Source organism: Hevea brasiliensis, chromosome 14 (assembly GCF_030052815.1).
Source record: "Hevea brasiliensis isolate MT/VB/25A 57/8 chromosome 14, ASM3005281v1, whole genome shotgun sequence".
In the NCBI taxonomy this organism is placed as follows: domain Eukaryota; kingdom Viridiplantae; phylum Streptophyta; class Magnoliopsida; order Malpighiales; family Euphorbiaceae; genus Hevea; species Hevea brasiliensis.
In genome coordinates, this window is record NC_079506.1 from 55432774 (window position 1) to 55576952 (window position 144179).

Below are 144179 nucleotides of genomic sequence, written 5' to 3' on the forward strand. Positions count from 1 at the left end.
AAAGTCATCACAGCTTTGAGATTATTGCATGCTTGTTTGTCTTTAGCTCAAGATGGAGCTATTTTGGCTGAGTTGCAAGTAGAGCCAAACCTGTTATAGCAGATTCCGGATGAGCAGAAGATAGATGAGAAGCTAATGGCTATTACGAACAAAATCCTAGAAGGGAAAGAAATTGATTATGAGGTGAAAGAAGATGGGTGTCTGTACTATAAAGGAAGAGTGTGTATACAAAATGATGGGGAATTGAAGACCAGCATTCTGAAAGAAGCACACACTAGTGTTTATGCTATGTACCCTAGAAGTACAAAAATGTACCATGACCTGAAGCCTCACTATTGGTGGCTTGGTATGAAGAAGGACATAGCCAATTATGTGACAAGATGCTTGACATGTCAGCAGGTCAAGGAAAAACATCAAGTTCCATCAGGTTTGTTACGGCCCATTAGCATACCTGAATAGAAATGGGACCGGGTCACCATGGATTTTGTCAGTGGTTTACCTCTCACCCAGAAGAAACATGATGCAGTATGGGTGATAGTGGATAGGTTGATCAAATCAGCATATTTTCTGCCAGCTAGAACTAACTACTCAGTGGAGAAGCTAGCAGAATTGTATATTAGTGAGATAGTTAGACTGCATGGAATCCCACTTTCTATCATATCTGATCAAGACCCGAGGTTTACATCGAGATTTTGGAAGAAGTTGCAAGAAGCATTGGGCACACAACTCCATTTTAGCATGGCTTTTCATCCTCAGACAGATGGATAGTCAGAACGAGTAATCCAGATCCTTGAGGATATGCTGAGGAGTTGTGTAATTGAGTTTGAGGGAAGTTGTGACAGATACCTTCCACTGGCAGAATTTGCATACAATAATAGCTATCAATCTAGCATTCAGATGGCTCCGTATGAGGCACTGTATGGAAGGAGGTGTAAAACACCATTATGTTAGATTGAACTGGGCGAAGATAAGTTTATGGGACTAGACCTGGTGAAACAGACTGAGGAGAAAGTGAAGTTAATCAAAGCCAATTTGAAGGTTGCCTCGGACAGACAGAAGTCTTATGCTGACTTGAGGAAAAAAGATATAGAATATGAAGTTAGCAACAAGGTGTTTCTTAAAGTCTCACCATGGAAGAAGGTATTAAGGTTTGAAAGAAAAGGGTAAGTTAAGCCCTAGGTTCATTGGCCCATATGAAGTTATTGAACGCGTGGGTCCAGTGGCCTATAGGCTAGCTTTACCACTAGAGCTGGACAAGATCCACAATGTGTTTCATGTGTCTATGCTAAGAAGATACCGCTTAGACCCTTCACATGTTATCTCCATGGAAGAAATAGAAATTCAACCAGACTTGACATATGAAGAAAAACCAATTAGGATTCTGGCTCGGGAAGTGAAAGAATTGAGAAATAAGGAGGCACCATAACACTGAGGAGGCAACTTGGGAAAGCGAAGAGACAATGAGGCAACAGTTCCCTCAACTGTTTGCATCAGGTAAATTTCGAGGACGAAATTTTTATTAGTGTGGAAGAGCTGTAACGCCTCACTGTAGATAGTCCATACATTTTACTGTTTTGGTGACCAATGTCTGTCTGGATAGCCAGAATGTCTGGAACTATATTTAAACTAAAGTGAGGAGTCATAAATAACTCAAATAATGAAAAGAAAAATTTATAAAAAATTTAAGAAAAGAAATGCAAAAAAGTTAAATGAGCCAGTGCCCCAGCGATGGGTGACCTAATGGGAAGTTACTGTGAAGACAGCTAGCAACCCTAAATCTGAGGGAAACTCGCTGAAATAATTTTCGGGACTCCAGTAAAGAATTATTGAGGTTTTGATGACAATATATTTCTAAGAAAACACAAGGAAAATTAAAACAATTGGTATAGACAATTTTAGCTCATTAAGCTAAACGAAGGGCATTTTGGTCATTTCGCCTAGAGACGATTTTTGACCAACTTGTCTATTTAAGTAAGTGAATTATATGACATAAAATATAAATAAATATTATTAAAAATTTAATTAAAAATGACTAAGAAAGAAAAGAAAAGAAAATGAAATTAAAAACCCTAAGTATGACATCATGCACATGCAAGCATGATGCAATAAAAAGTTGTAAGCCAATCAAAGCTTAACAAGCATAATTAAACTTTATTAAAAAGAAGAAAATAAGTTAAAATTGAAAAAAAAAGCCATCAGCCACCCTCTTCATCTTCTTAGCCGAACCATGGAGAGAGAAAGAGAGAGAGAGAGTTTCCTCCATTGTTATCCCATTAAAGCTTCATCTTCCATTTGGTTACACCTTCAAACCCCTTATTCCTTTCAATAAAACTTATCCTTGCACCTTGGGCAAGCTTAAGGAAGCAAAAATTTGAGGAAAACTTGAAGATTGGCAAGCTCAAGTTGGGATTCAAGAGAGGTTAGTCCCATTTCCTTCCATTTCTCTTCTTGTAAACTTGAAATTGAGTATAAATATGGGAAGATCTTCAAGGGAAATTGAGAAAATATTCATTTTTAATCCAGGAAGAATTTTGGCCAGATTATGTGGTCATGGGAATTGATGGATTTAAATGATATAAATTGTGTTTGTTGGAGTTACTTAGTATGTATATATGAGTAGAATGTTAGTTTTGCATGGGGTGCATGAAATGGACATTTTGAGAATTAGGGTTGAGGCATGAAATTAGGGTTTTGCTCATGTGTTGTGGAATTGGAGTTTTAATGGTCAATTAGTGACCATTTGATGAAGTTTGACCCTAAATTGGAGGCAATTGTGGCATTGAAATTAAAGGTGGTATGCTGCTTCATTATTTGAATTATAGACCCTTTGAGTCCAGTGTGTTCATGGGGTTATAACTTGAGCTATGTTGCTCCAATTGGTGTAACGCTAATTGGAGATGAAATTTAAGACCTTAAGCTACATTTTTGGTGAAGAAATCCTGCCCAGAAAACTAACTTAAGTTGACCTAAAAATTGCCTCAATCCGGGTAACACATATGCAGGACCTAAAAAATGACTAAATGAATAGTATTTGTTCAATTTGTCATAACTCAGTGTAGAAATGTCCAATTAACCTGATATTTATGTCAATGGAAATCTTAGACAATTTAGAACAACTTTCATGAATAACATAAACTCAAATTCTGACCCTAACTAATTGAAATATCTAGCCAAAGTTAGGCCACAAAAACTGCCAGAACCGAATTGTGCCCAGAAATTCTGGGTACTGGCCAATCCGGCTAGTTATGGTTAAAAGGCCATAACTTGAGCTACATAACTCCAAATGGAGTGATTCAAAAATGTAATTAAAGAAGACATAATAAGGAACAACTTTGATGAAGAAAGTTTAGCCAAATTCTTACTGTAGCAATGTCTAATGATATAGTAAACATGAGCCATAAAATCTGAAAATTTGAAATAACATTCAATGAGCTTGAAATGGAATTTGCAACAAATGCCAACAATTATAGTGTAACACCCCTATTTGTATAGCCTGGTATATTTCACTATTCTGGTGACCGATGTCAGTCCGAATAATTAAGGGGATTAGAACCACATCTAAGACAACTAGATAAGCCCTGAACACAAATAATTAGTAATTGTCAATTAGTTGAGTATACTTAACTCAACTCAACTAAGCCCTTATCCCAAAAATTTGGGGTCGGCTATATGGATTCGCTTTCTCCACTCTAAACGATTTTGGGTTAAATCCTCAGAAATGTGTAATGCTTCTAGGTCATGTTGTACTACTCTCCTCTAAGTCCATTTAGGTCTACCCCTTTTTTTCTTTCTATCCTCTAACCTAATGTGCTCTACTTGTCTAACTGGAGCCTCAGTATTTCTACGCTTCACATGACCAAACCACCTCAATCTCCCTTCTCTCAACTTATCTTCAATTGGCACTGCTCCTACCTTTTCTCTAATACTCTCATTATGGACTTTATCTAGTCTAGTATGGCCACTCATCCATCTTAACATTCTCATCTCTGCAACTCTTATCTTAAACACATACGACTCTTTCAGTGCCCAACACTCACTACCATATAACATAGCCGGTCGTATGGCTGTATGGTAAAATTTTCCTTTTAACTTATTGGGAATCTTACGATCACATAAAACTCCCGTGGCACGTCTCCACTTCAACCATCCGACTTTAATCCTATAACTAACATCTTCCTCACATCCCCCATTTACTTGAAGGACTGAGCCTAGATATTTAAAGTGATTACTTTGGGACAGTACCACTCCATTCAAAACTGCGAGGTCAATTTAAACTCAAATTTCAAACCATAAAATGTGACGCTGCGGTTCTTAGGACTATTGCGAACAGAGTGGAAAAGAGAAAATCACGAAAAAAAATTGTTAAGCCGATCAAATAATTAGCTCAGGGATCCAGAAGAAATATTAAATTATTTGCAAATCAGGTCGAACCGGCGAGGGGCAAGGGCAATTTGGTCAATTGACTCCTAGAGCTGACTTCTACCTAACTGCCAAATAAAATCAGAGAAAAGAAAATTTTGGGATAAAAAATTAAATTAAAGAACTAATTGAAAAAAAAAAAGAAAAAGTTTATGACATCACCTTCCATGACATCATGGATGACCTCATAAATAATTATTGAATTAATGAATTTATTTTGACCAAGTCAAAAATGAGGATAAAACAAAAATAATTGAAAAAGAAATTTGGTCTTCATCTTCCTTCATTGCCGTCTCCCATCTCTCTCTTCTCTCCCTCTCAAAATCCTCCATGAAAGCTCATTTTTTAGCTTGAAGAAACCAAAAATTAGCCATAGAAATTGCAATCTCCTTAGATTAAACCTTGTTTGGGTAACTAGAAAAGAAGATTGATCAAGAAAGTTTGGAAGAAGAGTGGAAGATTTAAAGATTTGAAATTCAAAGTGAGGTTAGTAATCTAAACTTTGTATTTTTAGTTGAATTATTGTGTTTATAGTTGAATAAACTTAGAAATATATTTAAAATGAAAAGAAAACATCTTTGGAGGACTATGTGTGAATTCGGCCAGGTAGGGTTTAAGTTGAGAATGCATGAGTTTGATTGAGTTAAACATGTTAGAAAGCTTGAATGAATTGAGAAAGTATGTTTATATGCTTGGAATTAATAAAATGTAACAAAAATTGTGAGTTAGGGTTTTGGACCTAGGGTTTGGGAGACAAAATTTTGAGAATTGGTCAAATGGTGTGTTTGACCTAGTTTGAGCTGAAAAATGGTCATATGTGACCAATTGTGGTATGTTGGAAGTGTTAGAATCAAATGAAAATTCAGATTGGTTATTGGGCATTCTGCAGGCAGCAGGACCAAGGTCCCTTTCAGGGACCAAAACTAAAAATTTACTAACCCAATTGGTGTGAGGCTAATTAGGAATGAAACTAGACACAAAATGGCACATTTTTCATTTAGGAATCATGCCCAGAAAATGACCATAGCATAGTGAACAAATTGGCCAAATCCAGAATTGAGTGTTCTGCCCTGTACAAAAATAACCAAATGAATAGTATTTGTTCATTTGGCCATAACTTGATCTAGGCAGGTCCAAATGACCTAAAATTTTACCAGTATAAAGCTGAGACATAGCCCTGCAACTTTCATGGAGAACACAAACCCAAATTATGCCCTTAACCAAGTCATTTAGCCACCCAAAGTTAGTGACCTAAAACTGCCAGAACCCAGAAAATTGCCCAGAAATCTGGGTTAGGCTAATCCAGCCAGCCAAGTTCAAATGGCTATAACTTGAGCTACAAAACTCCAAATGGAGTGATTCAAAAAGGGAAATAAAGTTAAACAATAAGGAACAATTTCTATGAAGAAAACTTAGCCAAATTCTAACAGCAACATGACCAATAGAACAGTGCAAAATAGGACACCAAAACTGAAAATTTACAATTTTGCCTAAAAGACTTAAGTTTTAACAATCAAAACTAATAAAATTGGTGCCCAAAATGTGGTATGTGAGTATAGTTGGAGTTCCCATACCTTTCAAGCATAAGAAAGTCAATATTTTGACTTGAATAGTAACCTCAACATGAAAATGTTCAAGAATGAAGTTTAAGCTATATGAATTAATTATTAGAATTATTGTGAGGCAAAGATACTGAGACAATATAAATTTTGTGTTTCAGCTGAAAAAGACCCAGAAGTTCTAAGAGACTGAGTCAAGGCCTAGAGGCGACTCACGTCAGGTTTGTGCACATTAAATCCTATTTAAGCATTTTCTCATTAAAAATTTGATTTAGTATGCACTATGAAATTTCCGTGTTAATTATGAGTTTAAGAACTTTTGTGTTGCCACTTTGTGAATGAAAATGTGACTTTGGAAATTGATTTGATTTTGCATGCAATATTTGAATAAATTATTTTAAATTGATTTCTGATTCACTCTTAGCATGACAGTGCCTTATTATTCTTCCTCCATTTATGGGGTTGAGATCGATTATTTTCCTCCCTCTCTGGTTTACCAGTTGAGGTTGTAGATCGGATGAGTACTCATTAGCTAGCTAGCCACCTCCCTCATTGATTTCGATTAGTGGGGTTATAGATCGCTTTGTCGTGGTGTACAACACGGCATTGATAAAAAATTTTATATCATGGCTTAAGTTGTGTATGAATTGGCAACACTATGTTTATTAAATTGTTTGACCAAAATTGTGCTATAATGAGTTTTGATAATTTGTGAAATATTTAAATTATGATTTGTCAATGAATGTTTCATGTACTGCATTTCAAATTTTTATTGTGCACCACTGAGTATTTTTATACTCAGCAATAGCTTATTCTACTATCGCAGATAAGGACAAGGAAAAAGCAGCAGAGTGAGCTACTGAATTGGCAAGGCCTTCGCTGAATTTTTGTACGGGTATTATTTTATGCCCAATTTAATTTAGTTTGATGTAAATAAATATTGTTCATATGTATTAATGTAAAGTTGAGCAGTTATATTTATAAATTGTAATAATATTATTTTGGATTTTATATATGTAAATTAAACTTGTGAATGTAAATTAGCTTTACTGAATGCTATGTTGATGGAATTATTTTGAAATGGTTTGATTTGAAATTTTTGAGTTGAATTGATATTATTTGGAGGTTCGGAGTTGTGGAAATAATTATTGGAAGTGTTTTTACAGGTCTTTGAAGAACTGTTTTCTCAAAATACAGATGGCACTCTGCTGAAATTTTCCAAAAATTGCGGAAAAATCAAAATGGGCAAAAATTTTTACTAGTTTTGAAACTTCAATTAAATGTTTTGAATTCCTACCAAAATGCTCACCACTTCCAAAATGTAAGAAAATGGTTTTAAAATCCCTTGTAGTGTGCTTAATGAGTTATCGGTAAGTGAAGTTCAGTAGTTCATTAGGTATTCTACGGGATCATGTCATCCCTTACAGAGGGGTAGGGTGTGACATAAAGAATACAAAATGTGGTATGCTAGTGTTATCAGAACTAACATACCTATTGTGTATGAAAAAGTCAATATTTTAGTTGACTAGCAAGGTGAATAGTAATTCATAAATATCAAATGCAAAAAATTACATAATTAACTTTGTAACATGCCCTAGTATACCTAGTATGATTGGTTTGGATAGGTTGGCATGCCAATAGGGTTTCGATAGCAGTACTGCATATGGCATCATGCCATTCAGTGATTTATGGCTCTTGTGGCCATTCTTTGATATGATGGCCTATGGCCAGTTGATATTCTTGATTTACTGGGCCTTGTGCTTGATGTTTATTATGGCTTATTAGCTGTTCTATTGCACACATAGAGACACTTTGTAACCGATGGTGTGATGGCCTGAAGTACTTAGTACCCAATGCCAGTTTACCTATTTATCCAGTCCGGTCAATTTGCATAGGTTGCTTGGGTAACTAAATTAAGTTTTAATAAATTATAACTAAATAATTATCATAAAAAAATACCAAATTAATAATATCACTAATAATTACCAAAAACTTAGTCTGTATAAAATATCAGCATACATTCTGCATATTTATTTTATTTTAGTTTATTTTTATTTTATATTGGCACCACTAAGCAGTATTGCTTTGCGCGTCGCAATTTGCAATGTGTAGGTACTCGAGACACGAACCGAGAACCCAGCAGACCTCAGACTGGGTGAGAGTTAGATCTGCATAGAGTCCAGAGTCGCCTCCATTACAGTGCATCCTTGGTAGGACTCTTAGGCATCTTTTGGATTTTGTATTTTACATTTTGTGATAAATCTTAGTTTTTGTTCTGTACATTTGAAACTCATGTAATTATATTGTTAGTAGTATGTCCTAGAACATATCATTTAGTATGTATCTTGTACATCTTTTTATTAATAAAAAGCATTTCCACTTTTCCATTTACATAAGATATTTATGTGTAATAGAAAAGGTCCATTGATATTTTGTTAGAAATTCTATTCTTAAGTTGTTAAAAATATGAGTGACAGTATTTCTAGTACAAAGTATCATAAATAGGTTCACAATCGAGGATACTTCATAATAAGGACATAACTTATCCAGAAAGATTGTATTCATGTTTGTTCCCAAGTTATTTATATGAGATATAAATAAGATGGAATGGTGAGTCTCATGCCATATAACAAACATGATAGGCACTTATAAATGATAAATAGGTTCACAATCGAGGATACTTCATAATAAGGACATAACTTATCCAGAAAGATTGTATTCATGTTTGTTCTCAAGTTATTTATATGAGATATAAATAAGATGGAATGGTGAGTCTCATGCCATATAACAAACATGATAGGCACTTATAAATGATAAGTAGGCCGAACCAGTGACACTTATGACAAGCACATGGAGTTTACTCTTGTCAATATTTTGTCATAAATCATATCAGCGCATATAATCTTTAGACCTGAGATAGCACAGTTATCTTGTATATAGGTAGTTTGAGTTTGATACTGCTTTCATACTTATACTGTGTATGGGTATATGGGCATGTGTTGGCTAGTTATATATGGAGGTAGGTGTTGATCAAGATGGAATCTGTTTCTCTAAGTAAACAGAGATAAAATCCTATGTTCATTTAATTATTATTGATGTTTCAAGTTCCTGGCCAGAACAGATAGATTTAATCAGAAAAGAGTTTCTGATGAGAAAATCTTTTTAATCAAGAACTGGAATTAAAAGAGAACATAATACTCATAGCAAATGGAGTTTGACATAAACCATGACTCCAGCTTGAGTTGGGATTTTGTAACAGAGAGATTCCAGTGCATAGTAACATATGATTATAGGTTCATTTAAGGTAAACCTTATTACTAATTGGGTGGCCATGGCATGCTATGCTAGGTGTTAACCATGGTTTATGAGGTGCATAAAATGATTTAGAGAAATCATTTATGGTAAGAAAGAGTTCTGATGATATTAAGAGTTGATATCATATCTCATTGCCAAGTAGTGATGAGCCTAATAAGTCACACAAATACACAAGTTATCACATAATTAAATATGATTTAATTAATTAATTAAAGAGTTTAATTGATTAATTAAATAGGTTTGGTTTGCAATTAGATTGCAAAGTCTCTAGCATGACTTGAAGCCAAATCTAAATTATTGGATGTATAGTATAAGTTAAATTTATATTTAAAGTGTCTAAATATGATTTAATTAATGAGAAATTAATTAATAGAGATTAATTAATTGATTTATATTTGATATAAATTGATTAGAAGAAGTGAAATAATTATTTTGGGTTAAGAACTCAAAATTAAGACACATGGGCATTTTGATCATTTCACAGGGTGACATGTGGCACCATGAGATGGTGACACATGGCATTACACATAAGCTTGCCAAATGTCTTTTAATAATGTAAGATGATTAAAATTAAGATTAAATATAGGTTTGACACTTGGCACAATGTGATTGGGTCAATTAAACCTAGAACCAATCAGAGGGTGACATGTGGCAAGGGTTTAATGTGTTAACCTAGCTATATAAGTGTTGTTATGAAGAGAAAAAATATGAGCAGCAGCTACTCCTCCTTTGTCACGCCATTTCGAGGCTCTCCATCTATTCTTCTTCATCTCTCATCAATTCAAAGAGATTAGCCATCAATCTCTTGAATTAAAAATACTATAAATTATTTTTAGTGTCCTGTTTACATCTTTAATCTCTTAAAAGGAAGAACTTGATTTTTTAATTAATATAAAAAGCTTTAGAAGCTGTTCAAGGGTTGCCATAGGTGTTCTTAGTGTGGACAAGCTAGAGGGACAACGTCTGGTGTCCTGAAGATGCATCTCAAAGGCACAAATACACTGTAGTGCATCAAGAGGTTAGTGTGTTTGTTCTTGATTTAATCTAGGGTTCTAAAATTAATCTGATTAATTTAAAAATCTTAAATGCCAAATACAGATCCAAAAACATATTAAAAGAGTTTTAATATGTTGTTTATCATTGAAATCACATAGATAAAAATAAATCTTGCATGATGCATGTGACCCTAGGTGAAAATTTTTGAATTCAATGGTATAAACTTCTGTTTTTCACACTTCCGCTCCTTCAATTGGTATCAGAGCCACTATATTTGCCATTTAGATTGTTGATTATATGATTTAATTGTGTGATTTGATCATGAGATGATTAACCCATTACTGGTTGCAATGGATGTGTGGTGGCATTCTTGAAGAATACCATCAATGGTGCGCTTCATGGGTGGTGCAAAGGTTTGGCTTTTTAATTTCCAATTGTTGTATAATCTAAAAGCTCATCCTATGTCTAATTAAATTGTTTAATTAGAATTTTAATCACACAATTAAATTTTGATTCAAATAAGAATTTTAAAAATTATTTGAATGTGATTCAAATCTGAATTTTAAAAGTTGTTTGAATGTGATTGAAATCTGAATTTTTAAAGTTGTTTGAATCATATTTTAATCTGATTTTTTAAAGTTGTTTGAATAATATTCAGATCTAAATTTTTAAAAATTGTTTGAATGTGATTCAAATCTGATTTTTTAAAAATTGTTTGAATGTGATTCAAATCTAAATTTTTAAGGTTATTTGAATGTGATTCAAATCTGAATTTTTAAATTTATTTGAATGAGATTCAAATCTGAATTTTTAAATTTATTTGAATCATATTCAAATCTGGATTTTTAAGTTGAATATGAGATATTCAATTTAATTTAAGTATGTATGTTTTATTTAATTGTTAAATAGTGATATGCATGCTGGATGATCATGGACTATAAAAGACCAATGTGATTGGATTTATTTCTTTTATGATTCTTTGAGATTGTAAATTAATTAATTTATTTTAATTTATTTTGGGTATGTATTATTAAGTTTGTAATAATTTTTGGGTTGTAATTTCATTTATTTAATTTCTTGTAAATTCGCCTTGGTATGCCAAGGATTACTATGTAATAATGGATTGCAAGAAGTTCAAGGAGGTCAAGATCATTGGTGGGACCAGTGGGAGGAATTCAAGATCAAGTGTTGATTATGTACTCCTTCAGCAACTATTGTAAAATGAATGAATGAAATGCACCTAGGAATGCCCTGATTCAATTCTTGATGGCTCAGAATTGAATCCCTTAGAAAGTCCATGATCATACCATATTTACTGCTTATCCATGAATGTATGAGATGTATGGGAATGTACGCAATTATATGATATATGCATGCTAAATGGATAATGTGCAAAGTGAGACCTTAATAGTAATTAGGATTACCATAAAATCTTCCAAACAAATGATTAAGTTGGAAATGCTATAATTAAAGTAATTATAACATGGGCCCTCCATTGGGGCAATTATTTTAAGAAATTTTAAATAGTTGCATAAGATGTAATTAATTTAAGAGATTTTCTTAAGAATAATTGTTAAGCATGAGATGTTGTAAATATGTAAATGGTTTGGTGGCCAATATTGGATGTACCTGAGGACATTAAAATTATTTGCAAAATTACTAGCTCAATGGGATCAACTTAACTAATGCAAGATAAGTCAATAATGGATGTACCTGAGATTTTGAGCATTAGGGGCTAGATAAAGGATTGAACCTCACATGAGATGTGATGGGTAAGGAGTTGCTCACTTATAGTTTATTGTAATTCCAATAACGGATGTACCTGAGGATGATCAATAGAATTATAAGAATTCAATCACCCACTAGAAATCCAACCAACTAGGATTTTCGTTTTCTACTTTGGAAGTGTAGGATTCGCTAAGTTAGTGGGAAGACCAATTTGATTAAAAGACCATAATTATTTTGGTTAATTACTTGATACATTTACTAATTAATCTGGTTATTTTCTATAGTTAATTTTCTGATAATAATGAGCATTGAACAACCACCACTATCCAATATCCTTGCAAGCATACTTGATTGCAATAGGTTGACAGGACCTAATCTCTCTGATTGGCTAAGAAATTTGAAACTTGTCCTGAACCTTGAACATATAGGATATGTTCTAGATTCAAATGTACCTAGTCCCTTACCTCTAGAGGCCACTCAAGAGGAACATGAAACTTTGGACAAGTGGAAGGAGCATGATATGAGAGCTAAGTGTTACATGCTTGCTTACATGAGTAATGAGTTACAGAAGCAGCATGAAAACATGCAGAGTGCAAGTGAGATCCTCCTTCATCTACAAGAGTTGTATGGTGAGCATAGTAGGAATGCTAGGTATGAGATATCTAGGCAGCTGTTCCGCATGAGGATGTCAGAGGGACAGAATGCTGGGGATCATGTCCACAAGATGATTCGGCTGATTGAGCAGTTGGAACATCTTGACTTCAACATGGATTTCCAACTACAGACGGATTTGATCCTTCAGTCCCTTCCTGAGTCTTTTGGAAATTTTGTGACAAATTTCCATATGACTAAACAGGAATGCACCTTAGCTGGTTTACTCAACGTGCTGGTTATTGCCCAAAAGAATATGCCGGGCAATAAAGGAAAAGAGGTTGCTTTGATTGCATCTTCTTCTGCTGGAAAGTCTAACAAGAAGAAGGGCAATAGGAAAAAGAAACCTCAGATTCTTGGTCCTTCCAAGAAAATAGCTAAATAGAAAGGGAAGACTAAAGCTGATGGAGGCAAAGGAAAGTGTTTCCACTGCCAGAAAGATGGGCACTGGAAAAGGAACTGCCCAGAGTATCTTGCTTCTCTGAAGGACAAGAAGGATAAACCTTCGGAAGGTATGTCCATATCTTGTTATTTAGATTCTGATGATACTCATAGTTCATCTACAGCTTGGATTTTAGATACTGGTGCCAGTTTTCACAATTCTAATGATATGCAGGAACTAGCAAATAGTAGCAGCTTACATTCTTAAGATGTTAAAGTCCAAATTGGCAATGGTTCAACTGTTGAAGCTTTAGCCATAGGATCTAAATCTTTTTACATGTTTGGACATGTTTTGTGTTTGGATAATATTTTATATGTACCTAATGCTTTTAAGAACATCATTTCTATATCCAGTTTGACTATAAATGGCTATGAATTTCAGCTCACAGATGATGTTTGCAATATTTATTTTGGAAATAAATATGTTGGTTCGGGTTATATGAATGATGGTCTTTATTATTTGGATAATAATGACAAACACAAAATGAATGCAAGTGATCTAAATGAATGCAATGCCATGGTGAAAACCAACTCAAGTTCAAAATATATTTGGCACTTAAGGTTATGTCATGTTGTAAAAGATAGGATTGCAAAATTGGAGAAAATGGGGATTCTATCCTCATTGGGCTCTGAGCCTACTCCAACTTGTGAATCATGCCTTCAGGGCAAAATGACTAGATCACCCTTTGTTGGACAAGGACTAAGAGCTGAAAATATTTTAGAGCTAATAAATAGTGATGTAAGTGGTCCATTTAAAGAAATGGCTAGAGGGGGATTTCATTATTTTATTACCTTTACTGATGATAGATCAAGGTTTGGGTATTTGTATTTGATGAAATACAAAAATGAATCCATTGAAAAGTTCAAAGAATTTAAATCTGAAGTAGAAAATCAAGCAGGAAAGAGTATTAAAGCTCTTCGATCAGATTGTGGAGGTGAATATTTGAGTACTGAATTTGATGAATACTTGAGAGAGCACGGCATTGTTTCTCAGCTGACTCCTCTAGGAACGCCACAGTTGAATGGTGTATCTGAAAGGAGAAATCGTACCCTATTGGATATGGTACGTAGTATGATGAGCTATACTGATATGCCAATCTCCTTTTAGGGATTTGCATTAGAATCAACTTTGTATATTCTGAATAGGATTCCATCAAAATCAGTTTCTTCCACAACTTATGAGATATGGCATGGAAGAAAAACAAGTATTAAGCATGTTAAGATTTGAGGTTGTCCAGCTTATATAAAAAAGCTGAGAATTGATAAATTGGAAACCAGGTCAGAAAAGGGTCGATTTGTTGGATATCTAAAAGATAGTTTTGGATATTATTTTATTTGCCTACTTCACAAAAGGTTGTGATAAGCAGAGATGCCACATTTCTTGAATAATAGTTTGTTCAAGAAGGAGGCAAAGGAAGGCAAATAGAGTTGGAATTGGACAATTCTGACCAATCAACAGATCAGATGGATATAGATCCATCTAGTCAACCTACACCCGTTGATGAAACATCTACAGCTGTTCCTCATAGGATCTAAATCTTTTTACATGTTTGGACATGTTTTGTGTTTGGATAATATTTTATATGTACCTAATGCTTTTAAGAACATCATTTCTATATCAAGTTTGACTAGAAATGGCTATGAATTTCAGCTCACAGATGGTGTTTGCAATATTTATTTTGGAAATAAATATGTTGGTTCGGGTTATATGAATGATGGTCTTTATTATTTGGATAATAATGACAAACACAAAATGAATGCAAGTGATCTAAATGAATGCAATGCCATGGTGAAAACCAACTCAAGTTCAAAATATATTTGGCACTTAAGGTTATGTCATGTTGCAGAAGATAGGATTGCAAAATTGGAGAAAATGGGGATTCTATCCTCATTGGGCTCTGAGCCTACTCCAACTTGTGAATCATGCCTTCAGGGCAAAATGACTAGATCACCCTTTGTTGGACAAGGACTAAGAGCTGAAAATATTTTAGAGCTAATAAATATTATTGTAAGTGATCCATTTAAAGAAATGGCTAGAGGGGGATTTCATTATTTTATTACCTTTACTGATGATAGATCAAGGTTTGGGTATTTGTATTTGATGAAATACAAAAATGAATCCTTTGAAAAGTTCAAAGAATTTAAATCTGAAGTAGAAAATCTAGTAGGAAAGAGTATTAAAGCTCTTCGATCAGATTGTGGAGGTGAATATTTGAGTACTGAATTTGATGAATACTTGAGAGAGCACGGCATTGTTTCTCAGCTGACTCCTCCAGGAACGCCACAGCTGAATGGTGTATCTGAAAGGAGAAATCGTACCCTATTGGATATGGTACATAGTATGATGAGCTATACTGATATGCCAATCTCCTTTTAGGGATTTGCATTAGAATCAACTTTGTATATTCTGAATAGGATTCCATCAAAATCAGTTTCTTCCACACCTTATGAGATATGGCATGGAAGAAAACCAAGTATTAAGCATGTTAAGATTTGAGGTTATCCAGCTTATATAAAAAAGCTGAGCATTGATAAATTGGAAACCAGGTCAGAAAAGGGTCGATTTGTTGGATATCTAAAAGATAGTTTTGGATATTATTTTATTTGCCTACTTCACAAAAGGTTGTGATAACTAGAGATGCCACATTTCTTGAACAACAGTTTGTTCAAGAAGGAGGCAAAGGAAGGCAAATAGAGTTGGAATTGGAGAATTCTGACTAATCAACAGATCAGATGGATATAGATCCATCTAGTCAACCTACACCCTTTGATGAAACATCTACAGCTGTTCCTCGTAGAACAACCAGGGTATCTCACCCACCAGTGAGATATGGTTTCCTTCATGAAGAAGAACAAGAGTTGTCTACTCATGAAGAAGTAGATCAAGGAGATGATCCACTTACCTATGAAGAAGCTATATCAGATATAGACTCTTCAAAATGGGTTGAAATAAGCTTCGAGGAGGTGGAACATCCATTTTGATGAAGCCATTAAATCCTTTGGTTTTATCAAAAATGAGGATGAGCCATGTGTATATAAGAAGGTTAGTGACAGTGCTATCACTTTCCTTGTCTTATATGTGGATGACATACTGTTGATGGGTAATGACACAGGTATGTTGACAATTGTAAAGGTATGGTTGTCAAATACATTCTCTATGAAAAACTTAGGGGAGGCAACCTATATTCTTGGGATTCGCATCTATAGAGATAGAGCGAAAAGAATAATTGGTTTATTCCAAAGTCTATACTTGGAAAAGGTGTTAAAGAGGTTTAACATGCTTGATTCCAAGAGAGGATTGTTACCAGTGAGACATGGTATCCATCTTTCTAAAGAGATGTCTCCAAGGACACCTGAAGAAAGAGATAAAATGGCCAGGATTCCATATGCTTCGGCTATTGGAAGTTTGATGTATGCAATATTGTGTACTAGGCCAGATATCACATATGCTGTTAGTTTGACTAACAGGTATCAATCTAATCCAGGTTTGGAACACTGGATAGCTGTTAAGAATATCCTTAAGTACTTGAGAAGAAAAAGGATTTATTTTTGATCTATGGAGGTGGAGACTTGCAAATTGGATGGTTATACTGATTCTGATTTCAAATCAGATATCAATGATAGAAAGTCTACCTCTGGATATGTGTTCATTTGTAATGGAGGTGCAGTCAGTTGGAAGAGTTCCAAACAGAGCACGACTGCAGATTCCACTATCGAAGCTGAGTATATTGCTGCATCAGATGCTACAAAGGAAGCTGTTTGGATATAAGAAATCCTGATCTCACTAGAAATCCAAACACATAGAAAGGCACTATCACATTATTAGAAAAATAGTTGGGCAAGGCGATACAGCCATGCAGAAAATAGCATCAGCTGAAAACCCAGCTAATCCATTCACTAAGCCTATGTCACAGACTCAGCTAGACCGACATCTTGAGAAGATGGGTCTAAGATATTGTAATGAATGGCTCTAGTGCTAGTGGGAGATTATTAGTAGTATGCCCTAGAGCATATCATTTAGTATGTATCTTGTACATGTTTTTATTAATAAAAGGCATTTCCACTTTTCCATTTACATAAGATATTTATGTGCAATAGAAAAAGTCCATTGATATTTTGTTATAAATTCTATTCTTAAGTTGTTAAGAATATGAGTGACAGTATTTCTAGTACAAAGTATCATAAATAGGTTCAAAATCTAGGATACTTCATAATAAGGACATGACTTATCCAGAAAGATTGTATTCATGTTTGTTCCCAAGTTATTTATATGAGATATAAATAAGATGGAATGGTGAGTCTCATGCCATATAACAGACATGATAGGCACTTATAAATGATAAGTAGACCGAACCAGTGACACTTATGACAAGCACATGGAGTTTACTCTTGTTAATGTTTTGTCATAAATCATATCAGTGTATATAATCTTTAGACCTGAGATAGCACAGTTATCTTGTATACAGGTAGTTTGAGTTTGATACTGCTTTCATACTTGTACTGTGTATGGGTATATGGGCATGTGTTGGCTCCTACTAGTTATATATGGAGGTAGGTGTTGATCAAGATGGAATCTGTTTCTCTAAGTAAATAGAGATAAAATCCTATATTCATTTAATTGTTCTTGATGTTTCAAGTTCTTGTCTAGGACAGATAGATTTAATCAGAAAAGAGTTTCTGATGAGAAAATCTTTTTAATCAAGAACTGGAATTAAAAGAGAACAAAATACTCATAGCAAATGGAGTTTGACATAAACCATGACTCCAGCTTGAGTTGGGATTTTGTAACAGAGAGATTCCAGTGCATAGTAACATATGATTATAGGTTCATGTAAGGTAAACCTTATTACTAATTGCATGGCCATTGCATGCTATGCTAGGTGTTAACCATGGTCTATGAGGTGCATCAAATGATTTAGAGAAATCATTTATGGTAAGAAAGAGTTCTGATGATATTAAGAGTTGATATCATATCTCATTGCCAATTTGTGATGAGCCTAGTAAGTCACACACATACACAAGTTATCACCTAATTAAATATGATTTAATTAATTAATTAAAGAGTTTAATTGATTAATTAAATAGGTTTGGTTTGCAATTAGATTGCAAAGTCTCTAGCATGACTTGAAGCCAAATCTAGATTATTGGATGTATAGTATAAGTTAAATTTATATTTAAAGTGTTTAAATATGAATTTAATTAATGAAAAATTAATTAATAGAGATTAATTAATTGATTTATATTTGATATAAATTGATTAGAAGAAGAGAAATAATTATTTTGGGTTGAGAACTCAAAATTAAGACACAAGGGCATTTTGGTCATTTTACAGGGTGACATGCGGCACCATGAGATGGTGACACATGGCATTACACATAAGCTTGCCAAATGTCTTTTAATCATGTAAGATGATTAAAATTAAGATTAAATATAGGTTTGACACTTGGCACAATGTGATTGGGTCAATTAAACCTAGAACCAATCAGAGGGTGACATGTGGCAAGGGTTTAATGTGTTAACCTAGCTATATAAGTGTTGTTATGAAGAGAAAAAATACAACCAGTAGCTACTCCTCCTTTGTCATGCCATTTTGAGGCTCTCCATCTATTCTTCTTCATCTCTCATCAATTCAAAGAGCTTAGCCATCAATCTCTTGAATTAAAAATACTAGAAATAGTTTCTAATGTCCTGTTTACATCTTTAATCTCTTAAAAGGCAGAACTTGATCTTCTAATTAATAGAAAAAGCTTTAGAAGCTGTTCAAAGGCTGCCATAGGTGTTCTTGGTGTGGACAAGCTAGAGGGACAACGTCTGGTGTCCTGAAGATGCATCTCAAAGGCGCAAATACACTGTAGTGCATCAAGATGTTAGTGTATTTGTTCTTGATTTAATCTAGGGTTCTAAAATTAATCTGATTAATTTAAAAATCTTAAATGGCAAATACAAATAAAAAAACATATTAAAAGACTTTTAATATGTTGTTTATTATTGAAATCAAATAGATAAAAATAAATCTTGCATGATGCATGTGACCCTAGGTGAAAATTTTTGAATTCAATGGTATAAACTTCTGTTTTTCACGCTTCCGCTCCTTCATATATGATGATGTAATTATCTGTAAATTTTATTAATAAATAAAATCTGAATATTTCTTATTGAATTGAGCTTAAGTATGATATGAAATAAATTGGGTTTTAAAATATTGAGATTATTGAGAAATTGTGGAAGTGTGCTGGTGGTTGACTGAAATTGATGATATGATTATATTGAAAGCGTTTTTAACAGGTTTCGAAGAATTATTTTCTCAATTTTTAGCTGACACTCTATCGAATTTTCTGAAAAATTTTCAAAAATTCTAAATTAATCAATATTTCAATAAATGATATAAATGTTATGAGTTTCACTCAAAAGCTATTTAATTAACAAATTAAGAACTGTAAATTGATTTAAGATAAGATCTGGTGCTCCGGCACACTGTGTGGCATGTCTTGCTCGGCTATGCTGTAGACGAGTAAAGGGTGTCACAAGAGGGGTAGAAGACCTATGAGACTTGAGACAACTGGTACATCACAGAGGGCTTCTGAGACTATAGAATGACCTGAGGCTAGAGTAGCACCACGTGTGTACGCTATGACTCGGGAGGAGCCATATCCGATCGACGTTATCAGAGGTACATTTCCTAATTATAATACCTTTAAATTTCTATTGATAGACCATAATTTTATTCACCCTTATATATGCATTATACCTCCTATTGAAAGAGGATACCGATAGATGGGTTAGAAGATGACATACTTGTCACCAACACTATAGGCCATAAGGTGATGGTAGATTATCAACCGAAAAGGATCGTATTAAAGATAATGAATAGAAATAAGAAAGAGACTATATATGAGATGAAAGAGGATGAGTGTAGAACTGATTGAGGATAAATATGGGAAAAATTTGATCTATTGGGATATATTATAGTAACTACGCAATGTTCTCGATATTTGTGCTGTAAGCTATAGATTATAGTACTGACTTTGGACTATTGTGTAGAGCTACGTATTTCCAATAGCAAATCAAGATAAATATATTTGTAAAGTTAGGACTAGTAAGACAGACTAAAGAGAAAGTGAAGTATTATAACACGAAAAAGCAAAGAGACAAAAAGATAGCAGTTCCTTGATTATTTACACTACGTAAATTTTGAGGACGAAATTTTTATTTAGAGGGAAAGAATTGTAACACCCTCACTTTAAGTGATCCGTACGTTCTACTGTTCCAACGACTAACGTATGTTTGGGCAGCCAGAATGTCTGGAACTACACTTAAATGATAGTGAGGAGACATAAAATAATGAAATAAATGATAAAAAAAATACAAGAAAAATTAAGGAAAAAAAATAAAGAGATAAAATGTAACTAGGTTAAATGAGCTGCGGTTCTAGTGATAGGAGATCGTACCAGGGAATCACTGCGTAGACAGTTGCCGACCTCAGCACCGCAAGGAACCCTAGGAAATAATTTCTGAAATTTAATTAAAAATTTACAGAGGTATAAATGACATTAAAAATATCAAAGATAATTTAATTAGTTGGTAAAGGTAAAAATAAAAATAAAATAGATAGTATAAAAATTTAAGGAACTGTCAGAGCGAGAATTCAATTGGTATTACTGAAAAAGTGAGACTATAACCCGAAGAGAGGTATTTTGGTCATTTGGCAACTAAAGTTGACTTTTGACCTAAATATCCATTAAAATGAGTGATATTAAAAATTTTGAAAACCCCATAAAAATATGAAAATATATGCAATGCAATTTAAGAAAGATAAGTGGGGCTATTTAGAAATAACTAAAACCCTTGATTATTATATTATTAAACCAACTTAGTGGGGGTATAAAAGGCCTAATGTGGCAGAATTTTCTACTCACTTTCACCATCTTTTTCAACCTTCTCATCCATGGCTGAAACACAACCTTCCTATTTCCTCCATAAATTCTTCACATGCATGCTTCATTCTCTTCCATTCTTGCCATGATCCTCACAAGTCCCTTCACAAAAGTTAATTCCCACATCATAAGGAAGCTATTGATAGTAATTATAAGAGGTAAAATTGAATTTTTGCAAATTCAAAGAGTGGTCATTTAAAGGTTAGTGCATAATTTCTCACCATTTCTTCTTAAATTCTTGATTTGAGGTTTAATTGAGTTAGTATGATGGAAAATTTGAAGAAATTGATGAGAAATGGTTAGCCCTTGAATTCGGCAGCCATGGCAACTAAGGGAGCTTGAATTATTTTTACATGTAAATGATGGGTAGTGATGTTGATTTAGGTAATTACATGTACTAGAATTCAATTGCATGTATATATGTGAGGTTGACAAATTAAATTAGGGTTTTGATTTGATTATTGGAGACTTGTGTAAGTCCCTCATTTTTGACAGCCTTGATAAGCATGGATATTGATTAATTCATACATGTAAAAGGGTGATTAAAGATGTTGTTTAAGGTGATTAAAAGTATTAGGATTTAATTGCATGAATATGATTGAGGTTGATAATTTGAATTAGGGTTTGAACAATTAATGAATGCTTAGTGAAACTGTACAATTTGGCAGCCTTGAGAATCTTAAGAGATCGATAATTTCATGAATTTAAATGGTTATTAATGGTGTTGATGGACAAGTGGAAGTGAATCATAAGTTGATAGTTGAAGTTACATATACTAGCATATTATTTTCGTGTGTATGTTGTTGATTTTGACCAATTGAATTAGGGCTTTGAATAGACTATTAAAGAATTGTGTAAGCTACTAGAAATTGATTGTATTGAGATTATTGATGATATTTAGAAGTGCTATGTATGTTATTTGAAGTAAGGGAGTTGGAGGAATGAATTTGGGAGTGTAATTTCCTTGTAGGTTGAGAATTATTGAAAAATAGTGTGTTTTTTGAGCCCTAACTGCATTTGTGTAGCCCTAATTAGTATGAAGCCAATTGAAGGCAAAACTAGACCTAAAATGTACCATTTTACATGAAGAAACTATGTCCAGATTCTGTCCAGAAAGTGACCTAAAATTTGTCCTAATCTGGATGACCAAATTGTGAACCCAAAAATTTACCAAATGAACAGTGTCCATTCCTTAGGGCATAACTCACCCTAGACAGGTCCAAATAACCTGAAATTTATGCCATTGGAAAGCTTAGACATAGGGCTACAACTTTTGTGAAGACACCAGAGCCTAAAAATTCCATTAACCAAGTCAAATTTCTTGCCCAAATTGGGTTACCAAAACTGTCCAGAATCAAAACAGCCCAGAATTGCTAGACAAAGGCAACTTGACCAGTTTTGGCAAAGAGGCCATAACTTGGTCCATAGAACTCGAAATGCCCTGAAACCAGTGGCAAAATTTCAATAAGACATAGACCTACAATATTGGTAATTTGACCAAAAACCAAAAATTAAGGGAACTAGGTCAATTTGCTTGATTAATTTAGCATACCAATTCTAGAAATTGTATAAGTGACCCTTGACTCCAGAATAGTCTTTTAATGATATCTCCAACTAGAAATCTTCAATTGAAATGAGCAATACCATTATGGAAACCTAAAAAATAGATCTTCAACATTGTTTTAGATATATTCCTCAACTTCTGAATGTAAGAAGTTTAAATATTGGGTTAAAACTACTGACCTAATTGAAATCCTGTTGCCATAAGATACTTGAGTCCAGTCCAATAATGTGGTTATAATTAATTCTACAAGATTTGAAAAATTGCAACTAGAAATTTTGAGTGATCATAAGACATAGGGCAACAAATCCTATGAAGAACACTAGGCCTAAATGTTGTTATAACCTGTCCAAATAATTGGTCAAAATATATTACCCAAACTGCCTAATTAAGGTCCAAAAATTGCAACTGAACCAGTTATGGTTATTTAACCATAACTTGAGTTCTATAAATCCAATTGACATATTCAAAAAGGGAAATAAAGACAAGACATAGAGGAACAACTTCTATGAAGGAAATGTGGACAAACAGTGGCAACAAATTGCTCAATATGATATGCAAATTTAAGATACTGAAATTGAACCTAAAGAAAGGTTCTTGAAACAAATTATTGACTTATCCCTAATAAGTCAATACATGCTAAATTTCATGAAAGAGCTATTTGGGACCTACTTTCCCACTATACATGGACATGAAAATTCTATTACATAATTAATAATGCTTAATTGCTCAGAATAAACCTAGGCTTATGCATATATAGTTGGATCGATTGGTATACCAATTAGGGACTACAGATAGCAGTACTGCCTACATGGATAATCATTGACCAACGACATATGTGTAATATGATTGATCAACAGGCTCTATGCCTGCTCGTTGGCCATTGTGCCTAATTTTATATCTGGCTTAAAAAGCCTGTCCGCTGGCCTTGTGCCTGACATGACAGATATATACAGAATAGACATATAGCTGTCTAACCAGTATACTCCCATGTATCCAGCATTATAATTTATTATAGGTTACTTGGGCATTGATATGAGTTTAAAAGTCTGAGAAAAGAATAAATGAATAGATAAGATATTGATATGACTTTAAAATGACAGAGAAGGAAATAGATATACGGACAAGATCCTAATAAGTAAATTATTCCCAAAGTGCAATAAAATATATAATTGATCTAGAAGTGCAAAATTCTACATAGAGCTATTACTTTTAATTATTCAGTTATTATTCTTGTCGACACCATATTTTGGCCGATCCCTAGAATCAATAAAAATTCTTCTTTGAACAGCTAATCACGTTTCCGATCCCTCTTTGATAGGCGGTCACATTTCCGATCTCTCCTCACAAAGAATTGAATTAATGCTGAGCCCTCATATTCATTAAGGCCTCGCCGATCTCTCAAATCATTTACCGACCTCTCAAACCCGTTGTCGAATTTTCGGACCTGTCAAGTATATTCCTGATCTCTGTTGATAAATAAAATGAACTGGCACTAGATCTTTTCCTACCAGTTTTATTGCCGACCTCCTTTTCGGAAGATTAAGAGCTAAAGTTTGGGTTCGGTTTAACGAGGGTTCCGATCTTAAGTGTTCAAGTTAAATTTTCAATTTTAATCAAGTCCCGTTCAGCATTTCTCCCCCACCGATCTCATGCTTATTGTGTTTTCCGATCTTTTATACTTAGATTAATAATGGCATTTAGTTCATGTTTCGCTATGCTCATACAATCAAATACTTAGGCAATTCGAAGATTTTCCAATCACATCCATTCATTGAACAAAAGAGATATTCCATTTCATTTCATAATTTGTACAAGTTATTCGGTGAGGATCGCCCCACTGATTGTCTGCTCACTCTCTCTCTCTTCCTCGCCCTCCTCCTCACTATCTTCACCATCGCCCCGGAGCCAGTCGTCCATCCAAGAGAAGTCCTCTTGAGGATAGCGCTTTTGAAGTTCGGCCAAGAGATCCTTATGAGCATTCACATAGGCTCGGCTATTCCGACACCATCTCTTCATCCTTTTCCTTGAGCTCTTTTTCTTTCTCCGAAAGCTCCTTATCCTTCGCGTTAAGCTCCTCTACAAGTTGAGCGACTGAGCGGCCGTTGGCTGAAGTGCACGGACTTCTCACGAGCCGTTCACTTTTAGCCAAGTCACGAGACCTTTCGGCGGTGGTCTTCATGGTACTTCGCCGTCCCTCGACTTGAGATATATAATCCCGGCGGATGAGAGTTGGGATCGGAGGAAGTCAATTCTGATTTTTCTTCCCAACCTCCTTACCAGACCTGAATCTTTTCCCGAATCATGGTGCAGTTCACGGACACTCCACGTTTAGGCTCATGGTTCGAGTCAAGATATCATCGAGACCATTCAGGATAGCTGTCCGATCCTCTTGAAAGAAGATGGTAGATCCGGGACTTTGGCAAAATCGGAGTTCTCCCTAACGATCAGGTTATTCTTCAAGCGATCGATCGATGTCGGCGCCACGAGAAGAGGTCCTCCCGGAAGATTGAGAAGGCTCCTTTCCGTGCTTGGAATAAGCGAGAGAGGCGGGCTGCTCTTCCGATCTAGGAGGAGATCCGACCTCAATGGTCGGCGGACCGAAGGTTGAGGCGGGTCTCTTTGTATCTCCCAGGTTCGTGGCCGGGTGTTTGAAGACGTTCGACGCTTCATCTCCTTTACCTTCCGGAGATCTCTCTTTCCTTCTTCCGCTTCCTAAAACCCTCACCACCCGCCATACACGCACGAGAAAGAGGTTAGTGAGATCGCTAAGGTCCTGAGCGAGATATAGAAAATACCAATGCCGAGGTCGAGAGCGGAAGTTCGCGATCTCGGCCGTGTCGATTGCATGGTCCAATGGTGTAGTTCGGCGATCACCGCATTTGGACAGAATATTTTAGAGTGGTGGCACGACTTTTCAGCTCCATCACTATCAAGCTTTCCTCTTGACTCGGGGTAATGTGTTTGAGCGAGGCCCCTGGTACCACCAGCTACGAGAAAGTCCTCAAAGCGGCTCGGATCTTTACTCCTCGGAATGAAGAACCGGTTCTTCCAATTCTTAAGGGATGAGGCGGTCGAAAAAGAGTCCATAGCGAGGCTTCGCTGAAAGAACCAAAGGTTCGTCATCCTTTCGGCGAGTTAGTCTGTGCAGCTCGGCGAACACCTTAGCCGTAGGTCTGATTCCCTTAGCTCGGCATAGACCTCGGAAAGCTACCAAGATCCGCCACGAGTTGGGGTGGATTTGAACAATGGATGCTCGGTGAAGTTTTAGGACCTCCTTATAGAAATCGGCTAGAGGAACCTCGGGCCGGCCTTTAAGCGTTCCTCGTACACCATGACCATGTCATTCTCTTCAAAAGAGTGATCGACGAAGATCGCCATGGCACTTGATCACTCATATGAATCGGGACAAATGTTGTATTCTTGAACAAGCGATTGCGGTCGGATTCTCGAAGAACCGACGGAAGCTCGTCTATAGGAAGGGTCTCTCTCCTTGAAGGTGGTGCAAGCCTTGACGGTATGACCCGACCCCGACCTGGAGCAGAGACCCTAGGGGGTTTAGGTTGCACGCTGGGCCCGACTGCCTCTTCTTCGTCAGACGATGACCATGAGAACTGAATGGAAGGAGGGCTCGCCGCTCTCTGACCTTCGGCACCGCTCATTTTTAAAAGAAACAAAGAACTTAAACAAGAAAGAAGATCAAAGTCCTTACCGGAGTCTGATCGTCGGAGAAATGGAGAAAATGAGAGAACTTGAAGTTGTGAGCGAGGGATTGAAAATGGAATAAGAGAACAAGCGGCTAACCCTCCCACCCCTACTTATACTAGTCCGAGCATTTAATGCTCGCGAGGTTCTAAAGGCGCATCGATTGGTGGGACTCGGCAAATGTTTCGACACTTTTCTCAAATATCCGAATGTTACGAGATCGGTTTATTAGAGATCGACATAATAAGTTAAAAATTTTGAATAAAGGATCACTAAGTGTCATTCTGTAAAGAATCAGTTGGATAATCACATTAGGGATCGGAAAATAATCAATGCAAAAATAATAAGATGATAACCGCAAAATAAAGTCTTTATTTTCAAAAGTTCGGATTACATCATTTGGACGATCTCTAGGGATCGGATTACACTAACATTGGATCACATCATTTCTGTGATCTCTAGAGATCGGATTGCATTGAAAATAAAATACATCATTTGGGCGATCTCTAGCGATCGGACTACAATATAGGTCTAACTACAACATTTGGGCAATCTCTAGAGATCTGATTACATTTCGAGATTACATCATTTGGGCGATCTCTAGAGACCGGTGGAACATCCTATCTAAAAGGCCTATGTCAAAGCCTAGTCTTGTGGTGAATCAAAAGATGTGTTTGACCAGAGAGGCCGTGTTGGCATCGGATAGATGTGCGGCTCGGATGGGGTGACTATGACTCCCATGAAGAGGAGAGACATCGTCACCGATGTTACCACTCGAAACCGACCATTTGGAACACCCAATGTGGAGGAAAGACGCCGGAACATCCAATGCGATGAGAAGCCGAATGAACTCGATGAAGCGACTCGAGATCGGTACAACCAAAGTCCGCAATACGATCGATCAAATCCGGTCCTCTCACCATCATCGGTAAAGGTCATTCGATCACCGGATCGTGAATTTTCGATCGGTAAGTAAAGAAGTTCATCGGAAAAGATCAAAGCCACGATTATAGCGAACTTCCACCGGAGCGGCTAGAACAGGAAAGTAAGAAAAGAAGAGAGGAAAGTCGGATGAAGAAAATGTCTCGTCGCGTGGGTATATATAGGGGAAATGGGCATTTAATGTCGAGCGGAAAAGCGGGCGCTTGAGAATCGAGATGTAATTAATGCTTGGACCGAATCAGGTGATTAAGGGATAATAGAGATCGGAGATAGGAGATCGGCATGAGAGATCGGAATAGGAGCTAGGAGGATCGGAAGACAAAAGAATAAGACAAATAACCGTCGTTAGAATCGAGCCGAGGTAGTTAAAGCGTGGCAGCGAGATCTCCACCGCACGCCTAAGAATCGCCACTTAATCTTGACAGTGCGTGGTATGTCATGACAGTCCTGTACATCCCAATCTCCACCGTTGATCTCACTTGTAAGGATGAATCCGGAACCCTTGGATCAAAAGAGAAGATGACAATACCAGCGTTTTTCACTCTTAGCCCTCAGATCGTTCCGGACAAGAGGACTCAAGACCGTCAGATTAAAAGAGGAAAAGGACAAATATTCTGGGAAGCGATTTCAGCCATTCGTTTTGATTCTCTTTAATTCCTGAACGTCCGATCATGTACTTCAAAATCTTGACCCTCCATCTCCCTCAAAATAAATCCTGACCCTTCATGGGGAGCACCCGATTCCTATAAATACCTGCATGAAAAACTGTTCAAGGACGGACAAAAATATAGACTAGAGGCTGCTATTATCGTGGAGGAACTCTGAAACTTCATTCAGTTTGTTACTCTGCTGTTTTGTAGTGATTAAAAAGACTTTTGAAACTAGTTTTCAGGAGTGTTTTCTTGGAAAAGATTTTGAATACTGGAACTCTACATTTCCAGTTTGTTCATTATCTGGTCATACTCTCGTCATCTCTGCTTTCTTTTCCTCTGTTCAAGCTCAACTTCCTTCCACCTGGTTCTTACCTGGTTACCTTTTAGCTAAAGCATCTCTCGGTTTCACGACAGACATCAACTCTCAGGCTGATCAATCCGCCATCTTCATCACTATTTACCACCTCATAGTTATTTCAATACATTTGGCTCCTCACAGACATCAACTCTCAGGCTGATCAATCTGCCATCTTCATCACTATTTACCACCTCACGCTTATTTCAATATATTTGGCTCCTCACGTAAGAGTTCATATTATCGTTTTATTAAGTATTTGCGTTTACTTTTCGCACTTTCTTTGTTCTCTTTACGCACGCGGTTTTCTCTAAGTTTATTCTAAGCAAAAATCTCAAAGAACGTTACTCGAATTATCTCTTTAGTGATCGGTCCATCATTTCACAATTTTCGTCATTTCGAATACGAGCTTTTAGCTCCTAGTAGCGTGTAAGTGGTCGTGCAAAATATAGGTATCTGCAACTTAAGGGCCTCTTTTAAAGAGAAAGCTTGAATAACACGTCGGAAAATAGCCAAACTATTAGGTGACGTGAACGGAATTCGCAAGATTCCATGAAGAGGAATAAAACCAAAATAAACTAGACAGATCGGACATTAATAGGTATGCGTGAAATGACTACATGGAAGGTCGGTAAATCAGTTTAGTATTACCCATTTAGTCATAGGGTATCAAGAAACCTTATCTCAGATTTTTGAATGCCGAAACCTTAGTTTTAGGTTCTTGTGACATGTAGCTGAAATTGAAATTCGGAGATCGGCAAAGCCCCTTCCAGGCTCATGCTAATCCGAAAGAGATCGGAGGAGAGTTCTTATCCGGTCTCAGCTTAAAATTTTAATAAATACTTAATAGAGATCGGAGGAGAGTTCTTATCCGGTCTCAGCTTAAAATTTTAATAAATGCTTAATAGAGATTGGAGGAGAGTTCTTATCCGGTCTCAGCTTAAAATTTTAATAAATACTTAAAAGAGGTCGGAGGAGAGTTCTTATCCGATCTCAAATTAAAATCTCTAATAAATATTTATTAGGGATCGGAAGAGAGTTCTTATCCGATCCCCAACCAAAATTTTAATGAATATCTAAAAGAGGTTCGGAAGAGAGTTCTTATCCGATCTTCTAAATTAAATTTTAAATAAAACATTCCTTTTCAAGTAAAATTAACATACAAAAGTAATTCACTAAGGTTGTCTCATTTACTTATGTATCTGGGTGATTCTAATCAGTGAAAAATCAAACATTCCTTTTACCAAAAGGACCAACATTCCCATCCGAGCCCTTCTAACTAATTTATAAAGGACGCAAAATTAAATCTACTTACCCTTATTAAGGGACGAGGTGGGGTGCCTAACACCTTCCCCACCCGTTTACGGACCCCGAACCTAGAATCTCTATCTTGAAGTGGTTTCATTCTTTATTTATCTTCTCAAATGGTTTTCTTTAGTTCCCCTCAAAACTAAGGTGGCGACTCCTCACTCTTTCCCACTTCGGTGAGTGATCGTCCGGGCGACCGCAAAATCCCATTGCGACAATTCTTTAAAATTATGCACCACTAAGTAATTTTCTTAGCGCGTTGGTTTTTTCATCGCGTAGATACTGAAGACCAGCAGTCGCCACAGCAGCAGCTACCACAGTAGTGAGAAAACAGTTGACCAGATCTGCCACAGTCCAGAGTTCACCTTATCAGTTGTAGTATTTTGGTAGGGCCCATGCATAGACCAGTATTTTGGTTCATTGTATAGGAACATTATGTAATTATAGTTTGTGATGTAAATAAGTTGTAATTTATATATTTTGGACTGTAAATAAAGTTGTGAATTTTTGTATATGAATTTCCATATGAATGAATGAATAAATGAAAAATATATTTTCTTGAAATTATACAAGTATAAATGATATGATATGACATGAAACATATAGAAATATGAAATGGTTTTTAACAGGTAAATAGTGGAACCCGCCAGATGCTAATAAAACAGAGGAGGCTCTGCCCGGGTATCCACAGAAATAATTTTTGATAAAAAAAAATCTCCACATGTTTTAAATGAAGTTTAAAATTAACAATGAACGGGATAAGATAAGATAGAGTGCTCCGGCACCGAATGTGGCACGCTTTACTCGGTTACACTATAGATGGGTGAGGGGCATCACACTATAGGACTTTCACCAATGAAATTCTGATTAGTTCTTCTTCATATGTCAAGTTAGGTTGCACAATTATCTCTTTTACTATAATGACATGTGAAGCCTCCTAAGCATCAACACATGGAATATATTGTGAATTTTGTCCAGCTCAGGTTGTAAAGCTAGCTTGTAGGCTATTGGACCTACACGTTCAATGACATTGTATGGACCAATAAACCTAGGACTTAATTTACCCTTCTTGCTGAATCTTAACACTTTCTTCCAAGGTGATACCTTGAGAAACACCTTATCACCAACCTCATAGTCTATCTTTTATCTTCAGGTCAACATAAGATTTTTGTCTATTTGAGGCAACTTTCAAGTTATCTCTGATTAGCTTTGTAACACCCTCCTGGTAACCATTCCGTACACCCTACTGTTCCGGTGACCGGTGTCGGTCCGGACAGCTAGAACGTCCGGAAAAATATTTAAACTAAAGTCAGGAACCCTAATTAACTCAAATATTAATAAGAAAAATTTATTAAAAATTTTAGAAATAAAATACAACTGAGTCAAACGAGCCGGTGCCCAAGCGATGGGTCACCGGAGGGAAGTTATGGTTCTATAACGAGGAGCCCTAGACCCGGGGGAAAAATTATAAAATAATTTTTGGGACTCCAGAGAAGGGTAATTGAGGTTCCCATGGCATTAGAATGCCAAGAAAATACCTAGAAAAATTTTTCAATCGGTACAGACGATTTTGACCCGTTAAGCCAAATGGAGGGCATTTTGGTCATTTCGCCTTCCGAGGTGATTTTTGGCCGACTTGTCCAGTTGAGTAAATAATTAATATGACATAAAATATGAAGAAATATTGCTAGAAATTAAATTGAAAATGAGTAGTGGAGGAAAGAAAAGAAAAATGCAACAAATGCAAATTATGACCTCAAAGTGATGTCATTAAGGAAATGTGGACCAATCACAAATAAGCCATCCTTTGACTAACAAGTTAAAGAGATAAATGAAGACTAATGAGGACCAAAAATCAGCTGCTCTTCTTCTCCTTCTTCTCCACCAAAAACGTGAACCCTTCCTTCCACCCTCCATTGGAGCTCAATCAAGCAAGCTTGATTTCCTACCTTGTCTCACCATAAAATCCTAACCTAGCTTCACTAAAACTTGCCCTAGCACCTTGCTAAAGCCTTTGGCAGCCAAGAAAAGCCAAGAAAGTGAAGGAATTGCTTGGGAAAATTCTGCCCAAACAAGGTTAGTGCATATATACAATTAAAGCTTTTGAAATTCTATGTTAGAGACTTGGAATAAGTAGGAATTTATAACTAAAATGAATGAAATCTATGTCTATCCATGCCCTAAGTTTTGGCAGCCCTATTGAATGAAAAGGTATGAGTGTTTTGATGGACTTAAAGTGGACTAGATATCAAGATTAAACCATGTATGCATGTGATTATTGAAAGAGATAGTTAATTAAAGCATGTTGTGAAAAATTCATATGGAAATTAGGGTTTGGAAAGGTGAAAGTGTGAATTGGCTTAGGAAATTGTTAGGGCACATTGTAATGGTCAATTAGTGACCATTTTAGATATGTTGACCATAAATGGGACTGAAAAATGCTATGGCAAAGTGAGGTGAAATCTGCCCTATGGACAGCAGCATAGGGACTGAAATTTCAGTCCCTTTGCACTGCCATAACTTGGGCTGTGCTTGTCCAATTGATGTTTGGCCAATTGGACATGAAACTAGGCTTATAATGGCACATTTTTTCTGAAGAAACCATGCCCGAAAGACCAAAGCAAAAGGGTCAAAACTCAGCCACAATCCGGAACCCTGAAACTGCCTCTGCAGAATTTGACCAAATGAACAGTAACTGTTCATTTGGCCATAAGTCACTGTAGATTTGGTCAATTGGTCTGAAAGTTTTACAGCAACAAGTTAAGACATAGACAAAAAACTTTCATGAAGGAACCTACCCCAAATTATGGCCAGAACCCATTCAACCAAGTGACTCAAGTCACTGTTCATGCACTGTAGATATGGTAAAATTCTGCAGACTGCATATCCGGGCAGCTTGGGTTTTTGAGCCATATCTGGAGCTACAAAACTCCAAATGGAGTGATTCAAAAAAGGAAATTCAACTAGACAAAATAAGGAACAACTTTCATGTTTTACATTTCTTCAAATTCCAACAGTAACAGTGTCCAATGGAACAGTGAAGTTAGGGCACCAAAACTGAAATTTTCTGCTAGTGTGGGTTACACTTTGAAATTGCAAAAACACTTAATGCCAACAAGTTTTAAACACCAAATGTGGTATGTTGGGCGTGCCAAAGTTGATGTACACATTTTTATGCTAAAAGTCAACATTTTTGTTGACCAATGATGAATAGTAACACCCAAAAAGTTGAAATTCACAAATTGACAAATTTAAAAGTTTCAAATGCCCTAGTATACCTAACAAGATTGGTTTGGATAGTTTGGCATGCCAATAGGGTTCGATTAGCGATCGCATATGGCAAAAATGCCATTTTGTGATTTCATGGCTTTTAGCCATTCTGACTTTGTATTGAGACTTGGCCTTGTGCCTGATATTATTTACAGCTTGTTAGCTGTTCTGTTGCACACCGGGAGATGCATATGTGACCGATGGTGTGACGGCCCGAGGTACTAGGTACCCAGCGCCAGTTTACCCGTTATCCAGTCCAGTCGTCTAGTGTAGGTTACTTGGGGCAACCAAATGGATAAAAGTGAATAGAGTTAATGAATTAATGAATATACCAAAATCAAACAAAGAAAGCATACACTTTGCATACACATTTATTTTCTTGCCAATTTCTTCTATTATATTATTGCACCACTAAGCATTATTGCTTAGCGCTGTTTTTGCCACGCCGTAGGTACCGGAGATTCCGATCGTGAGCCCAGTAGACCACGCATCGGGTGAGTCCATCCGATAGTTCGCTCGATGTCTGTGTCACCTCACTACTGCATTGCATCGGTAGGGCACTATGTGTAATTTTGTCATTTTGATAGTTTGTAGCAGTTTTGTATTTTCTCATATGTATTTGAACTCATGTAATATATTTTGATGTTTATGTAAATAATGAAAGTTATGACTATGAATGCAAGATTTGAGCATGTATTTATTGCTTGTATATGAGAAATGGATGTTGAGAAATGAAAAGGTTGTTGAAACCTGAAACTGAAAAATTGTTGAAACATTGATATTGAGTTTTGTGATCATATTGAAGTTGAGAATGAATGAATTTGTCTATTGGAAGTGTTTTTAACAGGTTCCGAAGAACGGTTTTCTCCATTTTTAGCCGGTACTCCGCCGGATTTTCTTTAAAATTTTCGGAACCTTAAATGAATGATACTTTTGATGAATGGTTTAAATAAATTGTATTTCATAAATTATATGCAAAAGCATTGTCTAAATTAATTGAGGAATATTAGAGTGTGCCGGTACACCAGGTGGCATTACTTACTCGGGTATACTGTACACGGGTAAGGGGTGTCACATTTAGTGGTATCAGAGCATGGTTTAGGCGTTTCTGGGCCTAGATTGAGTCCATACCATGCATTGCATATGTAAGAGTCGAGGTGACACTAACGCAGATCTGTTTATCTTTCTTATTTTGAATAGGATATGGATCCTTCATCTCAGAGAGCCGTTGAGGAGGAAGTGGAGAGTCATGCTCCACCTGCAGCAGCTGAGACTGGGGGCATGAGAGAATCTGCTCCGCCAGCTCAAGCAGAGCTCGCCACCTCCCTGTGCCATGTTCCAACAAATGGCCGACTTCTTTAGACAGATGGCTGGGGTAATGCCAACACCACCACCACCACCACCAGCTCCACAACATAAGTCACACCTGGAAAGGTTAAGAAAATTTGGGGCAGTGGATTTCTATGGCAAGAGAGAAGATGACTCTGTTGCAGCCGAGAATTGGTTGAACAGAACGGGGAGAGTCTTGAAACAACTTCACTGCACTCCAGAGCAAAACCTGGAAGCTGCCATCTCTTTACTGCAAGATGATGCTTATGAGTGGTGGGACACAGTGTCCAGTGAAGTGCAGCCAGAAGCTGTAACTTGGGATTTCTTTCTCTAGGAATTCAAGAAGAAGTATGTGGGTACTGTATACCTAGAAGAGAGAAGAAGGGAATTCATTAATCTGAGGCAAAGGCAGTTGTCAGTGGCCGAGTATGAGAAGGAGTTTGCTCGATTAAGCCGTTATGGAAGGGAGATAGTCCCTAATGAAGCTGAAAGATGTAAGAGATTTGAAGAGGGACTAAATGACAACATCAAGATCCAGCTCACTGCCTTGGGAATCACAGAATTTACCAAGTTAGTGGAAGCTGCTATAAAGGTTGAAAAGGTGAGAATTAGTGAGTGGACTAGAAGAGAGAGACAGCAGAAGAGGGGACCGGGTCAGTCTAGTTCAGCTCCTGCATCAGGGAAGAAGTTCAAGGGTCCTCCTACACAAAGTTCAGCTCACCCACGGGGCTGTGGTCACCTCGGGGCCCAGCCACGATTCACCCCTAGGAGAGGTCACCCACACCATCGGTGGGCGCCTCCGAGGATGGGGTTCATGGGACCAGCCCCGGCATCTTCTGCCTGTCCACACTGTCAAAGATGGCATAAGGGGGAGTGTTGGAGAGTGACTGGTGCCTGCTTGAGGTGTGGGTCAACAGAGCATCAGTTGAGGAACTGCCCACGCAGAACTACTACAGCTACTCCGACACAAGCAGACAGACCTGCTCCTGCCCCACCAAGGGGTAGAAGGTCTGGTAAATCCGAAGCGGTGGGACCATCACAGAGGCTCGCATCCGAGCGCCAGAGAGGCGGATAATGTGCCACCGCCGAAATTATGCCCTGAGAGCTCAGGAGGAGCAAGATGCCCCGGACGTTATCAGGGGTACGTTCTCCCTCTACAATACTCTGTGCATGCATTGGTGGATCCAGATCCACTCATTCATACATCTGCATCAATCTACCCGTAGAAAGGGGATCTTGGTAGGGAAAGTGACCCAGACCTTCTGGTCACTAATCCATTAGGCCACAGTGTAGTGGTGAAAAAAGTATACAAAGGTTGCCCGTTGAGGATTCAGGGGTATGAATTCTTGGCAGACTTGATTGAGTTGCCCTTCCATGAGTTTGACGTGATTTTGGGAATGGACTGGTTGTCACGTCATCAGGCAATAGTTGATTGCAAATTGAAGAGGATTTCTCTAAAAACTCCGGAGGGTAATGAGATCACTGTTGTGGGTGAAAGGACAGATTTCTTGTCCAATGTCATCTCAGCCACAGTTGCAAGAAGAATGATGAGAAAAGGCTGTGAAGCCTACCTAGCACATGTGGTGGATACTAGGCAGGCTAAGCCAAACTTGAGTGACATACCCACAGTGAGAGATTTCCCAGAAGTATTTCCTGAAGAGTTGCCTGGTTTGCCACCAGAAAGGGAAGTCGAGTTTGCTATTGAGACACTGCCGGGTACAGCACCCATTTCCATTGCTCCTTATAGGATGGCACCCACTGAATTGAGGGAGTTGAAAACTCAGTTGCAAGAGTTGCTAGATAAAGGCTTTATACGCCCCAGTGTGTCACCATGGGGAGCTCCAGTGCTGTTTGTAAAGAAGAAGGATGGGACTTTGAGGCTATGTATTAATTACCGGCAGTTGAATAAAGTGACTGTGAAGAACAAGTATCCATTGCCTAGAATCGATGATCTGTTTGATCAGTTGAAGGGAGCAGGAGTATTTTCCAAGATTGATCTCAGATCAGGGTATCATCAGCTGAGGGTGAAGGATGCAGATGTGATAAAGACTGCATTCAGGACCCGGTATGGGCATTATGAATTCCTAGTGATGCCCTTTGGCTTAACAAACGCACCAGCGGCATTCATGGACCTTATGAACCGTATCTTCCATCCACACTTAGATCGGTTCGTAGTGGTCTTTATTGATGACATTTTGGTGTATTCCAAGACCAGGGAAGAACATGATGAGCATTTGAGGATTGTTCTACAAACCTTGAGAGAAAAGGAGCTGTATGCTAAGTTGTCCAAGTGTGACTTTTGGTTGGATGAGATTGCATTCCTTGGACACATAGTGTCAGCTGATGGGATTAGGGTGGATCCCAAGAAAATCGAAGCAGTGATGGAATGGAAGCCTCCCAGAAACACAACTGAGGTCAGAAGCTTCTTGGGGCTAGCTGGGTATTACAGGAGATTTGTGAAGGGATTTTCCTAATAGCCGCTCCAATGACCAAGTTGTTACACAAGAATGTCAAATTTGACCGAATGACAAGTGTCGAACAGTTTCGAGAAGTTGAAGGCTATGTTGACAGAGGCACCGGTGTTAACGCGCAGTGTCGAGGAAGGACTTTGTGGTCTACAGTGATGCCTCTCATAATGGGTTAGGGTGTGTGTTGATGCAAGAGGGGAAAGTGATCGCCTATGCTTCCAGGCAGCTAAGGCCACATGAGCAGAACTACCCTACCCATGATTTAGAGCTTGCAGCAATTATCTTCGCACTGAAGATATGGAGGCATTACTTGTATGGTGAAAAGTGCTACATTTACAAAGACCACAAAAGCCTGAAATATTTGCCAACCCAAAAGGAGCTCAACCTTAGACAGAGGCGATGGATTGAGTTCCTGAAGGATTATGACTGTGTAATTGACTATCATCCTGGGAAGGCAAATGTAGTTGCTGATGCTTTGAGCAGAAAATCCATGACAGCCTTGAGATCATTGAATGCCCGTCTATCCTTGGTTCGAGATGGAGCTATTTTGGCTGAGTTGCAAGTGAGGCCAAACCTGCTACAGCAGATTTTAGATGGGCAAAAGGCAGATGAAAAGTTAATGGCTATTATGAGCAAGATCCCAGAGGGAAAAGCAGTTGACTATGGGGTGAAAGCAGATGGGTGTCTGTACTACAAAGGAAGACTGTGTGTACCAGATAATGGGGAATTGAAGGCTAGTATTCTAAAAGAGGCACACACCAGTGTATATGCTATGCACCCAGGAAGTACAAAGATGTACCATGATCTGAAGCTTCAGTATTGGTGGCCTGGTATGAAGAGAGATATAGGTGACTATGTGACTAAATGCTTGACATGTCAGCAAGTCAAGGCAGAACATCAAGTTCCATCAGGTTTGCTACAGCCTATACGCATACCTGAATGGAAATGGGATCGGGTCACCATGGATTTTGTAAGTGGTTTACCTCTCACCCGGAAGAAACATGATGCAGCATGGGTGATAGTTGATAGATTGACAAAGTCAGCACACTTTCTGCCGATTAGACCGACTACTCACTAGAGAGGTTAGCAGAATTGTATATTAGTGAGATAGTTAGACTGCATGGAATTCCACTTTCCATCATATCTGACCGAGACCCAAGGTTTACATCGAGATTTTGGAAGAAGTTGCATGAATCCTTGGGTACACAACTCCATTTCAGCACAGCTTTCCATCCTCAGACGGATGGGCAATCTGAAAGAGTAATCCAGGTAAATAATTGAAACCAATGAAATTGATACAAATATTGAATTGAAATGATAACAATAACGTGAAATACTTGCCAGGTCCTTGAGGATATGCTGAGGAGTTGTGTCATTGAATTTGAGGGAAGTTGGGATAGATACCTCCCACTGGCAGAGTTTGCATACAACAATAGCTACTAAGCTAGCATTCAAATGGCCCCGTATGAAGCACTGTATGGGAGAAAATGTAGAACTCCAGTGTGCTGGACTGAATTGAGAGAAGACAAACTGGTAGGGCCAGACCTGGTGAAACAGGCTGAGGAAAAAGTGAAAATAATCAAAGCCAACTTGAAGGTTGCCTCAGACAGACAGAAATCTTATGCCGACCTGAAGAGAAAAGAAATAGAATATGTGGTTGGCGACAAAGTGTTTCTCAAGGTGTCACCATGGAAGAAGGTATTGAGGTTTGGAAGGAAAGGTAAGTTAAGCCCTAGGTTCATTGGCCCATATGAAGTCATTGAACGTGTGGGTCCAGTGGCCTATAGGCTAGCTTTACCACCAGAGCTGGACAAGATCCACAATGTGTTCCACGTGTCTATGCTCAGAAGATATCGCTCAGACCCTTCACATGTCATCTCCAGAGAAGAAATTGAAATACAGCCGGATTTGACATATGAAGAAGAACCTCTACGGATCCTGGCTCGGGAAGTAAAAGAGTTGAGGAACAAGCAAATTCCATTGGTGAAAGTGCTTTGGAGGCACCACAACACCGAGGAGGCAACTTGGGAAAGTGAAGAGACGATGAGGCAACAGTTCCCTCAACTGTTTGCATCAGGTAAATTTCGAGGACGAAATTTAAATTAGAGGGGAAGAGTTGTAACACCCTCCCGGTAACCATTCCGTACACCCTACTGTTCCGGTGACCGGTGTCGGTCCGGACAGCTAGAACGTCCGGAAAAATATTTAAACTAAAGTCAGGAACCCTAATTAACTCAAATATTAATAAGAAAAATTTATTAAAAATTTTAGAAATAAAATACAACCGAAGTCAAAGCAGGTGCCCAAGCGATGGGTCACGGAGGGAAGTTGCGGTTCTGCAACGAGGAGCCCTAGACAGGGAAAAATTATAAAATAATTTTTGGGACTCCAGAGAAGGGTAATTGAGGTTCCCATGGCATTAGAATGCCAAGAAAATACCTAGAAAAATTTTTCAATCGGTACAGACGATTTTGACCCGTTAAGCCAAACAGAGGGCATTTTGGTCATTTCGCCTTCCGAGGTGATTTTTGGCCGACTTGTCTAGTTGAGTAAATAATTAATATGACATAAAATATGAAGAAATATTGCTAGAAATTAAATTGAAAATGAGTAGTGGAGGAAAGAAAAGAAAAATGCAACAAATGCAAATTATGACCTCAAAGTGATGTCATTAAGGAAATGTGGACCAATCACAAATAAGCCATCCTTTGACTAACAAGTTAAAGAGATAAATGAAGACTAATGAGGATCAAAAATCAGCTGCTCTTCTTCTCCTTCTTCTCCACCAAAAACGTGAACCCTTCCTTCCACCCTCCATTGGAGCTCAATCAAGCAAGCTTGATTTCCTACCTTGTCTCACCATAAAATCCTAACCTAGCTTCACTAAAACTTGCCCTAGAACCTTGCTAAAGCCTTTGGCAGCCAAGAAAAGCCAAGAAAGTGAAGGAATTGCTTGGGAAAATTCTGCCCAAACAAGGTTAGTGCATATATACAATTAAAGCTTTTTAAATTCTATGTTAGAGACTTGGAATAAGTAGGAATTTATAACTAAAATGAATGAAATCTATGTCTATCCATGCCCTAAGTTTTGGCAGCCCTATTGAATGAAAAGGTATGAGTGTTTTGATGGACTTAAAGTGGACTAGATATCAAGATTAAACCATGTATGCATGTGATTATTGAAAGAGATAGTTAATTAAAGCATGTTGTGAAAAATTCATATGGAAATTAGGGTTTGGAAAGGTGAAAGTGTGAATTGGCTTAGGAAATTGTTAGGGCACATTGTAATGGTCAATTAGTGACCATTTTAGATATGTTGACCATAAATGGGACTGAAAAATGCTATGGCAAAGTGAGGTGAAATCTGCCCTATGGACAGCAGCATAGGGACTGAAATTTCAGTCCCTTTGCACTGCCATAACTTGGGCTGTGCTTGTCCAATTGATGTTTGGCCAATTGGACATAAAACTAGGCTTATAATGGCACATTTTTTCTGAAGAAACCATGCCCGAAAGACCAAAGCAAAAGGGTCAAAACTCAGCCACAATCCGGAACCCTGAAACTGCCTATGCAGAATTTGACCAAATGAACAGTAACTGTTCATTTGGCCATAAGTCACTGTAGATTTGGTCAATTGGTCTGAAATTTTTACAGCAACAAGTTAAGACATAGACAAACAACTTTCATGAAGGAACCTACCCCAAATTATGGCCAGAACCCATTCAACCAAGTGACTCAAGTCACTGTTCATGCACTGTAGATATGGTAAAATTCTGCAGACTGCATATCCGGGCAGCTTGGGTTTTTGAGCCATATCTGGAGCTACAAAACTCCAAATGGAGTGATTCAAAAAAGGAAATTCAACTAGACAAAATAAGGAACAACTTTCATGTTTTACATTTCTTCAAATTCCAACAGTAACAGTGTCCAATGGAACAGTGAAGTTAGGGCACCAAAACTGAAATTTTCTGCTAGTGTGGGTTACACTTTGAAATTGCAAAAACACTTAATGCCAACAAGTTTTAAACACCAAATGTGGTATGTTGGGAGTGCCAAAGTTGATGTACACATTTTTATGCTAAAAGTCAACATTTTTGTTGACCAATGATGAATAGTAACACCCAAAAAGTTGAAATTCACAAATTGACAAATTTAAAAGTTTCAAATGCCCTAGTATACCTAACAAGATTGGTTTGGATAGTTTGGCATGCCAATAGGGTTCAGTTAGCAGTACTGCATATGGCAAAAATGCCATTTTGTGATTTCATGGCTTTTAGCCATTCTGACTTTGTATTGAGACTTGGCCTTGTGCCTGATATTATTCTGACATTGTTAGTCGCATTACACACCGGGAGATGCATATGTGACCGATGGTGTGACGGCCCGAGGTACTAGGTACCCAGCGCCAGTTTACCCGTTATCCAGTCTAGTCGTCTAGTGTAGGTTACTTGGGGCAACCAAATGGATAAAAGTGAATAGAGTTAATGAATTAATGAATATACCAAAATCAAACAAAGAAAGCATACACTTTGCATACACATTTATTTTCTTGCCAATTTCTTCTATTATATTATTGCACCACTAAGCATTATTGCTTAGCGCGTTGCTTTTGCCACGCGTAGGTACTGGAGATTCCGATCGTGAGCCCAGAGACCACGGTGGGTGAGTCCATCCGATTACGCTCGATTATGCGTGTCACCTCACTACTTGCAGTTCATCGGTAGGGCACTAGGTGTCATTTTGTCATTTTGATATTTTGTAGCAGATTTGTATTTTCTCATATGTATTTGAACTCATGTAATATATTTTGATGTTTATGTAAATAATGAAAGTTATGACTATGAATGCAAGATTTGAGCATGTATTTATTGCTTGTATATGAGAAATGGATGTTGAGAAATGAAAAGGTTGTTGAAACCTGAAACTGAAAAATTGTTGAAACATTGATATTGAGTTTTGTGATAATATTGAAGTTGAGAATGAATGAATTTGTCTATTGGAAGTGTTTTTAACAGGTTCCGAAGAACGGTTTTCTCCATTTTTAGCCGGTACTCCGCCGGATTTTCTTTAAAATTTTCGGAACCTTAAATGAATGATACTTTTGATGAATGGTTTAAATAAATTGTATTTCATAAATTATATGCAAAAGCATTGTCTAAATTAATTGAGGAATATTAGAGTGTGCCGGTACACCAGGTGGCATTACTTACTCGGGTATACTGTACACGGGTAAGGGGTGTCACAAGCTTCACTTTTTCTTCTACCTGTCTCACAAAGTCTGGGCCCCCTACTTTCTCTTCACCCATCTCTGTCCAACACAAGGGAGTTCTACATCTTCTCCCATACAATGCTTCATATAGAGCCATTTTTATGCTGGCTTAATAGCTATTATTGTAAGCAAACTCTACCAAAGGAAGATACTTCTCCCAACTTCCTTCAAAGTCAATAATGCAGCTCCAAAGCATATCCTCCAATACCTATCATGTCATTCATGTCATGTCATTATTATCAATATTTTAACATTTATACAATTCACTAAGTTTTATTGGTTACCTGAATCACCCTTTCAGACTGTCCATCCGTCTGAGGATGATAAGCCATACTAAAGTGCAGTTGAGTGCCTAATGACTCCTGTAGCTTCTTCCAAAACCTTGAAGTAAACCTCGGGTCCTGGTCAGATATGATCGATATCAGCACTCCATGTAACCGTACTATCTCAACTATGTAGATTTTTGCTAATTTCTCTAGCGAATAGTCAGTTCTGATAGGTAGGAAGTGTGTTGACTGTGTTAATCTGTCTACAATCACCCAGATGGTATCATGCTTCTTCTGTGTCAATGGCAGCCCAGTGATAAAATCCATGGTGATGCAGTCCCATTTCCACTCTGGTATAGATATAGGTTGCAACAACCCTGATGGAACCTGATGCTTAGCTTTAACCTACTGGCATGTCAGACATCTGGCCATAAAATCACCAATCTCTTCCTTCATTCCAAGCCACCAGTACTGTGTGTCACACCCTACCCCTCTGTAAGGCATAACATGATCCTGTAGTATACCTAATGAATTACCAACTCCGTCTACTGATAACCCATTAAATACACTACAAGGGATTTTAAAAACTTTTCTTACTTCTTTTACAGTGGTGAGCACTATTTACAGGTGTTAAAACCTTTTTGAACTTAAGTGATAGAACTAACACATTTGAATTATTTGAAATTTCTGTAAAACTTTTGTTAGAGTGCTATCTGTATTTTGAATAAAACAGTTCTTCAGAAAACCTGTAAAAAGCACTTCAATATATTTCCAAATCTCAACTCCAACATATTTCTCAACACAACATATTTCTCAACTCAAATCCACAGTGATTTTTCAAAGACTGAGATACAAGAAATATAATACAATTTTTACAAGCCAAAATAACTCATAATTATTTTACAACTTCAATGTACAATTTGAATTTACAACTGCTCAAAACCAAGAACACTATGTACATACAGTGGTCATACATTACAGTACAAAATGCAAAATGTGGTATATTCATTATACCCGATAATCTCTCGCTGGATGTACTAGCAGCCTAGTCTGCTGCACTGTCCGTCTGTCTACCTGTGATAGCAATGAAAAGCTATCGCTAAGACAATGTCTCAGTGGTGCACAACGTTAACCAAATACAACTTTAAATCATAGTTCATAAATCATACAAATGATAGATACGTAAAACCATAGTTAAATTTAAGACAATGAATGTTATAAGGAATTTAACACAATATCACAATAAATCTCAGTAATCAAAATGTAGTTAAATTCAAAAGACAGTGAATGCCAATAAGAATTTAAACTCCAATTCACAATATCACAATAAATCTCAATAGTCAAAACATGGTTAAATTCAAAAGACAGTGAATGTCAATAAGAATTTAAACTCCATTTCACAAATTATCAAATCGCATAATAACACAATTTAGTCAAATAATTTAAGAATACAATGTTGCCAATTCATTCACAACTTAATCCATGACACAAAATTTCCGATCAATGCCGCATTGTACACCACAACAAAGCAATCACAACCCCACTAATCGAAATCAATGAGGAAGGGAGCTAGCTATATAATGAGTACTCATCCGATCACCTCAACTGGTAAACCAGAGAGGGAGAAAAAGAAACGATCATGACTCGATAAATGGAAAAGGAAAATAAACGATCACAACCCCATAAATGGAGAAGGACTGATATGATACTATCATGCTAAGTGTGTACACAAAATCAATTCTAAACATTTTATTCAAATGATTCGTGAGAATCCAATAAATTTCTAAAGTCATAAATTCATTCACAAAATGGCAACACAATTCATAATGAACTTCAAATTTTCACAAATCACACTAAATCAATTTTTCCACAGTTTCAAACCATTTACAATGCTTTTCAAGCAATAAGTATCCATTCAAACACATTTCCATAATTAAAAACAATAATATACAAATAGTCATAATTTATTTCAATTGAAAAATTCAAAAGAAATAACTGTTGTGCACAAACCTCTGATAACTGTCTCCTGGTCTTGACTCAATGTTTCCTTCCCTTTCCCTGAGTCTTTGCTAACTGAGAAACACAATTTGAAGTGTTTCAGTACTTAATTAAACTGTCTCTAACGATAATGCTTGGTAAATAATTCATTGAATGCTATTATTTGCTTAATCACTTAATATGTCGACCCTCGATGCATTCTAGGTAAATTAGGTTTTAATGTTACTAATGTGTCACATTTGATAGTATTTAAGGGTTGGTACATTTTACCAAATTCATTTCCGTGTATACTGCATTTTCTTGCAATTTGCTGGATTCCGGGATACTAGTTTGACCTAGCCAGACAACCTAGTTCCCTCGGTTTTCGAGTTTTGGTCAAAACTACAAACTTGTAGATCAATGTCTTATGGAACGCGAGGAAAATTTCAGGTCATTCTGAGTTATGTAGACCAAGTTATGGTCATTTTACTATTGCTGGTCAAATTGCATCAAAATTGGTCACTTTAGGTCACTTTAGGTTATTTTAGGCTCGGCCAGTTTTTGGACCCGAACTTGTGCAAGCTGTTTGACTTGATTATGGTCATTTCTGAGCTTTGGTGACTTCATAAGACTTGTAGATATGGGTCTTAACTACTCATGGTTAAAATTTCAGGTCAATTGGACCTGTTTTGAGTGAGTTATGGGCTAAACACTAACTGCTACCCAAATGGTCAATTTTCAGGCCTCAATTGCACTTAATCCGGATTTGGTCATTTTTCAAGCTACCTTGCAAGCAGAATTTTGGCAAACTTCCTTCATAAAAGTTGGCACATTTTGTGCCTAGTTTCACCTCCAATTGGTCTCATACAAATTGGAGCCACACACTTAAAGTTATAGGCCTAAAACACAAACTGCCTTATTGCATTTCTTGCATACACATCAAGGATCACTTTTAACACTTACCAAACTCAACATTCAAACAAATTCTGGTTGTGCCACAACCTAAACATAATTTACAACATTTTATAGGTCATTTTGGCAGCTTACAATTACATTCAATGTGCACCAATAAGTGCAGAATTTGTCCCACTCAATTTACAACAATTCAATCACCAATTCATGCTCATTTACATATCCAACTTCACACCATCATACATGCACTCAAACTGCCATAACCCCTATCACAATTTAACATCATTATTCCATAAACCAAGCATGAATTCTAGCATTCTTCAAGAGCTAACAAACTGCCACAATGGTACATTTACATTCCATTAATTTCCAAGCTTTAAATTTCATTTCACATTTACATATACTAAGTATACATCACCCAAACAATTTCCTACACAATATACATTTAATCAATCATTTAATTCACCATTTACAAGCAAAAATAAACTGCCTTCAAGGTGTTTCCATGGTTGCCAAAAGTACACATTCCAATTCAACATCAAACCTCAAAAATTTCTTCATAAATCAAACACCCATAACATCCTTACAAACTTTAATTAAACAATAATAAAAAACACAAACTTACCACTTTGGAAATTCTTCAAAACTCCACAAAAACTTTCCTTTCTTGCTGCCTATCTACTGCCCATGGTGTGAGGATCAAAATTAATGAAGACAAGTAAACAAAAATCTAGCTTGAAAATGGGTATAATGAACCATGCATTTGGGAGGCCATGGGAGGGGTTTGAGCTTTCATGCGGCAATGGGACTTCTCAATTGAAGAAGATGAATTGCAGATTGGTTAGTGGATATACACCTGCCCATTTAGTGTTTAATTTAATCCATAGTGGTCCACTCACCTTAATTAAACTATATTATATGTTTTAATTGATAATTACTCCATTTACACTCTATTTTTGCTATTTACATTAGGTACCACTAAATTAATTTTTCATTATATTTTCCAAGTGTAGTATTATTTAATTTTAATGGAGATTTAGGTCAAAAGACAACTCAGGATGTCAAATGACCACAATGCCCCTGTTCGGGTTGCATTCCCAATTTTTCTGTAACACCGGGTTTTGTCCATTTTTCGATTTCTCACTTTTCTTTGTACTAATTATTTAATTTTTCTTTGATATTTCTAATGATATTTATACTTTAATAAATATTTATTTGAGTCCTAAAAATATTTTCTAGGGTTCCCCGCAGTCCAGGGCTAGTCAACGGTCCACGCCGTGACTTCCCGTTGCGGTCACCCATCGTTAGGGTTCTCGGCTCGCTTAACTTTGTTACATTTCTTTGCTATTATTTTTCCTTTGTTTTTCTTGTATTTTATTTTCTTTTATTTCATTATTTTATGTCTCCTCACTCATATCGAAGTGTAGTTCTAGGCATTCTAGCTGTCCGGGCAACACTGGTCACTGGAGCAGTAGAACGCACTATCGAACATAGGGGTGTTACAATTCTCCCCCCCTTAAAATAAATTTCGTCCACGAAATTTTACCCAATAGCCATCTTACAATAGTCATACGTTTATTTTCTCCTTTCTATACGATTGTATAATCTTCTTTTCCTCAAATTTGTATAAGACTTTTAACAATCTAATACAACGTTTAATTTGTTTGGATAACACCAATCTCCTCTTACTATTGTGCTGTCTAATATTTCGATTCATGTTCCTTCTTGAATGACCCTTGAGGTCATGTTAGAATCACTTATTTAGTCATTGGTCCTCTGACCATTCTAGTCCATAGTCTTCCTTACATTCGTAATATTTCTTTGTTATATATGAATCAACTGTTAAAATCTCTACTTCCATAACTCTTTTTATCTGTCAATATTCTATAACTTACTTCCTTTTGTACTGAATTATAACCTTTCGATATTCTAACTTTTGAGTTTTAGATCCCTAAGTAGGATTTTCAAACTTATTCCTAACAATTAAATTCTGTCCTGGCATAACTATACCAAAACAGATGCCGTTGGCAACTATTCTCATCTAGGTGTACTATCGGGTATTACGTAGCTTTACACAATAATCTCAAGTTAGTACTATAATCTACAGCTTACAGTATAAACATCAAGAACACTGCATAGTTACTACAATATATCTCAATAGATCAAACTTTCCTATCCTTTATACTTTTTGAATTCACTGATATCCGAACTTATTCTGATTACAATATCCATTAGCAATTACTAACAGTAACATCCTTGCCCTCATCTAGAGCAATTCCATTACTGCATCTTACTTTTACGTCCTCTTGCCTTACATTAAGTAGGCTCGCCAATTAGCTTTATAATTTATGGTGTGTCAGAAAATACTTTTCGCCGATAAACTCTTCTAAAACTAATTTCACTTATTATCACAATCCTTATCTTAAAGGACTATCTCTATACATTTTATTAACCCTGACCTCCTGTCTTAACGGACTTGTTACTAGCACCTCAAAGTCCATTTTTGTACATGGAACAGCAATGCAATCAATGATGCTAGCACACATATAAGAATGGGTAAAACCCGGATCAAATAACACAAACACATCTTGATTAAAAGTTGAGAAGGTACTAGCCACAACATCAGATGTCTTGACCTCTTCTCTCTGCCTTATTGCATAGATTCTGACTGGAGCACTATTTTGCTTTGAATGTTTCACTGTGCCTTGGCTGCCTACTGGGCTACCTCTACCCCTGCCTCTACCTCTGCTGGGTGGTTGTGAACTTCTGGTGACAGGGCTCTGAACTGACCCTTCTGCAGTAGTAGGAGGTGGTCCAACTCTGCGACTACTGGTGCAGTCCTTGGCAAAGTGTCCTGTGCCTCCACAGTTATAACAGGCTCCAATAGCCTTATAGCATATCCCACCATGATATCTTCCACAAGTTTCACATTGGCGGGAAGGGTAAGAACCTCTGGTACTCTACTGACCAGATAGAGGAGGCTTCTGTCCTGAATATCTTCCCCTACTAGACTTCTTGCCACCTCTGCTGTGTCCCCCATAGTTCTTCCTCTTTCCAGTAGGACCACTGGAACTCTGTTCTACTGATTTTTCCTCTTTCTCTATCTTCTCTGATTTTTTTCTTTCAGGAGCAGCTTCAGACTCAATTCTTTCCAACTCTAGGGCTTGAGAAACAAGTTCAGAGAAGTTAGTGTGTTTGAATCCGACCACTTGTAATCTGATACTGGGCTTCAAGCCGGTTTCAAACCTCTTGCATCTCTCCCTGCTGGTAGCAAGTAAACTTACTGCATAATGGCTCAGGCGGGAAAATTCTCTTTCATACTCAGCCACTGATATGCTCCCCTATTTCATACTTAGGAATTCTTATATCTTCTGGTCTACATAAGCATCAAGGACATATTTTTGTCTGAATTCTGTGAGAAAGTCATTCCATGTTAGCACTGCAGGTTCTACCAGACTGTGGGGAATGGTTTTCCACCAGTCATAAGCATCCCCCTGTAGCAAAGATACTGAGTATTCAAATCTGAGTTCCTCTGTGCAATGCAGTTTCTTGAATACCCTATCCATCCTCTCTAACCACTGTTCAGCCTCTAGAGGATCTACTGTCCCCTTGAACTCTGTAGCCCCATACTTCATCAATTTGTCATACTGCCTAGTAGGAGACTGTGTTTGTACCACTGGTGTCTGTATTGGGACTTGAGTAGGCACATCACCAGCCATTTTGTTGGAATATTGCAGCCATCTGTGGCGAACCGAGCAGAAACTACGATGCTGCGGTGGTCTTCTTGAACCACGACATTGTGTAGGGTCAGCATCCCCTTGCACCTTAGCCTCAATAGATTGATCGACTAAACGATCACCCTCTTCCATATTCAATTCGAGGATCTTAGACCTCCTTAACAATTAACACAAGGAGATTTCCTCTCATTAGTGCATATTTATAATGTAATGTACTGTATGTATCAAACAATGATATTGAGCAGTTGTACTATGAAGAAAGAATATTCAAATAACATGTGAAAACAGAATTTAAAAACTTTGCTCTAATACGACTAAAACATGTCACACCCTACCCCTCTGTAAGGCATAACATGATCCCGTAGTATACCTAATGAATTACCAACTCCGTCTACTGATAACCCATTAAATACACTACAAGGGATTTTAAAAACTTTTCTTACTTCTTTTACAGTGGTGAGCACCATTTACAGGTGTTAAAACCTTTTTGAGCTGAAGTGATAGAACTAACACATTTGAATTATTTGAAATTTCTATAAAACTTTTGGCAGAGTGCTATCTGTATTTTGAATAAAACAGTTCTTCAGAAAACCTGTAAAAAGCACTTCAATATATTTCCAAATCTCAACTCCAACGTATTTCTCAACACAACATATTTCTCAACTCAAATCCACAGTGATTTTTCAAAGACTGAGATACAAGAAATATAATAAAATTTTTACAAGCAAAAATAACTCATAATTATTTTACAACTTCAATGTACAATTTGAAATTACAATTGCTCAAAACCAAGAACACTATGTACATACAGTGGTTATACATTACAGTACAAAATGCAAAATGTGGTATACTCATTATACCCAATAATCTCTCGCTGGATGTACTAGCAGCCTAGTCTGCTGCCCTGTCCGTCTGTCTACCTGCGATAGCAATGAAAAGCTATCGCTGAGACAATGTCTCAGCGGTGCACAACGTTAACCAAATACAACTTTAAATCATAGTTCATAAATCATACAAATGATAGATACGTAAAACCATAGTTAAATTTATGACAATGAATGTTATAAGGAATTTAACACAATATCACAATAAATCTCAGTAATCAAAATGTAGTTAAATTCAAAAGACAGTGAATGTCAATAAGAATTTAAACTCCAATTCACAATATCACAATAAATCTCAATAGTCAAAACATGGTTAAATTCAAAAGATAGTGAATGTCAATAAGAATTTAAACTCCATTTCACAAATTATCAAATCGCATAATAACACAATTTAGTCTAATAATTTCAGAATACAATGTTGCCAATTCATTCACAACATAAGCCATGACATAAAATTTCTGATCAATGCCGCGTTGTACACCACGACAAAGCAATCACAACCCCACTAATCGAAATCAATGAGGAAGGGAGCTAGCTATATAATGAGTACTCATCCGATCACCTCAACTGGTAAACCAGAAAGGGAGAAAAATAAACGATCACGACTCGATAAATGGAGAAGGAAAATAAACGATCACAACCCCATAAATGGAGAAGGACTGATATGATACTGTCATGCTAAGTGTGAACACAAAATCAATTCCAAAAATTTTATTCAAATGATTCGTGAGAATCCAATAAATTTCTAAAGTCATAAATTCATTCAAAAAATGGCAACACAATTCATAATTAACTTCAAATTTTCACAAATCACACTAAATCAATTTTTCCACAGTTTCAAACCATTTACAATGCTTTTCAAGCAATAAGTATCCATTTAAACACATTTCCATAATTAAAAACAATAATATACAAATAGTCATAGTTTATTTCAATTGAAAAATTCAAAAGAAATAACTGTTGTGCACAAACCTCTGATAAATGTCTCCTAGTCTTGACTCAGTGTTTCCTTCCCTTTCCCTGAGTCTTTGCTAACTGAAAAACACAATTTGAAGTGTTTCAGTACTTAATTAAACTGTCTCTAACGATAATGCTTGGTAAATAATTCATTGAATGCTATTATTTGCTTAATCACCTAATATGTCGACCCTTGATGCATTCTGGGTAAATTAGGTTTTAGTGTTACTAATGTGCCACATTCGATAGTATTTTAGGGTTGGTACATTTTACCAAATTCATTTCCGTGTATACTGCATTTTCTTGCAATTTGCTGGATTCCGGGATACTAGTTTGACCTAGCCGGATGACCTTGTTCCGTCGGTTTTCGAGTTTCAGTCAAAACTACAAACTTGTAGATCTTTGTATTATGGAACGCGGGGAAAAATTTCAAGTCTTTCTGAGTTATGTACACCAAGTTATGATCATTTTACTATTGCTGGTCAAATTGCATCAAAATTGGTCACTTTAGGTCATTTTAGGCTCGGCCAGTTTTTGGACCCAAACTTGTGCAAGCTGTTTGACTTGCTTATGGTCATTTCTAGGCTTTGGTGTCTTTATAAGACTTGTATATATGGGTCTTAACTACTCATGGTTAAAATATCAGGTCAATTGGACCTGTTTTGAGTGAGTTATGGGCTAAACACTAACTGCTGCCCAAATGGTCAATTTTCAGGCCTCAATTGCACTTAATCCGGATTTGGTTATTTTTCAAGCTACCTTGCAATCTGAATTTTGGCAAGCTTCCTTCATGAAAGTTGGCACATTTTGTGCCTAGTTTCACCTCCAATTGGTCTCATACCAATTGGAGCCACACACTTAAAGTTATAAGTCTAAAACACAAACTGCCTTATTGCATTTCTTGCATACACATCAAGGATCACTTTTAACACTTCCCAAACTCAACATTCAAACCAATTCTGGTTGTGCCACAACCTAAACATAATTTACAACATTTTATAGGTCATTTTGGCAGCTTACAATTACATTCAATGTGCACCAATAAGTGCAGAATTTTTCCCACTCAATTTATAACAATTCAATCACCAATTCATGCTCATTTACATATCCAACTTCACACATGCACTCAAGCTGCCATAACCCCTATCACAATTTAACATCATTATTTCATAAACCAAGCATGAATTCCAGCATTCTTCAAGAGCTAACAAACTGCCACAATGGTACATTTACATTCCATTAATTTCCAAGCTTTAAATTTCATTTCACATTTACATATACTAAGTATACATCACCCAAACAATTTCCTACACAATATACATTTAATCAATCATTTAATTCACCATTTACAAGCAAAAATAAACTACCTTCAAGGTATTTCCATGGCTGCTAAAAGTACACATTCCCATTCAACATCAAACCTCAAAAATTTCTTCATAAATCAAACACCCATAACATCCTTACAAACTTTAATTAAACAATAATAAAAAACACAAACTTACCACTTTGGAAATTCTTCAAAACTCCACAAAAACTTTCCTTTCTTGCTGCCTATCTACTGCCCATGGTGTGAGGATCAAAATTAATGAAGACAAGTAAACAAAAATCTAGCTTGAAAATGGGTATAATGAGCCATGCATTTGGGAGGCCATGGGAGGGGTTTGAGCGTTCATGCGGCAATGGGACTTCTCAATTGAAGAAGATGAATTGCAGATTGGTTAGTGGATATACAGCTACCCATTTAGTGTTTAATTTAATCCATAGTGGTCCACTCACCTTAATTAAACTATATTGTATGTTTTAATTGATAATTACTCCATTTACACTCCATTTTTGCTATTTACATTAGGTACCACTAAATTAATTTTTCATTATATTTTCCAAGTGTAGTATTATTTATTTTTAATGGAGATTTAGGTCAAAAGACAACTCGGGATGTCAAATGACCACAATGCCCCTGTTCGGGTTGCATTCCCGATTTTTCGGTAACACTGGGTTTTGTCCGTTTTTCGATTTCTCACTTTTCTTTGTACTAATTATTTAATTTTTCTTTGATATTTCTAATGATATTTATACTTCAATAAATATTTATTTGAGTCCTAAAAATATTTTCCAGGGTTCCCCACAGTCCAGGGCTAGTCAACGGTCCATGCCGTGACTTCGATCATGATCACCATCGTTAGGGTTCTCGGCTCGCTTAACTTGGTTACATTTCTTTGCTATTATTTTTCCTTTGGTTTTCTTGTATTTTATTTTCTTGTATTTCATTATTTTATGTCTCCTCACTCGTATCGAAGTGTAGTTCTAGGCATTCTAGTTGTCCGGACAACACTGGTCACTGGAGCAGTAGAACACACTACCGAACATAGGGATGTTACACTGTGCCTTCAGGTCATGATACATCTTGGTACTTCCTGGGTGCAAAACATGGAAGCTACTATGTGCCTCTTTCAAGATATTCTTTTTCAGTTCTTCATCTCCTGGTACACAAATTCTGCCTTTATAACATAGGCACCCATCTTCTTTCAGCTCATAATCAGTCTCCTTCCCCTCTTTAACTTTGCCCATAATTGTCATCAGTTTTTCATGTAATGCCCCTATGTTCAGTAGTTCTATATATTTCACTGTTTCGGTGACCAATGCTGGTCTGGATAGTCAAGTGGCTTAGAACCATATTTAAGTTGCCTAGAAAAGCTATAAAAAAAATTAATAACAATTGTATGAAGATAAAATAGAAAACAAGAAAACAAGGCATAAAAGATTAAATAAGTCAGGGTCACAGCGATGGGTGACCGTACTGGGAAGTGACTGCAAGGTCAGTCAAAACCCTAATTTCGTATGAGACATTGTGACTTCACAGGCCTAGGAATTATTGTGAAGCTAGTGGAAATTAGAAAACCACAGAAAAGAATTGGAAAACTGCTCAAATAATTAGATCAGGGTTTAGGGAGCAATACAGTGTTATTACAAAATCAGATCAGACCGGTAAGGGGCAATTTGGTCAATTCACCCCCAGAGGTGACTCTTGGCCTAAATATCCAATAATATATAGAAAATTAATATTTTGAAAAATAGAACAAAAAGGGAAAGGTGTATGAAAAGAAAAGAAAACAAAATTAAAGAAATTAAAATAAAGCTTTATGACATCACTTAAGTGAGGTAAGCATGACCTCATAAATTTATAACTTTAAATTGTGAAAATTTAGGATAATTACACATAAATAAATAAGAATTAAAAAGAAATGAAATTGTGGTCTTCTTCTACACAAATAGCCGTCCCTCTCCTCTTTCTCTCTTCTCTCTCTTTTCTTTTACAAAACCTCCATTGTTATACACATTAAGCTCCAAATTTCTCTCCTTTCCACCATAAACCCTCAAGTTACTTGAACAAAAGTTTGTCGTTGGACCTTGATAGGAAGCTTGGCTGCCATTAAAACCAAGAACTTGAGGAGATAGGGGAGTTTCAAATTCTGCTCAACAAGTAAGTCCCTATTTCCAACTTAATTTGAGTAAAATGCATAGAAATGAACTTGAATAAGTAGGAAATTACATAGAAAATCAAGAAACTACTCATGTGTGAAGCTTCATGAAATTTGGCCCACCTATGCATGAATAGGGTTTGGTGAAAATTATGGGAATTAAAGAGGTATTCATGCTTAATTGAGTATGTAAGTGAGCTTTATACACTTTGATTTCATGGATTGTGATAAATTGAGGAATTAAGGTTCTTGACCATTAGAAATTTGGGGAAAATTTGGAGGTTTTGTGAATTAATGTAAATTGACCAAATTGATGTTTAAATTAGTCAATTGGTGTCATTTAGAGTGTGATTTAATGCATAGATTGGATTGAACTGGTGAATGTGGTGCTGCCCCAATCTGGGCAATTTGACCTTAGTCCACTTAGGCAGCCATAAATTGACTTCTGTTGCTCCAATTGGTGTGGGACCAATTGGAGATGAAAATTAAGACCTAATGCAACAATTTCCATGTAGAAGCTTTGCCCTAAAATTGACCATAAGCTAGAATAAAATTCAGTTGAATCCAGATTAGGCACCTTGCCCCTGTACATAATTGACCATATGAATAGTACTTGTTCAAATGGTCATAACTTGGTGTAGAAAGGTCCAAATGACCTGATTTTTTTGGCATTGGAAAGCTATGACATAGTAGAACAACTTTCATGAAGAAAGCAAACCTAAGTTCTGACAATAACCTAGTCAAATTGCCAACCAAAATTAGGTCCTTAAATCTGCCAGAACCCTAAATTGCCCAGAATTTCTGAGTTGTAACCAATCCGACCAGTTATGGTTAAATGGCCATAACTTCAGCTACAAAGCTCCAAATGGAGTGATTCAAAGAGGGAATTAAACTAGACGCAATAAGGAACAACTTTGTTGAAGGACATTTAGCCAAATTCCTACTATAAGAAAGTTCTATGGAACAGTAGAAATGAGTGACCCAAGATTGAAAATTTACAAATTCTCCTAGGAAACTTTGAATTTTAAGTGGCAACAATGCAAACAAATTTGATACTCAATATGTGGTATGTGAGTGCATTTAGGACTAACATACCTATTAAAGATGAAAAAATCAACATTTTGACTTAAATAATGTAATGAATAGTACTTCCATAAATAAAAATGTAAAAGACCCAAACTTATAAACCGTAGTGGGTAGAATAAGTCTGCAAAAATTTAATTATTGAAATTTCTTATTAGAAATGATTTAAATGAGTACTAAAACACTTTAAATTGTGTGTTTCAGTACAAAAAGACACTGGAAAGGACAAAGAGGAAGTGAGTCAAGGCCAAGAGGTGACTCATAAAATATTGGTGCACAACAACTAGTTCTTATTGATTTTCAATTGACTTTTTAATTTGATTTAAGGGTGAAAATTAATTTATGACTTTAATTGCTATCGAACGTTTCGAATAACACCAATTGTTTAATGTTGGCCTAAATGTTGAGAAATTTATTTGAATGTAATTTGATGAATGTTTTGATGCTTGGAAATTGTAAAATAGTTTGAAACCACAGCGATCATGATTATGTGATTGAATTCCTCACTAGCTTGCCTAGTGGAACGAATTGGTTTTTAATTCCCTCTTTGGCTGAAGTGTTGAGGTGTGTGCCAGTTGAGGATGAATTGGATGAGCACTCATATATTTTGCTAGCTACCTATGTTATTCCTTATTAGCCGTTGGCTATTGGGACGAATTGGACATTGGTATCAGGATTAAGCTGTGTGCGACTTGTTAGAATTGTTATTTGGTGAATTATGAAATGAAATTTAATTTCTTTAAGAAATTTTCTGTCTTTCGAAATTAAGCATGATTTTATGTATCCACACATCAAGTGATTTACTTGTGATTTATTTATTGTTTAAAATTATCATTCTCTTAATGTTGTGCACCACTGAGACATTGGCTCAGCGATGGCTTTTCATTGCTGTCGCAGGTAAAGAGATAGATAAAGCAGCATAAAAGGCTTCTTGTGACTAGAAGTGACTGCATTTGGGATTTTGCCAGGTAGATAGATTATACCCCTTTGTAAATTTTTATTTTGATGTATATGAACTGTGTGTATGTACATAATGAAGTTGATTAGTTGTATATTAAATTTTGAGAATTTTATTTTGACTATTGTAAAAATTTATAAACTTATTATTCCTTAATAATAAAATGTTTAAGTTCTTGGTTTTGTATTTTTTTTTTAAGTGATGAGTAACTTGAAATTGCGAAAATTTGTTATTGCAATTGAGTTTAGTTGAAACTATATTGGAGTTTGGGGTTGAAATAAATTTATTGGTAGTGTTTTTATAGGTTTTTGAAAAACTGTTTTTCCCAAATATAGACGGCACTCTGCCGAATTTTCTATAAAAATTACAGAATCTTAAAATTGAATGAAAATTTGATATATGATTTAACTTCAATTAAAGGTTTTATTACCTATTGAAAGTTTCCCACCACTTCAAAAATGAATGCGAATTGGTTTAAAATCCCTAATAGTATATTTAGTGGATTATCGGTAGGCGAAGTTTGATAATTCAGTAGGTATACTACGGGATCATGTTATGCCTTACGGGGGGGAGGGGGGGGGTTATGGTGTGACATGTTTTAGTGGCATCGGATTAAGTTTTTAAAGTATATTTTAACCTGTGAATTTGAATATTTTCTTTGATAAGTACAACTGCTCAATGTCATTGTTTGATACATACAGTGCATTATATCATAAATATGAACTAACGAAGACAAATCTCCTCGTGTTATTTGTTCAGGATATAGAATACCCTCTATTGGATTATGGAAGAAGGGGACTGTTCTGTTGAACAATCAGTAGAGACTGAGGCATAAGGGGAAGCCCCAACTCTTCAAAATGTGAGTGGCTCAGTTGCACCAGCTCCTCCCATGCTGCAGTTTCCTGCTCAGTTCGCTTAATAGGTGGCTGCATTGTTCCAACAAATGGCTGGTAACATGTCGACTCAAGCCCCATTGCAAAAACCACTAGTGCAACCACAGTCTCTAGCTAGGCAATATGACAAGGTGATTAAATATGGGGCTACTGAGTTCAAGGGGACTGTGGATCCATTAGAAGCAGAGTAGTGGTTAGAAAGAATTGAAAGAGTTTTTAAGAAGTTGCACTGCACCGATGAGTTAAAATTTGAGTGCTCAGTTTCACTTCTATAAGGGAAGGCATATAACTGGTGGAAAACTATCCCCCATAGTTTAGTGGAACCCCCAGTGTTGACATGGGACAACTTTCTTAAAGAGTTCAGATAGAAATACATCCCAGATGCTTATGTGGATATGAAGTTACAAGAGTTCCTTAGTTTGAAATAGGGAAGCAAAATAGTGGCAGAGTATGAAAGAGAATTCTCACGCCTGAGTCACAATGCTAGGAATCTACTTTCCACTAGTAGAGAAAGATGTAAAAGGTTTGAGGCCGGCTTAAAGCCCAGTTTGAGAATGCAAGTAGTCGGATTTCGGCATGATAATTTTTCTGAACTCATGTCTCAAGCACTAGAGCTGGAAAGAATAGAAATAGAAGGGGCACCAGAGAAAGTGAAAACCGAAAAGGAAAAAAGTGAGAAGTCAGTGGATCATAGTTCCAGTGGCAATACTAGAAAAAGAAAGAACTTCGGGGGATAAAACAATGGTAAAAAGTCTAGTAGGGGAAGATTCTTAGGACAGAGACCCCTTCGATCTGGTCAACAGATGACCAAAAGTTCCTTCCCTCCTCGTCCATGTGAAACATGTGGTAGAAATCATGGTGGGATATGCTACAAGGCCATGAGAGCCTATTATAACTGCAGGGGCACGAGACATTTCACTAAGGACTGTACTAGTGCCTGTAGATTTGGGCCACCTCCTACTACTGCAGAAGGGGCTGTTTAGAGTTCTGCCACTAGAGGTTCACAGCCAGCTAGCAGAGGCAGAGGCAGAGCCAAAGGCAGAGGTAGGGGTAGTACCTTAGGCAGCAAAGGCACTGTGAATCAGTCAGAGTAAGGCAGTGCTCCAGCCAGAGTTTGCACAATGAGACAAAGAGAAGAGGAGGAGACTTCTGATATCGTGGCTAGTACCTTCTCAACTTTTAATCAAGATGTGCTTTTATTGTTTGATCAGGGTTCCACCCACTCGTATGTTAGTGCTAGCATCATTGGTTATCTTGCTATTCCTTGTGTAAAAATGGATTTTGAGGTGCTAGTAACTAGTCCACTAGGACAAGAAGTCAAAGTTAACAAAATGTATAAGGATTGTCCTTTGGTGATGCAAGGACATACTTTTCTATCTGATTTGGTTGAAATGCCCTTCAGAGATCATGATATCATCTTGGGCATGGATTGGTTAGCCAGGCATCATACAATGATTGACTGTAGACTAAAGACAGTCACTTTTGGTCTTCCTCAGTATGGTAATGTGGTTATACAAGGGGAGAGGCAATTGTTACCATCAAACCTTATTTCGACTACACTGACTAAGAAAATGATAAGAAAGGGGTGTGAAACATATTTTGCCCATGTGGTAGACACCCGACTAGGGAGTCCAGTATTAATGGACATTCCTACAGTATGTGACTTTTCGGATGTGTTTCTTGAAGAATTGCCAGGATTACCTCCAGAAAGGGAGGTGCAGTTTGAAATAGAGGTCATGCCTAGTGTGGACCCAATCTCTATTACCCAGTACAGAATGGCGCCCCGCTGAACTAAAGGAGTTGAAGGTGTAGTTGCAAGAGTTGTTTAATAAGGGCTTCATCCGCCCTAGTGTGTCACCATGGCACCAGTGTTGTTTGTTAAGAAGAAAGATGGCACTCTCTATTTTGTATTGATTACAGGCAGTTGAATAAGGTGACAATAAAGAATAGATACCCACTGCCCTGCATAGATGATTTGTTTGATCAGTTGAAGGGGGAAACTGTATTCTCCAAAATTGACTTGAGATCGGGCTATTATCAATTGAGGGTGCAAGAGCAGAGCATTCCTAAAACTACTTTTAGAACTCGATATGGCCATTATGAGTTTCTGGTTATGCCATTTGGGTTAACCAATGCTCCAGCTACATTTATGGATCTGATGAACACTGTTTTCATACCATACCTCGACCAATTTGTGGTTGTGTTTATTGATGATATTCTGGTATATTCAAGGAATGTAAAGGAGCATGATACACACCTGAGGATTGTGCTTCAGACCTTAAGAGAGAAACAGCTGTATGCCAAATTGTCGAAATGCGAATTTTGGCTAAAAGAGATTTCTTTCCTGGGGTACATGTATCCGCCGAGGGTATTAAGGTAGATCCTAGTAAGATTGAAGCCATCCTTAATTGGAAGCCACTCAGAAATGTTACTGATGTCCACAGTTTTCTGGGTTTAGCTGGATACTACCAACGCTTTGTGAAGGGATTTTCTATGTTGGCATCTCCACTGACCAAATTACTTCAAAAAGATGTGAAATTTCAGTGGACTGATAAATGTCAGCAAAGTTTTAATGAATTGAAGAGATGTTTGACTGAAGCTCTAGTCTTGACTTTACCTACACCGGGTAAAGAATACATTATTTATAGCGATGCTTCTCATAATGGGTTAGGCTGTGTACTGATGCAAGATCAAAATGTCATTGCTTATGTATCTTATCAGCTGAAACCCCATGAGAGAAACTACCCTACACATGACTTAGAGCTAGCAGCTATTGTGTTTGCTCTGAAGATCTGGAGACATTATTTGTATGGAGAGAAATGTTATATCTATATAGATTTCAAAAGCTTGAAGTATTTGGGCACACAAAAAGAGTTGAATTTGAGACAGAGGAGATGGTTAGAGCTAATAAAGGACTACGACTGTTTGATAGACTATCAGCCAGGGAAAGCTAATGTGGTCATTGATGCCTTGAGCCATAAAACCATGGCTAGTTTGAAAGTTTCTCCTTTATCCATGGTACATGAGTTGAAAGCACTGCATGCTAGTTTGGAGATTGATGAGGAAGGATAAATAGTGGCTACATGGCATGTATAGCCAATGTTGATTGATTAGATAAAGATGGCTGCATTGAATGATGAAAAATATCAGAAATTGATGGAGGAAGCTCGGGATGGTAAAAAACCTGGATTTTTTGTGAATGATAATGGATTGCTGCTATACTAGGGTAGAGTGTGCATTCCAAATGATTTGGAACTGAGACAAATCATTATGAAGGAAGCACATGACTCTTCTTTTGCTATGCACCTTGGTGGGACAAAAATGTACAAAATGGTTAAAGAGAACTATTGGTGCAATGGGATGAAGAAAAACATAGCAGAGCATGTAGCCAAATGCCTAACTTGTCAGCAAGTGAAGGCAGAGCTCCAAATGCCAGCTGGTTTACTGCATCCATTGTCAGTACCTAAGTGGAAATGGGAAAGGATCATAATGGACTTTGTGATGGGACTTCCGAGAGCACAAAAGTATCATGATGCAGTATGGGTTATTGTGGACTGATGGACCAAATCTGCTCACTTTCTGCCTATGAGGATGGATTATAGCTTAGACAGATTGGCTAAGTTGTATCTTGATGAGATAGTAAGACTCCATGGAGTGCTAGTATCGATTATGTCACACAAAGATCCTAGGTTCACTTTTAGATTCTGGGGTAGTTTGTAAAGAGCCCTAGGAAGTAGATTGAACTTCATTACGACACTCCATCCGCAGACAGACGGCCAGTCTGAGAGGGTAATTCAGATATTGGAGGATATGCTATGGGCTTGTGTGATTGAGTTTGAAGGTAGTTGGGATACACACTTGCCTCTGATTGAGTTTTCTTACAATAATAGCTACTAATCAAGCATAGGGATGCCTCCATATGAAGCATTATATGGCAAGAAGTGTAGAACTCCTCTGTGTTGGGATGAAGTAGGGGAAAGGAAGCTGATTGGCCTCGAAATTATTCAGCAGACAAAGGAGAAGATTAGACTTATCAGAGATAAACTCAAGGCTACATCAGACTGGCAGAAGTCCTATATTGATTTGAAGAGGAGAGACATTGTAACACCCCTATGTTCGGTAGTGCGTTCTACTGTTCCTATGACCAATGTTGTCCGGATAGCTAAGATGCCTAGAACTACATTTAGATATGGATGAGGAGACATAAAATAATGAAATACAAGAAAAGAAAATACAAGAAAAAGAAAGAAAAAATAATAGCAATGAAATGTAACCAAGTTAAACGAGCTGAGAACCCTAGCAATGGGTGATCGCACCGGGAAGTCGCGGCGTGGACCGTTGACTAGCCTTGGACCTCGGGGAACCCTGAAAAATATTTTTAGGACTTAAATAAATGTCTATTGAATTATAAATACCATTAGAAATATCAAAAAAAAGATTAATTAATTAGTACAAAGAAAAGTGAGAAATCGAGAAAACGACAAAACCCGGAATTACCGAAAAGTTGGGAATGCAACCCGAACAGGGGCATTGTAGTCATTTGACATCCCGAGTTGTCTTTTGATCTAAATTTCCATTAAAAATAAATGATATTACACTTAGAAAATGTTATAAAAAATTAAATTGGTGGTACATAGTTTAAATAGCAAAAATTGGGAGCTTAATGTGAGAAATTGGAAATTTAAGATTAAATTAACATTATATTCTCACTTAGTGGTCCACTAACACCTAAGGTGGACCATTAACTTTCATTTTGGACAAAAGAATTCACCTTCTTCAACCTCTCAAAATTCTAGCCGAAAACTTTCTTGAGAAAACCTCCATGGCCGCATGGTTTTGGAGCTTCATGCAAGCTTGTTCCAAGCTTCTTTCCTTGCACTTCCTGTAATAGCCCGATCCTTCTCCGGTTAGTATTGTCCGCTTTGGCCCATGGGCCTCACGGATTTGTCCCTTGGGAGGTTTCATTCCCAAAAGTGCGCTGACCAGGTGAGGAAGGCTCCCACATATATGGCCCAAATCTTTTCTTCCCGTTTCCGATGTGGGACACGAAGTTTCCACCCCAGTGCGTAGCTGGTTGAACAAGCATGTCCCAACCCCATCCCTGGGTCATGACAAGCCCACCAGCTTCCGCCTGGTGTGTCCTCGCACCACACACTGTAATGGCCCGGCCCACTAGTGATATTGTCCGCTCTGGGCTGAAGCCCTCACGGTTTTAAAACGCGTTAATAGGGGTTAGGAACCTCCATCTTATGAACCCAGCATCTCTCCCGTGTTTTGTCGATGTGGGATTTGCCTAGGGTGTTACAATCCACCCCCCTTATGGGACTCAAGGCCTCACGAGGTTTGCCCCACCATCGTTCAAGGTTGCACGCGGAGCGGCTCTGATACCACAAATGTAATAGCCCGGCCCACTAGTGATATTGTCCGCTCTGGGCTGAAGCCCTCACGGTTTTAAAACGCGTTAATAGGGGTTAGGAACCTCCATCTTATGAACCCAGCATCTCTCCCGTGTTTTATCGATGTGGGATTTGCCTAGGGTGTTACACTTCCCTTCATTAAAACTTGTCCATACACCTTGGGCAGTAGATAGGCAGCAAGAAGATCAAGTTTTGGTGAAGTTTTGAAGAGTTCCAAAGTGGTAAGTAGGTATTTTTTATGCTTATTTCATTAAAGTTTGTGTGGATGTTATGTGTACTTGAATTGTGAAAAGATTTTTGGAGTTTGATGTTTGAAGGGAGATGTATATTTTTGGCATCCATGGAAACTCCTTAAGCATAGTTTATCCTTGCTTGTAAATGGTAGATTAAAGGGTTGATTAAGTGTTTATGTGTGTAGGAATAAATTGGGTGATGTATATTAGATGTATATGTGAATGTACACTTGACTTTGGAAGCTTGGAAAGCTAATTGATGAAGACTACAATTCGGCAACTTGAAGTGTGAACCCAAAATATGTATTTCATGGTTTGGTTTATGGAATTATATGATTGAATTATGGTGCTTGTTATGGCAGCTTGTACATGTGTGTAAGAGTTTGAGTTTGGACATGTAAATGAGCCATATTATGTAGTTAAATTGTGTGTAAATTGGACTTGGTAAATTCTGTACTATAAGGTGCATATTGAGTGTGGTTATAAGCTGCCAAAGTGACCAAAAATGTGTTGTGAAATGTGTTTAGGTTATGGTACAAACCAGAAATGGCATGAATAAGTAACTTGACAAGTGTTAAAAGTGTATTTGGTATGTGATGAAGAGTGTTGCAATAGGGCAGTGTGTATTTTGGCCTAGAACCTTAAGTGTGTGACTCCAATTGGCATGAGACCAATTGGAGGTGAAACTAGGCACAAAAAGTGCCAACTTTCATGAAGGAAGGTTACCAAAATTCTGCTTAGAAGGTAACTTGAAAAATGACCAAATCTGGATTAGTGCATTTAAGGCCTGAAAATTGACGCAGCAGTTAGTGTTTTCACCATAATTCACTCAAAACTGGTCCAATTAACCTGAAATTTTTACCATGAATATTTGAGACATATATCTACAAGTCTTATGAAGACACTAAAGCCCAAAAATGACCATAAGAAAGTCAAATAGATTTCACAAGTTCGGGTCCAAAAACTGGCAGAACCAAAAATGAACTAAAATGACCTAAAGTGACCAATTTTGGTACATTCTAAACAGCAATGGTAAAATGACCATAACTTGGTCTACATAACTCAGAATGACCTGAAATTTTGCCCCACGTGCAATAAGATATAAATCTACAAGTTTGTAGTTTTGACCAAAACCCGAAAACTAAGGGAACTAGGTCATCCGGCTAGGTCAAATTAGTATACCGGAATCCGACAAATTGCAATAAAACGCAATATACATGAAAATGAATTTGGTAACATGCACCAATACTAAAAGGCTACAAATGTGACATATTGGCAACATTAAAATCTAATTCACCTAGAATGCATCGAGGGTCAACATCTTAGGTTGACTAAGGAAATAATAGAATTCAATAAGTTAATTATTAAGCATTATCGTTAGATACAGTTTAAATGAGTACTGAAACACTTCAAATTGTGTTTCTCAGTTAGCAAAGACTCAGGGAAGGGGAAGGAAACACTGAGTCAGAGCCAAGAGATAGTTGTCAGAGGTTTGTGGACAACTAGTTTTTAACTGATTTTGTTTTGAATATTTCATATGATTAAATGACATATTTTTCTTATGTATTATGTTTAACAAGATTGGATTTAATTCAATGATTATTGGAATTGTTATAGTATGTATGAATTTGGCTTTGTGAAATGGTATTTCCACAAGTATTAAGCATTGTTGTGGATTGAATAAATTATGTTTTGGAAAATTGTGATAGAACATGTTTTGAATTGTGATGGGCAATTTGCATGGAAAAATACAAATTTATTATTTGAATTGTGATGAGCATAAAAATTATTAGATATTGGAATTGACTTTGAATTGAATTGTATTGTGATTTATGCTCACTCAAAGGATTGTGATATTGTTTTATATCTCACTATAGATGCTTGACTAGGTTATTACCCGTCTCTCTCATTTGTTGAGAAGACAATGGAGTTAGTTGTGTTTTGATTATCATGGTACGTGCACAGGCTTACATTCACCTCTTATTAGAAGTTAGATCTAAGTTCTTATTTGTTATGGCCCTTGTGGAAGATTCATTATTGTGATGTGTACTGTGCACGATGATTCGACCTCCCTGACCATAGGGAGTTAGAATCCGATTCGACCCCCCCGACCATAAGGAGTTAAATTTTATAACACCAGATTTAAAACGATGATTTAAATTTCACGAAAATTGTTTTAAAATCCCTTGTAGTATATCTAATGGGTTATCGATAGGCGAGGTACTTTAATTCATTAGGTGTACTACGGGATCATGTTACATCTTACAGGGGAGTAGGGTGTGACAGACATTAAGTATACAGTTGGTGACAAGGTATTCCTCAAGGTTTTCCCTTGGAAGAGGATTATGAGATTTGACAGAATGGAAAAATTGAGTCCTCGCTTTATTGGACCATATGAGGTTCTGGAGAGAGAGAGGGTCCTTTGGCATACTGATTGGCACTACCTCTAGAGTTGGAAAAGATACATAATGTCTTCCATGTATCTATGTTGAGGAGGTATAGATCAGACCCATCTCATGCTCTACTTGTTGAGGAGATTGAGGTAAATTCGGACCTCACGTATGAGGAAGAGCCTATTGTGGTTCTGACATATGAGGTGAAGCAGCTGAAGAATAAGCAAATACCACTAGTTAAGGTGCTGTGGAACCATTATTCAGGCCAAGAGGCTACTTGGGAGCGCAAAGAGGATATGAGGAGACAATACCCATAACTATTTAGAGACTAGGAGCAGGAAAAATTTCAAGATAAAATTTATTTTAAGGGGGGGGGGGGGAGAATTATAACACCCCTATGTTCAGTAGTTCTATATATTTCACTATTCTGGTGACCAGTGCCAGTCCAGACAGTCAAGAGGCTTAGAACCATATTTAAGTTGCCTAAAAAAGCTACAAACAAAAATTAATAGCAATTGTATGAAGGTAAAATAGAAAACAAGAAAACAAGGCATAAAAGATTAAATGAGCCAGGGTCACAGCGATGGGTGACCGTATTGGGAAGTTACTGTGAGGTCAGTCAAAACCCTAATTTCGTATGAGAAATTGTGACACTGCAGGCCTATAAATTATTGCGAAGCTAGTGAAAATGAGAGAACCATAGAAAAGAATTTAGAAACTGCTCAAATAATTAGATCAGAGTTTGGAGAGCAATACAATGTTATTGGAAAATTGGATCAGACCTGTAAGGGGCAATTTGGTCAATTCACCCTTAGAGGTGACTCTTGGCCTAAATGTCTAATAATATATAGGAAATTAATATTTTGAAAAATAGAACAAAAGAGGAAAGGTGTATGAAAAGAAAAGAAAAGAAAATTAAAGAAATTAAAATAAAGCTTTATGACATCACTTAAGTGAGGTAAGCATGACCTCATAAATTTATAACTTTAAATTGTGAAAATTTAGGTTAACTACACATAAATAAATAAGAATTAAAAAGAAATAAAATTGTGGTCTGCTTCTACACAAATAGCCATCCCTCTCCTCTTTCTCTCTTTTCTTTCACAAAACCTCCATTGTTATACACATTAAGCTCCAAATTTCTCTCCTTTCCACCATAAACCCTCAAGTTACTTGAACAAAAGTTTGTCGTTGGACCTTGATAGGAAGCTTGGCTGCCATAAAAACCAAGAATTTGAGGAGATAGGGGATTTTCAAATTCTGCTCAACAAGTAAGTCCCTCTTTCCAACTTAATTTGAGTAAAATGCATAGAAATGAACTTAAATAAGTAGGAAATTACATAGAAAATCAAGAAACTACTCATGTGTGAAGCTTCAAGAAATTTCGCCTGCCTATGCATGAATAGGGTTTGGTGAAAATTATGGGAATTAAAGAGGTATTCATGCTTAATTGAGTGTGTAAGTGAGCTTTATAGACTTTGATTTCATGGATTGTGATAAATTGAAGAATTAGGGTTCTTGACCACTAGAAATTTGGGGAAATTTTGGAGGTTTTGTGACTTAATGTAAATTGACCAAGTTGATGTTTAAATTAGTCAATTGGTGTCATTTGGAGTGTGATTTAATGAATAGATTGGATTGAAATGGTGAATGTGGTGCTGCCCCAATCTGGGCAGTTTGACCTTAGTCCACTTAGGCGGCCATAAATTGAATTCTATTGCTCCAATTGGTGTGGGGCTAATTGGAGATGAAAATTAAGACCTAATGCAACAATTTTCATGTAGAAACCTTGCCCTAAAATTGACCATAAGCTAGAGTAAAATTGAGTTGAATCCGGATTAGGCACCCTACCCCTATATAGAATTGATCATATAAATAGTACTTGTTCAAATGGTCATAACTTGGTGTAAAAAGGTCCAAATGACCTGATTTCTCTAGCATTGGAAAGCTATGACATAGTAGAACAACTTTCATGAAGAAACCAAACCCAAATTCTGACAATAACCTAGTCAAATTTCCAATCAAAATTAGGTCTTTAAATATGCCGGAACCTTAAATTGCCCAGAATTTCTTGGTTGTAACCAATCCGACCACTTATGGTTAAATGGCTATAACTTGAGCTAAAAAACTCCAAATGGAGTTATTCAAAAATAGAATTAAACAAGACACAATAAGGAACAACTTTGATGAAGGACATTTAGCCAAATTGCCACTGTAAGAAAGTCTAATGGAACAGTAGAAATGAGTGACCCAAAACTGAAAATTTACAAATTCTCCTAGGAAACTTTGAATTTTGAGTGGTAATTAATGCCAACAAATTTGACACTCAAAATGTGGTATGTGAGTGCATTTAGGACTAGCACACCTATTAAAGATGAAAAAGTCAATATTTTGACTTGAATAGTGCAATAAATAATACTTCCATAAAAAAAAATGTAAAGGACCCGAACTTATAAACCGTAGTGGGTAGAACAAGTCTGCAAAAATTTAATTGTTGAAATTTCTTATTAGAAATGATTTAAATGAGTACTGAAACACTCTAAATTGTGTGTTTCAGTAGAAAAAGACACTTGGAAGGACAAAAAGAAAGTGAGTCAAGGCGAAGAGGCGACTCATAAAAGGTTTGTGCACAATGACTAGTTCATGATGATTTTCAATTGACTTTTTGATTTGATTTAAGGGTGAAAATTAATTTATGACTTGAATTGCTATCAAAAGTTTTGAATAACACCAATTGTTTAATGTTGGCCTAAATGTTGAGAAATTTATTTGAATGTAATTTGATGAATGTTTTGATGCTTGGAAATTGTAAAATAGTTTGAAACCACAGCGATCATGATTATGTGATTGAATTCCTCACTAGCTTGCCTAGTGGGACGAATTGGTTTTGAATTCCCTCTTTGGCTGAAGTGTTGAGGTGTGTGCCAGTTGAGGACGAATTGGATGAGTACTCATATATTTTCCTGGCTAGCTATGTTATTCCTCATTAGTTGTTGGCTATTGGGACGAATTGGACATTGGTATCAGGATTAAGCTGTGTGTGACTTGTTAGAATTATTATTTGGTGAATTATGAAATGAAATTTAATTTCTTTAAGAAATTTTCTATCTTTCGAAATTAAGCATGATTTTATGTATCCACACATCAAGTGATTTACTTGTGATTTATTTATTGTTTAAATTTATCATTCTCTTAATGTTGTGCACCACTAAGACATTGGCTCAGCAATGGCTTTTCATTGCTGTCGTAGGTAGAGAGACAGATAAAGCAGCAGAGTAGGCTACTTGTGACTATAAGTGACTGCATTTGGGATTTTGCCAGGTATATAGATTATACCCCTTTGTAAATTTTTATTTTGATGTATATGAACTGTGTGTATGTGCATAATGAACTTGAGCAGTTGTATATTAAATTTTGAGAATTTTATTTTGACTATTGTATAAATTTGTAAACTTATTATTCCTTAATAATGAAATGTTTAAGTTCTTTATTTTGTATTTTTTTTTTTTTTTAAGTGATGAGTTACCTGAAATTGCGAAAATTTGTTGTTGCAATTGAGTTGAGTTGAAACTATATTAGAGTTTGGGGTTGAAATAAATTTATTGGGAGTGTTTTTACAGGTTTTTGAGGAACTGTTTTTCTCAAATATCGACGCCACTTTGCCGAATTTTCTGTAAAAATTATGGAATCTTTAAATTGAATGAAAATTTGGTATATGATTTAACTTCAATTAAAGGTTTTATTACCTATTGAAAATTCCCACCACTTCAAAAACGAATAGGAATTGGTTTAAAATCCCTAGTAGTATATTTAGTGGATTATCGGTAGGCGAAATTCGGTAATTCATTAGGTATACTATGGGATCATGTTATGCCTTATGGAGGGGTAAGGTGTGACATTTCATCCTTTATCTGTGCTTCCTGTATTTGCTATAGCAAGCTTGACTTTACACACAGCTCAGCCAAGATAGTCCCATCTGGAATTAAGGACAAGTGAACATTCAATGCTCTCAAAGCCATCATGGACTTCCTGCTCAGTGCATCAGCCACTACATTTGCCTTTCCAGGGTGAAAGTCAATCACATAGTCATAATTCTTAAGGAATTCAATCCATCTCCTCTGTCTCAGATTGAGTTCCTTCTAGGTTGGCAAGTATTTTAGACTCTTGTGATCAATATAGATGTAACACTTCTCACCATATAGGTAATGCCTCCATATCTTCAATGCAAATATTATTGTCGCCAATTCCAGATCATGTGTTGGATAGTTCATTTCATGTGGCCTTAGCTGTCTAAAAGCATAGGCAATTACTTTCCCTTCTTGCATTAGAACACACCCAAGCCCATTATGAGAGACATCACTATAGATCACATAGTTTTTCCCTGATTCTGGCTTTGTTAACACTGGAGCTTCTGTGAGCATAGCCTTTAGCTTTTCAAAGCTAGCTTGGCATTTGTCATTCCAATGAAACTTGACATTCTTATGTAGCAACTTAGTAAGTGAGGCTGCTATAAGGAAGAATCCCTTCACAAATCTTCTGTAGTATCCAGCTAACCCCAAGAAGCTTTTGACCTATGTTACATTTCTAGGAAACTTCCATTCAACTACTGATTCAATCTTCTTTGGATCTACCCTGATCCCATCTACTAATACAATGTGCCCAAGGAAAGATATCTCATCTAACTAGAAGTCACACTAGGACAACTTGGCATGCAATTGCTTTTCTCGCAGTGCCTATAATACTACTCTTAGGTGTTCATCATGCTCCTCCCGGTTCTTAGAATATACCAAAATATCATCTATAAAGACCACAACAAACCGATCTAAGCAGGAATGGTAGATACAGTTCATGAGGTCCATGAAAGCCACTGGTGCATTTATTATCCCAAATGGTATCACTGGAAACTCATAGTGTCCATACTGGGCCCTGAAAGCAATTTTTGGCACATCTGTCTCCTTTACCCTTAACTAATGGTAGCCTGATCTGAGATCTTTTTTAGAGAATATACCGGCTCCCTTCAGTCGATCAAACAAGTCATCTATCCATGGTAAAGGATTTTTTTTTTTTTCATAGTCACCTTATTCAACTGCCGGTAATCTATACAAAGCTGTAGTGTAGCATCCTTCTTCTTCTTAAATAACACCGATGCTCCCCATGGTAACACACTTGGGCGTATGAAACCTTTATCCAGTAGCTCATGTAACTGAACTTTCAACTCTCTTAGTTCAGTAGGTGTCATCATATATGGAGCAATGGAAATCGGTGCAGTACATGGCATAACCTTTATAGCAAACTCCACTTCTCTATCTGGTGGCAAACCCGACAACTCTTCCGAAAATACATATGGAAAATCACATACAGTGGGGATGTCCTGTAAACTCGGGTTAGTCTTACTGGTGTCAACCACATGTGCTAAGAAAGGCTCACTGCCTTTCCTTATCAATCTTTTGGCTGCTGTGGCTGATATAATGGTACAAAGACAACCCATTTCTTCACCCACAACTATAATCTCATCCCCATCTATTGTCTGTAATGAAATCCTCTTCAACCGATAATTTACCATCACCTGATGACATGATAACCAATCCATTCCCTGTATCACATCAAACTCATGGAATGGTAGTTCAATCAAGTCAGCTAGAAACTCATAACCTTGTATCCTCAAACGACAACCCTTATAGACCTTCTTCACTATGACACTATGGCCTAAAAGGTTAGTAACTTGTATGTCCTCCTCTAACTCCTCTATATGTACTCCTCTATCAACTGGTGGTGTAATACACACATATGAATGTGTGGAGCAGGGATCAATCAGTGCACATACTAACATATCATAAAGAGAAAATGTAGCTCTAATGATATCTACTGGATTTGGCTCTTCCTGAGCCCTCATAGCATAAGCATAAGGTGCTACCCTGACCTCCTGCCTCTGAACTGTCTCTGCAGTAGGCCTCTGAGATGGACTAGCTATATCAGGCCTTGTAGAACTTCCACCCCTCAATGCTGTCGGGGTAGACCTCTTTGTCTAGGCTGGAGCAGTGGGAACACTAGCACTCCTCTGTGGGCAATACTTCAAGAAGTGATCTGTAAACCCACATCTGAAACATCCCCTAGTCAATAATCTACACTCTCCTCGGTGGTTCCTTCTGCAGTGTGTACAAGATGGTATTGGGGCTGATCCCTGTGTAGCTGCACTTGGAGAACTACCCATTAATACACCAGACTGTCCTCCTCTCCTCGGAGCAAATTGAGATCTCTACCTCTTACCACGACCCTGAGTTTGACCCTGAAACTCCTTGGGCTTCTTACTACCGGTAGCTGCTAAACTAGACTGACCAGATCCAAAACTCCTCTTACACTATCTGTCTCTCCTGGACTGCTCCTTATTTTTTACTCTCTCCACATCCAGAGCTGATGCTACCAACAGAGAGAAGTCTGTAAAGTTGTAACGATTGGGAACCAGCCACTAGAGGAATTGTCCGCTTTGGCCATAAGCCTCACGGTTTTGTCCCATAGGTGGAATGGAGAACTTCCCAGGAGGTCACCCATCCTAGGATTTCTCTCAAACGAGCACGTTTAACCCTGGAGTTCTTCCAACTCTCCAGGCCATTCCACCAAAAGGCGCCTCTAGTGATTAGTTCCCCCATTTTATATATCATTACTTTTTGAGCCCAAGACCAACTCCGTGCTTTGCCGATGTGGGATTTGCCTAAGGGACCTCTTTCTCCCCCCCTTTCGGGACTCAGCGTCCTCGCTGAGGTTTGCCCTACCATCGCTCAAGAGGACACGCGAGCGGCTCTGATACCAATTGTAACGATCAGGAACCAACCACTAGAGGAATTGTCCGCTTTGGCCATAAGCCTCACGGTTTTGTCCCATAGGTGGAATGGAGAACTTCACAGGAGGTCACCCATCCTAGGATTTCTCTCAAGCGAGCACGTTTAACCCTGGAGTTCTTCCAACTCTCCAGGCCATTCCACCAAAAGGCGCCTCTAGTGATTAGTTCCCCCATCTTATATATCATTACTTTTGAGCCCAAGACCATCTCCGTGCTTTGCCGATGTAGGATTTGCCTAAGGGACCTTTCTCCCCCCCTTTCGGGACTCAGCGTCCTCGCTGAGGTTTGCCCCACCATCGCCCAAGAGGCAGCCACTAGAGGAATTGTCCGCTTTGGCCATAAGCCTCACGGTTTTGTCCCATAGGTGGAATGGAGAACTTCCCAGGAGGTCACCCATCATAGGATTTCTCTCAAACGAGCACGTTTAACCCTGGAGTTCTTCCAACTCTCCAGGCCATTCCACCAAAAGGCGCCTCTAGTGATTAGTTCCCCCATTTTATATATCATTACTTTTTGAGCCCAAGACCAACTCCGTGCTTTGCCGATGTGGGATTTGCCTAAGGGACCTTTCTTCCCCCCTTTCAGGACTCAGCGTCCTCGCTGAGGTTTGCCCCACCATCGCCCAAGAGGACACACGAGCGGCTCTGATACCAATTGTAACGATCGGGAACCAACCACTAGAGGAATTGTCCGCTTTGGCCATAAGCCTCACAGTTTTGTCCCATAGGTGGAATGGAGAACTTCCCAGGAGGTCACCTATCCTAGGATTTCTCTCAGCGAAGACGTTTAACCTCGAGTTCTTCCAACTCTCCAGGCCATTCCACCAAAAGGCGCCTCTAGTGATTAGTTCCCCCATCTTATATATCATTACTTTTGAGCCCAAGACCATCTCCGTGCTTTGCCGATGTGGGATTTGCCTAAGGGACCTTTCCTCTTGGGCGATGGTGGGGCAAACCTCAGCGAGGACGCTGAGTCCCGAAAGGGGGGGAGAAAGGTCCTTTAGGCAAATCCCACATCGGCAAAGCACGGAGATGGTCTTGGGCTCAAAAGTAATGATATATAAGATGGGGGAACTAATCACTAGAGGCGCCTTTTGGTGGAATGGCCTGGAGAGTTGGAAGAACTCCAGGGTTAAACGTGCTCGTTTGAGAGAAATCCTATGATGGGTGACCTCCTGGGAAGTTCTCCATTCCACCTATGGGACAAAACCGTGAGGCTTATAGCCAAAGCGGATAATTCCTCTAGTGGTTGGTTCCCGATCGTTACAAAAGTGATAGATGTGACTATCAGTCTAATGTTATTATTTAATCCGTCCTTAAATCTCCTGCATCTATCAACCTCTGTAGGCATTATCTCTAATGCATATCCACTAAGTCTCACAAACTCTTGCTCATATTCAGATACTGTAAACTGCCTCTGTCTCAGTGCCAGGAATTCTCTCCTTCTAGCCTCTAAATACACAAGGCTGACATATTTCTTCCTGAATTCTACCAAAAAGAAATCTCAGGTGATTTGTGCAGGTTGTACTACCCTCGATACTATCACCCACCACTTATATGCATCTTTCTGAAGTAATGACAAAGCACACTCCAACTGTTGCTCTGGGGTGTAGTAAAGTTGCTACAAAAGCCTCTCTGTCCTCTCCAGCTAATACTCTGTGGCAGCTAGATCATCCTCCTTCTTTACCCTTGAAGTCAACTGCCCCATATTTCCATAGTCTCTCCAATGGGTGTAACACCCCTATGTTCAGTAGTGCATTATACTGTTCCGGTGACAGTGTATGTCCGGACAGCTAGGATGCTTGAAATTATATTTAAATATTAGTGTGGAGATATAAGGTAGTAAAATAAAATAGAGGAAAATACAAGAAAAATAAAGAAAAAATAATAATAATGAAATGTAACCAAGTTAAACGAGCCAGCACCGCAGCGATGGGTGACCGCACGGGGAAGTTACGGCGCAGGCAATAGCCAACCCTAGGACTACAAGGAACCCTCGAAATTTAGTTTTGAGACATAATTAAAGACTTATTGAAGTATAAATGTCATTAGAAATATCAAAGAAAAATTAATTAATTAGTACAAAGAAAAACGAGAAATCGAGAAAATGACAAAACTCGGTGTTACCGAAAAATCGGGAATACAATCCGAATAGGGGCATTGTGGTCATTTGACACCTAGAGTTGACTTTTGACCTCAATTTCCATTAAAAATAAGTGGTATTACACTTTGAAAATGTCATGAAAAATAAAAATGTGGTACATTATTTAAAAAGTGAAAGAAATGAGGCAAATGTGCAAATTATGGAACTTTAACTAATTAAATCATTAATTTATGGTTAGTGCTCCGCTAAGTGGGATTAGTGGACATATAAAACCAAGTGGATAGCATGCAAATTCACTTTCTTCCTCATTTTTTTAACTTTGCTGAATTGCTTTCTCAAGTTCTTCCATGGCCAAATGTTCTTCCAAGCTTCCTCCATGGCCATTCATGCATAAGCTCAAATCTACCATGATTCAAGCCATATTTCTTCAAACTCCCTTCATTAAAAGTGGTCTTCACACCATGGGCAGTATGTGGGCAGCAAAAAAGAGAGGAAATTCCATGGATTTGTGAAGCTCAAGTTAAGGTTAGTGCTTAATCTTTCCATTTACCTTCACTAATCCTTGTGTTGAGCTTTGAGTAAGTTGAATTGCTAAGAAAAATTGAGGAAATGATAAGTATTGGTGAACCTTAGTTTTGGCAGCCATGAAAATGCATGGTTAGTGACTTATTCTTATATGTATTTGATGGGAATTAAGGTTGATTATGTAACACCCCTATATTCGGTAGTGCATTCTACTGTTCTAGTGACCAGTATTGTCTGGACAGCTAGGATGCCTAGAACTACACTTAGATATGGGTGAGGAGACATAAAATAATGAAATACAAGAGAAGAAAATACAAGAAAAACAAAGGAAAAATAATAGCAATGAAATATAACCAAGTTAAACGAGCTGAGAACCATAGCGATGAGTGACTGCATTGGAAAGTTGCAGCGTGGACCGTTGACTAACCCTGGACTGCAGGAAACCCTGAAAAATATTTTTAAGACTTAAATAAATATCTATTGAAGTATAAATGTCATTAGAAATAACAAAGAAAATTTAATTAATTAGTACAAAGAAAAACGAGAAATTGAGAAATCGACAAAAAACGGTGTTATCGAAAAATCAGGAATGCAACCAGAATAGGGGCATTGTGGTCATTTGACACCCTGAGATGCCTTTTGACCTAAATGTCCATTAAAAATAAGTGACATTAAAGTTGGAAAACCCTATGAAAAAAATGAAATTTAAATGAAAAATAAATGAGGAAACTTTTGGGGTAAGATTTTGAATAATGAAAAGTTTAACATTAATTTATCCTTAAGCTAAGTTAGTGGACCATTATTCCTCATATAATATCATGAGTGGACAGAAACATCCACTAACTTTCTGCATTCATCATCTTTTCCACTAAATTTTCATTTGGGCGAACCAAATTTTCTTCCAAGGTCCATCCATGGCCACCCCTTCATGTAAGCTCCATCCACCATCATCAAGTTATTAGTTCTTCTGGGTTTCTTCACTAAAGTTGTTCTATACAGCTTGGGCAACATTTTGGGAGCAAGAAAGGAAAGTTTTGGTGGAGTTTTGAAGAAATCCAAAAGAGGTAAATGTGTATTTTTCAATCTTGCTTCCTTAAACTTTGAGTGGATGTTGTGGGTAGTTGATTTATGGAAGAATTTTTGAAGTTTGATGTTTTAATGGAGATGTACATTTTGGCAGCCATGGAAATTCAGTATATGTAGCTTGTTTTTACTTGTTTATGGTTGTTTAAGATGTTGTTATTAATGGCAGCATGGAAATGTGTATAATGGTTTGGAATTGGGTATGTAAATGGTGTATGTTCATGTGGTTAAATGATGTAAATGGACTTTGGAAAATTCTGTATTATAGTGTGCATATTGAGAATGGTTACAAGCTATCCAAAATGACCAAAAATGTGTTGTTAAATGTGTTAATGGTAAGGTACAAACCAGAATTGGCATGAAGGAAGTAATTTGGTAAGTGATGAGGAGTGTATAGTAGGGCAGTGTATGTTTTGGCTTAGAACCTTAAGTGTGTGACTCCAATTGGTATGAAACCAATTGGAGGTGAAACTAGGCACAAAATGTGCCAACTTTCATGGAGGAGGCTTACCTAAATTCTGCCTAGAAGGTGACTTGAAAAATGACCAAATCCGGATTAGTGACTTGAAAGCCTGAAAATTGACCATTTGGGCAGCAATTAGTGTTTTGACCATAACTTACCCAAAATAGGTCCAATTGACTTGAAATTTTTACCATGAATAGTTTAGACATAGATCTAAAATTCTTATGAAGACACCAAGGCTCATAAATGGCCAAAACCAAGCCAAATAACTTGCACAAGTTCGGGTATCAAAACTGGCCGAAGTGAAAATGACCAAAAAATTACCTTAGCCTACCATTTTAGTGCATTCTGTCCAGTATTGGTAAATTGACCATATCTTGGTCTACACAACTCAGAATGACCTGAAATTTTACCCTGAATGCAATAAGACAAAGACCTACAAGTTTGTAGTTTGGACCAAAACTAGGTCGTCCAACTAGGTCAAAATAGTACACCAAAATCTGCTAAATTGCAATAAAATGCAATACACTTGAAAATGAATTTGGTAACATATACCAACACTAAAGGGCTCTAAAATGTGACATATTGGTAACATTGGAATTGACTCACTTAGAGTGCATCAAGGGTCAACATTATAGGTTGACTAATGAAATGAATTGAAGGGAATAGTACTAAGAAAATTTAAATGTTGGATTTTATTGTTAGAAACAAATTCATTGAGTACTGAAACACTTTAAATTGTGTGTTTTAGTTGATAAGGATATTAAGAAGCATAAAGAACATTGAGTCAAGGCCTAGGAGCGACTCAAATCAGGTTTGTGCACAACTAGTTTTTAACTGATTTTGTTTTGAATATTTCATATGATTAAATGACATATTTTTCTTTTGTATTATGTTTAATAAGCATTGGATTTAATTCAATGATTATTGAAATTGTTATAGTATGTATGAATTTAGCTTTGTGAAATGGTATTTCCACAAGTATTAAGCATGTTGTGGATTGAATAAATTATGTTTTGGAAAATTGTAATATAACATATTTTGAATTGTGATGGGCAATTTGCATGGAAAAATGCAAATTTATGATTTGAATTGTGATGAGCATAAAAATTATTGGATATTGGAATTGACTTTGAATCGAATTGTATTGTGATTTATGCTCACTAAAAGGATTGTGATATTCTTTTATATCTCACTATAGATGCTTGACTAGGTTATTACCCGTCTCTTTCATTTGTTGAGAAAACAATGGAGTTAGTTGTGTTTTGATTACCATGGTATGTGCACAGGCTTAGATTCTACCCTTATTAGAGGTTAGATCTAAGTTTTACATTATGGCCCTTTCGGAAGATTCATTATTTGTGGTGTGTACTGTGCACGATGATTCGACCTCCCCGACCATAGGGAGTTAGAATCACCCTGAAGATGGCCCTTTCGGATTAGTCTTGCATAGTTAGTGAGATAAGGAATGGTTTTTGAGATAAAGAATGGTTTTTGAGATAAAGAATGGCTTTTAAGATAAAGAATGGCTTTCGAGATAAAGAATTGTTTTAAATAGTAAAGAATTGTGATTTCAATTATGATTTATAAATAATTGATTTTGTTGGAATTACCTTAAATGGTTAGTTATGATTTGATAAATTGAATTTCATGATCAAAGTCATTTTATACATTTATATTATTGGCAATGAATACTTTGAGTTTTGGAATTTGATGAGTATCCAGATTTCCAAATTATTTGCTGTAATTTTTGTTAAGGTATATTGTACTATGTTTTAAATTATAGTTGTTCACCACTCAGCGATAGCTTTGTATGCTGTCGCAGGTGAAAAGAGCATAGAGCAATTGAATAAGCTTCTTTAAAGAGACATTTAGATCAGCTCCAGATATACCCATGTACACAGGTTTTGATGTATGCGTGTAATAATATGTATGTAAATTATTTGAGCAGTTGTATAAAAACTCTTATAAAATATTTTGGTATGTAATTAAATGTAAATTATTGTAAATGAAAATTTGAGATTTCATTTACCTGAATAGTTTTGTAATATTAAAGTTGAGTCTTGTAATCAATGAAATGTTCTTTATGATGAGATTGATTTGAAAGTGAATTGATTTGATTATTGAGATTTGAATTGTGAGTTGAAATGAAGTTATTGGAGTTGTATTTAAGAAAACATGTTAGGATTGTTTTCCTTTTCATGTTTGAAGAACTGTTTTCTCAAAACACAGCCGACACTTTGCCGAAATTTTGAAAAAAAATTTATAGCACCAGATTTTAATCGATGATTTAAATTTCATGAAAATTATTTTAGAATCCCTTGTAGTATATCTAATGGGTTATCGGCAGGCAAAGTACGATAATTCATTAGGTGTACTACAGGATCATATTACATCTTACGAGGGAGAAGGGTGTGACATGTTTTGTGGTATCAGAGCAATGGTTTTAAAGTAAATTTCGAACTGTGAATTTGAAATCTTTTTGTCGGTAACTACAACTGCTCAAATGTTTGATACGTATAGTACATTTACATTATAAATATGAACTAAAGGAGAGAAATCTTCTTGTGTTGGTTGTGCAGGAATAGAAAATTCTGTGAAAAAGATATGGAAGAGAATAATGAGACAATATAATAGTCTGTAAAGGCAGAAGTACAAGTTGTGGCCCCAGCTCCACAAAGTGTCGAAGGCTCGACTGTACTAGTTTTACCAGTATAAATTACTACACAAATGGCCTAGAAAATGGCCACTTTCTTTCAAAAAATGGCTGATACTCTATTAGCTCAAGCTCAAGCACAAACCTAACCCCCACAAGGGCAGTGTGAAATAGAGAAGAGGGAGAAACCTATGGGTCAGAGCTCGAACAGTAATTTGGGGAAGAGAAAAAAATTTGAGGAACCTCGAGCTCAGGGAAATGACAGAGGCGGATCTTCAGGGCAGAGAACATCAAGATCTAGTCATCAAACAACCAGAAGTTCCTATTCTGCCCGTTTCTGGCATGTTTGTGGGAAGCTACATGAAGGTATTTGTCCTAAGGCCTCTGGAGCCTACTACAATTGTGGAAAGCTTGGACACTTTATTAGAGATTGTACTAGAGCACCTCAATCTGCTCTCCGGAGTTCACAGACAGTCAGTCAGAGTCGAGATAAAAATAGAGTTGGTACTTCTCACCACCATAACACAGTGAATCAACCCGAATATAGTAGCACACCAGTCAGACCGTCCACTATGCGCCAAGGAGAAAGAACAAAAACTTCGGATGTAGCTGCTGGTAAGTTCTTAATTTTTGAAAGAAACAATTAGTTATTATTTGATCCCAACACTATATGTTTTGTTGCCATTCCTTTACATGGGAATGAATTTTGATGTATTAGCGACTAGTCCTTTAGGATAAAAACTTTAATAACAAGTATGATTGACATTAATTTTGGAAGAATTGTTAGCCAAAAGTATTTTCTAACACACTATAAATTATAAAGCTAATTGGCGAGCCTACTTAATGTAAGGCAAGAGAACCTAAAAGTAAGTTACAGTAATAGAATTGCTCTAGATGAGGGCAAAGATGCTACTGTTAGTAATTGTCAAGGGATATTGTAATCAGAATCGGTTTAGGATATTAGTGGATTCGAGAAAGATAAGATGTTGAAAACCTAGTCCATGAGGTTATAACGTAGTGACTATGTAATGTTCTCGATGTTTGTATTGTAAGCTGCAGATTACAGTACCGATACAGGATTATTGTGTAGATCTACGTGCTTCCTTGTGGTACAATAAAATAAGAATATTTGTAAGTAATCTATAAATTGATATAGTTACGCCTAAATAGAGTACTATTACGGGAAATAAATGTGAAAATTTTAGTTAGAAATTTAAAACTTTAGAACTAGCCTGTCGAAAGACTACACTTGTAAGGTAGCTAGAGTCAGTAACTCGGTTACAATAATGTGAACTACCTGTACCACAGTAATTGCTATAAGTTTAGAGATATCAATACGACTTATTATCCTCAAACGGATGGACAGTCGAAACAAGTAATTCAGGTAAATTTTGAAACTCATTGAGTTTCTGTAAATAATGAAATGAAATGATAATAATAACCAGTAAAATGTAATAAGCCCTCGAGAATATACTGAGAACTTGCATCCTTGAATCCGAGGGGAGATGGGACAGATACCTCCCACTAACAGAATTTGTTTACAATAATAAGTGTCAAGCTAGCATACAAACGACACCCTATGAAACACTGTAAGGGAACGGATAACTATGGATTTTGTGATGAGACTTTTGAGGACACAGAATAGTCATGAGGCAGTATGGGTCATAGTTGATAGACTAACCAAGTCTGCTCACTTTTTGCCAGTCTGGATGGACTATAGTTGGAGAGATTGGCCAGATTGTACATAAATGAGATTGTAAAACTGCATGAAGTGCCAGTATCGATTGTATCAGACAGAGATCCTAGGTTCACTTCTAGATTATGGGGTAGTCTTCAGAGAGCCCTAGAAACTAGATTGAACTTTAGCACGACATTCCACCCACAGACAGATGGCCAGTCTGAGTATGTAATTCAGATATTGGAGGATATGCTACGAGCTTGTGCGATTAAGTTTGAAGGTAGTTGGGATATACACTTGCCTTTGATTGAGTTTGCTTATAACAACAACTACCAATCAAGCATTGGGATGCCTCCATATGAAGCTTTATATGGCAGAAAGTGCAGAATTCCCCTATGTTGGGATGAAGTAGGTGAAAGGAAGATGAATGGGCTAAAAATTCTTCAGCAGACAGAGAAAAAGATCAGATTGATCAGAGATCGACTCAAGGTTGCATCAGACCGTCAGAAGTCCTATGTTGATCTGAAGAGGAGATATTGAATATGCAGTGGGTAATAAGGTATTCCTTAAAGTTTCTCCTCGGAAGAGAATTATGAGATTTGGTAGAAAGGAGAAACTGAGTCCTCGTTTTATCGAACCATACGAGGTTCTGGAGAGAGTGGGTCCTTTGGCATACCGGTTAGCATTATCTCCAAAGCTAGAAAGGATACACAGTGTCTTCCATGTGTCCATGTTAAGGAGGTACAGATCTGACCCATCTCATGTACTATCAATCAAAGAGATTGAGGTAAATCCAGACCTCTCATATGAGGAAGAACACATAGAAATTCTGGCATATGAGGTGAAGTAGCTAAGGAATAAACAGATATACCTAGTTAAAGTGTTGAGGAACCATCATTCAGGCTAGGAAGCTACTTGGGAATGTGAAGAGGACATGAGGAGACAGCACCCACAGCTATTCAGACACTGATGCCAGGTAAAATTTCAAGATAAAATTTATTTTAAGAGGGGGAGAATTATAACACCCCTATGTTCGGTAGTGCATTCTACTGTTCTAGTGACCAGTGTTGTCCGGACAGCTAGGATGCCTAGAACTACACTTAGATATGGGTGAGGTGACATAAAATAATGAAATACAAGAAAAGAAAATACAAGAAAAACAAATGAAAAATAATAGCAATGAAATATCACCAAGTTAAACGAGCTGAGAACCATACCGATGGGTGACCGCACCGAAAAGTTACAGCGTGGACCGTTGACTAGCCCTGGACTGCAGGAAACCCTGAAAAATATTTTTAAGAATTAAATAAACATCTATTAGAGTATAAATGTCATTAGAAATAATAAAGAAAAATTAATTAATTAGTACAAAGAAAAACGAGAAATCGAGAAACCGATAAAAAACGGTGTTATCGAAAAATCGAGAATGCAACCCGAACAGGGACGTTGTGGCCATTTGACACCCTGAGATGCCTTTTGACCTAAATGTCCATTAAAAATAAGTGACATTAAAGTTGGAAAAGCCCATAAAAAATGAAATTTAAATGAAAAATAAATGAGGAAACTTTTGGGGTAAGATTTTGAATAATGAAAAGTTTAACATTAATTTATCCTTAAGCTAAGTTAGTGGACCATTATTCCTCATATAATATCATAAGTGGACAAAAACATCCACTAACTTTCTGCATTCATCATCTTTTCCACTTAATTTTCATTTGGCCGAACCAAATTTTCTTCCAAGGTCCATCCATGGCCACCCCTTCATGCAAGCTCCATCCACCATCATCACGTTATTAGTTCTTCTAGGTTTCTTCACTAAAGTTGTTCTATACAGCTTGGGCAACATTTTGGGAGCAAGAAAGGAAAGTTTTGGTGGAGTTTTAAAGAAGTCCAAAAGAGGTAAATGTGTATTTTTCAATCTTGCTTCCTTAAACTTTGAGTGGATGTTGTGGGTAGTTGATTTATGGAAGAATTTTTGAAGTTTGATGTTTTAATGGATATGTACATTTTGGCAGCCATGGAAATTCAGTATATGTAGCTTGTTTTTACTTGTTTATAGTTGTTTAAGATGTTGTTATTAATGGCAGCATGGAAATGTGTATAATGGTTTGGAATTGGGTATGTAAATGGGGTATGTTCATGTGGTTAAATGATGTGAATGGACTTTGGAAAATTTTGTATTATAGTGTGCATATTGAGAATGGTTACAAGCCATCCAAAATGACCAAAAATGTGTTGTTAAATATGTTAATGGTAAGGTAAAAACCAAAATTGGCATGAAGGAAGTAATTTGGTAAGTGATGAGGAGTGTGTAGTAGGGCGGTGTATGTTTTGGCTTAGAACCTTAAGTGTGTGACTCCAATTGGTATGAGACCAATTGGAGGTGAAACTAGGCACAAAATGTGCTAACTTTAATGAAGGAAGCTTACCTAAATTCTGCCTGGAAGGTGACCTGAAAATTGACCAAATCTGGATTAGTGACTTGAAAGCCTGAAAATTGACCATTTGGGCAGTAGTTAGTGTTTTGACCATAACTCACTCAAAACAGGTCAAATTAACCTGAAATTTTTACCATGAATAGTTTAGACATAGATCTAAAATTCTTATGAAGACACCAAAGCCCATAAATGGCTAAAACTAAGCCAAATAGCTTACACAAGTTCGGCTATCAAAGCTAGCCGAAGTGAAAATGACCAAAAAATGACCTAAGCCTACCATTTTAGTGCATTCTGTCCAGCATTGGTAAATTAACCATATCTTGGTCTACACAACTCAGAATGACCTGAAATTTTGCCCTACGTGCAATAAGACATAGACCTACAAGTTTGTAGTTTGGACCAAAACTCGAAAACTGAGGGAACTAGGTCATCCGGCTAGGTCAAAATAGTATACCGAAATCCGATAAATTGCAATAAAATGCAATACACTTGAAAATGAATTTGGTAACATATACCAACACTAAAGGGCTCTAAAATGTGACATATTGGTAACATTGGAATTGACTCACTTAGAGTGCATTAAGGGTCAACATTATAGGTTGACTAATGAAATAAATTGAAGGGAATAGTACCAAGAAAATTTAAATATTGGATTTTATTGTTAGAAACAAATTCATTGAGTACTGAAACACTTTAAATTGTGTGTTTCAGTTGATAAGGATATTAAGAAGCATAAAGAACATTGAGTCAAGGCCTAGGAGCGACTCAAATCAGGTTTGTGCACAACTAGTTTCTAACTGATTTTGTTCTGAATATTTCATATGATTAAATGACATATTTTTCTTATGTATTATGTTTAACAAGCATTGGATTTAATTCAATGATTATTGAAATTGTTATAGTATGTATGAATTTAGCTTGGTGAAATGGTATTTCCACAAGTATTAAGCATTGTTGTGGATTGAATAAATTATATTTTGGAAAATTATGATAGAACATGTTTTGAATTGTGATGGGCAATTTGCATGGAAAAATGTAAATTTATGATTTGAATTGTGATGAGCATAAATATTATTGGATATTGGAATTGACTTTGAATCGAATTGTATTATGATTTATGCTCACTAAAAGGATTGTGATATTGTTTCATATCTCACAATAGATGCTTGACTAGGTTATTACCCGTCTCTCTCATTTGTTGAGAAGACAATGGAGTTAGTTGTGTTTTGATTACCATGGTACGTGCACAGGCTTAGATTCTCCTCTTATTAGAGGTTAGATCTAAGTTTTACGTTATGGCCCTTTCGAAAGATTCATTATTTGTGGTGTGTACTATGCACGATGATTTGACCTCCCCGACCATAGGGAGTTAGAATCTGATTTGACCTCCCCAACCATAAGGAGTTAGAATCACCCCGAAGATGGCCCTTTCGGATTAGTCTTGCATAGTTAGTGAGATAAAGAATGGCTTTTGAGATAAAGAATGGTTTTTGAGATAAAGAATGGCTTTTAAGATAAGGAATGGCTTTCGAGATAAAGAATGGTTTTGAATGGTAAAGAATTATGATTTCAATTATGATTTATGTATAATTGATTTTGTTGAAATTACCTTAAATGGTTAGTTATGATTTGATAAATTGAATTTCGTGATCGAAGTCATTTTGTACAAATGATTTATATTATTAGCAATGAATATTTTGAATTTTGGAATTTGATGAGTATCCAGATTTCCAAATTATTTGCTGTAATTTTTGTTAAGGTATATTGTACTATGTTTTAAATTATAGTTGTGCACTACTGAGTTCACCACTCAGCGATAGCTTTGTATGCTATCGCAGGTGAAAAGAGCATAGAGCAATTGAATAAGCTTCTTTGAAGAGACATTCAGATCAGCTCCAGATATACCCATGTACACAGGTTTTGATGTATGCATGTAATAATATGTATGTAAATTATTTGAGCAGTTGTATAAAAACTCTTGTAAAATATTTTGGTATGTAATTAAATGTAAATTATTGTAAATGAAAATTTGAGATTTCATTTACCTGAATAGTTTTGTAATATTAAAGTTGAGTCTTGTAATCAATGAAATGTTCTTTATGATGAGATTGATTTGAAAGTGAATTAATTTGATTATTGAGATTTGAATTGTTAGTTGAAATGATGTTATTGGAGTTGTATTTAAGAAAACATGTTGGGAGTGTTTTCCTTTTCATGTTCGAAGAACTGTTTTCTCAAAACACAGCCGACACTTTGCCGAAATTTTGAAAAAAATTTTATAGCACCAGATTTTAATCGATGATTTAAATTTCATGAAAATTATTTTAGAATCCCTTGTAGTATATCTAATGGGTTATCAGTAGGCGAAATACGATAATTCATTAGGTGTACTACGAGATCATGTTACATCTTATGGGGGAGTAGGGTGTGACAGATTAACTCAAATAGAAGTGATAGTAGGTTAATGTCCAAGTATGTGCATGTTAGTGCTTGAATTAAGGGTTTGAAATGGGACCTTGATGCTTTGGCAAATTGCTATGTTTGGCAGCCTATAATATTATGAATTTGTGTGTGTGAATATGGAGTTTATTAATGAAATATGATGGTGTTGAATTGTGGGCAGTTTGTATAACTGCCATGGAAGTGTATGTGTAAAATAAGTGTTGATGTACATTGAATTTGGGTGGATGTGAATGTTGGACTTTAATGGTGAATTGTGTGCATTGAGCACTTGAGTGTTTTGCCCAATATGCTTGCTAGAATTGTGTTTAGTATTTGTAGAAGTGCTATGAATAAATAATGAAGTCATGAGGAGGAGGAGGAATGTCAAATTGGAAGTGTAATTGTCTTGTGCAGGTTATGTATGTTGGCAGCACATAAATTAGGTCATAAGTGCAAAACTGTAAACCTAATTAGTATGAAGCCAATGGGGGGTGAAACTAGACACCAAATAGGCCAACTTTCATGTAGAAATATTGCCAAAATTCTGCCTAGAAACTGACCTTAAAAATGACCAAATCCGGATTAGTGACTTAAAAGCTTGAAAATTGACCATTTGAGCAACAGTTAGTGTTTTTGCCATAACTTACTCAAAACAGGTCCAAATGACCTGAAATTTTTACCATGAATAGTTTAGACATAGATCTACAATTCTTATGAAGACACCAAAGCTCAGAAATGGCCAAAACGAAGCCAAATAGCTTGCACAAGTTCAGGTACCAAAACTGGCCGAACCAAAAGTGACCTAAAAATGACCTAAGCCTACCATTTTAGTGCATTACGTTCAGCATTGGCAAATTGACCATATCTTGGTCTATACAACTTAGAATGACCTGAAATTTTGCCCGCGTGCAATAAGACATAGACCTACAAGTTTGTAGTTTGGACCGAAACCCAAAAACTGAGGGAACTAGGTCGTCCGACTAGGTCAAAATAGTATACCGAAATCCGATAAATTGCAATAAAATGCAATACACTTGGAAATGAAATTGGTAACATATACCACCACTAAAGGGCTATAAAATATGACATATTGGTAATATTAGAATTGACTCACTTAGAGTGCATCAAGGGTTAACATTATAGGTTGACTAATGAAATGAATTGAAGGAAATAGTACCAAGAAAATTTAAATATTGGATTTTATTGTTAGAAACAAATTCATTGAGTACTGAAACACTTTAAATTGTGTGTTTCAGTTGAAAAGGATATTGAGAAGTGTAAGGAACACTGAGTCAGGGCCAAGAGGCATATATCAATGGTTTGTGCATAATACTTTTTATATTCACTACTTTTACCAGAAAATTTATTTGGAGAATTGAGTTATGAATAATTTTTTATTGTTTTAACCTTGGGAATTTTATTGAGAAATTATTGTGTTGCATACTTTGCAAATGGAAATTTTGAGATAAAATGTGATTTGTGGTTTGTATGAAATATTGTGATTTGGAATTATTTTGATTCACACTTGGCATGACAATATTACTATGTTCCTCCTCCATTTATGGGGTGAGTGTGATTATATTCCTCCCTCTTTGACTTGCCAGTCTGAGGTGAGTGTGGATGAGTACTCATTATCTAGCTAGCTTCCTCCCTCATTGATTTTGATTATTCGGGTGAGTGTGCCTTATCGTGATGTACACACGGCATGTTCGAAAAAGCTTGTGTCATGACTTAAATTGTGTTATCGATTGGCAACACTGTGTTATTCAGTTATTTGATTAAATTGTGTTATTGATTGGCAAAACTGTGTTATTCAGTTATTTGATCAAATGGTGTCATTGATTGGCAAAACTGTGTTATTCAATTGTTTGTTCAAATTTGTGTTATATGAACTTTGTAAATTGTGAGATGGAATTGTGAATTATTTGATTTGTAAATTGTCAATAAAAGTTTTATTTATCGCATTTCAAATTGTTATTATGCACCACTGAGTAAATTTTACTCAGCGATAGCTTTTCATTACTGTCGCATGTAGACAGACTGACAGGGCAGCAGACTAGGCTGCTAATGCTACATTGAGAGTTCATCGGGTATATTGAGTATACCATATTTTGCATTTTGTAATGTAATGTATGTTCACTGTATGTATATATTATTCTTGATTTTGAGCAGTTGTAAATTAAAATTGTACATTGAAGTTGTAAACTAAATTTGTAAATTATTTTGGCTTGTAAAAGTATTGTGATACATTTATCTTATCTCAGCTTTTAGAAACACTGGAAAATTGATTGTTGAACTGAGTTGATAATGTTGAGAAATTTATTGTGTTGAATAAATTATTAGAGTTTGGAATTGAGGAATTATATATTTAAATTGCTTTTTACAAGTTTTTGAAGAACTGTTTTATTCAAAATAAAGATGGCACTCTGCAAAAATTTTTACAGAAATTATTAATTCTTCAAATGTGTTATTTGGTTTCACTTTAGTTAAAAAAAATTTTTTAACACCTGTCAATAGTGCTCACCACTATAAAAAGAAGTAAGAAAAGTTTTAAAATCCCTTGCAGTGTATTTAATGGGTTATCAGTAGATGAAGTTGGTAATTCATTAGGTATACTACAGGATCATGTTATGCCTTACGGAGGGGTAGGGTGTGACAATGGGGACCTATGTACAGGTTACGATTATAGGGGTGCTGGTGGCTGTACAGGTGGTGGTGGTTGTGGCTGAGGCTGTGGAGGTGGAGGTGGCTGTGGCTGAGGTATGGCTTCAGTGACCTGACGGAGTAGCTGTGTCATCTATTCTAGGAAGGCCTGCTGTGCTCTACTCGCAGCACCCATAGATAACTCGGCTTTGATGCTTCGCTCCCTACTAGGAGCAGGTGTAGGTGCGTGACTTTCTACCTCCTCCTCGATCGGTTTAGGAGACCCGTGCTCGAAAGGATCAGATGCCATCTATTTAAAGGCCAGATCTACATTAGTGTCACCTCGACTCTATTTAAAGGCCCATGCATGTGATGCAAACTACTTCTTTCTGTCTATCTAGGTCTAGGACTGCCTAAACCTCTGCTCTGATACCACTAAATATGATACCCCTTACCCATCTACAGTGTAGCTGTAACACCCTCACTGTAGGTAGTCCGTACATCCTACTGTTCCAATGACTAATGTCTGTTCGAACAGTTAGAATACTGGGAACTAAATTTAAATGATAGTGAGGAGACATAAAATGATAGAATACCTGATAAGAAAATACGAGAAAAAATAAAAGACATGAAATGAAAATAGGTTAAATGAGCTGTGTCCCAGACCCTCACTTTACCTCTCATGGCTGAAACCTTAACACCATCTACCTCCATGGATTTTTCTTGCATGCAATTTTAAATCTCTCCATTTCTCCATCTAAAATCACAAGTTCTTTCATTAAAACTCATCTCCACACCTTGGCGAGTTTATAGGCAGCAAAATGAAGGATAAATTGTGAAGTCTTACAAGCTTAGAATTCTCATAAGTTAAGGTTAGTGCATAATTTCTTACCTCTTTTCTTTTAATTCTTGAATTGAGGGTTAATTGAGTTAGTGTGATGAAAAATTTGAAGGAAATGATGGGTAATTGGGAGTCCCCCAATTTGGTAGCCTTCAGGGGTATGAGATGGTGATTTATTCTTACATGTAAATGAGGGTTAATGATGTTGATTAACGCAATTGTATGTATTAGAATTCAATTGCATGTGCATGTTAGGGTTTATAATTTAATTAGAGTTTGATTTAAATTATTGGAGACTTGTATAATTTCTTCAATTTTGGCACCCTTGGGAAGCATGGGACATTGAAAATTTCATGCATATAATTGGTGATTAATAATGTTGATTAAGGGGATTAAGAGTATTAGAATTTAATTGTATGTATATTGTTGACTTTGACACTTTGAATTAGGGCTTTGAACAAATTGTGACAGACTAGTGAAACTACCCAATTTTGGCAGCCTTGAGGAACTTAGGAGATGGATAATTTCATGAATTAAATGGTGATTAATGGTGTTCATGGATATGTGGGAGTGAATTAGATGTTAATAGTTGAAGTTACATATACTAGCATATTGTTTTCGTATGTGTGTTGTTGATTTCGATAATGTGAATTAGGATTCTGATTTAACCAATTGAGACTTGATTGATGTTGCTGGAAATTGATTGTATTATGATTGATTGATGATATAAGAAGTGCCATGAATGCCACAATTGTAGTTTGGGAGATGGAGAAATGAATATTGGTAGTGTAATTTTCTTGCAGGTTGTGAAATTGTTGAAAATAGTGTACAATTTGAGCTATAATTGACCTTGTGTAACACCCTCACTGTAGCAATTATGTACATTCTACTGTTCCTGTGATCGGTGTGGGTCCGGATAGCTAGAACGTCTGGAAAAATATTTAGACTAGAGTGAGGAGTCATAAATAACTCAAATAATAATAAAAAAAATTTAAGAAAAAATTTAGAAATAAAATTACAACCAAGTTAAATGAGCCGATGCCCTAGCGATGGGTAATCCAGTGGGAAGTTGCGGTCTTCACAGCTAGGAGCCCTAAACCATAGGAAAATTTCGTGAAATAAATTTTGAGACTCCAAAGAAGAGCCATTGAGGTTTCGATGGCATTAGAATGCCAAAAAAATGCTTAGAAAAATTTTATATGACATAAAATATGAATAAATATTGCTAAAAATTTAATTAAAAATGAGTAGAAATGAAAGAAAAGAAAAATGAAAGAAAAGCTTAATAATTACATCATGCTTGAGTAAGCATGATGCAATTAAAAGCCCTCCACCAATCACCATTAGACAACTACTTAATAAACTAATAAAAAGGAGATAAATGAGACAAAAATTGATAAACAAATCTGCATCTTCTCACCATGGGCAGCCGAACCAAAGAGAAAATAAAGAGAGAGAAGAAAGAAACCACCATTGAAGCTCTTGTCCAAGCTTCAATTTCTACCTTCAATCACCATAAAACCCTATCTAGTCTCCACAAAAATTTATCCTTGCAACTAGAACAAGCTTGGGGCAGCCATTAGAAGGAGAAAATTAGAAGATTTACAAGCTCAAGTAGGAGCTCTAAAGAGGTTAGTGCTACCTTCTTCCCTTTCTCTTCTTTAAACTTGAACTTGAGTAGGAAAATGGAAAGAAATTCAAGAGAAATTGAGAAATTATTCATGTTTAATTCAAGAGAAATTTTGGCCAGCTTATGAGTTAAGGGAGTTTATGAATTTGAATGAAATAAATTGTGATTATTGGAGTTGTTTAGTTTGTATATATGGTTAGAATGTTAGTTTTGTATGGTTGTATGAAATGGACATTTGAGAATTAGGGTTTGAGGCATGAAGTTAGGGTTTTGTTCATGTGTTGTGGAATTGGAGTCCTAATGGTCAATTAGTGACCATTTGGCTGTGTTTAATGAGGAATTGAAGTGAATTATGGCTTTGGATTTGAGGTTAGGTGTGCTACCTCATAGGACCTGCAGGGCTGGATGTGAGTCTAGCAAGTTTGGGCAGCTGTAACTTGAGTTGTGTAGGTTCAATTGGTGCAACGCCAATTGGAAATGAAACTAGACACATAATGGAACAACTTTGATGAAGAAACCTTGCCCAGAAAATAAACTTAGGATGACCTAAAAATTGGCCAAATCTAGGTAACCAATTTTGGACCTGGTAAAAGTGACCAAATGAATAGTGTTTGTTCATTTGGCCATAACTCAGAGTAGGAATATCCAATTGACCTGAATTTTATATCAATAGAAAGCTTAGACAATTTAGAACAACTTTCATGAAGAATAGAACTCCAAATTTTAACCACAACTTAATGGAATTGTCCACCAAAATCAAGACATCAAATCTGGCAGAACCAAATTTGCCTAGAAAATCTGGGTAAAGACCAATCCGGCCAGTTATGGTAAATTAAGCATAACTTGAGCTAAAAAACTCCAAATGGAGTGATTCAAAAAGAAAATTAAAGAAGACACATAAAGGAACAACTTTGATGAAGAAAATTTTGCCAAATTTCCATTGTAACAATGACCAATGGAACAGTAAACTTAAGGCTTGAAATCTGAAAATTTTGAATAACATAAAATAAGCTTTGAAATGGTATTGGCAATCAATACCAACAAATCTAGAACCCAAAATGTGGTATAATTATGTATATATAATTTGTATACATATTATGTATGAAAAAGTTAACAAATTGAGTGAATAGTAATGTGTGAATAGTAACCTCAAAAACATAAGGAATAATAAAAGAAATTAAAGAAGCCATTATGATTGATAATATATAATATGATTAGTGAATTGTGATTTTTGAATTTGAGTGACCCTAAAACATAGAAGAATGTTTTAAGTACAATGGTTCATGAGAACCATTGATGAGAATTGTGATCATATGAATTATCAAATGAATGTATAAATTATGGAATTTGTCATGAAATAATAAAGTAATAAAATACAATATATTAACATTTAATAGTACTATGTGCCCATGTATTGCCTAGACACGTGTGTTAGATTGGATAGATTGGCATACCAATAGGGTATTGTTTTAGCAGTACTGCATAAGGCTTTATGCCTATATTCATGGCTTTATGCCCATATTCATGGCTTTATGCCCGCACTCATGGCTATATGCCCGCACTCATGGCTTTTATGCCCGATTATATGTTATCATGACTTTTTAGCTATACTGACTGCATACATGGTTGACGTTCTGCATCCCATGGTATGATGGCCCGAGGCACCGCGGTGTCTAGTGCCAATGACCCGTTATCCAGTTTAGTCATCCTGTCATAGGTTACTTGGGCAGTGTAAATTATTGAAATTATTTAAGCATATTAGCAAATAAAAATATTAGAAAGTATTAAATAAAATGTGAAAAAGAGATTAGCAATAGAAATATAACAAAAATATAATTTGCAGAATTGTAGAGAGACCTCAAATACAATACTCCTAGAATAAAATGTATATTAAATATATTACTGTAAGGCTATAAACTCAGCATTTCTAAAGAGGAACGAATTAGCATATAAGATAGTTAATACTAGAAATGTCATTTTAAATCAAATTGATACTTGAATATTTAGAATGCTTGATTCTTTCTTTATTTGTATAAATTATTTCTTGTTATATTATTGCACCACTAAGCAGAAATGCTTAGCGCGATAGATTTGTTTCCTTCGCGCAGGTACTGAAGGCAAAACCCAATGGATATTAGACTGGGATTTTGAAGTCCAGATCTACAGAAGTGTCAGAAGGGTTTAAGGTTGTCACCTCCTCAGCAATGCATGTAGATAGGGCCTATATAAGTCATTTTATGTATTTTGTATATTATAAATATTTTGTATGTTGTAATGTAATCTAAGAATTGTAAACTAAGAATTTGTAAGTAATATTTATGTGATGTAAATTAATAAATTGATTAGTTCATATGTAATTAATTTGTATATCATGTAAATTGTAAATTTATTCAATTAGTTTGCAAATTATGTAAATTAATGGAACTATGAGAATTTTGATATGTGAATGGAGTATGAATAAAAGTGGATGGAAATAAATATGAGAATTGAAATACATGAATGTTATTAAAATATGAGATGATTATGAGATTTTATTGTGAAAATATTGTTGAATTTCAAATAGGTGAATAGTAAATCACGTCAAATGATAATAAAATAGGGGAAACTCCACTAGTTTCTCCTTAGAAAAATAATTGATATTAAAATGTAATGAGTTTAAAATTATTAAAGAAATAAAGTAAGATAAGTTAGGGTGCTCCAGCACCGAGTGTAACATGCCTTGCTCGACTATACTATAGTGGGGTGAGAGGTGTTACACCTTGTGTGACTCTAATTGGTATGAGGCCAATTGGAGGTGAAATATGACCTAAAACACTCCATTTTCCATGTAGAAGTCATGTCCAAATTCTGCCTAAAAAGTGACCAAAAGTTTGCCCTAATCCGGATTGCCATTTAGTGAACCCAGAAAATGACCAAATGAACAGTGTTCATTCATTTGGTCATATCTCACTGTAAACAGGTCTAAATGACCTGAAATTTATACCATTGGAAAGCTTAAACATAGGGCTACAACTCTTATGAAGACACCAAAGCCCAGAAATGCCATTAACTAAGTAAAATTGCTTGCCTAATTAGGGATACCAAAACTGTTTAGAATTGAAACTGCCCATAATTGCTAGACAAAAGCAACTAACCAGTTTTGGTAAAGAGACCATAACTTGGCCATAGAACTCCAAATGCCCTGAAGCCAGTGCCAAATTTTCAATAAGACATAGGCCTACAATAATGGTAGTTTGACCAAAACCCAAAAATTAAGGAAACTAGGTCAATTAACTTGATTAAGTTGGCATACCAATTCTAGAAATGGTATAAATGACTATTAACTCTAGAATAGTGTCTTAAGCATATCTCCCAGTAGAAATCTTCAATTGAAATGAGCCATACCATTCTAGAAAGCTAAGAAATAGACCTTCAACTTTGTTTTAGACATTTTCTTCAACTTATGAATGAAAGAAGCTTAAATATTGGGTCAAAGCTATTGACCTAATTGAAATCCTGTTACTACAAGACACTTGAGTCCAGGTCAATAATTTCACTATAAATAATTCTACAAGACTTGAAAAATCACAATAAAAAATTTTGAGTGACCATGAGACATAGGGCAACATATCTTATAAAGAATAGTGACCTAAATATGGTAGCAACCTACTCAAATAAAATTGGCAAAGTATAATATCAAAACTGCTTAGTAAGGGAACCAAAATTCAGAATTGACCTAGTTATGGTTATTTGATCATAACTTGAGTTCTATAAATCCAAATAACATGATTCAAAAAGTAAAATAAAGATAAGACATAGAGGAACAACTTCCATGAAGGAAGTGTAGCCAAACAGTAGCCACAAATTGTTTAAAGTGATATGCAAAAATTAAGATACTTAAATTGAACCTAAAGAAAGGTTCTTGAAATAAATTATTGACTTATCCATAATAAGTCACTACATGCTAAATTACATGAAACAGGTATGTGAGACCCACTTTCTCACTATACATTGACATGGAAATTTTATTATCACTACATGCTAAATTATAGGAAATAGTGATGTGGGGCCCACCTTTCCCACAATACATGGACATGAAGATTTTGTTAGACAATTAATAATACTTAATTGCCTAAAGTAAACCTAGGCATATATATATATAGTTGGATCGATTGGTATACTAATTAGGGACTATAGATAGCAGTACTGGCTACATGGATAATCATTGGCCGATAATATATATCTGATATAATTGATCTACAGGCTCTATGTCTGCCCATTGGCCATTATGCCTAATTTTATATCTGGCTTTAAAATCCTGCTTGCTGGCCTTGTGTCTGACATGACAGATGTATATAGGATAGACATATGGCTGTCTAACCAGTGTACTCCTGTGTATCCATCACTTTGTTAGTAGTATGCCCTAGAGCATATCATTTAGTATGTATCTTGTATATATTTTATTAATAAAAGGCATTTCCACTTTTCCGTTTACATAATATATTTATGTGTAATAGAAAAGGTCCATTGATATTTTGTTAGAAATATTATTCTTAAGTTGTTAAGAATATGAGTGACAATATTTCTAGCACAAAGTATCATAAATAGGTTCACAATCAAGGATACTTCATAATAAGGACATGACTTATCCAGAAAGATTGTATTCATGTTTATTCCCAAGTTATTTATATGAGATATAAATAAGATGGAATGGTGAGTCTCATGCCATATAACAAACATGATAGGCACTTATAAATGATAAGTAGGCCGAACCAGTGACACTTATGACAAGCACATGGAGTTTACTCTTGTCAATGTTTTGTCATAAATCATATTAGTGCATATAATCTTTAGACCTGAGATAGCACGGTTATCTTGTATATAGGTAGTTTGAGTTTGATACTGCTTTCATACTTGTACTATGTATGGGTATATGGGCATGTGTTGGCTCTTACTAGTTATATATGGAGATAGGTGTTGATCAAGAAGGAATCTGTTCCTCTAAGTAAATAGAGATAAAATCCTATGTTCATTTAATTGTTCTTGATGTTTCAAGTTCCTGGCCAGGACAGATAGATTTATTCAGAAAATAGTTTCTGATGAGAAAAATCTTTTAATCAAGAATTGGAATTAAAAGAGAACATAATATTCATAGCAAATGGAGTTTGACATAAACCATGACTCCAGCTTGAGTTGGGATTTTGTAACAGAGAGATTCTAGTGCATGGTAACATATGATTATAGGTTCATTTAAGGTAAATCTTATTACTAATTGGGTGGCCATGGCATGCTATGCTAGGTGTTAACCATGGTCTATGAGGTTCATAAAATGATTTAGAGAAATCATTTATGGTAAGAAAGAGTTCTGATGATATTAAGAGTTGATATCATGTCTCATTGCCAATTAGTGATGAGCCTAGTAAGTCACACACATACACAAGTTATCACCTATTTAAATATGATTTAATTAATTAATTAAAGAGTTTAATTGATTAATTAAATAGATTTGGTTTGCAATTAAATTGCAAAGTCCCTAGCATGACTTGAAACCAAATCTAGATTATTGGATGTATAATATAAGTTAAATTTATATTTAAAGTGTTTAAATATGAATTTAATTGATGAGAAATTAATTAATAGAGATTAATTAATTAATTTATATTTGATATAAATTAATTAGAAGAAGAAAATAATTATTTTGGGTTAAGAACTCAAAATTAAGACACAGGGGCATTTTGGTCATTTCACAGTGTGACACGTGGCACCATGAGATGGTGACACATGGCATAACACATAAGCTTGCCAAATGTTTTTTTTTAATCATGTAAGATGATTAAAATCAAGATTAGATATAGGTTTGACACTTGGCACAATGTGATTGGGTCACTTAAACCTAGAGCTAATCAAAAGGTGACATGTGGCTAGGGTTTAATGTGTTAACCTAGCTATTTAAGTGTGGTTATGAAAAGAAAACATAACCAGCAGCCTCTCCTCTCATATGTCACGCCACTTTGAGCCTCTCCAGCTATTTCTCTTCATCTCTCATCAATTCAAAGAGATTAGCCATCAATCTCTTGAATTAAGAACACTAGAAATTGTTTCTAGTGTCCTGTTTACATCTCTAATCTCTTAAAAGGCAGAACTTGAATTTCTAATTGATAGAAAAGGCTTTAGAAGCTATTCAAGGGCTGCCATAGGTGTTCTTGGTGTGGACAAGCTAGAGGGACAACATCTGGTGTCCTGAAGACGAATCTCAAAGGCGCAGACACACTGCAGCACATCAAGAGGTTAGTGTAATCGTTCTTGATTTAATCTAGGGTTCTAAAATTAATTTGATTAATTTTAAAATCTTAAATGGAAAATACAGATCCAAAAACATATTAAAAGAGTTTTAATATGTTGTTTATCATTGAAATCAAATAGATAAAAATAAATCTTGCATGATGCATGTGACCCTAGGTGAAAATTTTTGAATTCAATGGTATAAACTTGTGTTTTTCACGCTTCCGTTCTTTCAATTGGTATCAGAGCCACTATATTTGCCATTTAGATTGTTGATTATATAATTTAATTGTGTGTTTGATCATGAGATCAAGAGATTCATTGCTGGTTGGATCATGAGGTGTGGCGGTACACATGGTGAAGCCACCATTGGTGGCGGCAACAATGGTTCCTTGGGTGGTTCAAGGTTTGGCTTTTAATTCTGCAATTGTTGTATGATCTAAGGCCTATTCTTTTGACTAATTAAAGTGTTTAATTAGTTGTTTTAATCACACAATTAAATTATGATTCAAATCAGAATTTTAAAAATTGTTTGAATGTGATTCAAATTTGAATTTTAAAAGTTGTTTGAATGTGATTCAAATCTGAATTTTTAAAGTTGTTTGAATCATATTTAAATCTGATTTTTTAAAATTGATTCAATAAAATTCAGATCTGATATTTTAAAAAATATTTGAATGTGATTCAAATCTGATTTTTTTAAAAAATATTTGAATGTGATTCAAATCTGAATTTTTGAAGTTGTTTGAATGTGATTCAAATCTGAATTTTTAAATTTGTTTGAATGAGATTCAAATCTGAATTTTTAAATTTATTTGAATCATATTCAAATCTGGATTTTTAAGTTGAATATGAGATATTCAATTTAATTTAAGTATGTATATTTTATTTAATTGTTAAATAGTGATATGCATGATGGATGATCATGGACTATAAAAGACCAATGTGATTGGATTTATTTCTTTTATGTTTCTTTGGGATTGTAAATTAATTAATTTATTTTAATTTATTTTGGGCATGTATTATTAAGTTTGTAATAATATTTTGGGTTGTAATTTCATTTATTTAAGTTCTTGTAAATTCACCTTGGTATGCCAAGGATTACTATGTAATATTGGATTGCAAGAAGTTCAAGGAGGTCAAGAGCATTGGTGGGACCAGTGGGAGGAATTCAAGATCAAGTGTTGATTATGTACTCCTTCAGCAACTCTTGTAAAATGAATGAATGAAATGCACCTAGAATGCCCTGATTCAATTCTTGGTGGCTCGAATTGAATCCCTTAGAAAGTCCATGATCATACCATATTTATTGCTTATCCATGAATGCATGAGATGTATGGGAATGTATGCAATTATATGATATATGCATGCTAAATGGATAATGTGCAAAGTGAGACCTTAATAGTAAATAGAATGACCATAAAATCTTCCAAACAAATGATTAAGTTGGAAATGCTATAATTAAAGTAATTATAACATAGGCCCTCCATTGGGGCAATTATTTTAAGAAATTTTAAATAGTTGCATAAGATGCAATTTATTTAAGAGATTTTCTTAAGAATAATTGTTAAGCATGAGATGTTGTAAATATGTAAATGGTTTAGTGGCCAATATTGGATGTACCTGAGGACATTAAAATTATTTGCATAATTACTGGCTCAATGGGATCAACTTAACTAATGCAAGATAAGTCAATAATGGATGTACCTGAGATTTTGAGCATTAGGGGCTAGGTAAAGGATTGAACCTCACATGAGATGTGATGGGCAAGGAGTTGCTCACTTATAGTTTATTGTAATTCCAATAATGGATGTACCTGAGGATGATCAATAGAATTATAAGAATTCAATCACCCACTAAAAATCCATCCAACTAGGATTTCCGTTTTCTACTTTGGAAGTGTAGGATTCGCTAAGTTAGTGGGAGGACCAATTTGATTAAAAGACCATAATCATTTTGGTTAATTACATGATACATTTACTAATTAATCTGGTTATTTTCTGCAGCTTAATTTTCCGATAAAAATGAGCACAAAACAACCACCACCATCCAATATCCTTGCAAGCATACTTGATCACAACAGTTGACAGACCTAATCTGTCTGATTGGCTAAGAAATTTGAAACTTGTCTTGAACCTTGAACATATAGGATATGTTCTAGATTCCAATGTTCCTGGTCCCTTACCTCCAGAGGCCACACAAGAGGAACATGAAACTTTGGACAAGTGGAAGGAGCATGATATGAGAGCTAAGTGTTACATGTTTGCTTCCATGAGTAATGAGTTACAGAAGCAACATGAGAACATGCAGAGTTCAGTGAGATCCTCCTTCACCTACAAGAGTTGTATGGTGAGCACAGCAGGAATGCTAGGTATGAGCTATCTAGATAGCTATTCCATAGGAGGATGTCGGAGGGACAAAATGTTGGGGATCAGGTCCACAAGATGATTCGGCTGATTGAGCAGTTGGTTCATCTTGACTTCAACATGGATTTCCAACTACAAACATTTGATCCTTCATCCTTCCCCGAGTCTTTTGGGAATTTTGTGACAAATTTCCATATGACTAAATAGGAATGCACCTTAGCTAGTTTACTCAACATGCTGGTTATTGCCCAAAAGAATATGCCAGGCAATAAAGGGAAAGAGGTAGCTTTGGTTGCATCTTCTTCTGCTGGAAAGTCCAACAAGAAGAAGGGCAATAAGAAAAAGAAACCTCAGATTCCTGGTCCTTCCAATAAAATAGCTAAACAGAAAAGGAAGACCAACGCTGACAAAGGCAAAGGAAAGTATTTCCACTGCCAATAGGAAAGTGTTTCCATTGCCAGTAAGAAAGTGTTTCCACTGGCCAAAGTATAGCAATCTAAATGAATGCAATGCCATGGTGAAAACCAACTCAAGTTCAAAATGTATTTGGCACTTAAGATTATGTCATGTTGCAGAAGATAGGATTGCAAAATTGGAGAAAATGGGGATTCTATCCTCATTGGGCTCTAAGCCTACTCCAACTTGTGAATCTTGCCTTCAAGGCAAAATGACTAGATCACCCTTTGTTGGATAAGGGCTAAGAGATGAAAATATTTTGGAACTAATACATAGTGATGTATGTGGTCCTGCTTAAAGAAATGGCTAGAGGGGCTTTCATTATTTTATTACCTTTCTTGATGATAAATCAAGGTTTGGGTATTTGTATTTGATGAAATACAAACATGAATCTTTTGAAAAGTTCAAAGAATTTAAATCAAGTAGAAAATCAAACAGAAAGAATATTAAAGCTCTTCGATCGATCGTAGAGGTGAATATTTGAGTAATCGAATTTGATGAATACTTGAGAGAGCATGGCATTGTTTCTCACCGACTCTCCAGAAAGCCACATCGAATGGTGTATCCGAAAGGAGAAATCATACCTTATTGGATATGGTACGTAGTATGATGAGCTATACCGATATGCCAATCTTCTTTGGGGATTTGCATTAGAATCACTTTGTATATTCTGAATAGGATTCCATCAAAATCGCTTTCTTCCACACCTTATGAGATATGGCATGGAAGAAAACCAAGTCTTAAGCATGTTAAGATTTGGAAATGTCGACTTATATCAAAAAGTCAACACCGATAAATTGGAGACCGGATCGTAAAAGGTCGATTTGTTGGATATCCAAAAGATAGTTTTGGATATTATTTTTATTTGCCTACTTCACAAAAGGTTGTGATAAGTAGAGATGCCACATTTCTTGAACAACAGTTTGTTCAAGAAGGAGGCAAAGGAAGGCAAATAGAGTTAGAATTGGAGAATTCTGACCAACCAACAGATCAGATGGATATAGATCCATCTAGTTAACCTATACCCATTAATGAAACATCTACAGCTGTTCCTCGTAGAACAACCAGGGTATCTCACCCACCAGTGAGATATGGTTTTCTTCATGAAGAAGAACAAGAGTTGTCTACTCATGAAGAAGTAGATCATGGAGATGATCCACTTACCTTTGAAGAAGCTATATCAGATATAGACTCTTCAAAATGGATTGATGCTATGAAATCCGAGATTGATTCCATGTATAAGAATCAAGTTTGGGATCTTGTTGACCCACCTGAAGGTATTGTACCTATAGGGAACAAATGGGTTTTCAAGAAGAAAATTGGTTCTGATGGAAAGGTAGAGACCTATAAGGCAAGACTAGTAGCGAAAGGGTTTCGCCAAAGGCAAGGAATAGATTATGAGGAGACTTTCTCGCCTATTGCCATGCTTAAATCAATTAGGATTTTATTAGCAATAGCTGCATACTATGATTATGAGATTTGGCAGATGGATGTCAAAACAGCTTTTCTCAATGGATACATTGAAGAAAACATTTTCATGGAACAACCTAAGGGATTTGAATCCCAAGATGGTTCCAAGGTATGCAAGCTAAAGCGATCCATTTATGGGTTGAAACAAGCTTCGAGGAGTTGGAACATCCGTTTTGATGAAGCCATTAAATCTTTTGGTTTTATCAAAAATGAGGATGAGCCATGTGTATATAAGAAGGTTAGTGATAGTGCTATCACTTTCCTTGTCTTATATGTGGATGACATACTGTTGATGGGTAATGATACAGGTATGTTGACGACTATAAAGGTATGGTTGTCAAATACATTCTCCATGAAAGACTTAGGGGAGGCAACCTATATTCTTGGGATTCACATCTATCGAGATAGAGCGAAAAGAATAATTGGTTTATTCCAAAGTCTATACTTGGAAAAGGTGTTAAAGAGGTTTAACATGCTTGATTCCAAGAGAGGATTGTTACCAGTGAGACATGGTATCCACCTTTCTAAAGAGATGTCTCCAAAGACACCTAAAGAAAGAGATAAGATGGCCAGGATTCCATATGCTTCGGCTATTGGAAGTTTAATGTATGCAATGTTGTGTACTAGGCGGATATCGCATATGTCGTTAGTTTGACTAGCGGTATCAATCCAATCCAGTTTGGAACATCGATAGTATCAAGAATATCCATAAGTACTTGAGAAGAACTAAGGATTTATTCTTGATTTATGGAGGTGGAGACTTGCAATTGGATGGATATAATGATACAGAATACCAATCAGATATCGATGATAGAAAGTCTACCTCTGGATATGTGTTCATATGTAATGGAGGTGCGATCGGTTGGAAGAGTTCCAAACAGAGCACGATTGCAGATTCCACTCATCGAGGTCGAGTATATTCTTTGCATCAGATGCTGCAAAGGAAGCTGTTTGGATAAAAAAAGTTCGTGACAGAACTTACAGTAGTTCCTTCCATTGAGTCAGCAGTTCCACTACACTGTGACAACAATGGAGCAATCATATAGGCTAAGGAACTAAGGTCTCACCAAAATCCAAACACATAGAAAGGCACAACCACATTATCAGAGATATAGTTGGGCAAGGCGATATAGCCATGCAGAAAAATAACATCAGCTGAAAATCAGCTGATTCATTCACTAAGCCTTTGTCACAAGCTCAGTTAGACTGACATCTTGAGAAGATGGGTCTAAGGTATTGTAATGAATGGCTCTAGTGCTAGTGGGAGATTGTTAGTAGTATGCCCTAGAGCATATCATTTAGTATGTATCTTGTATATATTTTATTAATAAAAGGCATTTCCACTTTTCCGTTTACATAATATATTTATGTGTAATAGAAAAGGTCCATTGATATTTTGTTAGAAATATTATTCTTAAGTTGTTAAGAATATGAGTGACAATATTTCTAGCACAAAGTATCATAAATAGGTTCACAATCAAGGATACTTCATAATAAGGACATGACTTATCCAGAAAGATTGTATTCATGTTTATTCCCAAGTTATTTATATGAGATATAAATAAGATGGAATGGTGAGTCTCATGCCATATAACAAACATGATAGGCACTTATAAATGATAAGTAGGCCGAACCAGTGACACTTATGACAAGCACATGGAGTTTACTCTTATCAATGTTTTGTCATAAATCATATTAGTGCATATAATCTTTAGACCTGAGATAGCACGGTTATCTTGTATATAGGTAGTTTGAGTTTGATACTGCTTTCATACTTGTACTATGTATGGGTATATGGGCATGTGTTGGCTCTTACTAGTTATATATGGAGATAGGTGTTGATCAAGAAGGAATCTGTTCCTCTAAGTAAATAGAGATAAAATCCTATGTTCATTTAATTGTTCTTGATGTTTCAAGTTCCTAGCCAGGACAGATAGATTTATTCAGAAAAGAGTTTCTGATGAGAAAAATCTTTTAATCAAGAACTGGAATTAAAAAAGAACATAATATTCATAGCAAATGGAGTTTGACATAAACCATGACTCCAGCTTGAGTTGGGATTTTGTAACAGAGAGATTCTAGTGCATGGTAACATATGATTATAGGTTCATTTAAGGTAAATCTTATTACTAATTGGGTGTCCATGGCATGCTATGCTAGGTGTTAACCATGGTCTATGAGGTTCATAAAATGATTTAGAGAAATCATTTATGGTAAGAAAGAGTTCTGATGATATTAAGAGTTGATATCATGTCTCATTGCCAATTAGTGATGAGCCTAGTAAGTCACACACATACACAAGTTATCACCTATTTAAATATGATTTAATTAATTAATTAAAGAGTTTAATTGATTAATTAAATAGATTTGGTTTGCAATTAAATTGCAAAGTCCCTAGCATGACTTGAAACCAAATCTAGATTATTGGATGTATAATATAAGTTAAATTTATATTTAAAGTGTTTAAATATGAATTTAATTGATGAGAAATTAATTAATAGAGATTAATTAATTAATTTATATTTGATATAAATTAATTAGAAGAAGAAAATAATTATTTTGGGTTAAGAACTCAAAATTAAGACACCTGGGCATTTTGGTCATTTCACAGTGTGACACGTGGCACCATGAGATGGTGACACATGGCATAACACATAAGCTTGCCAAATGTTTTTTTTTTTTAATCATGTAAGATGATTAAAATCAAGATTAGATATAGGTTTGACACTTGGCACAATGTGATTGGGTCACTTAAACCTAGAGCTAATCAAAAGGTGACATGTGGCTAGGGTTTAATGTGTTAACCTAGCTATTTAAGTGTGGTTATGAAAAGAAAACATAACCAGCAGCCTCTCCTCTCATATGTCACGCCACTTTGAGCCTCTCCAGCTATTTCTCTTCATCTCTCATCAATTCAAAGAGATTAGCCATCAATCTCTTGAATTAAGAACACTAGAAATTGTTTCTAGTGTCCTGTTTACATCTCTAATCTCTTAAAAGGCAGAACTTGAATTTCTAATTGATAGAAAAGGCCTTAGAAGCTATTCAAGGGCTGCCATAGGTGTTCTTGGTGTGGACAAGCTAGAGGGACAACATCTGGTGTCCTGAAGACGAATCTCAAAGGCGCAGACACACTGCAGCACATCAAGAGGTTAGTGTAATCGTTCTTGATTTAATCTAGGGTTCTAAAATTAATTTGATTAATTTTAAAATCTTAAATGGCAAATACAGATCCAAAAACATATTAAAAGAGTTTTAATATGTTGTTTATCATTGAAATCAAATAGATAAAAATAAATCTTGCATGATGCATGTGACCCTAGGTGAAAATTTTTGAATTCAATGGTATAAACTTGTGTTTTTCACGCTTCCGTTCTTTCACACTTATAGTATGTTATAGGTTGCTTGGGCACTGTTATAAAATAATTAAGACCAAAGATAAGAAAAATGAATAGAAAAGATACTATTAAATCTAATTATTCTCAAAGTGTAGAAAATTCATAAATAACTTAGAATTGATGAAATTTTCACAAAATTATTATTTTTAATTATTCAGTTACTTTTCTTTAAAATTATGCACCACTAAGTAATTCGCTTAGCGCGTTGGTTTTTCCATCGCGTTGGTACAGGAGACCAGATGCAGCCGCAGCAGTAGTATCGTGACAGAGCTTTAGTTAGATCTACCACCGTCCAGAGTCACCTCAGTCTTTTATATTTTGGTAGGGCCCATGCATAGACTAGTATTTTGGTTCAGTGTATATAAACATTTTGTAATTATAATCTGTGATGTAAATAAGTTATAATTATATATTTTGGATTGTAAATAAAGTTGTGAATTTTTTTATATGAATGAATGAATGAAAAATATATTTTCTTGAAATGGTATAAGTAGAAATGATATGATATGACATGATGCATATGGAAATATGAAATAGTTTTTAATAGGTGAATAGTAAAACCCGCCAGATGTTAATAAAACAGAGGAGGTTCTGCCTGGGTATCCACAGAAATTAAATTGTGAAAAAAAAATTTTCACCACATATTTTCTATAAGTTTAAAATTAACAATGAATAGGACAGCATAAGATAGGGTGCTTCGGCATCGAATGTGGCACTCCTCGCTCGGCTACACTATAGACGGGTGAGGGGTGTCATAGTAGCCAAGTAAAGCGTGCCACATTCGGTACAGGAGCACCCTATCTTATTGTTAGTAGTATGCCCTAGAGCATATCATTTTGTATATATCTTATGCATATTTTATTTAATAAAAGGCAATTTCATTTTTCCATTTACATAATATATTTATGTGTAATTGAAAAAGGTACATTGATATTTTGTTAGAAATTCTATTCTTAAGTTGTTAAGGATATGAATGACAGTATTTCTAGAACAAAGTATCATAAATTGGTTCACAATCGAGGATACTTCACAAAGGACATGACTTATCTTGAAAGATTGTAATCATGTTTGTTCTTAAGGTATTTATCTGATATATAAATAAGATAGAGTGGTGAGTCTCATACCACATAACAAACATGATAGGCACTTATACATGATAAGTAGGCCGAACCAGTGATGCTTATGACAAGCACATGGAGTTTACTCTTGTCAATGCATTGTTATATATCATATCAGTGCATATAATCTTTAGACCTGAGATAACACAGTTATATTGTATATAGGTGGTTTGAGTTTGATACTGCTTTCATACTCATACTGTGTATGGATATATGGGCATGTGTTTGCTCCTACTAGTTATATATAGAGATAGGTGTTGATCAAGATGGAATCCGTTACCCTAAGTAAATAGGGTTGAGATCCTATGTTCATTTAATTATTCTTGATGATTTAAGTTCCTGGCCAGGACAGATAGATTTAGTCAGAAAATAGTTTCTGACAAGAAAATCTAATTAATCAAGAATTGGAATTAAAGGAAAACATGATGTTCTTAGCAAATGGAGTTTCACATTAACCATGACTCCAGCTGGAATTGGGATTTTGTAATGGAGAGATTCTAGTGCATGGTAATATATGATTAAAGGTTCATTTAAGGTATTCCTTATTACTAATTGGGTGGCCATGGGATGCTATGCCAGTTGTCAACCATGATCTATGATTTGCCTAAAATGATTTGGAGAAATCATTTAAGGTAAGAAAAAGTTCTAATGATGTTATGGGATAATATCATTTATCATTGCCAATATGTAATGAGCCTAGTAAGTCACACAACTACATAAGTTAATTACCAAGTAAAATGTGATTTAATTGATTAATTAAAGAGTTTAATTAATTAATTAAATAGATTTGGTTTGCAATTAGGTTGCAAGGTCCCTAGCATGTTTTGAAACCAAATTTTGGTTATTGGATGTATAGCATAAATTAAATGTATATTTAAATTGTTTAAATATGAATTTAATTATAAGAAATTATTTAATGAAGATTAATTAATCAATTAATTTATATTTGATATAAATTAATTTGAAGAATAAAAATTATTAATTTTGAGTTGAGAACTCAAATTAAATAATTAAAATGTAAGATTAAATCATATGGTGACATGTGGCACCATGAGATGTTGACACATGGCACCATATGATCTTGCCACTTATCTTCCTATGATGGAAGACTACTTTTCATCATTTAAATGGAGCTTGACACTTGGCTCCATAGGATTGAGTCAACCAAAAAGAAGATTAAATCTAATGATGACAAGTGGCAAGATTTAGTAAAGTTTGACTTTACTATAAAAGGGAAAAGAGAAGAAAGAGAAGATGAATTTTTTCTCTTCTTCTTCTTCAATAGTGGACGGCAACTCTCTCTCCCCTTCCTCTTCATTTTTTTTAATCTTGATTCAAAGAAGAAATCCTTGATCTTCTTCGAATTAAAATAGCTAGAAAGTATATCTAGACCACCATACATTCATATAACCCCACAAAAGCAAATACCCTAAACTTCAAGTGGTTGAAAAAGGCTTGGGAAGCAAACTTGGGGCTGCCATTGGTGAGCTTGTGGTGGACAAGTTAGAGGGACTTCATTTGGGATCCTAAAGGCATCAAAAGCAAGTGGTTCCATCAATTGTGCTTCAGGAGGTTAGTAACAAAAAAGCCCTCTTTTAGTTAGCGTTAATTAGAATTGAATGTTAATTTACAATCTTAAATGGAAAATGAAAGTTTAAAGCATGCTATAGTGTGATTTAGTATGCAATTGGAGCATTGAAAATTGATTAGGACCATCATACACATGTATGATGCATGGAACCCTAGAATTGGTTTTGAAATTTCAATGTTTTAAATGCCCTAAATCCATGCTTCCAACCCTACAATTGGTATCAAATCCACTATATTTGCCATTTAGATTGTTTATGAAGCTTAATTGTGTGATTGGATCAAATTTAGGTTGATTTGAAGTTGATTCGGGTCATGAAAACCCTAGATTTGCCAAACTGTCGCAAGAAACACGGCTTGGGCGTGTTCTGGGTTTTTACATGGCCCAGGGCATGTTTCGGCTTACACGGGCTGTGTTGACCCATGCCTCACCCTATGTTAGACGTCGCGTTTACATGGGGTGGTCGTGTTTTCGTGTGCCCCAGGCCGTGTAAACATTACACGGGCTGTGTTGGACCGTGTTGGGCTGTGTTGGACTGAGTTGGACCAAGTTTGGGCATGTTGGGCTTGGTTTTGGGCCCATTATGCAATTATTGTGTATTTTAAAGCCTAAAATTAAGCCCATACCTAATTAAATTGTTTAATTAGGAATTTTAATCACACAATTAATTTATGAAAATTGTTTTCATAGAATTAAATTTGAAAAAGGGTTTCTAAATTTAAATTTATTTGAATAAGATTCAAATTTGAATTTTAGTTGAATTTGTGATATTCAATACAATTTTTAAGCATGTCTATTTTTATTTGATTGTTAAATTTTAAATATGATTGATGGATGTGTTGGAATGGAAGCGTGAAAAACACAAGATTATACCATTGAAATCAAAAATTTTCACCTAGGGTCACATGCACCATGCAAGATTTATTTTTATCTATTTGATTTCAATGATAAACAACATATTAAAACTCTTTTAATATGTTTTTGGATCTATATTTTCCATTTAAGATTTTAAAATTAATCAGATTTATTTTAGAACCCTAGATTAAATCAAGAACGATTACACTAACCTCTTGATGTCTTGGCGTGTCTGCGCTTTGAGATTAGTCTTCAGGACACCAGATGTTTTCACTCTAGCTTGTCCACACCAAGAACACCTATGGCAGCCCTTGATCAGCGTCTTAAGCCTTTTCTTTTAATTAGAAATTCAAGTTCGCCTTTTAAGAGATTAGAGATGTAACCAGGACACTCGAAACAATTCCTAGTGTTCTTAATTCAAGAGATTGATGGCTAATCTCTTTGAATTGATGAGAGATGAAGAGAAATAGCTGGAGAGGCTCAAAGTGACGTGACAATTGAGAGGAGAGGCTGCTGGTTATGTTTTCTTTTCATAACCACACATAAATAGCTAGGTTAACACATTAAACCCTAGCCACATGTCACCTTTTGATTAGCTCTAGGTTTAAGTGACCCAATCACATTGTGCCAAGTGTCAAACCTATATTTAATCTTGATTTTAATCATCTTACATGATTAAAAACATTTGGCAAGCTTATGTGTTATGCCATGTGTCACCATCTCATGGTGCCACGTGTCACACCGTGAAATGACCAAAATGCCCTCGTGTCTTAATTTTGAGTTCTTAACCCAAAATAATTATTTTCTTCTTTTAATTAATTTATATCAAATATAAATTAATTAATTAATCTCTATTAATTAATTTCTCATTAATTAAATTCATATTTAAACACTTTAAATATAAATTTAATTTATACTACACATCCAATAATCTAGATTTGGTTTCAAGTCATGCTAGGGACTTTGCAATTTAATTGCAAACCAAATCTATTTAATTAATCAATTAAACTCTTTAATTAATTAATTAAATCATATTTAAATAGGTGATAACTTGTGTATGTGTGTGACTTACTAGGCTCATCACTAATTGGCAATGAGACATGATATCAACTCTTAATATCATCAGAACTCTTTCTTACCATAAATGATTTCTCTAAATCATTTTATGAACCTCATAGACCATGGTTAACACCTAGCATAGCATGCCATGGCTACCCAATTAGTAATAAGATTTACCTTAAATGAACCTATAATCATATGTTACCATGCACTAGAATCTCTCTGTTACAAAATCCCAACTCAAGCTGGAGTCATGGTTTATGTCAAACTCCATTTGGTTAATCAATGAAGATTAATTAATCAATTAATTTATATTTGATATAAATTAATTTGAAGAATAAAAATTATTAATTTTGAGTTGAGAACTCAAATTAAATAATTAAAATGTAAGATTAAATCATATGGTGACATGTGGCACCATGAGATGTTGACACATGGCACCATATGATCTTGCCACTTATCTTCCTATGATGGAAGACTACTTTTCATCATTTAAATGGAGCTTGACACTTGGCTCCATAGGATTGAGTCAACCAAAAAGAAGATTAAATCTAATGATGACAAGTGGCAAGATTTAGTAAAGTTTGACTTTACTATAAAAGGGAAAAGAGAAGAAAGAGAAGATGAATTTTTTCTCTTCTTCTTCTTCAATAGTGGACGGCAACTCTCTCTCCCCTTCCTCTTCATTTTTTTTAATCTTGATTCAAAGAAGAAATCCTTGATCTTCTTCGAATTAAAATAGCTAGAAAGTATATCTAGACCACCATACATTCATATAACCCCACAAAAGCAAATACCCTAAACTTCAAGTGGTTGAAAAAGGCTTGGGAAGCAAACTTGGGGCTGCCATTGGTGAGCTTGTGGTGGACAAGTTAGAGGGACTTCATTTGGGATCCTAAAGGCATCAAAAGCAAGTGGTTCCATCAATTGTGCTTCAGGAGGTTAGTAACAAAAAAGCCCTCTTTTAGTTAGCGTTAATTAGAATTGAATGTTAATTTACAATCTTAAATGGAAAATGAAAGTTTAAAGCATGCTATAGTGTGATTTAGTATGCAATTGGAGCATTGAAAATTGATTAGGACCATCATACACATGTATGATGCATGGAACCCTAGAATTGGTTTTGAAATTTCAATGTTTTAAATGCCCTAAATCCATGCTTCCAACCCTACAATTGGTATCAAATCCACTATATTTGCCATTTAGATTGTTTATGAAGCTTAATTGTGTGATTGGATCAAATTTAGGTTGATTTGAAGTTGATTCGGGTCATGAAAACCCTAGATTTGCCAAACTGTCGCAAGAAACACGGCTTGGGCGTGTTCTGGGTTTTTACATGGCCCAGGGCATGTTTCGGCTTACACGGGCTGTGTTGACCCATGCCTCACCCTATGTTAGACGTCGCGTTTACATGGGGTGGTCGTGTTTTCGTGTGCCCTGTGTGTAAACATTACACGGGCTGTGTTGGACCGTGTTGGGCTGTGTTGGACTGAGTTGGACCAAGTTTGGGCATGTTGGGCTTGGTTTTGGGCCCATTATGCAATTATTGTGTATTTTAAAGCCTAAAATTAAGCCCATACCTAATTAAATTGTTTAATTAGGAATTTTAATCACACAATTAATTTATGAAAATTGTTTTCATAGAATTAAATTTGAAAAAGGGTTTCTAAATTTAAATTTATTTGAATAAGATTCAAATTTGAATTTTAGTTGAATTTGTGATATTCAATACAATTTTTAAGCATGTCTATTTTTATTTGATTGTTAAATTTTAAATATGATTGATGGATGTGTTGGAATGGAAGCGTGAAAAACACAAGATTATACCATTGAAATCAAAAATTTTCACCTAGGGTCACATGCACCATGCAAGATTTATTTTTATCTATTTGATTTCAATGATAAACAACATATTAAAACTCTTTTAATATGTTTTTGGATCTATATTTTCCATTTAAGATTTTAAAATTAATCAGATTAATTTTAGAACCCTAGATTAAATCAAGAACGATTACACTAACCTCTTGATGTGTCTTTGCAGTCTGCGCTTTGAGATTCGTCTTCAGGACACCAGATGTTGTCCCTCTAGCTTGTCCACACCAAGAACACCTATGGCAGCCCTTGAACAGCTTCTAAAGCCTTTTCTATTAATTAGAAATTCAAGTTCTGCCTTTTAAGAGATTAGAGATGTAAACAGGACACTAGAAACAATTTCTAGTGTTCTTAATTCAAGAGATTGATGGCTAATCTCTTTGAATTGATGAGAGATGAAGAGAAATAGCTGGAGAGGCTCAAAGTGACGTGACAATTGAGAGGAGAGGCTGCTGGTTATGTTTTCTTTTCATAACCACACATAAATAGCTAGGTTAACACATTAAACCCTAGCCACATGTCACCTTTTGATTAGCTCTAGGTTTAAGTGACCCAATCACATTGTGCCAAGTGTCAAACCTATATTTAATCTTGATTTTAATCATCTTACATGATTAAAAAACATTTGGCAAGCTTATGTGTTATGCCATGTGTCACCATCTCATGGTGCCACGTGTCACACTGTGAAATGACCAAAATGCCCCTGTGTCTTAATTTTGAGTTCTTAACCCAAAATAATTATTTTCTTCTTTTAATTAATTTATATCAAATATAAATTAATTAATTAATCTCTATTAATTAATTTCTCATTAATTAAATTCATATTTAAACACTTTAAATATAAATTTAATTTATACTACACATCCAATAATCTAGATTTGGTTTCAAGTCATGCTAGGGACTTTGCAATTTAATTGCAAACCAAATCTATTTAATTAATCAATTAAACTCTTTAATTAATTAATTAAATCATATTTAAATAGGTGATAACTTGTGTATGTGTGTGACTTACTAGGCTCATCACTAATTGGCAATGAGACATGATATCAACTCTTAATATCATCAGAACTCTTTCTTACCATAAATGATTTCTCTAAATCATTTTATGAACCTCATAGACCATGGTTAACACCTAGCATAGCATGCCATGGCTACCCAATTAGTAATAAGATTTACCTTAAATGAACCTATAATCATATGTTACCATGCACTAGAATCTCTCTGTTACAAAATCCCAACTCAAGCTGGAGTCATGGTTTATGTCAAACTCCATTTGCTATGAATATTATGTTCACTTTTAATTCCAGTTCTTGATTAAAAGATTTTTCTCATCAGAAACTCTTTTCTGAATAAATCTATCTATCCTAGCCAGGAACTTGAAACATCAAGAACAATTAAATGAACATAGGATTTTATCTCTATTTACTTAGAGGAACAGATTCCATCTTGATCAACACCTACCTCCATATATAACTAGCAGGAGTCAACACATGCCCATATACCCATACATAGTACAAGTATGAAAGCAGTATCAAACTCAAACTACCTATATACAAGATAACTGTGCTATCTCAGGTCTAAAGATTATATGCACTGATATGATTTATGACAAAACATTGACAAGAGTAAACTCCATGTGCTTGTCATAAGTGTCACTGGTTCGGCCTACTTATCATTTATAAGTGCCTATCATGTTTGTTATATGGCATGAGACTCACCATTCCATCTTATTTATATCTCATATAAATAACTTGGAATCAAACATGAATATAATCTTTCTGGATAAGTCATGTCCTTATTATGAAGTATCCTCAATTGTGAACCTATTTATGATACTTTGTGCTAGAAATATTGTCACTCATATTCTTAACAACTTAAGAATAATATTTCTAACAAAATATCAATGGACCTTTTCTATTACACATAAATATATTATGTAAACGGAAAAGTGGAAATGCCTTTTATTATTAAAATTATGTACAAGATACATACTAAATGATATGCTTTAGGGCATACTACTAACAATCTCCCACTAGCACTAGAGCCATTCATTACAATATCTTAGACCTATTTTCTCAAGATGTCGGTCTAACTGAGTCTGTGACATAGGCTTAGTGAATGGATCAGCTGGATTTTCAGCTGATGCTATTTTCTGCATGGCTACATCGCTTCGCCCAACTATTTCTCTGATAATGTAGTAGCGCCTTTCTATGTGTTTGGATTTCTAGTGAGACCTTGGTTCCTTAGCCTGTATGACTGCTCCATTGTTGTCATAGTGTAATGGAACTGCTGACTCAATGGAAGGAACTACTGTAAGTTCTGTCACGAACTTCTTTATCCAAACAGCTTCCTTTGCAGCATCTGATGCAAAGAATATACTCGACCTCGATGAGTGGAATCTGCAATGTGCTCGCTTGGAACTCTTCCAACTGACTGCACCTCCATTACAAATGAACACATATCCAGAGGTAGACTTTCTATCATCGATATCTGATTGGAAATCAGAATCAGTATAACCATCCAATTGCAAGTCTCCACCTCCATAAATCAAGAATAAATCCTTAGTTCTTCTCAAGTACTTAAGAACATTCTTGACAGCTATCCAGTGTTCCAAACCTGGATTGGATTGATACCTGCTAGTCAAACTAACAGCATATGCGATATCCGGCCTAGTACACAACAGTGCATACATTAAACTCCCAATAGCCAAGCATATGGAATCTGGCCATCTTATCTCTTTCTTCAGTGTCTTTGGAGACATCTCTTTAGAAAGGTGGATACCATGTCTCACTGGTAACAATCCTCTCTTGGAATCAAGCATGTTAAACCTCTTTAACACCTTTTCCAAGTATAGACTTTGGGATAAACCAATTATTCTTTTCGCTCTATCTCTATAGATGCGAATCCCAAGAATATAGGTTGCCTCCCCTAAGTCTTTCATGGAGAATGTATTTGACAACCATATCTTTATAGTCGTCAACATACCTGTATCATTACCCATCAACAGTATGTCATCCACATATAAGACAAGGAAAGTGATAGCACTGTCACTAACCTTCTTATATACACATGGTTCATCCTCATTTTTTATAAAACCAAAAGATTTAATGGCTTCATCAAAACGGATGTTCCAACTCCTCGAAGCTTGTTTCAACCCATAAATGGATCGCTTTAGCTTGCATACCTTGGAACCATCTTGGGATTCAAATCCCCTAGGTTGTTCCATGAAAATTTTTTCTTCAATGTATCCATTGAGAAAAGCTGTTTTGACATCCATCTGCCAAATCTCATAATCATAGTATGCAGCTATTGCTAATAAAATCCTAATTGATTTAAGCATGGCAACAAAGTAGAAAGTCTCCTCATAGTCTATTCCTTGCCTTTGGCGAAACCCTTTCGCTACTAGCCTTGCCTTATAGGTCTCTACCTTTCCATCAGAACCAATTTTCTTCTTGAAAACCCATTTGTTCCCTATAGGTACAATACCTTCAGGTGGGTCAACAATATCCCAAACTTGATTCTTATACATGGAATCAATCTCGGATTTCATAGCATCAATCCATTTTGAAGAGTCTATATCTGATATAGCTTCTTCACAGGTAAGTGGATCATCTCCATGATCTACTTCTTCATGAGTAGACAACTCTTGTTCTTCTTCATGAAGAAAACCATATATCACCGGTGGGTGAGATACCCTGGTTGTTCTACGAGGAACAAATTGTAGATGTTTCATCAATGGGTATAGGTTGACTAGATGGATCTATATCCATCCGATGCATTGGTTGGTCGAATTCTCCAATTCTAACTCTATTTGCCTTCCTTTGCCTCCTTCTTGAACAAACTGTTGTTCAAGAAATGTGGCATCTCTACTTATCACAACTTTTTGTGAAGTAGACAAATAAAAATAATATCCAAAACTATCTTTTGGATATCCAACAAATCGACCTTTTTCTGATCTGGTCTCCAATTTATCAGTGTTCAACTTTTTGATATAAGCTGGACAACCCCAAATCTTAACATGCTTAAGACTTGGTTTTCTTCCATGCCATATCTCATAAGGTGTGGAAGAAACTGATTTTGATGGAATCCTATTCGAATATATAAAGTGATTCTAATGCAAATCCCCAAAGGAGATTGGCATATCGGTATAGCTCATCATACTATGTACCATATCCAATAGGGTACGATTTCTCCTTCGGATACACCATTCATTTGTGGCGTTCTGGAGAGTCGGTGAGAAACAATGCCATGCTCTCTCAAGTATTCATCAAATTCGTACTCAAATATTCACCTCCACGATCGATCGAAGAGCTTTAATATTTGTTCCTGTTTGATTTTCTACTTGGTATTTAAATTCTTTGAACTTTTCAAAGGATTCATGTTTGTATTTCATCAAATACAAATACCCAAACCTTGATTTATCATCAGTAAAGGTAATAAAATAATGAAAGCCCCCTCTAGCCATTTCTTTAAACGGACCACATACATCACTATGTATTAGTTCCAAAATATTTTCAGCTCTTAGCCCTTGTCCAACAAAGGGTGATCTAGTCATTTTGCCTTGAAGGCAAGATTCACAAGTTGGAGTAGGCTCAGAGCCCAATGAGGATAGAATCCCCATTTTCTCCAATTTTGCAATCCTATCTTCTGCAACATGACATAACCTTAAGTGCCAAATATATTTTGAACTTGAGTTGGTTTTCACCATGGCATTGTATTCTTTTAGATTGCTATACTCTAGCCAGTGGAAACACTTTCTTACTGGCAATGGAAACACTTTCCTATTGGCAATGGAAACACTTTCTTGCTGGCAGTGGAAAGACTTTCCTTTACCTTTATCAGCTTTAGTCTTCCTTTTCTGTTTAGCTATTTTCTTGGAAGGACCAGGAATCTGAGGTTTCTTTTTCTTATTGCCCTTCTTCTTGTTGGACTTTCCAGCAGAAGAAGATGCAACCAAAGCTACCTCTTTTCCTTTATTGCTTGGCATATTCTTTTGGGCAATAACCAGCATGTTGAGTAATTTAGCTAAGGTGCATTCCTGTTTAGTCATATGGAAATTTGTCACAAAATTCCCAAAGACTCGTGAAGGGATCAAGGATCAAATCCGTTTGTAGTTGGAAATCCATGTTGAAGTCAAGATGTTCCAACCGCTCAATCAACGAATCATCTTGTGGACATGATCCCCAACATTACATCCCTCGGACATCCTCATACGAAATAGCTGTCTAGATATCTCATACCTAGCATTCCTGCTGTGCTCACCATACAACTCTTGTAGGTGAAGGAGGATCTCACTCGCACTCTGCATGTTCTCATGTTGCTTCTCTAACTCATTACTCATAGAAGCAAGCATGTAACACTTAGCTCTCATATCATGCTCCTTCCACTTGTCCAAAGTTTCATGTTCCTCTTGTGTGGCCTCTGGAGGTAAGGGACCAGGAACATTTGAATCTAGAACATATCCTATATGTTCAAGGTTCAGGACAAGTTTCAAATTTCTTAGCCAATCAGACAGATTAGGTCCTGTCAGCCTGTTGTGATCAAGTATGCTTGCAAGGATATTGGATGGTGGTGGTTGTTTTGTGCTCATTTTTATCAGAAAATTAACTGTAGAAAATAACCAGATTAATTAGTAAATGTATCATGTAATTAACCAAAATGATTATGGTCTTTTAATCAAATTGGTCCTCCTACTAACTTAGCGAATCCTACACTTCCAAAGTAGAAAACGGAAATCCTAGTTGGATGGATTTCTAGTGGGTGATTGAATTCTTATAATTCTATTGATCATCCTCAGGTACATCCATTATTGGAATTACAATAAACTATAAGTGAGCAACTCATTGCCCATCACATCTCATGTGAGGTTCAATCCTTTTACTAGCCCCTAATGCTCAAAATCTCAGGTACATCCATTATTGACTTATCTTGCATTAGTTAAGTTGATCCCATTGAGCCAGTAATTATGCAAATAATTTTAATATCCTCAGGTACATCCAATATTGGCCACCAAACCATTTACATATTTGCAACATCTCATGCTTAACAATTATTCTTAAGAAAATCTCTTAAATTAATTGCATCTCATGCAACTATTTAAAATTTCTTAAAATAATTGCCCCAATGGAGGGCTTATGTTATAATTACTTTAATTATAGCATTTCCAACTTAATCATTTGTTTGGAAGATTTTATAGCCATCCTAATTACTATTAAGGTCTCACTTTGCACATTATCCATTTAGCATGCATATATCATATAATTGCATACATACCCATACATCTCATGCATTCATGGATAAGCAGTAAATATGGTATGATCATGGACTTTCTAAGGGATTCAATTCTGAGCCACCAAGAATTGAATCAGGGCATTCCTAGGTGCATTTCATTCATTCATTTTACAAGAGTTGCTGAAGGAGTACATAATCAACACTTGATATTGAATTCCTCCCACTGGTCCCACCAATGCTCTTGACCTCCTTGAACTTCTTGCAATCCAATATTACATAGTAATCCTTGGCATACCAAGGCGAATTTACAAGAACTTAAATAAATGAAATTACAATCCAAAAATATTACAAACTTAATAATACATGCCCAAAATAAATTAAAATAAATTAATTAATTTACAATCCCAAAGAAACATAAAAGAAATAAATCCAATCACATTGGTCTTTTATAGTCCATGATCATCCATCATGCATATCACTATTTAACAATTAAATAAAACATACATACTTAAATTAAATTGAATATCTCATATTCAACTTTAAAAATCCAGATTTGAATATGATTCAAATAAATTTAAAAATTCAGATTTGAATCTCATTCAAACAAATTTAAAAATTCAGATTTGAATCACATTCAAACAACTTCAAAAATTCAGATTTGAATCACATTCAAACATTTTTTTAAAAAATCAGATTTGAATCACATTCAAATATTTTTTAAAAAAATAGATCTGAATTTTATTGTATCAATTTTAAAAAATCAGATATAAATATGATTCAAACAACTTTAAAAATTCAGATTTGAATCACATTCAAACAACTTTTAAAATTCAGATTTGAATCACATTCAAACAATTTTTAAAATTCTGATTTGAATCATAATTTAATTGTGTGATTAAAACAACTAATTAAACACTTTAATTAGTCAAAGAATAGGCCTTAGATCATACAACAATTGCAGAATTTAAAAGCCAAACCTTGAACCACCCATGGAACCATTGTTGCCGCCACCAATGGTGGCTTCACCATGTGTGCCGCCACACCTCATGATCCAACCAGCAATGAATCTCTTGATCTCATGATCAAACACACAATTAAATTATAAAATCAACAATCTAAATGGAAAATATAGTGGCTCTGATACCAATTGTTGGAACGGAAGCGTGAAAAACACAAGATTATACCATTGAATTCAAAAATTTTCACCTAGGGTCACATGCACCATGTAAGATTTATTTTTATCTATTTGATTTCAATGATAAACAACATATTAAAACTCTTTTAATATGTTTTTGGATCTGTATTTGCCATTTAAGGTTTTAAAATTAATCAGATTAATTTTAGAACCCTAGATTAAATCAAGAACGATTACACTAACCTCTTGATGTGCTGCAGCGTGTCTGCGCCTTTGAGATTCGTCTTCAGGACACCAGATGTTATCCCTCTAGCTTATCCACACCAAGAACACCTATGGCAGCCCTTGAACAGCTTCTAAAGCCTTTTCTATTAATTAGAAATTCAAGTTCTGCCTTTTAAGAGATTAGAGATGTAAACAGGACACTAGAAACAATTTCTAGTGTTCTTAATTCAAGAGATTGATGGCTAATCTCTTTGAATTGATGAGAGATGAAGAGAAATAGCTGGAGAGGCTCAAAGTGGCGTGACAATTGAGAGGAGAGGCTGCTGGTTATGTTTTCTTTTCATAACCACACTTAAATAGCTAGGTTAACACATTAAACCCTAGCCACATGTCACCTTTTGATTAGCTCTAGGTTTAAGTGACCCAATCACATTGTGCCAAGTGTCAAACCTATATTTAATCTTGATTTTAATCATCTTACATGATTAAAAACATTTGTAGCTTATGTGTTATGCCATGTGTCACCATCTCATGGTGCCACGTGTCACAACTGTGAAATGACCAAAATGCCCTGTGTCTTAATTTTGAGTTCTTAACCCAAAATAATTATTTTCTTCTTCTAATTAATTTATATCAAATATAAATTAATTAATTAATCTCTATTAATTAATTTCTCATCAATTAAATTCATATTTAAACACTTTAAATATAAATTTAATTTATACTACACATCCAATAATCTAGATTTGGTTTCAAATCATGCTAGGGACTTTGCAATTTAATTGCAAACCAAATCTATTTAATTAATCAATTAAACTCTTTAATCAATTAATTAAATCATATTTAAATAGGTGATAACTTGTGTATGTGTGTGACTTACTAGGCTCATCACTAATTGGCAATGAGACATGATATCAACTCTTAATATCATCAGAACTCTTTCTTACCATAAATGATTTCTCTAAATCATTTTATGAACCTCATAGACCATGGTTAACACCTAGCATAGCATGCCATGGCCACCCAATTAGTAATAAGATTTACCTTAAATGAACCTATAATCATATGTTACCATGCACTAGAATCTCTCTGTTACAAAATCCCAACTCAAGCTGGAGTCATGGTTTATGTCAAACTCCATTTGCTATGAATATTATGTTCTCTTTTAATTCCAGTTCTTGATTAAAAGATTTTTCTCATCGAAACTCTTTTACGAATAAATCTATCTGTCTGGCCAGAACTTGAAACATCAAGAACAATTAAATGAACATAGGATTTTATCTCTATTTACTTAGAGGAACAGATTCCATCTTGATCAACACCTACCTCCATATATAACTAGCAGGAGCCAACACATGCCCATATACCCATACATAGTACAAGTATGAAAGCAGTATCAAACTCACACTACCTATATACAAGATAAGCGTGTTATCTCGTGTCTAAAGATTATATGCATCGATATGATTTATGACAAAACATTGACAAGAGTAAACTCCATGTGCTTGTCATAAGTGTCACTGGTTCGGCCTACTTATCATTTATAAGTGCCTATCATGTTTGTTATATGGCATGAGACTCACCATTCCATCTTATTTATATCTCATATAAATAACTTGGAATCAAACATGAATACAATCTTTCTGGATAAGTCATGTCCTTATTATGAAGTATCCTCGATTGTAAACCTATTTATGATACTTTGTGCTAGAAATATTGTCACTCATATTCTTAACAACTTAAGAATAATATTTCTAACAAAATATCAATGGACCTTTTCTATTACACATAAATATATTATGTAAACGGAAAAGTGGAAATGCCTTTTATTATTAAAATTATGTACAAGATACATACTAAATGATATGCTCTAGGGCATACTACTAACAGGATGATCATAGACAATAAAAGACCAATATAATTAGATTTATTTATTTATTTTAATTTTTCTTTGGGATGTAAAATAATTAATTTATTTTAGTGGCTTGTATCATAAATGTTATGATAGCTTAGGATGTAATTTCATTTATTTAAGGACTTTAAGTCCATTTTCTTGTAAATTCACCTTGGTATGCCAAGGGTTACAATGTAATTGGATTGCAAGAAGAACAAGGAGGTCAAGAGCATTGGTGGAACCAGTGGGAGGAAATCAAGATCAAGTGTTGATTATGTACTCCTTCAGTAACTCTTGTAAAATGAATGAATGAAATACACCTAGGAATGCCCTGATTCAATTCTTGGTGGCTTAGATTTGAATCCCTTAGAAAGTTCATGATCATACCATATTATTTGTTTATCCATGTATGCATGAGATGTATATGAATGTATGCAAGTATGTGATATATGCATGCCAATCGGATAATGTGCAAAGTGAGACCATAATAGTAATTAAGCCGACCACAAAATCTTCCAAACAAATGATTAATTTGGAAATGTTATAATTAAGGTAATTATATCATGGCCCCCTAGTGAGGCAATTATTTTAAGAAATTTTAAATACTTGCATTATTAGCTTTATAAGCTTGGATATGATGCATTTATTTAAGAGATTTTCTTAAGAATAATTATTAAGTATAGGATATTGTAAGTATGTAAATGATTAGTGGCCAATAATGGATGTGCCTGAGGTCATTAAAATTATTTGCATGCCTACTAGCTTAATGGGATTAACTTAACTAATGCAAAATAAATCAATAATAGATGTGCCTGTGATTTTGAGCATTAGGGGCCAAATAAATGATTGAACGTCACACAAGATGTGATGGGCAAGGAGTTACTCACTTATAGTTTATTGTAATTCTAATAATGGATGTGCCTAAGGATGATCAATAAGACTATAAGAATTCAATCACCCACTAGAAATCCATTGTAACACCCCTATTTGCATAGCCTGATATATTTCACTGTTCCGATTACCAGTGTCGGTCCGAACAATTAAGGGGATTAGAACTATGCCTAAGACACCTAGATAAGCCCTTAATGCAAATAATTAGTAATTGCCAAATAGTTAAGTATAAAGAAGAAAAACAAAGCATAAAAAGTTAAATGAGTCGGGAGTCACAACGATGGGTGACCTTCTCGGGAATGACTACGAGGTCAGTCTAAACCCAAATTTCGAACCGTAAAATGTGACGCTGCTGTCCTTAGGACTATTGCAAACACAGTGGAAAAGAGAAAATCACAGAAAAAAATTATTAAGCAGGTCAAATAATTAGGTTAGGGATCTGAAAGAAATATAGAATAACTTGCAAATCGGATTGAACCAGTGAGGGGCAATTTGGTCAATTCACCCCTAGAGCTGACTCTTGGCCTAACTGTCCAATAAAATTGGAGAAAATAAAATTTTGGGACCAGGAATTAAATTAAAGAATAATGGAAAATAAATGAAAAACAAAAAGAAAAAAAATGAAAAAGTGTTATTACATCACTTGGATGACATCATGGATTATGTCAAAATTAATTTAATTTTTCCTACAAATTTGGACTAAGTCAAATAGCTAATTAAAGACAAAAATAACATAAAAAAAAAAAGAGAAAGCACTCTCTTCTTCCTTTAACCAGCCTACTCCTTCTCTCCCTCACATCTCCATTGATGTCCACCATTGAAGAGTTATTCAACCATGAATAACTTGATTTTCTCTCACAAAATCTAACCTTAAACCCTAGTGAGCTTCTAAATTAAACTAGACAAGAAGAGTGAAGAAAGAAAGAAATGGAGAAATTGAAGATTTGGAGAAATTGAAAATCAAAGTTAAGGTAAGTTATTTAAAGTGAAATTCTTTAGTTGAAGTATATGATTTAAGTTAAGTAACTTAGAAATTAACTTAAAATCAAAAGAAAAAAAATTGTTGAGGGACCAAAGATGAATTTCGGCCAGCCTTAGTTAGGGTTTGAAATGAATAATTTTGAGGTGTTTGAATGGTTGTTTAGGTTGGGTTGTGTATGTGAAGTATGGGTATATGTTTTGAATGCATTAGATTTGAACTCTATGTAATTAGGGTTTTGAGCTTGTGAAAAATTAGAGAAAAAGTTGAGAATTGGTCAATTGATGTTATTGACCTTATTTGAGTTGAGAAATGGTCAATTGTGACCATTTGTGGTGTGTATGAATTGTTGGAACGAAGTTCCAATTCGGATTGGTGAGGGTCAATCTGCAGGCAGCTTGACCCAGGTCCCTTTTAGGGACCAAAACTGAAAATATACCAACCCAATTGGGAATGAAACTCGACACAAAATGGACCATTTTTCGTTTAGGAATCATGCCCAGAAAATGACCATAACTTAGTGAACAATTAGGCCAAATCCGGACTAGGGCACACTGATCTGTACAAAAATGACTAAATGAACAATAATTACGTAAATGACCATAACTTAGTCTAGGAAGGTCCAAATAACCTGAATTTTATACCAATAGAAAGCTAAGACATAGCCCTACAACTTTCATGAAGAAAACAAATCCAAATTTTGACCATAACCTATCCAAAAACTCACCTGCAGTCAGTGTACAAAAACTGTCATTATCAAGTAAATGCCTAGATTTTTGGGTAATACCAAATCCGGCCAGCCATGTTCAAATGGCCATAACTTGGGCTACAAAACTCCAAATGGAGTGATTCAAAAAGAAAAATAAATTTAAGACAATAAGGAACAACTTCAATGAGAAAACTTAGCCAAATTACTACAGCAATATGACTAATGGAATAGTGCAAAATAGGACATCAAATCTGAAATTTTGAAAATTTCACCTAAGAGACTTAAGATTTGAGGAAACAACCAAAACCAACAAATTAGATAACCAAAATATGGTATGTGGGTGAAATTAAAATTCCCATACCTATTAAGCATGAGAAAGTTAACAATTTGACTTGAATAGTATCATGAATAGTAACCTCGAAATACAAATTTTAAAGAATGTCAGGTTAAGCATATTAAAGCTAGATATAAATAGATTTGAATTTATTTTTGGACTTATGATAAATTATAATGCTAAAACACTGTAAAACTGTGTGTTTCAGTTTAAAAGAATACCGGGAAAGAACCCGACACATCGAGTTAAGGCCAAGAGGCGACTCGCATAAGGTTTATGCACAACATAAATATTCTTTAAAATTCCTTTGCAAAGTGCATGAAATGAATTGTGTTTTACTATTATTGCAAAATGGTGATTGAAATGTATATTATGCTTTTAACTTAAATTATTGAAAGTTTACTTGTATGTGTTTGAATTAGCAATAAATGTTTAGTAAATTGCTAAGACAGTTTTAAAACCACAGTGTCATGACTATATATTTGAATGCCTCACTAGCATGACTAGTGGGAGGAATTAGTTTTGAATTTTGATTCCCTCTCTGGCTGAAGTGTTGAGGTGTGTGCCAGTAGAGGAAGAAATTGAATGGGTACCCATAGATTTAGCTAGCTAGCCTTGTGATTTCTCATAAGCCTCTGATTATTGAGATGAATATTGTTTTGAATGGCATGATATAACTGTGTTTTTTATGAAATTGTTTTGAGACTTCCTAAATGAAATTATTTGGACTAAAAGTTTATAAACCATGTTTTGCATCTATCTTTCATTTTCAGTACTGTATTTGAATAAATGTGATTTGAATTATGCATAAAATGTTATTTTAGTATGTTGTGCACCACTGAGTCATAGTACTCACTGATGGCTGTTATTGCTATCGCAGATAGAGAGACTAGAGGAGCAGTAGAGTGAGCTGCTGAGGATCTTGGAGCTACATCCCTGAGATTTTGTCGGGTATAATTTTATACCCTAAATGTAATGTTTATTTTGGTGTATGTAAATGTATGTACATGTATAAACGGGTCATGAGCAGTTGTATAGACTTTGTAATAATATTAGTTTGGATTTTCTAATGTAAAGTTTGATTGATGAATGTAAATTGTTTTTACTTTAATGAAAAATGAATGAAATTATTGAGTATTATTTTTTTATAACAATTGAATTGAGAAATGATATTGAATTGTGTTGAGGTAGTAGTGAGTTTGTGTCACACCCTACTCCCCCGTAAGATGTAACATGATCCCGTAGTACACCTAATGAATTACCGTACTTCGCCTACCGATAACCCATTAGATATACTACAAGGGATTTTAAAACAATTTTCGTGAAATTTAAATCATCGATTAAAATCTGGTGTTATAAAATTTTTTTAAAATTTCGACAAAGTGCCGGCTGTATTTTGAGAAAACAGTTCTTCAATCCTGCAAAAGAAAATACTCCCAATATGTTTTCTCAAATACAACTCCAATAACTTCGTTTCAATTCACAATTCAAATCTCAATAAACAATCAATTCATTTTCAAACTAATCTCATCATAAAGAAACATTTCATTGATTACAAGACTCAAAATTTATGTTACAAAACTATTAAAGTAAATGAAATCTCAAATTTACATTTATAATAATTTACATTTAATTACATACCAAAATATTTTACAAGAGTTTTTACATAACTACTCAAATAATTTACATACATATTATTACATGCATACATCAAAACCTATGTACATAGGTATACCTATGATATACCTGGAGCTGATGTGAATGTCTCTTCAAAAAAGCTTACTCAATTGCTCTATGCCCTTTTCACTTGCGATAGCATACAAAGCTATCACTGAGTGGTGAACTCAGTGGTGCACAACTATAATTTAAAACATAGTACAATATACATTGACAAAATTTATAGCAAATAATTTGGAAATCTGAATACTCATCAAATTCCAAAACTCAAAATATTTATTGCCAATAATATAAATCATGTATAAAATGACTTTGATCGCAAAATTCAATTTATCAAATGTCATGACCCAGGGACGGGGTTGGGACGTGTTTGTTCAACCAGCTACGCACTGGGGTGGAAACTTCGTGTCCCACATCGGAAACGGGAAGAAAAGATTTGGGCCATATATGTGGGAGCCTTCCTCACCTGATTAGAGCCCTTTTGGGAATGAAACCTCCCAAGGGACAAATCCGTGAGGCCCATGGGCCAAAGCGGACAATACTAACTGGAGAAGGATCAGGCTGTTACATCAAATCATAACTAACCATTTAAGGTAATTCCAACAAAATCGATTATACATAAATCATAATTGAAATTACAATTCTTTACTATTTAAAAACCATTCTTTATCTCAAAAACCATTCTTTATCTCACTAACTATGCAAGACTAATCTGAAAGGGCCATCTTCAGGATAATTCTAACTCCCTATGGTCGGGGAGGTCGAATCGGATTCTAAATCCCTATGGTCGGGGAGGTCGAATCATCGTGCATAGTACACATCACAATAATGAATCTTCCGAAAGGGCCATAACATAAAACTTAGATCTAACCTCTAATAAGAGGAGAATCTAAGCCTGTGCGCATACCATGGTAATCAAAACACAACTAACTCCATTGTCTTCTCAATAAATGAAAGAGACAGGTAATAACCTAGTCAAGCATCTATAGTAAGATATAAAACAATATCACAATCCTTTTAGTGAGCATAAATCACAATACAATTTGATTCAAAGTCAATTCCAATATCCAATAATTTTTATGCTCATCACAATTCAAATCATAAATTTGCATTTTTCCATGCAAATTGCCCATCACAATTCAAAATATGTTCTATCATAATTTTCCAAAAACATAAATTATTCAATTTACAACAATGCTTAATACTTGTGGAAATACCATTTCACAAAGCTAAATTCATACATACTATAACAATTTCAATAATCATTGAATTAAATCCAATGCTTGATAAACATAATTCATAAGAAAAATATGTCATTTAATCATATGAAATATTCAGAATAAAATCAGTTAAAAACTAATTGCACACAAACCTCTGATAAATGTCTCTTGGTCCTGACTCAGTGTTTCGTTCCCCTCCCCTGAGTCTTTGTTAACTGAAACACATAATTTGAAGTGTTTCAGTACTCATTTAAACTGTCTCTAACAATAAGGCTTAATAATTAATTTATTAAATTCTATTATTTTCCTTAGTCAACCTAAAATGTTGACCCTCAATGCACTCTAGATGAATTAGGTTTAATGTTACCAATATGTCACATTTTATAACCTTTTTGTGTTGGTACATGTTACCAAATTCACTTTCAAGTATATTGCATTTTATTGCAATTTGCCGAATTTCGGTGTACTATTTTAACCTAGCCAAAAGACCTAGTTCCCTCGATTTTCGGGTTTCAGTCCAAACTACAAACTTGTAGGTCTATGTCTTACGCGGAGCAAAATTTTAGGTCATTATGAGTTGTGTAGACCAAGTTATGGTCAATTTACCAATGCTGGACAAAATACACCAAAATGGTAACTTTAGGTCATTTTTAGGTCACTTTTGGTTTGGCCAGTTTTGGTACCTGAACTTTTGCAAGCTATTTGGCTTGGTTTTGGCCATTTCTGGGCTTTGGTGTCTTCATAAGAATTGTAGATATATGTCTAAGCTATTCATGGTAAAAATTTCAGGTTATTTGGACCTATTTTGAGTGAGTTATGGTCAAAACACTAACTACTACCCAAATGGTCAATTTTCAGGCTTTCAAGTCACTAATTCGGATTTGGTCATTTTTCAAGTCACCTTCTAGGTAGAATTTTGGTAAGCTTCCTTCATGAAATTTGGCACATTTTGTGCCTAGTTTCACCTCCAAATGGTCTCATACCAATTGGAGTCACACACTTTAGATTCTAAGCTAAAATATACACTACCCTATTACACATTGTTTATCCTTACAAATTACACATCCAACACTTATCAAATTAATTCTTCCATGCCAATTCTGGTTTGTACTATAACATTAACACGCTTTACTTCACATTTTTGGTCATTTTGGCAGCTTGTAACAACTCTCAACAAACACATTATAACTCAGAATTTTTCCAAGTCCAATTACAACAATTAACCACATGACATACCTCATTTACATATCCAAATTTAAACCATTATACACATATCCATGCTGCCATCAATAACAACATCTTAGACAACCATAAACAAGTAAAAAAAAGCTACATATATAGAATTTCCATGGCTGCCAAAATGTACATCTCCATTAAAACATCAAACTTCAAAAATTCTTCCATAAATCAATTACCCACAACCTTGGTTACACTTATAATGAAACAAGAATTGAAAACACTCACTTACCACTTTTGAAGTTCTTCAAAACCTCACCAAAACTTAACTTTCTTGCTCCCAATAATCTGCCCAAGAGGTATAGACCACTTTTAATGAAGAAATTTGCAAGAAACCATGGCTTAATCATGATAGATGGAGCTTTGTGGTATGGTGCGGCCATGGAAGAATTTGTTAGAGAATTTGGTTTGGCTTGGAGAAGAATGTAGAAGAAGAAGAAGATGGAGTTAGTGGAGTTGGCTATCCACTTAAGTGATGTTAGTAGAGCACTAATTGATTAAAAATCTATTTTAATGTTAAACTTTCCAATTTTTGCAATTTGGCCACCACACTTTCACTATTTACATAATGTATCTCTTTTTAATTTTTCATGGTATTTTCAAAGTTTAATATCATTTATTTTTAATGGAAATTTAGGTCAAAAGGCAACTCGGGGTGTCAAATGACCATAATACCCCTATTCGGGTTGTATTCCCGATTTTTCAGTAACACCGAGTTTTGCCGTTTTCTCGATTTCTCGTCTTTCTTTGTACTAATTAATTAATTTTTCTTTGATATTTCTAATGATATTTATACTTCAATAGATGTTTATTTAAGTCTTAAAAATATTTTCTAGGGTTTTTCGCGGTCCAGGGCTAGTCAACGGTCCACGCCGCAACTTCCCAGTGCGGTCATCCATCGCTATGGTTCTCGGCTCGTTTAACTTGGCTACATTTCATTACTATTATTTTTCCTATGTTTTTCTCGTATTTTCTTTTCTTGTATTTCATTATTTTATGTCTTTTCACCCATATCTAAGTGTAGTTCTAGGCATCCTAGCTGTTCGGACAACACTGGTCACTGGAATAGTAGAACGCACTACCGAACATAGGGCTGTTATAGTTTGATGAAAAAGAATTATAGGAAGTGTTTTTACAGGTTTTTGAAGAACTGTTTTCTTAAAATACAGACGGCACTCTGCTGAAATTTTTTCAAAATTTGCGTAAAAATAAAATGGACAAAAATTTGAACTAGTTTTTTTTTTTTTAACTTTTATTAAATGTAAGAAAATGCTCACCACTTCCAAAAAGTAAGAAAATGGTTTTAAAATCCCTTGTAGGGTACTTAATGAGTTATCGATAGGTGAAGTTTGGTAGTTCATTAGGTATTCTACGAGATCATATTATGCCTTACAGAGGGGTAAGGTGCGACATCCATCCAACTAGGATTTCCGTTTCCTACTTTGGAAGTGTAGAATTCCCCAAGTTAGTGGGAGGACCAATTTGATTAAAAGACCATAATCATTTTGGTTAATTACTTGATACATTTACTAATTAATCTTGTTATTTTTGCAGTTTATTTTCTGATACTGATGAACACATAACAACCACTGTCACTCCCTACCCCTCTGTAAAGCATAACATATTCCCGTACTATACCTAATGAATTACCAACTTCGTCTACTGATAACCCATTAAATACACTACAAGGGATTTTAAAACTTTTCTTACTTCTTTTTACAATGGTGAGCACTATTTACAGGTGTTAAAAAAAATTTTTGAACTGAAGTGAAACAGCTAACACATTTGAAGAATTAACAATTTCTGTAAAAATTTTGGCGGAGTGTCATTTGTATTTTCAATAAAACAGTTCTTCAAAAACCTGCAAAAAAAAACACTTCAAATATATTTCTCAATGTCAACTCCAACATTTAATCAACACAAATCCATAATAATTTTTCAGTATTTTCAAAGGCTGAGATAAAAGAAATATAACACAATATTTACAAACCAAAATAATTTACAATTTATTTTACAACTTCAATGTACAATTTTAATTTACAACTGCTCAAAATCAAGAACACTATATACATACAGTGAACATACATTACAATATAAAATGAAAACAATGGTATACTCAATATACCCGATGATCTCTCAGTGTAGTACTAGCAGCCTAGTCACGCTCTCACGATCTGTCTACTGCGACAAAGAATGAAAACTATCACGAGTAAAATTTACTCAGTGGTGCACAATAACAATTTGAAATGTGATATATAAATCTTTTATTGACAATTCACAAATCAAATAATTCACAATTCCATTTCACAATTTACAAAGTTCATATAACACCATTTGATCAAATAACTGAATAATACAGTTTTGCTAATCATTAACACAATTTGATCAAATAACTGAATAACACAGTTTTGCCAATCAATAACACAATTTGATTAAATAACTGAATAACACAGTTTGGGCCATGACACAATTTTTCTATACATGCCGTGTTATACACCACGACAAGACACACTCACCCCAATAATCAAAATCAATGAGGGAGGAAGCTAGCTAAATAATGAGAACTCATCCACACTCACCTCAGACTGACAAGTCAAAGAGGGAGGAACATAATCACACTCACCCCAAACTGATAAGTCAAAGAGGGAGGAATATAATAACAGTGTCATACCAAGTGTGAATCAAAACAATTCCAAATCATAATATTTCATACAATTCCCGAATCACATTTTATCTCAAAATTTCCATTTGCAAAGTAGGCAACATAATAATTTCCAAATAAGATTCTCAAAGCCAAAACAATAAAAAATTATTCATAACTCATTTCTCCAAATAAATTTTCTAGTAAAAGCAGTGAATATAAAAAGTATTGTGCACAGACACAATTTAAAACTATAATGTTCAAATAAATTTTTAAGTAGAAAATAAGAAATCAAAATTATTGTGCACAAACACAATTTAAAACAATAACATACAAATAATCATAATTTATTTCAATTGCAAAATTCAAAAGAAATAACTATTGTGGACAAACCTCTGATATATGCCTCTTGGCCCTGACTCAATGTTCCTTATGCTTCTCAATATCCTTTTCAACTGAAACACACAATTTAAAGTGTTTCAGTACTCAATGAATTTGTTTCTAACAATAAAATTCAATATTTAATTTTCTTGGTACTATTCCCTTCAATTCATTTCATTAGTCAACCTATAATATTGACCCTTGATGCACTCTAAGTGAGTTAGGTTTTAATGTTACCAATATGTCACATTTGTAGCCTTTTAGTATTGGTACATGTTACCAAATTCATTTTCGTGTATATTGCGTTTTATTGCAATTTGTCAGATTCCGGTATACTAATTTGACCTAGCAGGATGACCTAGTTTCCTCAGCTTTCAGGTTTTGGTCAAAACTACAAACTTGTAGGTCTATGTCTTATTGCACGCGGGGAAAAATTTCAGGTCATTCTGAGTTATGTAGACCAAGTCATGGTCATTTTACTATTGCTGGTCAGAATGCATCAAAATGGTCACTTTAGGTCATTTTTAGGTCACTTTTGGTTCGGCCAGTTTTTGGACCTGAACTTGTGCAAGCTATTTGACTTGCTTGTGGTCATTTCTGGGCTTTGGTATCTTCATAAGACTTGTAGATATGTATCTCAACTATTCATGGTAAAAATTTCAGGTCAATTGGACCTGTTTTGAGTGAGTTATGGCCAAAACACTAACTACTGCCCAAATGGTCAATTTTCAGGCCTTAAATGCACTAATCCGGATTTGGTCACTTTTCAAGTTACCTTCCAAGCAGAATTTTGGTAAGCTTCCTTCATGAAAGTTGGCACGTTTTGTGCCTACTTTCATCTCCAATTGGTCTCATACCAATTGGAGTCACACACTTAAGGTTCTAAGCCAAAATACACACTGCCCTATTGCAACACTCTTCATCACATACCAAATGCACTTTTAACACTTACCAAGTTACACATTCATGCCATTTTTGGTTTGTACCATAACCTAAATACATTTTACTTCACATTTTTGGTCATTTTGGCAGCTTATAATCACACTCAATATGCACCTTATAATACAGAATTTACCAAGTCCAAATTACACACAATTTAACTACATAATATAGCTCATTTACATGTCCAAACTCAAACCCTTATACATATATATATGTTGCCATAACAAGTATCATAATTCAACAATATAATTTCATAAACTAAACCATGAAATAACATATCTTGGCATACACTTCAAGTTTTCCAAATTGTACCTCCCTCTCAATTAACTTCCAAGCTTCCAAAGTCAAGTGTACCTTCACATATACTTAGAATACATCACCCAATTTATTCCTACACACATAAACACTTCATCAACACTTTAATCTACCATTTAAATGCAAGGATAAACTGCCCTTATGGAGTTTCCATGGCTGCCAAAAATATACATCTCCCTTAAAGCATCAAACTCCAAAAATCTTTCCACAATTCAACTACCCATAACATCCATACAAACTTTAATGAAGCAAGCATAAAAAATACCTACTTACCACTTTGGAAACTCTTCAAAACTTCACCAAAACTTGATCTTCTTGCTGCCTATCTACTGCCCAAGGTGTATGGACAACTTTTAATGAAGGATGCTTGAAGTTTCCATGGTTGGATCATGCTTGCATAAAGCTTCTCCAAATTCGGCCATGGAGGTTCTTTCTTCTTGGTTTCGGCTGGTTGTCTTAAAGGTTGAAGAAGATGAAGTTATTTCAGCCAAATGAAGGTTAATGGTCCACTTAAGGGAGTTAGTGGACCACTAAGTGAAGATTTAGTATTTGTTTATTCTAAAACTTCCAAATTCCACATTTAACTCCTATCTTTTGCTATTTAAACTATGTACCACCAATTTAATTTTTCATGACATTTTCCAAGTGTAATATCATGTATTTTTAATGGACATTTAGGTCAAAAGACAACTCGGGGTGTCAAATGACCACAATGCCCCTGTTCGAGTTGCATTCCCGATTTTTCGGTAACACCGAGTTTTGTCCATTTTTCGATTTCTCACTTTTTCTTTGTACTAATTAATTAATTTTTCTTTGATATTTCTAATGGTATTTATACTTCAATAGATGACTATTTAAGTCTTAAAAATATTTTCCAGGGTTCCTTGTGGTCCAGAGCTAGTCAACGGTCCACACCGCAACTTCCCGGTGCAGTCACCCATCGCTAGGGTTCTCGGCTCGCTTAACTTGGTTACATTTCATTGCTATTGTTTTTCCTTTGTTTTTCTTGTATTTTCTTTTCTTCTATTTCATTATTCTATGTCTCTTCACTAATATTTAAATATAGTTCTAGGCATTCTAGCTGTCTGGATAGACACTGGTCACCGGAGCAGTAGAACGCACTGCCGAACATAGAGGTGTTACAACCACCACCATCCAACATTCTTGCGAGCATACTTGATCACAATAGGTTGACTAGACCTAACCTTTCTGATTGGCTTAGAAATTTAAAGCTTGTCCTGAACCTAGAACGTATTGGATATGTTCTAGATTCAAAGATTCTTGGTCCCTTACCTCTTAGGGCCGCTCCAAAGGAATCAGAGACTTTAGACAAGTGGAAGGAGCATGATATGAGATCCAAATGCTACATGCTAGCTTCTATGACTAATCAGTTACAGAAGCAACATGAGAACATGCAAAGTGCGAATGAGATCCTTCTTCACCTGCAAGAGTTGTATGGTGAGCACAGTAGGAATGCTAGATATGAGATATCTAGGCAGCTATTCCGCATGAGGATGTTAGAGGGATTGAATGTAGGAGATCATGTCCACAAGATAATTCAGCTCATTGAGCAGCTGGAACATCTTGACTTTCACATGGATTTCCAACTGCAAACAGATTTGATCCTTCAGTCCCTACCAAAGTCATTTGGGAATTTTGTGACAAATTTCCATATGACCAAGCAAGAGTGCACTCTAGCTGGCTTGCTTAACATGCTGGTTATTGCCCAAAAGAACTTATCGGGCAATAAAGGAAAAGAGGTAGTTGTGGTTGAATCTTCCTCTTCTGGAAAGTCCAAGAAGAAGAAGGGCAACAAGAAAAAGAAGCCTCAAGTTCCTGGACCTTCAAAAAAGATAGCCAAACAGAAGGGAAAGACTGAAGCTGACAAAGGCAAAGGAAAGTGTTTCTATTGCCAGAAGGATGGGCACTAGAAGAGGAACTGCCTAGAGTATCTTGCTTCTCTGAAGGACAAGAAGGATAGACCTTCAGAAAGTATGCCTGTTTCTTGTTATTTAGATTTTGATGATGCTCATAGCTCATCTACAGTTTGGGTTTTAGATACTGATGCTAGTTCTCACATTACTTTTGATATGCAGGAACTAGCAAGTAGCAGCAACTTGTAGACACGAGATGTTAGACTCCGGATTGGCAATGGCTCAACTGTTGAAGCTTTAGCCATAGGATCTAAATCTTTATACATGTATGGACATGTTTTATATTTAAATAATTTTTGTATGTACCTGATGCTTTTAAGAACATCATTTCTATATCTAGTTTGACTAGAAATGGTTATGAATTTCAGTTCACAAATGATGTTTGCAATATTTATTTTGGAAATAAATATATTGGCTCGAGTTATATGCATGATAGACTTTATTATTTGGATAATAATGTTAAATACAAATCTAATGCAAGAAATCTAAATGAATGTAATGCCATGATAAAAATCAACACAAGTTCAAAATATATTTGGCACTTAAGATTAGGTCATGTTGCAGAAGATAGAATTGCAAAGCTAGAGAAAATGGGGATTTTATCCTCTTTGAGTTCTGAACCTACTCCAACTTGTGAATCCTGCCTTCAAGGCAAAATGACTAGATCACTTTTTGTTGGACAGGGGTTAAGAGCTGAAAATATTTTGGAACTTATACATAATGATGTATGTGGTCCATTTAAGGAAATAGCTAGAGGCAATTTTCATTGTTTTATTACCTTTACTGATGATAAATCAAGGTTTAGGTATTTATATTTGATGAAATACAAACATGAATCCTTTGAAAAGTTCAAAGAATTTAAATCTGAAGTAGAAAATCAAACAGGAAAAAGTATTAAAACTCTTCGATTAGATCATGGAGGTGAATACTTAAGTACTAAATTTGATGAATACTTGAAAGAGTATGGCATTATATCCCAGCTGACTCCTCCAGGAACGCCACAATTAAATGATGTATCTGAAAGGAGAAATCATACTCTATTAGTATGGTATGCAGTATGATGAGCTATATTAATATGCCAGTCTCCTTTTGGGGATTTGAATTGGAATTAGCTTTGCATATTCTGAATAGGATTCCATCAAAATCAGTCTCTTCCACACCTTATGAGATATAGCATGGAAGAAAACCCAGTCTTAAACATGTTAAGATTTGGGGTTGTCTAGCTTACATTAAAAAGCTAAAGACTGATAAATTGGAAACCAAATCAGAAAGGGGTCGATTTATTGGGTATCCAAAAGAAAGTTTTGGATATTATTTTTATTTGCCTACATCACAAAAGGTTGTGGTAAGCAGAGATGCCATATTTCTTAAACAACAGTTTATTCAAGAAGGTGGCAATGGAAGGCAAATAGAGTTAGAATTAGAGAATTCTGACCAACCAACAAATCAGATGGATATAGATCCATCTAGTCAACCTACGCTTGTTAATGAAACATCTACAATAATTCCTCGCAGATCAACCAGGATATCTCATCCACCAGAGAGATATGGCTTTCTTCATGCAAATGAACAATCTTCATGCAAATGAGCAAGAGTTGTTTGCTCATGAAGAAATAGATCATGGAGATGATCCTTTTACCTATGAAGAAGCTATATCAGATATAGACTCTTCTTGTCACACCCTACCCCTCTGTAAGGCATAACACGATCCCGTAGTATACCTAATGAATTACCAACTTCGCTTACTGATAACCCATTAAATACATTACAAGGGATTTTCAAAACTTTTCTTACTTCTTTTACAGTGGTGAGCACTATTTACAGGTGTTAAAAACCTTTTTGAACTGAAGTGAATTAGCTAACACATTTAGACTATTAGTAATTTCTGTAAAAATTTTGGCAGAGTGCCCTCTGTAATTTGGATAAAACAGTTCTTTAAAAAACTATAGAAAACACTTCAATTTTTTTTTTTTTCAATCTCAAACTCCAACATAATTTAACACAAATCCACAATAATTTTTCAAAGACTGAGATACAAGAAATATAATACGATTTTTACAAGTCAAAATAACTCATAATTTATTTTACAACTTTAATGTACAATTTTAATTTACAACTGCTCAAAACTAAGAACAATATGTATATACAGTGGTCATACATTATAGTACAAAATGCAAAATGTGTTATACTCATTATACCCGATAATCTCTCGCTGGATGTACTAGCAGCCTAGTCTCACGCCTCGTCATCTGTCTACTCATAAACAATGAATGAAAAGCTATCGCTGAGACAATGTCTCAGTGGTACACAACATTTACCAAATATAACTTTAAATCACAATTCATAAATCATATAAATAGTGGATACTTAAAACCATAGTTAAATTCAAGACAATAAAATGTCACGAGGAATTTAAACTCTATTTCGCAATATCATAATAAATCTCAATAATCGAAACATAGTTAAATTCAAAAGACAGTGAATGTCAATAAGAATTTAAACTCCATTTCACAATTTCACAATACATATCAATAAATCACACACAGCTTAATCATGTTCCAAAGTTCAATTCATCCCAAAAGCCGATGGCTAATGAGGTATTCAATTCGTCCCAAAAGTCGATGACTAATGAGGAATAACATAGCTAGCTAGCAAAATATGAGTACTCATTCTATTCGTCCTCAACAGGCACACACCTCAACACTTCAGCCAGAGAGGGAATTCAATTCATCCCACTAGATAAGCTAGCGAGGAATACAATCAATATACATGATAGCTGTGGTTGAAAATCATTTCCAATGCTTTTCAATCAATAAGTATCCATCAATATCATTCAAACAATTTTTCACAGTTTCAAACCATTTACAATGCTTTTCAAGCAATAAATATTCTTTCAAACACATTTCCACAATTTAAAACAATAATGTACAAATAGTCATAATTCATTTCAATTGAAAAATTCAAAAGAATTAGCTGTTGTGCACAAACCTCTGATAACTGTCTCTTGGTCTTGACTCAGTGTTTCCTTCCCTTTCCCTGAGTCTTTGCTAACTGAGAAACACAATTTGAAGTGTTTCAGTATTAAATTAAACTGTCTCTAACAACCTAATATATTGACCCTCGATGCATTCTTGGTAAATTAGGTTTTAATGTTACTAACATGTCACATTCAATAGTCTTTTAGGGTTGCTACATGTTACCAAGTTCATTTCCGTGTATACTGCATTTTCTTGCAATTTGCTGGATTCCGGGATACTAGTTTGACCTAGCCGGACGACCTAGTTCCCTCAGTTTTCGGGTTTCGGTCAAAACTAAAAACTTGTAGATCTATGTCTTATTGCACGCGGGGAAATATTTCAGGTCATTCTGAGTTATGTAGACCAAGTTATGGTCATTTTACTATTGCTGGTCAAATTGCACTAAAATTGGTCATTTTAGGTCATTTCAGGTCAATTTTGGTTCGGCCAGTTTTTGGACCCGAACTTGTGCAAGCTGTTTGACTTGCTTATGGTCATTTTTAGGTTTTGGTGTCTTCATAAGACTTGTAGATATGGGTCTTAAATATTCATGGTCAAAATTTCAGGTCAAATGGACCTGTTTTGAGTGAGTTATGGCCTAAACACTAACTACTGCCCAAATGGTCAATTTTCAGGCCTTATTTGCACTTAATCCGGATTTGGTCATTTTTCAAGCTACCTTGCAAGCAGAATTTTGGCAAGCTTCCTTCATGAAAGTTGGCACATTTTGTGCCTAGTTTCACCTCCAATTGTTCTCATACCAATTGGAGCCACACACTTAAGGTTCTAGGCCTAAAACACAAACTGCCTTATTGCATTTCTTTCATACACATCAAGGATCACTCTTAACACTTACCAAACTCAACATTCAAGCCAATTCTGGTCGTACCATAACCTAAACATAATTCAAAACATATTATAAGTCATTTTGGCAGCTTACAATTACATTCAATGTGCACCATTTAGTACAGAATTTTTCAAACCAAATTTACAACAATTCAATCACCTAACCATAACACTTTTACATGTCCAACTTCACACCATCACACACGTACCCAAACTGCCATAACAACCAACACAATTCAACATTAACATTCCATAATCCAAACATGAAATAACATCCTTATGGTTCACCAAACCAAGTTGCCATTTCATGCATTACATTCCCATAATTTCCAAGCATTCAAATTTCAATACACATTCACATATACTAGGTATACATCACCCAAATAATTTCCTACACCATATACATTTAATCAATCCTTTTATTCACCATTTACAAGCAAAAATAAACTGTCTTCAAGGTGTTTCCATGGCTTCCAAAAGTACACTTCCCCCTTTAAACATCAAACCTCAAAAATTTCTCCATAAATCAAACACCCATAACATCCTTACAAACTTTAACAAAGCAACAATAAAAAACACAAACTTACCTATTGTTGGGACTTGTTAAATCTTCACTAATCTCCCTTGATTTTGGCATCTACTTCTTCCTTGTGAAATGGGGATCAAAATTAATGAAGCAACTTTGGTGTTTGGCGGCGGAATGGAGGAGGTTAGGAAGCTTCACTCAAATTCGACAATGGTGGATTTCTAAGGTTTCATTTCGGCTTGGATGAAAGGAATGAAGAAGATGAGTTTAGTGGAAGTACAACTGCCCATATGATGTTAATTTAGTCCCCAAAGTGCTCCACTCACCTAAGAAAATGATTAAATATGATTTAAGTGCTAATTACCCAAATTATACTCCACTTTTGGCTATTTACATTAAGTACCCCTAATTTAATTTTTCATTATATTTTCCAAGTGTAATATCATGTGTTTTTAATGGACATTTAGTTCAAAAGATAACTCGGAGTGTCAAATGACCACAATGCCCCTGTTCGGGTTACATTCTCGATTTTTCGGTAACACCGGGTTTTGTCCGTTTTTCGATTTCTCACTTTTCTTTGTACTAATTAATTAATTTTTCTTTGATATTTCTAATGATATTTATACTTCAATTGATGTCTCTTTAAGTCCTAAAAATATTTTTCAGGGTTCCCTGCAGTCTAGGGCTAGTCAACGGTCCACGCCGTGACTTCCCGGTGCGGTCACCCATCACTAGGGTTCTCGGCTCGTTTAACTTGGTTGCATTTCTTTACTATTATTTTTCCTTTGTTTTTCTTGTATTCTCTTTTCTTGTATTTCATTATTTTATGTCTCCTCACTCATAACAAAGTGTAGTTCTAGGCATCCTAGCTGTCCGGACAACACTGGTCACTGGAACAGTAGAATGCACTACCGAACATAGGGGTGTTACACTTCTAAATGGACTGAAGCTGTGAAATCCGAAATTGATTCCATGCATAAAAACAAAGTTTGGGATCTTGTTGACCCACCTAAAGGTATTGTACCTATAGGAAATAAATGGGTTTTCAAGAAGAAGATTGGTTCTGATGAAAAGGTAGAGACCTATAAGGCAAGTCTAGTAGCAAAAGGGTTTCGCCAAAGGCAAGAAATCGACTATGAGGAGACTTTTTTGCTTGTTGCCATGCTTAAATCAATTAGAATTTTATTAGCAATAGCTGCATACTATGATTATTAGATTTGGCAGATGGATGTCAAAACAACTTTTCTCAATGGAAACATTAATGAAAACAATTTCATGGAACAACCTAAGGGTTTTGAATCTCAAGATAGTTTCAAAGTGTGCAAGCTAAAACGATCCATTTATGGGTTGAAACAAGTTTCGAGGAGTTGAAACATCCATTTTGATGAAGCTATTAAGTCATTTGGTTTTATAAAAAATGTGGATGAACCATGTGTATATAAGAAGGTTAGTGAGAGTGCTGTCACTTTCCTTGTCTTATATGTAGATGAAATTCTGTTGATAGGCAATGATATAGGTATGTTGACAACTGTCAAGGTATGGTTGTCAAATACATTCTCCATGAAAGACTTAGGGGAAGCAACCTATATTCTTAGAACTCGCATCTATAGAGATAGAGCGAAAAGAATAATTAGTTTATCCCAAAGTCTATACTTGGAAAAGGAGTTAAAGAGGTTTAACATGCTTGATTCCAAGAGATGATTATTACCAGTAAGACTTGGTATCCATCTTTCTAAGAAAATGTCTCCAAAGACACCTAAAGAAAGAGATAAGATGGCCAGGATTCCATATGCCTTAGCTATTGGAAGTTTGATGTATGCAATGTTGTGTACTAGGTCAGATATCGCATATTATGTTAGTTTGACTAATAGGTTTCAATCCAATCCAGGTTTGGAACACTAGATAGCTGTCAAGAATATCCTTAAGTACTTGAGAAGAACTAAGGATTTATTCTTGATTTATGGAGGTGGCGACCTACAATTGGATGGTTACACTAATTCTGATTTTCAATTAGATATTGATGATAGAAAGTCTACCTTTAGTTTTGTGTTCATTTGTAATGGAGGTGCAGTCAGTAGGAAGAGTTCCAAACAGAGTACGACTGCTGATTCCACTACAGAGGTCGAGTACATTGCTGTATCAGACGCTGCAAAAGAGGCTATTTAGATAAAGAAGTTTGTGATAGAACTTGCAGTAGTTCCTTCCATTGAGTTAGCAATTCTTCTCTACTGTGATAACAATGGAGCGGTCATACAGGCTAAGGAATCTCGGTCTCACCAGAAATCCAAACACATAAAAAGGCGCTACCACATTACTAGAGAGATAGTTGGGCGAGGTAATATAGTCATGCAGAAAATAGCATCAGCTAAAAATCCAGCTGATCCATTCACAAAGTCTATGTCGCAAGCTCGGTTAGACCAACATCTTGAAAAGATGGGTCTGAGATATTATAATGAATGACTCTAGTGCTAGTGGGAGAATGTTAGCAGTATGCCTTAGAGCATATCATTTTGTATGTATCTTATGCATATTTTATTTAATAAAAGGCAATTTCACTTTTCCATTTACATAATATATTTATGTGTAATTGAAAAGGTCCATTGATATTTTGTTAGAAATTCTATTCTTAAGCTGTTAAGAATATGAATGATAGTATTTCTAGAACAAAGTATCATAAATTGGTTCACAATCGAGGATACTTCACAAAGGACATGACTTATCCAGAAAGATTGTAATCATGTTTGTTCCTAAGGTATTTATATGAGATATAAATAAGATGGAGTGGTGAGTCTCATACCACATAACAAACATGATAGGCACTTATACATGATAAGTAGGCCGAACCAGTGACGCTTATGACAAGCACATAGAGTTTACTCTTGCCAATGCATTGTTATATATCATATCATTGCGTATAATCTTTAGACCTGAGATAACATAGTTATCTTATATATAGGTGTTTTGAGTTTGATACTGCTTTCATACTCATACTGTGTATGGGCATATGGGCATGTGTTGACTCCTACTAGTTATATATAGAGATAGGTGTTGATCAAGATGGAATCCATTACCCTAAGTAAATAGGGATGGGATCCTATGTTCATTTAATTATTCTTGATGATTTAAGTTCCTGGCCAGGATAGATAGATTTAGTCAAAAAAGAGTTTCTGACAAGAAAATCTAATTAATCAATAATTGGAATTAAAGGAGAACATGATGTTCATAGCAAATGGAGTTTAACATTAACCATGACTCCAGCTGGAATTGGGATTTTGTAATGGAGAGATTCTAGTGTATGGTAACATACGATTAAAGGTTCATTTAAGGTATTCCTTATTACTAATTGGGTGGCCATGGGATGCTATGCTAGGTGTCAACCATGGTCTATGTTGTGCCTGAAATAATTTGGAGAAATCATTTAAGGTAAGAAAAAGTTCTAATGATATTATGGGATAATATCATTTATCATTGCTAATATTTAATGAGTCTAGTAAGTCACACAACTACACAAGTTAATCACTAAGTAAAATGTGATTTAATTGATTAATTAAAGAGTTTAATTAATTAATTAAATAGGTTTGGTTTGCAATTAGATTGCAAGGTCCCTAGCATTACTTGAAACCAAATCTAGGTTATTGGATGTATAGCATAAATTAAATGTATATTTAAATTGTTTAAATATGAATTTAATTGTAAGAAATTATTTAATGAAGATTAATTAATCAATTAATTTATATTTGATATAAATTAATTTGAAGAATAAAAATTATTAATTTTGAGTTGAGAACTCAAATTAAATAATTAAAAAGTAAGATTAAATCATATGGTGACATGTGGCACCATGAGATATTGACACATGATATCATATGATCTTGCCACTTGTCTTTCTATGATGAAAGACTACTTTTCATCATTTAAATGAAGCTTGATACTTGGCTAAATAGGATTGAGTCAACCAAAAAGAAGATTAAATCTAATGATGACAAGTGGCAAGAGTTAATAAAGTTTGACTTTACTATAAAAGGGAAAAAGGGAGAAAGAGAAGGTGAATTTTTTCTCTTCTTCTTAGTCAATAGTGGACAACAACTCTCTGTCCCCTTCCTCTTCATTTTTTTATCTTGATTCAAAGAAAAAATCCTTGATCTTCTTTGAATTAAAATAGCTAGAAAGTGTTTCTAGACCACCAAACTATTCATACAACCCCACAAAAGCAAATACCCTAAACTTTAAGTGGTTGAAAAAGGCTTGGGAAGCAAACTTGGGGCTACCATTGATGAGCTTATGGTGGACAAGCTAGAGGGACTTCATTTGGGGTCCTGGAGGCATCAAAAGCAAGTGGGTTCCATCAATTGTGCTCAAGAGGTTAGTAACCAAAAAGCCCTCTTTTAGTTAAGGTTAATTAGAAATAAATGTTAATTTACAATCTTAAATGGCAAATGAAAGTTTAAAGCATACTATAGTGTGATTTAGTATGCAATTGGGGCATTGAAAATTGATTAGGACCATAATACACATGTATGATGCAACCCTAGAATTGGTTTTGAAATTTCAATGTTTTAGATGCCCTAAATCCTTTGTCAAAGCCAATTCATCCCACTAGACAAGCTAGCGAGGAATTCAATCAATATACATGATAGCTGTGGTTTCAAACCATTTTCAATGTTTTTCAAGCAATAAGTATCCATCAAATATCATTCAAACAAATTTTCACAATTTAGACAATAACAGATAAATTGTCATAATTTATTTCAATTGAAAATTCAAAAGAAATAACTGTTGTGCACAAACCTCTAAAGTGTAACCTCTTGGCCCTGACATAGTGTTTCCTTCCCCTTCCCTGAGTCTTTGCTAACTGAAACACACAATTTGAAGTGTTTCAGTACTCATTTAAACTGTCTCTAATAATAAGGTTCAATAATTAATTTTTTTAATTCTATTATTTTCCTTAGTCAACCTATAATGTTGACCCTCGATGCACTCTAGGTGAATTAGGTTTAATGTTACCAATATATCACATTTTGCATTTCAATATGCTACCAATATAGTGCAACTTACCATTTTTACAAGTTGGCATTCATTGCCAAATTATTTCAAGCATCATTGTATGTAAATGTCAAGTTCTCAATTTTTGTGTGCTAGATTTGTCTAGCTTAAAGTCCTATTTCTCTTGGTTTTTACTTCTGTTCAAAGAAGCAAAACTGTAGCTCTATGTCTTCTTGCACACGGGGAAAAATTTCAGGTCATTCTGAGTTATATAGACCAAGATATGGTCAATTTACTAAAGCTGGACAAATTGCACTAAAATGGCAACTTTAGGTCATTTTTAGGTCATTTCTGGTTCTGGCAGTTTTTATACCCGAATTTGTGCAAGCCTTTTGACTTGCTTATGGTCATTTCTGGGTTTTGGTCTCTTCATAAGAGTTGTAGATCTATGTCTAATCTATTCATGGTAAAAATTTCAGGTCATTTGGACCTGTTTTGAGTGAGTTATGGCCAAAAAACTAACTGCTGCCCAAATGATCAATTTTCAGGCTTTCAAGTCACTAATCAGGATTTGGTCATTTTTCAAGTCACTTTCTGGACAGAATTTAGGAAGGCTTTCTTCATGAAAGTTGGCACATTTTGTGCCTAGTTTCACCTCCAATTGGCCTCATACCAATTGGAGCCACACACTTAGGGTTATAGGTCTATTTGTACACTGCCCTCTACATCTTTTTTAAACATCAAACCAAACACAAGTTTACCAATTACATTTTCACTTCCCATACCATTCTGCATTTGGCACTAACCAAAACCATTCAATTCTCTACATTATAGGTCAACTTGGACAGCATATAACCACTTCAAAATACACCAAATGCAGTCACAATTCATAAATTTCAATCCCAATAATATATACACATAAATACTTCTAATTATCACACATACTTCCATTAACAATTTGCCTACCTTATCACTATTATCCACACACATATATGCTACCATTCTTTTGTACAATATTTCAACAATATCTCATGAACTTAAACACTTCAATATTCATCATGAGGCTGCCACAAATTTACACATACACATCCACTTCCCTTTTCACTTTTCAAGCTTAACATTCAAACTTCACACATGGAATTCAACTTTAATACAATTAAACATTTAAATCAACATCCCAAACTACCA